This window comes from Castor canadensis, chromosome 14, assembly GCF_047511655.1.
Source record: "Castor canadensis chromosome 14, mCasCan1.hap1v2, whole genome shotgun sequence".
Classification (NCBI taxonomy): domain Eukaryota; kingdom Metazoa; phylum Chordata; class Mammalia; order Rodentia; family Castoridae; genus Castor; species Castor canadensis.
This window is the reverse complement of record NC_133399.1, coordinates 2,055,435-2,199,613: the sequence shown is the minus strand read 5'-3', so window position 1 is coordinate 2,199,613 and position 144,179 is coordinate 2,055,435. Positions and strand designations below refer to the sequence as shown.

General features: G+C 40.3%; 2 protein-coding genes, 1 long non-coding RNA gene and 1 other non-coding gene across 4 annotated transcripts in view; 3 read left to right on the top strand and 1 right to left on the bottom strand.

Moving 5' to 3' along the window:
• The window catches only part of LOC109697187 (uncharacterized), a 47,408-nt gene extending 15,027 nt beyond the window's left edge, over positions 1 to 32,381 (bottom strand). Inside the window, exon 1 of the mRNA XM_020180635.2 lies at positions 26,748 to 32,381. Coding sequence (XP_020036224.2) covers positions 26,748 to 26,750 — 3 coding nt within the window. The 5' untranslated portion in view covers positions 26,751 to 32,381. The remainder of the gene's footprint in view (positions 1 to 26,747) is intronic.
• LOC141417079 (U6 spliceosomal RNA) lies at positions 21,094 to 21,197 on the top strand. The gene has a single exon (XR_012441704.1). It is a non-coding gene; the product is annotated as a U6 spliceosomal RNA (small nuclear RNA).
• Positions 32,382 to 45,951: 13,570 nt separating the features above from the next.
• LOC141416611 (uncharacterized) lies at positions 45,952 to 49,037 on the top strand. The gene is made up of 3 exons (XR_012441244.1): positions 45,952 to 46,240; positions 47,325 to 47,408; positions 48,384 to 49,037. It is a non-coding gene; the product is annotated as an uncharacterized lncRNA (long non-coding RNA).
• Positions 49,038 to 65,242: 16,205 nt separating this feature from the next.
• On the top strand, positions 65,243 to 139,766 carry LOC109697189 (uncharacterized). The gene is made up of 5 exons (XM_074053667.1): positions 65,243 to 65,377; positions 112,068 to 112,117; positions 128,871 to 128,997; positions 129,163 to 129,214; positions 129,866 to 139,766. Exons 2-5 carry the CDS (start codon positions 112,115 to 112,117, stop codon positions 131,067 to 131,069), a joined length of 1,386 nt encoding a protein of 461 aa, XP_073909768.1. The 5' UTR covers positions 65,243 to 65,377; positions 112,068 to 112,114; the 3' UTR covers positions 131,070 to 139,766.
• The last annotated feature ends 4,413 nt before the right edge of the window (positions 139,767 to 144,179 follow it).

The following is a 144,179-nucleotide window of genomic DNA, read 5'->3' as shown; positions in this document are numbered from 1 at the left end:
TAAAAATGGCTATACTACCCAAAGCAATCTACATGTTTAATGCAATTCCCATTAAAAATCCCAATGACATTCATCACAGACACTGAAATACCTACCCTAAAGTTCATTTGGAAACAGAAGAGACAGAAAATAGCTTAGGCTATACTCACACAAAAAGAAATGCTGGAGATAAAACAAAACCCAACATCAAACAACATTAGAAAGCAATAGCAATAAAAGCAGCATGGTACTGGCACCAAAGCAGACACGAAGAGCAGTGGAACAGAATACAGGACCCGGATATGAATCCACACAACTATGCCCAACTTATTATTGACAGAGGTGCTAAAAATATATGATGGAGAAAAGACAGCCTCTTCAATTAATTTTGTTGGAAAAAGTGGTGGCTATCCATCTGCAAAAAACTGAAATTAGATCCATGTTTATCACCCTGTACTAGCATCAACTCAAAATGGATCAAGGACCTTAATATCAGACAAAAAACTCTGAAGTTAGTACAAGAAAGAGCACCGAGTACTCTGAAAGTAATAGGTATAGGCAAGGACTTCCTCAATAGAACCCCAGCAGCTTAGCAAATAAGAAAAAGTATAGACAAATGGGAATACATAAAATTAAAAAGCTTCTGCACAACGAAAGAAATAGTCTCAACACTAAAGAGACCACCCACAGAATGGGATAAAATATTTGCTAGCTATACATCAGAAAAAACTGATAAGCAGAACATACAGGGAAATTAAAAAACTAAACTCTCCCAAAATCAATGAACCAATAAAGTAATGGGCAACTGAATTAAACAGAACTTTCTGAAAAGAAGAAATTTGAACGGCCAAAAAACAAATGAAAAAATGCTCACAATCTCTAGCAATAAAGAAAATGCAAATCAAAACCACACTAAGATTCCACCTCACCACTCTTAGGATAGCTAGTAGCAAAAACAACACCAAAACAGGTATTGGTGAGGATGTGGGGAAAAAGGAAACTTTATACCCTGCTTTTAGGAATGCAAGATGGTGCCACCACTCTGGAAAAAAATATGGAGACTTTTAAATAATCTAAACATCAATCTGCAAGCAATCCCACTCCTGGGGATATACCCAAAGGAATGCGACTCAGGTTATTCCAAAGGCACCTGCACACCCATGTTTATTGCAGTGCTATTCTCAATGGCCATGTTATGCATACAGCCAAGAAGCCCCACTACAGAGGAATACATTAAGAAAATTGGTACTTATACATAATGGAATTTTATTCAGCTATGAAGAAAAATGAAATCTTATCATTTGCTAGTGAATAGATGGAACTGGAGAACATCATTCTCAGCTAGGTTAGCCAGGCTCAGAAGACCAAAACTCATATGTTCTCCCTCATATGTAGATGTTAGATCTAGGGCAAATGCAGCAATGTGGTTGGACTTGGGTCACATCTTAAGGAGAGACCACATTCGGGAGGTATGGGGATAGATAGGAAACCCAAAACATGAAAGTGTTTGATGTCCCCACTGCAGAGGAGCTAATACAGAAAGCTTAAAGAGGCAGAGGGTCCATATGGGAAGGTGATCAGGAACTAATGAAAAGGCCAGGTAGAGATGAACCAATTTGGGTTGTAACACACTTGTGCATGAAAGCACTGATAGGAATCTGTCTGTATAGCTATCCTTATCTCAACTAGCAAAAATGCTTTGTCTTACTATTGCTTAGGTCTTCTCTTCAACAAAACTTGAGAAAAGGGCAGAATAGGGTCTACCTGGAAAAAAGGGGGTGGGGGGAAGAGAGGGCGCAGGAGAAAGAAATGGCCCAAACAGTGTATGCACCTATGAATAAATTAATTAATTAAATAAATAAATAAACCTGGGGCCTCAGCATGCCTATTGTTCCCTCTTCCTTGCATGGTAATAATGCCACTCCCTCAATGTTGAACATAAACAGAGGGAAAAGTCACAGGGAGATACTTTAACATTCTGATAAAGAAACTGACATGTTCATAAACTCATTCATGCACCTGCTTCTGTAAGTCTTTCTCTAAGCTTACTTTCACAGAGTTTGTGAAATGACAGTCTGACCCCACCACTTCTATGCATGCCTGGATAAAGGTCCAATCTTGGAATGAATAGATTGTCAAACACATCTGCATGTACAGAATAAGATTACTACTTATTGACAAACCACTCCCCATTCCATCCTATCTGGTGTTGTTTAAACCACTGTCATCCAAAGGCAAATGAGTGAGGGATTTTCCCTTGCTTGGAATTACTGGAAGATTTTCAAGCCTGTAAGAGTTGGAGCCAAGCCATCAAGGGAGTTCAAAGGACCCTACTCTACTTCTGCTCTTCTACTCCCTGCTGTGGTGTTTATGGTTTTGCTCCATCTCATGCTCCTCATCCTATGTGCTGCCATGCCCCATGTCCAAATCCAACAGAGCTATTTCATCATGGATGGGAACTACATAACTAGGAACCAAAAAACCACGTTAACCCTTATAGCTTCACTACCTCAAGAATTTGTTACAGGGTGAAAGCTGACTAATATACTCTTTCCTATTCTCCCAGCACCTGGAATCTGCCATTTCAAACTTGGTAAGATCAATTTAGAAGTAATTGTCAACACATTTTTTATTCTACGAGTTCTTCACCAGCCTCTAGGATATCATCTTACCTCTTCTCCCACAGATCTCAAAATTATCAGCAGTAGCAACTTCTCTCTTGGTTTTTCTAGTTTCTAAATAAAAACTTCCGGGCCCACCAGGTATAGCCACCACTTCTTCCATTTTCTGGGCTCTGGTAACACCTTCCAAAATCCATTGCTTATGTGGAGTTATCATTATCTTCCTTTCCCTGTATGTCCCTGTCTAGCCCCATCCCTAGCTATATACCCATTGCTCAGTTCCTTAGCAAGGCACTTCCTAGTAAATGTCATCCTTCAAATTCAGAAGACTGTATAACTACCAAGGCTTTTTTCTTTCTACCAAACACCCTTTTTATTAATAGGTTCTCAACAGGACTGAATATAGAACCTTCATGTGTTGGACCAATTTCTCTTCCTAATAGTAAAATACACCAGGCTGAGAAAGGTATAAAGAAAGTAGAGTACATAATTGTTTTTGGCTTGTTTTGGGTTTGGGATTGAGTTGTATTTATTGCAATGTTTATTTTCAGAAACCTTCTGATCTCTTCCACCTTTTAGGTTTGCTTAGTATATCCACATGGTTATGTCTAACTGCTGCCTATGAAATCTGTTCAATGTGTACTTTTTCCTGCATGAACCATGCTTCACTTTTACTCAACTTCAGTACCTTGGCTGAATTCATCTCACACAAGACGTACTCAGGTAATGTTACCAACATTCCTCAAAAGACCTCAAATGTTATTATTTATGCTGTATTTCATTGCCATCACTTCTGATAACAAATATGTGGTGTTACCAAAACCAACCAAATTTCAAACACCAACTAATTGTCTTTCAATTCAAATCTAACACCATCCAGACTTTGCACAGTCCCCCCACCTTCTGGGCAGTGTGAAACAGACAACAAGCCTTAAAACATGTTTGCTATGTCTTGTCACACCAGTCACCTTTCTAAATTCATAAAGAGCTACCAACCCGAGACAAGTCATTAGAATAAATGCAAATATTCCCTTAATTGGGCTTAGGAAAACAACCAAGTACAATCCTATAGTCTCAGAAATTTCAAGAATTTCAGAATCTCTTTGCTGGAAACTGACACAAGGGCTAAATTTTAACTTACACTACACACCAACATCACCTTCCAAATGCACCAACTTTGTACAAAAAAAAATACTTTTTACCCCATCAGGAAAAATATAAAGGTGCCTTCCACCAGACACATGTCAAATATGTTGATAATGTGGTAGGCAAGGCAGACCTCCTAACACTGTCTCCAAAGTAGCTAAGATTATATGTGGGAGTCTGAAGTCCCTGGCTTAAGTTCACATTTAACTGTGATTTCCTTGTATTGCTTTTGTTTTCTTTTTTTTTTACTATTAGGATATCAAATGTTTCTTTACTTTATTTCTTATGTTCTTTCACTTTGCAATGTATATTTGAAGTTTGTGTTAATTCAGTTTGTTTGTGTGTGTGCGTGTGTGTGTGTGTGTGTGTGTTACTATGGGTTTAGAACAAGACTTTGCAATTGCTAGGAAAGCTGTCCAGTAGTGAGCTATATACCAACATACTTTTACTTTGAGACAGAATTTCACTAAATAACCCTGACTGGCATGCAATTGACAATATTTGTGCAACATCTTCCCCTAGCGGTTGGGATTCAAATTGTGTAGCAAAATAACAGCCTTTTATCTACATTTTTGTGATTCCCATGTTTGAACTTTGACATAGCACTCTCTCAGCAGGCATATCAATGGCCTGCACTACACTGTCAAACAACATTACACAGGTTCAGGGTCAATGCATGTATCATGGAATTCTTCAGGGTCTTCCCTTCCATACCTATACTCAGTTGCTCTCATTCATCATTTCTACTCAACAACCATAAGCACCCAGTACTTGCATTTATGATATGATATATGATACGATATGAAACAAATGTGAATAAATGTTTTGCAGACTGGAGGCATGGCTCAAGTGTTAGATCATGTGCCTAGCAAATTTGAATCCCTAACTTTAAATCCCAGTATGCCCAAGGGAGAGAAAGGATTTACTGTGTCTGCACCTAATTATTGTTCCATGTTCTTTAATCTGGGATTGTCATTTATAACCACTCTTTCCTTCTCTCCAAAAATTCATTGCAATTTTTCAATACTAGTGCACATGTGATATATTTTGTAAATAATATTGTATTTTCAATATTTACAAAGAGTGTGCAACCATAGAGAGCTGCCAAAAGAGAAGATTGTATTCTTTTCATCATCAAGAATGATCCAATTGCATTTTGAATTTGGAAAGACAGCAAAAACAGAAAGAAAAAGAGCAGAACACAAACAAAGTATAATCAGAACATAAATCCTGTTCAATACTTGACAAAATTACATGATTTTTGTCAATCCAACATTTCAAAAACAGAAGAAATAAACATATCTAGGAAAGATCAAGTGATAAATTCATATACCATCAAATTTAACTAAATTTTATTTAATTAAGTATCCATAAAAGAAATTTTCCCAATTCTGAATAAAATTTATGAAACTTGCATACTGAGGCACCATTTCATCATTAAAATCTTACAGGCAAAAAAGCACAAAAAATTCATAAAAGCTGAAGTAATCAGCAATTTCATAGAAAAAAATATTTAAAAAAAGAAACAAAGGGGAACCTCAAGGATGCAGCCTGTTGAACCTACACTACAGGAGGAGAAGGTTGTATACATTTTTAAACTGAGAGACCACCGTCTCTGTGCAGATGCAGCCCTTGGTTGTTCACTTTGAGGAAGGGAGTGAAAGGAACCTATAAAACCAGGAAATCTTACTCAGGAACCTAAAGACACAAAATTTTCCCCACTTCCTTGATGAAATGAATCACTATTACACAGACTCCTTGGAAGACATGTCAAACTCTCATCCAGGGCCAATTCAATATTCAGAGCTGTGCTGTCTTTTCTTGGCATTGCTAAACTCAAATGAATTCCCCAATGCCAATCGGCATCCCATCTCTTTTTTTTTTTTTTTTTGTGGTACTGGGGTTTGAATCCAGGGCCTCACTCTAGCTAGATAGGTGCTTTACCATGTGAGCCACTCCAACAGCCCTTTGTTGTGTTCAGTATTTTTGAGATAGGTTCTTGCATATGGTTTGCTCAGGCTGGCTAATTTTCCCAGGGATGGCTTCAAACCAAGATCCTTCTGATCTCTACTTTCAGTAAGATAGGATTGCAGGTGTGAGTCACTGGTGCAGAGCATCATTTCCTATCTTGAAGTTATCTGGTGATGACACTGTGAATCACCTAATTAGTACCATAAAGACAGTTCCTAAAAAAGACCAAGAAAAAACAACCAAACATGCTCCTATTGCTCAGGACATTCTGAGTTTTACTTACTGCAAAGAAGAACCTGGGACCAAGAGCCACACAAATAAACTCTGAAATGAATAAGCCATTTCATCCAGCAGGGACATCCCAAAGGTTTCTTCTTTTCCACTGTCCATGACAGACATTCTCAATTGTCACAACCTACATTCTGATTAGCCCAATGACCTGAATGTAAATGCAAACAGTTGAAAATTTACCCAGGATTACCCAAGTAATCCTTGTGAACACTGGTGATTAAAGACCACCACCCACCATCCTTCCTATTCTCATTACACTGAGATGTCCTTCCCTTTAAAATCAACCACAAGGCAAGGACAAACTTTCAATTTCCACACTTTATGCCTCTAAATCAATAAGCTTAATTCATCACAAGAAACTGAACACTAATTAAGCAAATTGCCCCATATGTTCTCTGCTTCCTCCTGGTCTAGGATCTCTGACCAGGTGATATAAGAACCAGCAAATGACACATCCTTTACTGACACTCTAAGGACTGGCTGGCCTCAGGGAAAGATGTTCTGCTACAGGAGCAGATGGTGTCCTTCCATCAATCCTTCATCTCCAACTTTATTTCTCCTCCTGTTTGCTCCTCCCTGTAAAACACAGACCTGCTCTGTTTCATTCTTAAAACCCAGCAGGTGTTGCAGTTGGTGCTGTTCCAACACTGTGATCTCCCTTCTGTATGTACATATCCTACCTCAACATTTGTAAAAATACTGTCTAGACATAGGCTAAGGTCAACATCAATTATGTCAGAGAAAGTAACAATCTCAAACACTAAACATTTCCCCAAATCTATACTTCATTTTGAATACCAAATGCACACACAACCCCTTTTCAGTGAGTTGGGCAAGACAGGGATAACTGTAAATTTAGGGATTTATTATAGCCATAAAAAGTACCAGATTGGGGGACTGTCCCTGGATGTGAGACTTCAAATATTTATATCACATAAGCTTTCTAACATTTATATCACTCAGGTCAATCAAATGTGGTAGAGATTTTTAGGCATGGAACCAAGAACCATGGATCATGCTGCTCAGGAACCCATGAACTTCTGCCATCTCCACAGTCTGGAGAGGCATGAGCTCTAATGCAGAGCTCCCTGACAGTGTTCTGGGTCTGGGAAACATCAAAAGTAGGTAGCTGACAGAATGATTGGCTTAAACCCATCCTCCCAGCACCAACTCTAGAAAAGAGAAGACCAAGTGACAAGCGGCACCAGCAGTGACATGGTCTGCAAACTTCAGGGCTGTGATGGAGAGGTGCAGTTCCATCACAGCCACTGAGGCCAATGTCAAGCCCCTTATCCTGCCCAGTCTGGGGAAACAGGTCAGAAACTCACCATTTCCTGCTTCTGTAGTGCCCAATTCTGGCACATCACCAGCAGCACAAGCAATGCACAGTGAAAAATTGACTCACAGAAGTGGATCCACTTAAGTCACTCCATAAGCAATCCCAATTTTTTTGACCTCTTGTTTTCTCCTCCCTTTAATGGCAAAGCTCTTCTGTGTAACAATTATGGTGCCTGCATACCTTACTTTTGGGGAAATCATATAATGTAATTCATAAACCAAAATTATGTCCTTCATTAATCATGATGTCATTATTAAATGAGAAACAGTCTGAGGACAGTAAGAGGTATGTGAAAGGGGGGATACATAGACATTCAGTGATTAGTGGCATCACTAAGAATACTTGTCCTCAGATGACAGTTTCTGGATTTAAGTACTGTTTATTCTGAACCTGAGAGTCTCACGGGAAATGCAGAAACTTAAGTTACAGAAAGTGCAGAGAGTATACAGTGCAGTTTAAAGCTCATTCCCCACAAAAACTAAATAAACAAGCCCAAAGTGTCAAATGAAAACCCTGCCAACACCACACAGACTGGAAGCCTCATGTTTGGTGTGGAGATGTCCCACAAGGACTGTAGATTAGGACAAATCACATCACAGGGACAGTCAAGAGTTCAAGGAGTTCAGAGAGTGCAGTGCCTTGCAGCTATTAGCTGGAAAGTATTTGCATTTTCATGCATACTGCTGGTTGAACCACACTGTAAGATTTCTATGATTAAAATTTCTGAAGAACAGGCTTAAGACAAAGAGAGAGTTAGGCAGCTTAAACTGACTTGAGTGACATCTCCCTCTGGCAAATAGTTAGGTGCTGGAGGAGAGATCATTTCAGTGTTGAAGGAGGGGCACCAGGGCATGGCAACCTCCCAGGCTAAATCCTTACCTGCGCCTAAAACAACAGAGAGCCTTCTCTGTGGGAGGCATGTTATGAGTCAACTGAGGCACGACCACCCAAGAAAGGTTTTAAAGGAGAGTCTTTATTAGCCAGCTGGTGATGACTCTGACCAACAGCTTGCTGAGTCTCAGAGAGCAGCCCTGTTCCAACTTTTTAGCAGGATTTATAAGGCAAAAATCCCTAGCAATCTTTGCAAAGCAAGCAAGCCTGGATACAGTATTGAGACAATGGTTATTAGCTAAGGTACAGAAATGAGACAATGGTTATTACCTATGAGCATGAATGAACACAATCAACACAATCCACACAACCATCTGACCGTATCCTAGTTTAGTTCCTTCTGTTCTTTTAACTTTATGAGAACCAGACACCCTCCTAAACCTCCCTCAGCTAGGAAATTAAACACAGCACCTGATTAATAGCTCCCCTCCACACCTGATTAATGGCTTTCCTCTGGCTAAGTTGTTAATCATTTCATGCAAGCAAGCAATGTGCAATGCTATGGAATATGTATAATCTTAGAATGGGCATTTTCTTGTGACTTGGATAAAGCAGTCGGTTTTTCTGAGCTAGAAAAAGGTTTGGCTTTAGTCCATCTTGATTCCTATGTAGAATATTGCTGACATGTAACTCCCATTCATACATGTATGCAATAATCACATCCCCTGTGTTGGCACAGGGTAGATTATCTACAGAGGTGTCTGAAAATCTACACCAGGAAGCCAAGTTTCTCATTCCAGCTGCCAGAAGTAAGACATCTTTCATTTGCTGGTACAGGTCTCACATAAAATGATGAGTAAGATATTAGGACATCTTTCATTTGCTGGTACAGGTCTCACATAAAATGATGAAGATGCACATCACTGTGATATCAGCCTTAAATGAAATGGTAACAGTTCTTATAAGTAAACAAAGTGACCTAGAAATGGCATGAAAATGTGAGAGTATTAATCCCACTGGGAAAAGGTAAATTTAATAATATTCAGAACACTGAAAAGCTGTAAGGCAAAGTGTAAAAATTTTTTAACTTCAGTTCAGGTGGAGTGGCTTAAGTGGTAGGTCGTGTGCCTGCCTACCAAATGTGAGGCCCTGAGTTCAAACCCCAGTACTACCAATAATGTTTTAACTTCAGCAAGCAACAAGCATTACAAACATAAAAATATATTTCTAAATGGATATAAGGCACAGAGAAATGTAAAGTGTGACTTGAATATTGAATGTGCAGTGGGAAAAAAATAAATGTAAATTGTCTTTATATTCAACTAAAGGTATGTTTTTGTTAAATACTGAATAGCCATAATATATTTTATGTAATCCCTGCTGTAACTATGATGAAAAATTGCTAATAGAGACAGAATGACAAAGAAAACAAATGAAACCATATCATATCAGTAATACACAGGACAAAGATCATGTCAGTAAGATTGAATGAAGGGATCAGTATGTACACAAGTCATTAATAAATGTGAAGATGGTGGTGTGGACTAGTAGCAGCAGTGAATTATTTGTACCTCTGAGCATAGAGCCAGACAGCTGTTGAGGTGTTATCTTTCAAAGTAAGCATTGGTGAGAAGTCACTGAAGGTTCAGTTGTGGACAGCACCCTATACAAAGTACAAAATTGCAGACCAGGAGAGAGGGAGAAAAAAAATGTAAGCCTATGGAATGCACAGGGTCAGAGGGCACACCCAAGTATACAAAAGCAAGGATCTTACAAAATTTTCAGTGTGGTTTCATGGAAAGTAGAAATATATAAACATCACAGTATGTACATATTGGTCACCAGGAGAGAAAGAAAACCTAAGGGTGTAACACAGGGATGGGTTGAAATAAAAGAATCTAGAGACTCAGGAACACTAAACAATGAATACTGCTTTCACACAGAGTCAAAAGACACATACAGTCTGTATAACATGCTGGCACTAGGAAACTTCTCTATTCTTCTAGGTATTCAGTCAAGATGCAGTGGTGGCAGGCCATACTGAGAAACTCCTCAGTCTGAAACTTTAGCATTGTAAGATCTCTGTATTGTCCTACCTCTGGGAAATTCCAGAAACTGTCTGTTACTAATCCAGTGAGTTCTGGCCTTGAGTGCTGGTTTACCTATAGGGGCAGAGGTCCATGTGGTGGAAACTGGTCAGATATGAAGGGAACAGACTAAATCTCTTCCAATTTGGGCCAGTGGTAGGGGAGCATGTGAAAGACAAATACATAAGTTTATATTCGTACACAAAAGTGAACTTCTGGTCATTAAGCCAACCTATAATTAAGAGTCATTTATAGGGCTAGTGGAGTGGCTCAAGTGTTAGAGCATCTTCCTAGCAAGCATGAGGTCTTGAGTTCAAATCCCAGTATCACCAAAATGAACAAACAAACATGAGTCTTTTAAAGGTAAACACCTTACACATAGTTTGGGATTTATCTAAAGAACTGAATGGATTTATCCTACAAGGGTAGGATTCAGATTTTAAAAAATTCCAAATGGATACAAAAGCACTTGTAAGTTCACTGGGACAAATCATCTGATGACAACCATAATGAGGGTCAGAGATCCAATGACCAGTGGGGATGATAATGATTGTCACACCTAAGAATAGGTTAAGGTGAAAATAATATTGGTATGTAAGCCATACCCTGTATACCAGCTCTCAGGGCCATGGGGAAGGGAAAGAGGGTCAAGCACAGTATTACCAGGAAAACTCAGAGAAAACATAATGAGTTATGTACACAAACCACATCTTCTGATTGATAGACAAACACTACAAATAGGACAGAACCTGTAGCCAAATTACTTTCTTAAGAAAAATGCCTAAACAAAATGCTAACAGAAACTAGTAACAGGAATATGGAGGAATGTCATCAGCAAACAGCACATGTGGTCGCACTTCTACACAAAATAAAGGGCATATAAGGACAGTATTGGGGATTTTTGGTGCCACTTCTTGGTAAAAGAATTCAACAAGAAAAGAAAATAAGATAAGGAAGAGGTTTATTTGGGAAGCAGTAGGCAACTGAACACAGGGTAGTTCTGCTGCTCTGATATGACAGTTGGGCAGGTTTGTTTATGTGATGGGAAGCAAAAGAAAAATCAAAGGTGCACCCTCTAGCAGGAGGGTGGGAAGAATCAAATAAGAATATTGAACTGAGGGTCCTGAGAACTCTTTTCTTGTGGTCTGTACAGATAGGGATGATTATTCCTGGAAAATTGGTTGATGTGTCATTAACTCTCATATTGTGAGCTAGATGCTGGTGGCTCAAGCCTGTAATCCTAACTCTTAGGCTGAGTATCGGACAGCCACATGAGGACTGTAACCTTCCTTATCACAGATGGCTTACTGAAAACTCTACACAAGGCCCTAAAGAATAACAAACATTCACCTTTAGACAATTCCTAGAAATTTCCCACCCATCTTCATAGAAAGACCCCATTATCTCAGGAGTATCAGAAGGCTGCTGAAAGACACTCCTGTCCAGTGACCTTCCTGGAAGTCCTCTCTGGGCCTCCAGTCTTCCTGGGACTTCTCCCACTGACTTCCTATATCTATCCCCACTGTGCAAGCTGCTGTAGGCTCCAGCTCTTTTGCTGGGGACCTCCTCCAAAGATTTCTTCCCCCACCCAATAAAGCATGTGGTAATATATTCAGCAGAATCTGTGCTGCTTTCTAACATGTCTGTTTCCTCTTCTATCTCTGCAGACATGTCAGTCCAACATGACTTTTCTGCTTAACAGTAGGTACTCAGGAGTCAGACATCAGGATGATTGCAGATTGGAGCCAGATTGGACAGGTAATTCATGAGACTCTATCATAAAAACACCAAACACAAAAAAGGATGGGTGCATTGTCTCCACTGGTAGAGCACATGCCTAACCATGAGGCCCTGAGTTCCAATCCTCTTATACCATAAAAAAGCCTCTCAAAAATTTGTCTCATGTCATCAGCTTGTTCTAGATGCTGGGTTAGGGGCAGATTTTGGGGTTGGATGGTCAGACTGAAGCTGTTGTTTTTGGCAGGCTCCCATGATTTCAGGTCAGGAACACCCTTCTGTGTGTCACAGGCATTTGTTAGTATTAGGTGTCCAGTCTAGAATGTGATTCCTTATGAACAGACAAGCCATAGTTCTCAGCCATCAGGTTTCCTAAGCACTTCCTTAGTCCTCATCAGAGACTACCTGCTTCTTTGCCAAGACAGTCTCACGACAGCAGCCATGATTCCATCCATTTTGCTATCTAATGAGATACAAGGTGAGATTACTCTCATTTTTGGTCTGTAACTGAGTTGCTGCCTTTTTACATGAGTGGGGGATTAAAAGGTTTTTGCACATATTACTTTGGTAATGCTTTACCCATTCTCTTACACAGAGTGTGTAAAACATTTTAAAAGGCATACACAAGTCAGGGAGACTGCAGGAAATGAAGAGAAAGGCTAACTTATGCTATTACTTGAAATTGTTAACTTTTTAAAATAGTTTATAATATCATAAATGAGTTGCATATAAATTTGGTGACATGGGAATGAATCACATTTCCTTTATTCAGGAGGAAAATAAGCGATGTATTTTCAACTCAAGTTTATTTAACTCACATACTACTCCATCTCATTCCTCTGACTTGATTAACATAAGCGAGAAGTAAGTGTGCACACTGAAAAAAGACATCTAACATTGACATAGATTTCATTTGTTCTCTGAATATCATATTCTCACCTAAGGTATCCTGATACCAATAGAGCAATAAAAAATGAAAAGGACACTTAAAGGCATATTCTTTATATAAGTGAATGGGCACAGACACCATGAAGTCCACTTATGAAGTTCGCAATTATCTTAAGGCAGCAAGGGACGTAGACTACCCTGGGAGCTACACTGAGGTTAATAGGGAAGGTATGGTGAAAATTTACTCCCAACGGCAGAACTGTGGTCAGGATGACTCTCTGAGCTGCTCACAGTATTTGACAGGTTGCTCTCCAGTTTTCATAAAGAGAAGGGGCAATGAAGGTAATACAACATGATCACCATGAAAAAACTGATTCACATTCTTCTTCAGATTTCAGCATAGAAGAACATAGGAGGACACATCTGCAAACACAGACCAAAGAAATAAGAAATATAAAATCCACACTTCCAGACTGCAAGAATTAAGATGAATGGACAATGCATTGTGTCTGAACTGAAGGCAAGAGGCACTCCGGAGAAGCATTAAATTGCTTCACCAGAAATCCCAAACAACAAAGGTCAGAAAACTAAAGTGTCAATGAAGAAAGGCTGAATGCAGAGTGTAGTTAGGTTTGCAAGCCAAAATCTCTATGGGGCTGGCTTTAGCAGAATGTACAAATTTGTTAGTTTCACCTAGAAAAACCTAACAGGATGACCCAATGACATTCAGAGAAGAAACCTTCTGACTTTTGATACTAGATTTTTGGGGGAGGGGGTGGGGGGTTGTCCATTTTGAAATTTTAAATTTTGCTCAAGTTCTGTCTTTGAGAAAAATCTGCTTCCCAAAGTCATCACTGTGTACCTTTGTACAACCAAAACTTCAAGGCAAAGTGGGAACTGTACTCTAGTATCACTACCACAACTCTGGATAAAGAGAACTACATGTAGTGATATGTGTCACCTAGTGACAGAAGTCAGGCTGGGATAGACAGGGAGGGGACTGAAGCACAGGTCAAAGGCTAGCCAGAAAGGTGCATCACAACACAAACATCATTTAGAGACAGTAGAGAATTAAGAAGGGAGTCACTGTGAAACAATACCCAAGTGCAGGCATGGCAACACACAATTTAAGAAACAGATACAGAAAGGTAGAAGGGAGTTGCTGCTAAATGATGTCCTTAGTGCCAAACCTTTGTGACCAATGCACTTAAGAGATTTTTTTTTTGAAAATGTACCTGTCAAGAAGAGCCAGGCAAACATTCACCTGTCAGAAAGACTTGTCAAGTTTGAATGCCTCAAAAGGCCCAAAAAGTAGCATAAATACCTTTAACTAGCCCACCTGCTATGTCTTGGATCGCTTTATTCCAGTCCCTCCCTTGTAGAGTCTTGACCCTTTCTTCCCTTAATGAAGACCTGTGAGTTTGCATCTAGTCACTAATGAGGCACTCATTCTTTGATTTTGAACAAGAACTCAGTCCACACCTGACACCTGTATCACTAGGAATGACATGCCCATTCTCCCAAAGTGGTGATAAGAAATCACAAGAACTATGAGGAGACAGAGAAATGTGGCTCTTCAATGGAGAATATCAATTTGTGAAAAATCTCAGGCAGTGGATTCATTTTACAAAGACCTTCTGGAAAATGTCTAAAGTAGAATCAAAAGGTCATAGGGAACTATGATGTAGAAAAAGGAAAACATGAAAAAATGCATAAAGAAGATAATATCTACAAAGTTGTAGCAATCACCAAAAGGATTATATAGACATTATGAAGATGTGCCTGGCACTGGTGGTTCATACTTGTACTCCTAACTACTCAGGAGGTAGAGATTAGAAGGATCACAGATTGAGCCATCACAGGCAAACAGTTCATGAGAACCTATCTGTAAAATATGTAACTTTAAAAGGGCTGGTGGAGAGGCTCAAGGTGTAGACCCTGAGTTTAAGCCCCGGGTAGGGCCAAAAAAAAAAAAAAGGCAAAATGAAGATGTATGTGAAACATGTTCAATGAAACTTTCATTGTGTTCATTTGTGAAGTGGAGATGGAAAACCAAAAATCAGCATGAAGAGAAAACGATTAAAATTATGCATCCTGAAGAGAAAGAAACACTATAAAATTCACAGTATGTCACCAGTGTATGAATTGTGTAAATTGTTAATGACAGCTTTCTGGTGAGGGAAAAAAATAGAAGCTATGTACTTATATTACATAAAGAAAACAATGGTATAAAATTGGGAAAGGAATGTGGAAGAAATGAAAGAATTGTGAGGAAAGGATACGCAGGGACATGGCGCTAATGCCAGCACAAGTTTATTGTGGACAAAAGCCTGGAGCCTCTGGGAAACAAAGTGAGAAAGTTTTTGAAGAAGGGAAGGTCACAAAGGACATAATGGGTTCCAGCAGAGAGAGGACACATGGCATCCACTTAGCCCAGGAAGACCACTGTTCCCCGCTGCTGTCCATGTTTTGTTAGTGGAGATTGGTAGCACGTTCTGGATGTCTCTTAGTGGCATTATGAATGGTCTGGTCAAAGTAAAGCAGCATTGACATAAAAACAGTATCCTTTGTACAAGGTTTTGAGTGGCAACCTGGGTAGGTTTTGGAAGATAAAGTCAGACAAGCATGTAAATGGACATAGGCCAATGACCATCAGCCCACTCTGAAGGAGGTTCCAGAGTTGTTATCTGGAGGGTACTACACCTAAGCAATTTAAGTCTAAGTCACAAGTACTTGTTATTTAAGTCTTGAACGAGAAATGCCATTTTCAAGTAGAATACAGACTAAGTAAAGGTCAGAATACTCCCAGTTAAATAGATTGGGTAGGGGAAAATAACTCCATGAGCATGGACTACAAAAACATAATTTGTCTTTACTTAAATGGAAAGCCTCAGCAAAAATATGAGTTTACATATCTTATATCAGAGGTACCTGTAAGGGCCTGGATGTCCACTATCCCAGTGTAAAATCACATCTTTAAAACCTCTTGGCTTTAGTAACTTCTGTGAGGTCTGGCACAGGTGGCTCCATCTGGATTGTGACAACTTTCCCCTCTTGTCTCCAAACTGTCTGTGAAGAGTCTCCTCTGATGATTTCATCAATTAACCATTCTGGTTAATGAAATCCCTTCTTGGGCTTTTCTAGGATGCCCCACAATGAAGAGTAAGCATCAGAGTAGTAAGGTGTGAATCAGTGCCAATTAAGACATGCTTTGACAAATTATAAGCAAAAAGAGGTTTAGAAGAAGTGGGCTTACCTCCATCCATTTTTAGATCTGTCTGGACTACAGATGATATCCTGACAACTTAAATATGCTACAGAATGTCAACAGACAACCAGCAAAAGTTTTACAGAGTCAACTCAAGCAAATATGGAAAATCCTGACTACATTGATAAAGAGGTACTTGGTTGAATCCTTTTTAGGGTTTAATAGGAAGTGCTCCAAAGAAGGACCCACACTGTGAATGAAAAGACTAAGAAGAGCCATGGTTAAAGTTCTAAAAAGTATTTTGGGAGTTGTGAGAACAATTAGTTTATTTCCATTGTGGACTTCGTTTGTAGGAAAATAATTATGACTGACAGCATTACAACAGCCACACCAAATGTTCCTTCTTACATTAGGAACACATGGTTACAAATATAGGCCACACGTTAAAGAGCAGGATTGCCTAAATGGGAGAGTTTTTCTGAATGTCATGATTACAAACAGCACAACTGTCAAAAGTTTCATTAACCAAGTTATATGCCAAAATTTAGGTGTAACAAATTGGATAAAAGGTTCTTTTAGATAAACTGACATTTTTAACTTTGCAAATGTTTGTACTGTATTTAGATAATATCTAGACACAGAACACAGGTATAGGGTGGTCATTTAAGAGCCCTTCACCTGAGCAAATACTTAAATGAACTCTGATTTAGTAGTGTTTAAAAGCTTCACAAGATCAACAGAAAACACAAGTATGTACATTGATAACACCTATCAGTACAACCATTTTTTACAGATCTTACTCAGGGTAGAACCATATTAAGATAGCCTTGTAATTTCATGGATGCAGAGAATATGACCCTGGAAAATCTTTTAGGAAAGTCTTAGATTACAGTCAACTTGACTTTCTTTTTCCCTTAAACTTTTCTCCCAAAATACATGCTCAATACTTTCTATATCCTTTCTTCTTCATTTGTTGACTTTGTAACTTGCATTTTCAAAATGAATTTTATAAAAATTTTAAATTTAAATACAATTGTTTTCCCAATTACCCTTATATTTTTACTCTGCAGACCCATGAAGAAAGGCAATTTTAAACTGTTTATCTATAAGCAACTTAAAGACACTTTTGTTAATGATCTAACTATAAAAGAATTGAATTTAAATTACACTCATGACAAAATGAAATGGATTGATGTTACTGTCCACAAAAAAAATGCCTGTATTTTAGTTAGACCTGATTGACATAAAACTTTGAAAAACTGGTTATTCTTAAAAGTAGCAGCAGAAGAGGTGGGGGAGAAAAGAGAACAGAAGCCTTTCATGTCTTAACATTAACCTAATAATATCAATCACCCTAAAGCTGTACAAGCACATGCAGGAAAGGTTTAAATCAGGTATGTGGTAAATGCCAATTTATGCATAGAGCTGAAGAACATGTAAAAATTAACTAAGTGGCCACAAGTACTATGATCAGTTTTTTAGAAGCTAATTGAGAGGTGTCCCATGCTGTTCTTTTAGGACTCATTTTGGGCAGTTTGATAGCTAAAGCAAGAGTCAATTCTAGGAAAGTGTTTTGAGTCAATCTCAGTTACCAATAACACTGTTACCATAGCTGTCAGATTTTTGTATCTAACAGGTTACACATACAACAAACATACACGTAATTCACCCAATGGCACACAAAACAATTACACTAACTCTGAGTGCATTCAAAGATATTGAAGGCTTTACATTTACCACGTGAGAGTTAATTTTAGGTAAGGAGCCTGGTGCAAAAAAATCACAATGACTTATTGTATCCATAGCAGAAGAGTGTTTCTGATCACAGAACACCACATAGTTGTATGAAAAGGTCATACTGAACCAGGCACCAATGGCCATTGCCTGTAACCTGAGGTACCTGGGAGGCTGAAATGAGAAGGACTGGATCCAAGCCAGTTTTAGGTCAAAAAATAGAAAAACAAAAAATGGGAAACACCTGCTCCCAAAAAATAGCCAAAGAAAGAAGGGCTAGAGGTGTGCCTCAAGTAGTACAGTACCTGCCAAGCAAGTGCAAAGCTCTCAGAAACATTAATTTGCATAATTAACATATGCTAATAAAATCTCAGTGGTTTTTGTTCCTTTTCTAACAGTACATGAAGATTCAATCATTGAATAAGAAAATAAATGGAACAGGTGAATACTTCTTCTATGAGGTGGTATTGCTAGGTAATAAAAATCAACAAAAATTGTGCTTTGAGCAATTATACACAAATAGAAAGACCATGAAACTCTGACTTAGATGATGACAGCACTAAAACCCACTCATCCTTATTGAAGAATGGATTCCTCAGGCTTGTGCGATGACCCTGCATTTATCAAAGCTGATGATTTGTTTAGAATATTCTCTGCGTGTCCTCCTTAAGGATGTGGTGAGACAGCTTACTTATGACAAAAGCAAAAATTGTACAAAATGACTTTAAAATGGCATGAAAATGGTATTAATCCCACTAGATAAAAGTAAACCTTAGTCATATTTAGAATGTTCTAATGCTGTAAGGCAGCATTACATTTTTTAACTTCAAGGCTGACTGAGTGACCCAAGTGAAAGGGTGCTTGCCTAGAAAGTGTGAGGCTCTGTGTTCAAACAAGAGCACTACCCAAATTTTTTTTCTTGAACTTCAGTGAGAAACAAACATTAAAATAAATGAACATATACTATTTCTTAAGGAATATAAAGTTTAGAGAGACGTGAAGTGTAGCTATAATAATATCAAATGTGGAGTGGGAAGGAAATAAAAGTAAATTTTCTTTATATTCAACTAAACCTAAGTTTTGTTTCCTAAATTTTGAATAGCCATAATATATTTTATGTAACCCTGTGGCAACTACAAAGAAAAAAAAATTTTTTTTCTGGCAGTACTGGGGTTTGAACTCCTGGCTGCAGGCTTGCTAGCCAGGTGTGTACCACTTCAGCCATTCCTCCAGTGAAGAAATGATTTCTAACAGAGACACAGCAACAAAGAAAAACAAATGAAACCTTATCATATCAATAACACATAAAACATAGAGCATGTAAATATGATTGAAGGGAGGGATCAGTATTTGCACGTTATTAATAAATGTGAAGATGGTGGACTGGACAAGCATGTCCATGAATTATTCATACCCCTGAGGCACAGACCCAGAAAGATGGTGAAGCATTATCTTTCAAATTGGACAACGATGGGAAGGCATTGAAGATTCAGTAATAGACAGCACCCTATACAAAGTAGACAACTGAGGATGAGAAGAAAGGGACAGAAAAAAAGCATCAGCCTGTGGCATCTACAGGCTCAGGAAGCAGACTTAACAAACAGAAAGCAAGAACCTCAGAAAAAATGCATGCAAGTTCTAGGGAAAATAGACAGAAATATATGAACCTCACAATATGTACAGAGTGCACACTGGGAGAAAAAGAGAGCCTCAGTGTGTAGCAAAAAAGAAGAAGCTGAAATAAAAGAAAAAAGAGACTCAGGAACCACAATAAGCACTACTGTCAGTATAGAGTCTAAATACACATGGACTTTTCATCACATGCTGGCACTAGGAAAGTTCTCTCTTCTTGTAGCCATTCAGTCAAGGTGCAGTGGTGGCAGGCCATATTGATGAGGTCCTGAGTCTGGAACATTAACATTGAAAGGTCCCTGCATTGTCCTATCTCTGGGAACTCCCAGCAAGGGTCAATTGCTGATCCAGTGACTGCTGCATTTGAGTGCTACTCTAGCTATAGGGGAAAAGCCTCAAGTGACATCAGGCAGAGCTCCACGTGGTGGGAAACTGCTCAGATATGCAGGAGACAGAGGAAATCTCTTTCCATTTGGGTCATTGGTAAGGAAACATATTAAGGACAAATTCTCAAATGTTGCATCAAATTAAAGTCTGATGGAAAATTTTCAAAAATGTATTTGAATTCACTCATAAGTCCAATACAAATTTTAATCAAAGAAGAAACACCTTATTGAAGGTAGTGTTGTTTCTCACAAGGTTTTCTCTCTCCTTCCTGGTTATTACTAGACCTAACAGGGCTTAACTGGGGGCAACTGAAGATTTCAGAAAAGACACAGGACAGACAGACAGTGGGGTCAGGTGTGTGGAGTGCTTGGGTGGAGACACACAACCCTCATTGCTTCTTTGCTCTATCTTGATGCTTTAAGGCTTTACTCCTTGAAGTTCTTTAAAACCTTGCTTAAAACCTCTTTCCTTAGACTTGCACTGATCCATGTTTGATCTTAGTATACCTTTAGCTTAATTGATTTTGAAGTCTTTTCCCCCCATGCTTGCACTATACCTTCCCTCTTCAACTCTCTCAAAGCCTTGGTGCTCAAACTTGCAAACAGCCAGGCATACAATGTGCATATGCAAAACTTAATTCTTGGTCCTTAGACTTCCACTGTGCACCGTCCCATGTTTTCTTTGGCTTTTCTTTAGCTTAGCTTTCCTAAAGCCCATATATGAAGTTCTTTCTTATTTTTGCTTTCTAAAGCCTATGTTAAAGATCTCAGTGCAGACTTTCTATCAATCCCACTTTAGCCACTGTTTTCCCTTCAGCAATTTCCCTTGAGTAACTCTTTTCCCTTCAGTAATTTTTCCCTTCAACAATTCTTTTCCCTTTCAAAAGCTTCCCACACCAAACAGCCCAAAGTACATGATTCTTGACCAGAGGAAAACCAAAAGGCCCAGCAAAAGCCCCTCTTCCTCCTTCAGGGGTTTTTATAAACAGCAGCAAACAGGGTGGAGCAGAGGAGGGGAGTGACATTGCAACAGGACAAACTTGCCTTCTTGCTTCTCTGAATGCAACTTAGGAGACACAAGTTGTTCTTCCTTTCCCTGTTTCATGGCTGGAAGCTGTGCCTATCTTGGCCTACAGGTAAAAGCACTTAACTGCATCTCATCTTGCTTGTATCCAGTTCTCATAGGCTTTAATCTGCTCCCCACACATAATCAAATGATCTGATCTGAATAAAACAGTATCATGTTCACTTAAACAGCACATAGACTGAAAATGGAATGCAACAGACAAGATTAACTTGGCCATGCATGAGGATGATATGCAAATTTCTGAAGCATTGTATCTTTTTTTAAAAAGACAGTAGCCATGAACCTCAAGCTTATCTAACAAGAGTTATATTGATCATATCTGTGAATGAAACCAAGCCAAAGACAAGGAGCAACACATTCGCAAAAGTCATTGGCTCCTACTCCATCCCAAACCATCTGCAAGAAGAATTGTGAAAATCATGCCAGATGAGAAAGAGACTGTCTTTGCAAGAATGTCACATGATGATGGATCCATCAAATACTTCATTTCAGAGTCATCATGATCTCATTCTCCATCTACATTCACAAATCACACAGTACTTCTGACACCTCACTGGAACTATTTTTTAAATTGAGAGTAGAACATAAACACCTAGTTGGTAGTTGTTTCCAGCAATTGCATGTTGTACAGTGGGATTCTAGCACTTCCCATTGCACATTCCTACTACCTGTTCCCATAAAACTAACATCAAGTATCCTAAGACTGAATAGTGTTATTAATTCATGAGAAAAGGTCCATGTCTACTGGTATCTGGGAACCATTCTTGGCAAGAACTTGAATAATTTAACTGTAAAAGGGAGAAAGTGTTCAGAAGCAATTTATGCCAACAACAGCCTACTATAGGTAATGAATTTGCTTCCACTATAAAAATTATTATTTGCCATTTCTACAAAGTTCATGACATGAAGCCTATAGGATGGTAAACTAATATACACTCCCAGTGATAACTATGATTATTTACATTTTTCTGCTATGTTCCTTAGGGGGTTCCTACAGGAAGAGAGCCCAAAATACATGGCAACACTCACATGGTAAAAAGAGCACATAATATGCTGAAATTTTGTGCTAAGGTAAAAATATGCCATTTCTCGAGAGCTAGAATTTTTTAACATAAATAGGGCAGTCATAGGAAAAATGAGACAAGTATAATCAAATTCAAGATACAGAGCACTAAAGAGAATGGATGGACCATGCTCTGGATTACAACTCCAGAACCTCTCCCAAACCTACAACTAGACCACATCTGTGACTGGAACTATATAACTATGCACATCTTTGGTCCCCGCCCCAATTTTTTCACCTATTTAAATCTATACCTCACGTCTGTACCCTGCAGATGGTGGGAAGAGGCAGTGTTAAAGCTGCCTTATACCACAGCATAAGCCCCAGCTGTGAATTAATTCTCCTTTCCTGCCTTCACCATGCTTCTTTATTTGAAATTCAAGGTAATTACCTGTACCTAAAATGTGGACTCTGAGGAGCCTGGGCCCTGGGTCCAAAGTTCTATTTTCAGAATGAGAATATTGATTGCTGAAAAATCTCAGGCAGTGGAATTCATTTCTTTGGACTGTCTAAAGTAGAATCAAAGGATTGTAGGCAAGCATGTTGAACAAACTCCAAAGTGGTTATAGTATGTAGAAAGAAGTTAATATCAGTACAGACTTAGAAATCATCAAAGGACTGCATACAAAGTAGGAAGATGGATACACAAGAAGTTCACTGAAACCATCCATATAGGTGCTCAATAGAGGACAAGGACAAGAACAAAGAAATCACATTAAAGTGATGGAAAGTATGCAGCCAGAAGAGAAAGAAAGCCTTTTAAAATTCACAGAATGTGTCACCAGTATCTGAATTTTGTAAACTGTTGAAAGTTCTCTACAGAGAAACAAAATAATATAAGCAAACAACTTACATCACAAAAAGAAAAAGTGTTAAGAAATTAAGAAATAAAATTCTTTACTTTCTTCCGCACTATTGGTATTCAAGGAAAACCTTTGCTTGAAGACATCAAAAGTGAACTATGCACTAGGTGATACCTTGTAATAGGAAAAATTAGTAAGTACAGTTATATATGGATTGAATAACAATAGTGGGGAACATACCAATATGCCTGCCATATCCATGAAGCAGCATATCTTTAGATGAAATGCATGTAGCTTATTCAGAAAGGATTTCTCTTATTCAGAGATTACTAACAATACATTTTACACATACATGGTACTATAAAGAGGAACAGAAAATGTAATAATATAACTAATAAAGGACCACATTTGTCAGACAGGCTGAAGTGGTGTAGTGCTTGCCTTAGCAATCACAAGACCCTGAGTAAAAAAATAAGTAAATAAATAGATACATAAAGGATTACAGCAAGATTGTACTACACCACCTAAATGCACAGCACAACATATTGCTGAATTTATAATAACCATCCAAACTTCACATTAATAGAAGATCACCATTTACACAGAACAAAGGAACAGCAAAAGAAGAATAACAGGCAGAGAGGAAGGGGTGAGATGGGGGTGAGAGTAACATAAAGAAACAAGTAAGAAAAATGCTCAATACCTCAGGTCATCAGTATAGTACAAACATCAGCATATAAAAAAGCTGCTTAATGCTAAATAGGCAAGTATAATTAATTAGAACATTCGACCTATTGGCAAATCACAGAATAAGAAAACTTTCATAATACTTCAGGTAAATTCATGAACTATCAAAACTCCCTAGTAAATTTAAGTCATCCATACTCTACACAGCACCAATCAAAAACTCCCACCCTAAAGGAATATTCTGCAAATAGTGTAGAACACTAGGGCAACTTTACATAATGAAAAAGAGAAAAAGTTATTGGGGCAACCTCACCACAAGGGATATGGTTTATGGTCTTGAGTCTTTGTGAAAGATCTATTGCTGCAGAAACTGTTGTCCTACACCCATGTTAGGGTGAGGGAAATACTCAGTCATCTTCTGACATCCTATGACCTTACTGAGCTATCTTCATCTTTGTCAGCATACACTGAGTTGTATTAATTGCAATGTTTACTTTAAGAAACCTTCTGATCTCTTCCACCATTTTAGGTTTGCTTATCTACATGGTTTATGCCTAACTGCTGCCTATGAAATCTATTCACTGTGTACTTTCCTTCATGAACCATGCTTCAGTTTTGCTCAACTCCAGTGTCTTGCCTGAATTCACCTCACACAAGACATAAGTACCAAGAATGGACACTCAGGTAACATTACCAAACATTCCCCCAAAGACCTCAAATGATATTATTTGTGCTACATTTCTTTGTCATCACTTCTAATAACAAATATGTGGTGTTACCAACACCAACCAAATTACAAACACCAACTAATTGTCTTTCAATTCAAATCTGACACTGTCCAGACTTAGCACAGTCCCTCCAACTTCTGGGTAGTGTGAAACAGACACCAAGCCATAGAACATGTTTGCTATATCTGGTCACAAGTCACCTTCCTAAAGTCATGGTACCTACCACCCTGATACAAGTTACTAGAATAAATGCAAACATTGCCTCAATGGAGCTTAGGAAAACAACCAAATGCAATCCTATTGCATCAGTAATTTCAAGGATTTCAAAATCTCTTTGCTAGAAACTAACAAAAGGACTAAAATTTTTAATTTATACTACACACCCACATCACCTTCCAAATGCACCAACTTTTTGCCCTGTCAGGACAAATATAAAGGTGTTTTTCTCTATTCCTGGGCCTCCCATACTTGTCTTCATAGGCGCAAATTATACTCCGTCTAACCATGTACCTCAACACAAATAAAAGTGGTGGAATGAGAGTCTGAACTTGTAACACTCATAAGCATCAGCAATTAACTCACACTTCCAACCATTTCTGCACTACAAAAGAAGCACAGAACCAACATTGTTCCCATTACCCCCTTTGCAAACTCAGACATTCCCCTGCACTCTTCCCAAATGCCTTTTTGGCATCAAAATGATTATGAAGTAATCATTGCAAATATCTACAAAATGATTTGTTAGTAGTTGTAAGGTGAATTTGAGGAATCTGAGCCTGACTCATCAAACAAATCACACACTTGTGTCACCATAAGCTCATGAAGAACCCAGGTCCCTGTGCTTCCTTCCTATAATTCTAGCTGATCAGTGGACAGAGATCAGGAGGGTTTTTCTTCAAAGCCCATGCTAGCAAAAAGTTCTTGAACCCTATCTTTAGAAAAACCCAACAGAAAAAAAGGATAGTGGAGTCACTCAAGTGGTACCAAGCAAACATGAGGACCTGAATTCAAATTCCAGTGGAGACAAAAAAAGACTATTACATGCCAGTGTGGAAGTGCTGTGGGCCAGGGTCAAGGGTCCCTGCCTCCACAGGCCTGGGTACTGCCTCATGAGGCAGCTGATTGATAAGCCAAAGCCTGTATATAATATAGGATTTATTAGAGAAAGTAAAGGCTCCAGCTAGAGCACTACAGCAAAGCCAAAAGCCCATAGCTCACTGCACAGGTGAAGGCTGGGGCTTTTATGGACATTCTCTCTGTTAGGTTGGTTTTTCTCATTGGCCATGGATTCCTGGCCTTTCCCAAGTGAAGTGGTTTTGGCTACACCTTTATTGGGGGAGGAGAAACAATCTTTAGAGCATTTTGCTCATCAGCCCTGTGGCAGATCTATCAGACACTGTATCTTTCTTAGGATGCACAAATGCAGTTTACAGCTCCCTCTCAGGATGCAGGAATGCAGGCCTCAATCTGCTCAGGATGCAGGAATGATACTGCCTTCCATGGGGGATGGGATACTCACTCATCTGTCTTAAGTCTCCAGACCCGAAAAGACCACAAAGATCCTAGCACTGGTAGCTCCTTTCTGTAAACCTAGGTATTTGGCAGACTGATCAGGATGACAGTCAAAGTCAGCTAGGAAAACTACTTTAGGAGACCACCATCTCCAAAATATCCAGAGCAAAATAGACTCGAGATATGGTTCAAGCTCTTGAGCACTGCTCTGCAAATGCAAAAGTATGATTTTAAACGTAGGTCCCCCAAAACGAGAAATAAGGAAACAAGACCAAGATGATCACAGGAGAAAACTGTTCTTGCCAATCTCCACGTCTGCCCACTCCCAATTTATTTCTTCACCTTGTTTCTCCTCTCTGAGAGCAAATAGCCCGTTCTGTCTTAGATGCCTACATACCTTACTTTGGGGCTTTCCCCCTAGAGTAATTCTTTTAAAGTCATGGTCTAAATTAATTAGCATTTCATTATAAAACCATATTCAAAAAACAACTTGTGGACAATTAACACTTAAGTCAGGAAGGGCAAGGTGTCCCCTCCACTCAGAAGCCACGGGAACATGTGGATTCGCCGAAATTTAGGGACTAATTAGCAGCACTAGAAGCAGTGCATTGAGAGGACAGGGCATAGAGTTTAAACCAGGCTTTCCTTGAACTTGATGGGCTCAAAGGGAAGCCAGGTCCCAGTAAGGACTTATGAGGACACTGCTCTGGAGCGCCCTGTCCCGGCACAAACTCCTTAAGTATTAATGAGACGCCAAGACACCTCAGTCTGCGGGATAGGAATTTGCAGACAGTCTCCCAGCAGGGCTGTGGGCTGGCATTAAGTCACCTCGAAAGGACACAAGATGGAAACAAGGCTCCCAGTACAGCGGCGCCCTCCAGTTTCCCGCGGACCCAAAGACTCAACCACGTGACCAGGGCGCAGACACCGGAATAGACCGGGCCCAGTCAACACCACCGCTGCTTTGGATCCAACAGCCCTTCAATCCAGCACTGCAGATGCCCAGCCCCCTCTCACCATTTCCCGCTCTGACGCGTCCGCGTGACCTCACTATGGTCCTGCGGTCAGAAGATTTCACACGGCTGCTGGAGCTGCGTAGCCTGAGCAATGGCCCCCAAGCAGGCGCATGGCAAATATGGCGATGATGAGGAAGGCATCGTGAATCGCCTAACACCGTCGCTCCTCATTGGACGGGAGGTGCAGACCATTCAACACCTGCTCTGATTGGCTACTGGATGGAGGGCCCACCCCCAAACCTTTGAGTGATGGAAAGTTGGAGTGGGCGGAGGTGCTAAACTGGTGAGTTGAAAATGAAAAACTCCAGCAGCCCTTGCCAGTCAGGCTTCCTTTGTTGGAGGTATATTTTGCTTTGTCAAATAATTACATTCAGCAGAACTTGTCCTTGCCCTCTGGACCCAGCGCCTGCTTCTTGTACTCTCTGTGACCTTATTGCATACTCCTCCTGAAAATGGGACAACAGATTTACTCAGAGAATTCTAGACTCGATATGGCTTGGAGAAAATTCATTATGTCTGTTAAGGAGGGGAGACTCAGGTAGGCTAGGACACAGGTAATTGATGTTGGGCTGATGGTCAAACTCTGGAAACTGGAATGAAGCAGATGTCCAGGGATTTCTCAAACCTCATGTTTCAATCTAATCATTTGCATCCAGAATATAAAAACACATTGCCAAAAAAAGTAATTTACTTATTTCATGTATGGACCCTACCACCAAAAGAACTCTATAAAATAGACTGGAGATGTGTTTGGAGCAGTTGAGCACCTCCTCTGTGAATGCTAAGCTATGAGTTCAAACTTTCAGTCCCCAAAAATACAACAAGGAAGCAAACAAAACCAAGATGATCACAGGAGAAAACTGATTTTGCCAATCTCCATGTCTGTCTACACCCAAATCCTTTCTTCTCCTGTTTTTCCCTCTATTTGAGAGCAAATCACCTTTCTTTTGTGCCTTTCCATCTAAAGTACTACTTTTAAAATCACAGTCTAAGTTAATTACCATTTCATTACAGAAAAATATTCTAATTTCTGTGGGAAATTAACTGTTAAGTCAGGAAGGGCAAAAAGTGTCCTGGCCACTCAAAGCCAAACCAGGCACATGTAGATCTGCATTTACTAGAATCTAACAATGTGCAGAATTTGTGGAAATTCAGGTACTTATTGGCAGCACTAAGGAGTACTGGATTTACGACTGTGGAGAGCAGGCGACTGTGCACAGTTGACCTCAGGCAGGAGGTAAGTTGCTCATTCACACACTTTATTGCAGGGGGTTACAACCTGTGCCTCATACCCCCTCAGCCTTCCTCAAGCTGTGCTCACCTTGCCATGTGTATCTTACACCTCTGGCAGCTGGCTCCTAACTGGTCCTGGGTAGTTCTGTCTCAACATGACTCTAGAATGCCCAGGGAATCCAACAGGCCATTTGGGTATTTGGTCCACTTTGTCTGGGTCTGCTCTTGACCTGTGATGTGTGTTGCTGGTCAGGAGGAAGTGGCATTGGTCTCCTGGTGAATGGGGTTTAAATATTTGTAGCAGACTGGTTTATGGGCACCACTTTAAGGTTACCTGATTTGCAAATCAGCCCCAACTTAGGGTTAGATGATTTGCATATCAGCACCAGCTTAGGGTTGGCTGATTTGCTAATGGGGCACCACATGATATTTGTTTATATCCTAGGGCATACAAGTGCACATACATCATTTTCCTGTGGGTTTTACAATGTTATATATTTTTATATAATTTTTCAATGTTTAATGCACAGCAAACATAATACTCATAACAAGGACACAGAGCAGAGTTTACCCCATGCTTCCCTTTAACCTGAAGGAATCAAAGGGAATCCCGGTCACAGTAAGGAGTTAGGAGGACACTGCAAATGAGGGCCTTGGCCCAGCACAAACTGCATTAAGTACACAGTGGTATCCCCAGCCACCTGATAGCCATATAGGGATTTGCAGGCAGAAACTCCCAGCAGGTCTGTGAGCTGGGATGAAGTCACCTCACACAGACACAGGATTGGTTAAAGACCCTCAGTCCACCACCATGCTAAGTTGGCAGAGGATCTAAGGCCCCAACAGTGTGATTAGGGCACAGTTTGTGGAACCCACAAGACAGGGCCCAGTCAAAAACACTACTTCTCCTTGCTCAAACAGTCCCTCCACACAGCACAGCATATGCCAATCCATCACTCACCATTTCCCTATTCTGATGCTTCCAGATGACCTCCCTATGGTCCTGAAGTCAGAAGATTTCACACAGCACCTGAAGCTGGGTAACCTGGCAACTCTCCAGCAGACACATGGCAAATATGGTGATAATGTGCTCTGTAACATAGACCTCCTAACACTGTCTCCAAAATACTTAAGATTACAAGTGGGTGTCTCCAATCCCTGGCTTTAATTCCCATTTCATTGTGCTTATACCCTGTCTGCCATTTTGTTTTTACTATTAGAATATCAAATAAATTTATTTACATTTTTATTAGTTCTTTCACTTTGTACTGTATATTTGCACTTTATGTTAATTCAGTTTGTTTCTTCTGTGTGTGTGTTACTATGAGTTTAGACAAAGACCTTGTAATTGCTAGGAAAGCTGTCCAGTAGTGAGCTACATCCCAAACATACTTTTATTTTGAGAAAGAATCTCACTAAATAACCATGACTGGCATCCAACTGAAAATCTTTGTGCAACATCTCCCCACCCCCGCCCAGTGGCTGGTATTTTAACTGTGTACCAACACAACTGAATCTTTCATCCACATTTTTGTGATTCTGGTATTTGAACTTTGGCATAGCACTCTCTCAGCAGGCATATCAATGGCCCGCACTACACTGTCCAATAACATTACACAGGTTCAGGGTCAAGGCAGGTATCATGGAATGCTCCAGGGTCTTCCCTCCCATACCATACTTAGTGTCTCTCATTCATCATTTCTTCTCAGCAACCATAAGCACCCAGTTCTTACATTTATATATGATAACAAATGTGAATAAATGATTTTGCACTCTGGAGGCATGTCTCAAGTGTTAGATCATGTGCTTAGCAAAATTCACTCCCTAACTTTAATCCCCAGTATACCAAATGGAGAGAAAGGATTTACTGTATTAATTCTATTCAGTACTATTTCTTCTAGGATCTTTATTTCTGACCACCTTTTCCTTCTCTCCAAAAATTCATTTCAAGTTTTGCAATACTAGTGCATATGTGACATATTCTATAAATAATATTCAATTTTCATTCTCTCATTCAGAATGAATAATTTCAATTGCTTTAGGAAGAGGTGTACAACCAGAGAGCTCCCACAAGAGAAGATTCTCAAAATCCAAGTTATCTCTTAAATATGTGGAGGAGGTGTGGCTTAAGAAGTAGAGCACCTGCTTTACAAGTGCAAAGCCTTGAGTTCAAAATCCAATTCTACCCAAAAATGTGTAATACATTTTTGTGGTAGCACTAAAGAGATTCTGAAAATTGTCAATTATAATATGATTTTGTAAAGTTTTCAAAAATGAAGTGCCTGAAATCACAATTTCAGACACAACGCAAAAAAATGGAGTTTTTTTATAAACTGATAATCGTGACACTGAGAATAAAATTATAATTCAGAAATATCATAGTGTGTGCCGGTTTGTGGTGGCTCATGCCTGTCAACTCATCTACTCAGGAGACAAAGATTGGTAGGATACTGGTTTGACACCAATCTGGGCAAAAAGTTAATGTAACATCATCTCAGACAATAACTCTGTATGGTGGTATATGCAAATAATTCCACCTACATGGGAGATTATAGTATGAGGAAGCCATAGACAAAATGGGAGACCCTAATTGAAAAATAACTAAAATAGCACTAAATAACATGGGAGCCTGGCCTTTACAATTTCTGACATGCTCCCACACTTCCCCAAAGGCTCATGATTTGCCTCAACAATGATTAACAGAATTAATCAGTGCAAACAATGCAACTCTACAACAAGTGAATTTTTTTGGAGGGGGTGGTACTGGGGTTGAACTCAAGGCCTCACACCTGATAGACTGGCACTCTACCACTTAAGTCACTCCACAAGCACTCCAAATTTTTTTGAGTCTTGTTTTCTCCTTAACAGCAAAGCTCTTCTGTGTAACAATTGCGGTGCCTGCATACCTTACTTTTGGGGAAATCATGTCCTTCATTAACCATGTCATTATAAAATGAGAAACAGTCTGAGAACAGTAACAGGTATGTGAGAGGAGGGACCAAGTCCCCTCTCCCCTGCAAGAACAACCATGTATGCATGTGCTCACTCATTTCCAATCTTTCTGGTAATATGGGGGATATGTAGACAATCAGGGATTAGTGGTGTCACTAAGAATCCGGGGCCTCAGATGACAGTCTCTGGATTTAAGTACTGTTTACTCTGAACCTGGAAGCCTCATGGGAAATGCAGAAACTCACCTTAGAGAAAGAGCAGAGAGTATTCACTGCATTGCAATGCTCCTTCCCCACAAAAACTAAATAAACAAGCCCAGAGTGTCAAATGAATACCCTGAAACACCATACTGGTAGCCTCATGTTTCCTGTGGAGGTGTCCAGCAAGGACAGTAGAGTAGGATGAATCACTTCACATGGACAGTACAGAGAGTTCAGAGAGTCCAATGCCTTGCAGCTATTACCTGGACAGTATCTGCATTTCCATGCATAGTGCTGGTTGAATCACACGGCAAGATTTCTATGATTAAATTCTCTGAAGAACAGGCTTAAGACTAAAACAGAGTTAGGCAGCTTCAGGAAAAAGGTCTTATGTTTTTGGCAGTTTGTTCAGGTCATAACCTTAAACTGACTTCATGTGACATCTCCCTTCTGGCAAATAGTAAGGTGCTGAAGGAGAGATCATTTCAGTGTTGAAGGAGGGGCACAAGGCTATGGCAAACGCCCAGGCTAAATCCTTACCTGCTACTAAAACAACCAAGAGACTTCTCTATGGGGTGCTTCCAAGCAATGTGCAATGCTATGGATTATGCCTAACCTTAGAATAGGCATTTTCTTGTGGACTTGGATAAAGCAGTCACTTTTTCTGAGCTACAAAAAGAATTAGATTTAGTCCATCTTGATTCCTGTGCAGAATATTGCTGGCATCATACACCCACTGTGTTGGCACATTTAATTTTGTTGTCTGAAAATGAGAAGACTGTCTAAAGAGGTATCTGAAAATCTATGCCATGAAGCCAATTTTCTAATTGCAGCTACCAGAAGTATTACATTAGGACTTCTTTCATTTGCTGATACAGGTCTCACATAAAATGATGAAGATGCACATCACTGTGATATCAGGATTAAGTAAAATGGTAACAGTTCTTACAAGTAATCAAAGTGACCTATTAATGGCATGAAAATATGAGTACTAATCCCATTTGGTAAAGGTAAATTTCATCATATTCAGAATACTGAAATGCTGTAAGACAAAATGTAAACATTTGTTTAACTTCAGGGCTGCTGGAGTGGCTAAAGTGGTAGGGTGCCTGCCTACCAAATGTGAGGCCCTGAGTTCAAACCCCATACTACCAAATATTTTTTAAATTCAGTGAGCAACAAACAAACAAAATATAACATTTCTTAATGGATATAAAGTACAGAGAAATGTAAAGTATGACATGAATAATACTGAATGTGAAGTGGGAAGAAAAGAAATATAAATTGTCTTTATATTCACCTATAGGTAAGTTTTTGTTCATTAAATATTTAATAGCCATAATATATTTTATATGATCCTTGTTTTGACTATGAAGAAAGATTATTAGAGACAGAATGACAAAGAAAACACATGAAACCATATCGGATCAGTAATACGTAAAACACAGAGTATTTAACTAAGATTGAATGAAGGAATCAGTATCTACACAGTCATTAATAAATGTGAAGATGGTGGTGTGGACTGGTGGCAGCAGTGAATTATTAGTACCTCTGAGGCATAAAGCCAGACAGCTGTTGAGGTGTTATCTTTCAAGATGGGCATTGGAGGGAAATCACTGAAGGTTCAGCTGTTGACAGCACGCTATACAAACTACAAAATTGCACATCAGGAGAGAGGGAGAAAAACAAGTGTAAGCCTACAGAATGCATAGGGTCAGAGGGCACACTTTAGTATACAAAACTAACGATCTTACAAAATATGCAGTGTGGTTTCATGAAAAATAGAAATATATTAACATCACAGTACATACATAGTACACGCTGGGAGAGAAAGAACACCTAGGCATGTAGCACAGGGATGGGTTGAAATAAAAGAAGCTAGAGACTCAGGAACCACAATAAACACTGCTCTCAGCACAGAGTCAAAGGACACATGCAGTCTGTATAACATGCTGGAACTAGGAAAGTTCTCTCTTCTTCTAGGCATTCAATCAAGGTGCAATGGTGGGAGGCCATTTTAATAAGCTCCTGAATCTGGAACTTTATCATTGTCCTATCTCTGGGAACTCCCAGAAACTGTCAGTTGCTGAACCAGAGAGTGTGGGCTTTCAGTACTGGTCTAGCTATAGGGGCAAGGCTTCAAGTGAAATCATGGCCAGAGGTTCATGTGCTGGAAACTGGTCAGATATGAAGGGAACAGAGTAAATCTCTTCCCATTTGGGCCAGTGGTAGGGAAGCATAAAAAAGAAAAATACGTATGTTTATATTGGTGGACAATAGAGAAATTCTGGTCATTAAGCCAACCTATAATTAATAGCAATTTATAGGGCTAGTGGAGTGGCTCAAGTGTTAGAGCACCTTCCTAGCAAACATGAGGTCTTGAGCTCAAACCCCAGTATCACCAAAACAAATAAAAATGAGTCTTTTAAAGGCAAACACCTTACACATCATTTGGTGTTTATCTACAGAAATGAATGGATTTATCCTACAGGGGTAGGATTGTAAATTTGCTTGGACAAATCATCTGGTGACAACCAACTTAATGAAAGTCAGGGATCCAATGAACTAGTGGGATGGGAAGTCTTAATATTTGATTGTCTCACCAAAGAACATGTTAAGGTGAAAAAAATGCTGGTATGTAAGCCATGCCCACTATGCAAGTTCTTTAGGGCTATGGGCATTGTAAAGAGGGGCAAGTACAGTGTAACCATGAAATACATTGGCTGATGCTGGCATACAACCCCTAAATGGACCAGTAGTACAAAGACACAAGCAGTTTTCCTTCAACTAGGAAATAAAACTTCTTATAGAAACCACTACTCAATTAGTCTCATGAGTTCTGCCTTTCTGAGACCCCTCCTGTGTATATAGGAGCTTTTCTCCTCTTTCCTCTCTTCTGACATAAAATCCTACTCTCTTGCTTACCCTGTTGTCTGTGACTATCATTCTTTGACTGCATGAGACAATGTTCCAGGCAACTACTCTAGCACACCTGACACCAGACCACAGCAACAATTGTGGCTTTTGTCTGTATTAAATGATCAATGTTGACCTGGCTGCTGGTGGCTCATACCAATAATTTTTGTAACGTGGGAGGCTGAGATCAGGAGGATTGCAGCCAGAGCTAAGCTAAGCAAATAAGGGATGGAGACCCCAGAGGAAAATGGACTGGGAGTGTGGCTGAATCAGTAAAGTACTTGGTTTGGATGCATGAAAACCTGAGTTCACACCCCAGTGCCACCAAAAAAAAAGTCAGCAGCATTGGTGTGATGACCATACATAAGGTGCGATAGAGAGTACAGGGCTGAGGCCAATGACTGTAAACTGAAGTCAGTCTTGGACTGTGAATAGAGGATGAGAAGTCCCCTCTGGTGGTTTCTGCTCACTTGCCCTCCTGCAGCTGCTGAGAACAGCTACAGAAGGAGTGCTGACAATGGGAAACTGTTGAGAACTGGAAAGAAGGAGACAGACACATTGACATGAAGGGGTGATCTTTTCATTTCTGAGGTTTTAACTCTCAGTACCATGGAGCTGATTTCTCAAAACTGTTCATCTTGGCATGCATAGATTCCAGGAATCAGATCATATACCTATAGGATTACAAATCTCTGAAGGACAAGCATATAGAAAGAGATTTACACATTTCATGTAAGAACTTATGAAAATGACAATTTCTTCAGTTCAGAACCTTAAGTATAACATGAATAGTATTAAATGTGCAGTGGGAAGGAAAAAAGTACAGAGACTTTATTTGCAATTATAAGTAACTTTTGTTTCCTAAAATTGTAAGAACACAACCACAATGTTTTATGAAAACTTGTTGCAAATGCAGAAAAAAAACTTTTAATACAGGCACAAATGACAAAGAAAAAAGCAATCAAAATATACCAGTAGGGAAAAAAAGGCACAAGAGCACAAGACTGAAAGGAAGGCATAACTACATAACAGGCATTAATAAATGTGAAGGTGGTAGACTAGTGGCGTCAGCTTTCCCCAGTATTCCTGAGACATAGAGGCTAAATACAGTGAGCAGCAAATTTTATGATGTGTGAGGGTGAGAAGACATTGAATATTCAGGAGTCAACAAAACCATCTACAAACTTCAAAAAATGTGGCCAGGAGAGGGAGAAAGTTTAAGCATGGGGAATGTACAGTGACAGAAGACAGACTAACATAAAAGAAAGAACCTCAGAAAACAGGCACTACAGTTTCATAGGAAATGGACAAAAATATTTTTTAAATACACAAATATGTCCTAATGCACACTGAGAGACAAAGAGAGTTTTAGTGTGTGGCATAGTGTAGGGCCTCAGAGGAAAGAAAAAGAACCTTAGATTTGAAAAAAAAAACAACTGTGTTAATTTGTGAAAAGATTTACTCTAAGGACACCTGCAGTCTGCATAACAAATTGGCTCAGAGAAATTTTGCTCTTCTTGGCATTCATTTGAAGTACAGTAGTGGGAGAACATTTTAGAAATCAATGTTCTTACCTTAAGTGACTCCAGCAATGTCAGGGGCTGGAATAGTGAGTGCTGGCCTGGAGGGTAGGTCAAGCTGTACAGTGAAGGATTTCAGTAACATTAAACATCTGTGTTCAGATGCACAAGGGATAGAGAAAATATCTTCCAACTTGGGGCATCAGAAGGGAAGTTCACTGAGATGTGGGGAGGTAGGATAAACAGTTGAAAGTGACTATGTGTGCAAGTCAAGTTGTAGAAAGTAGTAAGTCTTCAGAGTTATGGATGCCATGGCTTGCAATGTTTCTCATTGCATCTCCCCTTAGGGCTTCCTAGTGCCATGACCAAACATTTATAGGTGATTGAAGCTAGAACAAGCAGATGGAGAGCTCAGTTATGCTTTACCTGTTCTGTGAACCAGAAAAACTCAGAATAAACACAATCAGATATGCACACAAACCACACCTTCTGGCTAATAGGCAAACACTACAAATAGGACAGAAACGGTAGCCAAATTATTTTCTTAAAAAAATGCTTAAACTAAATGCAAACAGAAACTGCTAACAGGAATATAGAGGAATGTCATCAGCAAACAGCACATGTGGTCACACATGTACACAAGATAAAGGGCATATAAGGAGAGTTGGAGATTTTTGGTGCCACTCCTTGGTAAAAGAATTCACCAAGAAAAGAAATTAAGATAAGGAAGAGGTTTATTTGGGAAGCAGTGGGCAACTGAACTCAGGGTGGTCCTGCTGTATCTCTGATATGAGAGTTGGGCAGGTTTGTTTATGTGATGCAAAGAAAGAAAATCAAAGGTGCACCCTCTAGCAGGAGGGTGGGAAGAGTCAAATAGGAATATTGGACTGGGGGTGCTGAGAACTCAAGCTTTTCTTGTAGTCTGTACAGATGGGGATGATTATTCCTGGAAAAGGTTTATATGTTATTAACTCTCACAGTGAGAGCTAGATGGTGGTGGCTGAAGCATGTAATCCTAATTGTTAGGTTGAGTATGGGACACCACATGAGGACTGTAAACTTCCTCATCAGAGTTGGCTTACTGAAAACTCTACACATGGCCCTAAAGAATAACAAAAATTCACCTTTAGCCAATTTCTAGAAATTGCCCACACATCCTCATAGAAAGACACCTGGTGTAAGTTGTTAACGAGCATTCTCTAATGAGGAGAAAAAATAGAAGCTATGAACTTATATTACATAAAGACAATGGTATAAAATTGGTAAAGAGATGTGGAAGAAATGAAAGAATTGTGAGGAAAGGACATGCAGGGAGATGGCGCTAATGCCAGCACAGGTTTAATTTGGACAAAAGCCTAGAGCTTCTGGGAAACAAAGTGAGAAAGTGTTTGAAGAAGGGAAGGTCACAGTGGGCATGAACAAAGGGTCCCAGCAGAGGGAGGACACAGGGCATCCACTTAGCCCAGGAGGACCACTGTCCCCAGCTGTCCATGTTTTGTTGTGGGAGATTGGTAGCACATTCTGGAAGTCTCATGGTGGCATCATGAATGATTATGGTACGGTCGAATTAAAGCAGCATTGACATAAAAACAGCATTCTTTGTACAATGTTTCAGGTGTCAACCTGCATTAAGCAATTCAGGCCTTGGGAAATAAATCCAGACATGCAGTTAAATTCACACAGGCCAATGGCCATCAGCATGAGAAGGAAAAACAATGGAATTTGGTACAGACACTGGCTGTGGGTTTAAGTAGACAAAAGAACTGAGGGCAAGGGACAAAGGCATGCATAGCAAATGGTTCCAACCACAGGTGTGACATGGTTGGTCACCATTTATGCCCCTGTTCCGGGACAGGTTCCAGAGTGGTTATCTGGAGGGTATTCCACCTAAGTAATTTAAGCCATAAGTACTTGTTATTTAAGTCTGAAACTAGAAATGCCTTTATTAAGTAGAATACAGAGTAAGTAAAATTCAGAATACTCCCAGTTAAATAGACCCGGTAGGTTAAAATAATTCCATGAACATGGACTACAAAAACATAATTTGTCTTTACTTAAATAGAAGGCCTTAGCAAAAATACAAGTTTACCATTTATCAGAGGTGCCTGTAAGAAATTGGATGTCCACTATCCCTGTGTAAGATCACACCTTTAAAACCTCTTGGCTTTAGTAACATCTGTGAGGTCTGGCACAGGTGACTTCATCTGGATTGAGACAGCTTTCCCCTCTTTTCTCCAAACTGTGAAGAATCTCTTCTGATGATTTCATCAATTAACCATTCTGGTTAATGAAGTCCCTTGTTGAGCTTTTCTAGGATGTCCCACAATGGAGAGGAAGCATCAGGCAGGTCAGGTGGGAATCAGTGCCAATTAAGACAAGCTTGGACAAATCATAAGTGACAAAAGAGGTTTAGAAGAAGTGGCCTTACCTGGCATCCATTTTAGATCTGTCTGGACTTCAGATGATATCCTGTCAACTTAAATATGCTGCAGAATGTCAACAGACAACAGGTAAAAGTTTTACAAAGAGTCGACAAAAGCAAATATGTAAAATGCTGACTCCATTGAAAAAGAGGCATTTGGAAGAGTCCTTTTTGGGGTTTAATTGCAAGTTCTCCAAAGAAGGACCCACAATGTGAATGAAAACACGTAGAAGAGCTATCGTTAAAGTACTGAAAAGTAGTTTGGGAATTGTGAGAACAATTAGTTATTTCCATTGCAGACATCATTTTTAGCAAAATTATTGTGACTGACAGCATTAAAACAGCTGTACCAAATGTTCCTTGTTACAATTAGGAAAACATGGACACAAGCTTGCAAAAGTCTAGCATCATTAACTTTACATCTCTTCCAAGTTAGGGAGACAATGCCTATGATGTCAAATAGCCTTATTTTCTTATACATTTTATAACTAATATACAGCCAAATAAGTGTTACAAATATAGGCCAGTCTTTAAAGAGCAGGATTGCCTAAATGTGAGAGTTTTTGTGACTACAAACAGCACAACTGTCAAAAGTTTCATTAACCAATTTATATGCCAAAATTTAGTTGTCACACTTGAATAAAAGGTCCTTTTAGATGAACTGACAGTTTTAACTTTGCAAATGTTTATGTAGTATTTAGACAAAGTCTAGACACAGAACACAGGTATAGGGTGGTCATTTAAGAGACCTTCACATAAACAAGTATTTAAATGAACTCTGATTTGGTAGTGTTTAAAAGCTTCACAAGATCAACAGAAAAAACAAGGATTTACCTTGATAAAACCTTTCCCTTCAACCACATTTTACACATCTTACTTGGGGCAGAATAATATTAAAAAAGGCCTTGTCTCTATGGACATAGAGAATTAAGTTTAGTTTAACATGACCCTGTAAAATCTTTTAGGCAACTCTTAGATTACACTCAACTTTACTTTCTTTTTTCCTTTAAACTTTTCCCTCAAAATACATACTCAATACAATTTATATCCTTTTTACTTTTTGATTTGTTGACTTTGTAATCATATTTTTAAATGAATTTTATAAAAATTTTTAAATTTAAATAAAATTGTTTTTCCAATTACCCTTGTTTTTACTCTGCAGACCCATGAAGAGAGGTGACTTTAAACTGTTTATCTATAAGTAACTTAAATACTTTTGTTAATAGATCTAACTGTTACCATAGCTATCAGGTTTTTTTTTATCTAACAAGTTACTCATACAACAAACATACACATAATTCACCCAATGGCACACAAAACAATTACATTAACTCTGAGTACACTCAAAGATATTGAAGGCTTTACATTTACCACGTGAGGGTGTTTTCAATAATCTCTAATAATAGTTTACCTTGGGCTACAGTAGCTTTGTTATTAGGCAAATCTTTAAAGTAAATTTAGGGAGCCCAGTCTTGTGTGTAGGGTTGGCATCCCATATACTTGCATTAACAAAGGATTAGTGGATGCACAAATCCACCATCATATTTCATAGTAAAATTTTTTAAATTAGAATTTGTATGACAGACTGAGAAAAGGGCAGACTTGTGGTAAAATGGATTACATCTCCATTGTAACTGGTGATAGAAAGCATGGAAAAGGTAGAATGAATTAAAACCTGAAGGGTTAATTTTAGGTAAGAAGCCTGGTGCAAAAAAATTCCAATGCCTTATTGTATCCATAGCAGAACTTAAAAAGGCTGTCCTTTTGCCTTTCATAATGCCATAACATTGAAACCTGAAAATTTAAAGTTAAATACATGAGGCATTATTAGACATAGAATTAAAATTCTGCCTTTGGTCACTACAGTTTGTGTTCAAGTGAGGCTGAGGGCATGGGTCCATAATCCCTACAGTATGGTGCCTTGGTCAAGAATGAACAGGCCAGCCAAAGGTCACAACTTCCATCAACCTGGATATAGCCTGTTCCCTCTCCTGGTCTTCCCATGTCTGCAATGGGAAAACAGCCTGTCTCAAAGCAAGACTTAATGGAGAAAAATTATGTGATAATTATGATTATTTCCATGTTTCTCCTACATTCCTTAGAGGGATCCTGTAGGATGAGAGTCCAAAATACATGGCAATGCTCATGTGGTAAAAACAGCAAATAATATGCTGATTTTTTGTGATAAAGTAACAATATGCAGTTTGTGGAGAACTGGCATTTCTTTAACATAAGTTGGGCAGAGTCATGGGGAAAATGAGACAAATATACTCAAATTCAAGATACAGAGCATGAAATATTAAGATCTAGTTTTTGGTTACTGTTAATGCTTGCAAAAACATTATTTTGGAGACAGTAATACAGCCTACTGCATGCAATTTCATATTTTAGATGCTGAGACCTAATATAAATATGGAAGAAGTAAACTGGAGTAACTTCAGAATACAGGACACTATGAATCATGAGCATTCATCCTTTTTCCTGAATGAGGTCTTGTGGGCACCACATAAAGTCTATAGCTGTGGATATCAAATGCCTGTGTAAACACTGAAATGGGAAAGATAAAATTTGAACACTTTAGAAATCACAGAGCTGGTGGAGTGGCTTAAGTGAGAAAGGGCCTTGAGTTCAAACCATAGGACCACTATAAACAATAAACCAGAAATCATGAAATACCTGTTCAATATGATAGTGCAAATTTTCCTCATGAGAGAGAGAAAGATGGTGAAGGAACAGGAAAATGGAAAAACTGTTGCATGAAGATCATATCATGTCCTCTCTTCACACACAAGGAAAAAATAACAACAAATATGAAGAGAGAGAAATGTGGATCGTCAGTCAAAAAGCATTGCAGTTCCTCAGACTGCTTTTGCTAAAAAGCATGGACTCCATACTCGCCCCATGAATTAACCAAAAGCAGGAAAAAACATGGCACCTCTCCATTTTCAATCAGTCTTTTCTCTGAGCCATTCTCTGCAGTCACCTTGCAACCCCCTTGGAATCTAGGAAGGAGAAGATAGATGTTTTCTTCATGACCTGAAAACAAATCTTCCCCCAACAATAGACCCTTCTTGGATGGACCATGCTCCAAATAACAACTCCAGAACCTCTCCCAAACCTACAACTGAATTATAACTAGACCACACCTGTGACTGTAACTGTTAAACTATGCAGATGTTTGGTCTCTGCTCCCAATTCTTTGCCTATTTAAATCTATATCTCATGTCTGTACCCTGCAGATGGTGAACATGAGCTCAGTGCTTATGCTGACTCATCCCACAGCACATCTCCTAGCTGTGTAGTAATTCTCCTTTCCATGCCTTCACCATGCTCCTTTATTTGAAACTGAAGGGTAATTAGCTGGACCAAGAATGTGGACTCTGAGGAGCCTGGGCCCTGGATCCAAAGTTCTATTTTCAGAAAGAGAATACTGACTGCTGAAAAATCTCAGGCAGTGGACTCATTTCACAAAGCCTTTCTTGGGACTGTCTACAATCAAAGGATTGTAGGCAAGCATGTTGAATAAACACCAAAGTGGAAAAACTATGTACAAAGAAGTTAATATCAACACACTTAGAAATCATCAAAGGATTGCATAGAAAGTATGAAGACGGATACACAAGAAATTCAAGGAAACCATTACTACAGGTGCTGAACAGAGGACAAGAACAAAGAATTAAGGTTAATGTGATTGAAAGTATGCAGTCAGAAGAGAAAGAAAACCCTTTAAAATTCACAGAATGTGTCACCAGTATCTGAATTTTGTAAATTGTTGAAAGATCTCCAGAGAGAAACAAAAACATGTAAACTAAGAATTTAGATCACATAGAGACAAACAGGGTTGGGAAATTAAGAAATGAATGAAAATTCTTTACTTTCTTCTGCACTACTGGAATTTAAGGAAAACATTTGGGTAAAGTAATTGAAATTGAATTAGGAAAAATTCCCCAAAACAGCTATGTATGGGTTATATGAGGGAGCAGTTTTATATGGGAAGAACATAGTAGGGAACACACCAATATGCCTGCCCTGTCCATGAGGCAGCATATCTTTAGTTGAAATGCATTCATCTTATTCAGAAAGAATTTTTCTTATTCAGAAATTACTAACAATACATTCTACACATACTTGGTATCATAAAGGGGAACAGAAAATGTGGTAATATAATTAATAAAGGACCACACCTGTCAGACAGGCTGAAGTGGTGTAGTGCTTGCCTTAGCATTCACAAGAGCCTGAGTAAAAAATGAGTAAATAGTTATATAAAGGATTACAGCAAGATTGTACTACACCAGCTAAATGCACAGCACATCATTTTGCAGAATTTAAAATAACCATCCAATCTGCACATTAATAGAAGAATACCATTACACAGAACAAAAAAACAGCAAAAGAAAAGTGATAGGCAGAGAGGAAGGGGTAAGATGGTGGTGAGAGTAACATGAAGGAACAAGTAGGAAAATGTTCAACACCACAGGTCATCAGTATGGTACAAGCATCACCATATAAAGAAGCTGTTCAATGCCAAATGGACACATGTAATAAATTAGAACATTCGACCTACTGGCAAATCACAAAATAAGAAAACATCCATAAAAGTTCAGGTAAATTCATACATTATCAAAATTCCCTAGAAAATTTAAATTATCCATACTCTACAGAGCACCAATCCTAAAATCTCCACCCTAAAGGAATATTCTGCTAACAGTGTAGAACACTAGGGCAACTTTACATAATGAAAATGAGCAAAAGCTTATGGGTCAACCTCACCACAATGGATATGATTTGTGAGCTTGAGTCTCTGTCAAAGATCTATTACTCCAGAAACTGTTGTCATGCACCCACTTTAAGGTGAGGGAAATACTCAGTCATCTTCTAACATCCTGTGACCTTACTGAGCTATCTTAATCTTTGTCAATGTACACTGAGATGTATTAATTGCAATGTTTATTTTCAGAAACCTTTTGATCACTTCCACCATTTTAGGTTTGCTTAGTGTATCCACATGGTTTATGCCTAACTGCTGCCTATGAAGTCTATTCAATGTGTACTTTCCTTCATGAACCATGCTTCACTTTTGCTCAACTCCACTGCCTTACCTGAATTCATCTCACACAAGACATTAAGTACCAAGAATGGACACTATGGCAATGTTACCAACATTCTCCCACTGACCTCAAATATTACTATTTGTGCTGTATTTCTTTGTCATCACTTATAATAACAAATATGTGGTGTTACTAAAACCAACCAAATTTCAAACACTGACTAATTTTCCTTCCATTCAAATCTGACAATGTCCAGTTGTTGCACAGTCCTTCCAACTTCTGGGCAGTGTCAACAGACAACAAGCCTTAGAACATGTTTGCTATGTCTGGTCACACTAGTCACCTTTCTTAAGTCATAGAGATCTACTACCCTGAGACAAGTTACTAGAATAAATGCAAACATTCCCTCAATGGGGCTTAGGAAAACAACCAAATACAATCCTATTGCCTCAGAAATTTCAAGGATTTCAGAATCTCTTTGCTAGAAACTGACACAAGGACTAAAATTTTTAATTTATACTACACACTCACATTGCCTTCCAAATGCACCAACTTTTTGTCCCATCAGAAAAAATATAAAGGTGTCATTCTCTAAGCCTGGGCCTCCCAGTCTTCTCTTTATTGGTACAAATTACACTCTGTCTAACCATGTACCTCAACACAAAGGAAAGTGGTGAAATGATATATTGTAAAGTTATAACACTCATAAATATCTGCAATTAACTCACACTTCCAATCATTTCTGCACTACAAAAGAAGCACAGAACCAACATTCTTCCCATTACTTCCTTTGCAAACTCAGACATTCCCCCACACACTTCCCAAATGCCCATTTTTTAGCATCAAAAAAGATTATGAAGTAATCATTGCAAATATCTTCAAAAGGATTTGTAAATACTTGTAAGGTGAATTTGAGGAAACTTAGCCTGACTCATCTAACAAATCACACATTCATGTTACCATAAGTTCATGAAGAACCCAGGTCCTGTGGTTCCTGCCTGTAATCCTAGCTTCTTAGGGGACAAAGCCAGTACAAGCAAAAAGTTCTTGAGACTGTATCTTGAGGAAAACACATTACAAAAAAAGGACAGTGTTGTCACTCAAGTGGTAAAAGCACTTGCTTACCAAGTGTGAGTACCTGAGTTCAAATTCCAGTGCAGTCAAAAAAAAAGACTGCTATATGCCATTGTGGATGTGCTGTGGGCCAGTGTTGAGGGTCCTTGCCTTCACAGGCCAGGAAGTGCCTCATGAGGACACTGACTGGTAAGCCAGAGCTGATATATAAAGTAGGATTTATTAGAGAGAAAGGAAAGGCTTCAGCTACACACTGCAGGGAAGCCAAAAGCCCTTAGCTCACTGCTCAGGTGAAGGCTGGGGTTTTTATGGACGTTCCAACTCTGGATTAGGTGGGTTTTTCTCATTGGCCATGGATTCCCGGCCTTTCTCAGGTGAACTGGTTTGGTTTGCACCTTTATCGGGGTTGGGGAAACAATCTTGAGAGCATTTTGCTCATCAGCCCTATGGCAGATCTATCAGACCCTGTATCTTTCTTTAGGATGCAGAAATGCAGTTTACAGCTCCCTCTCAGGATGCAGGAATGCAGGCCTCTATCTGTTCAGGATGCAGGAATAATATTGCCTACATGGGGGATGGGATACTCACTCATCTGTCTTAGGTCTCCAAACCCAACAAGACCACAAAGAGCCTAGCACTGCTAGCTCCTTTCTGTAAATCTCGGTATTTGGGAGACTGATCAGGATGACAGTCAAGGTCAGCTAGGAAAAATACATTAGGAGACAGCATCTCCAAAATATACAGAGCAAAATAGAGTAGAGATATGTTTAAGGGATTGAACGCTGCTCTGTAAATGCAAAACTATGATTTTAAATTAGGTCCCCCAAAATAAAACAAGTAACAAGGAAACAAGACCAAGATGATCACAGGAGAAAACTGTTCTTGCCAATCTCCATGTCTGTCCACTCCCTATTTATTTCTTCTCCTCTCTTTGAGAGCAAATTGCCTTACTTGAGATGCCTACATACCTTCCTTTGGGGCTTTCCACCTACAGAAATCTCTTAAAGTCATGGTCTAAGTTAATCAGTATTTCATTATAAAACCGTGTTCTATAAACAATCTGTGGAAAATTAACAGTTAAGTCAGGAAGGGCAAAGTCTCCCCTTCACTCAGAAGCCAACCACGTGCACATGTGGATCTGCATTTCCAAAGAATCTGGCAATATGCAGGATTCGTGGAAATTTAGGGACTAATTAGCAGCACTAAGAAGCACTACACTGAGGGAACAGGGCATAGAGTTTATCCCAGGATTCCCTTGAACCTGAGGGACTAAAAAGGAAGCCAGGTCCCAGTAAGGATTTATAGGGACACTGCACAGGAGCGCTCTGTCCCGGTACAAATTCCATATTCACTCAGGAGACTCCAAGCCACCTCAGTCTGCGGGACAGGAATTTGCATATAGAGACTCCCAGCAGGGCTGTGGGCTGGCATTAAGTCACCTCGCAAAGACACAGGTTGGGGCTCAAGGCTACCGGTTCAGGGCCACCCTCCAGTTTCCTGCAGACCTAAGGCCCCAACCACACGATCACGGCTGCTGCCCTGATCCAGAACACACCCAGCCCACCGCTCCTTCTGGATCCAACCGTCCCTCCACCCAGCACTGCAGATGCCCAGCCCCCTCTCACCATTTCCCGCTCTGACGCGTCCAGGTGACCTCACTATGGTCCTGCGGTCAGAAGATTTCACACTGCTGCTGGAGCTGTGTAGCCTGAGCAATGTCCCACCAGCAGTCTCGTGGCAAATATGGAGATGATGAGGAAGGCAACGTGAATCGCCTAACACCGTCGCTCCTCATTGGACGAGAGGTGCAGGCGATTGAACAGCCGCTCTGATTGGCTACTGCACACAGGGCCCACCCCCAAGCCCTTGAGTGATGGGAAGTGGAGTGGGGAAAAGGTGCTAAACTGGTGAGTTGAAAATGAAAGAATCCAGCAGCCCTTGCCAATCAGACTTGATTGATTATCGTTTGTCAGATAATTACTTCAGCAGAACTTGTATCCAGTACCTCTGTACCCAGTACCTGCCTCTCATCATACTCACTGCGACCTTCTTGCATACTCCTCCTGAAAATGGGACAACAGATTTACTCAGAGAATTGGAGAAAATTCATCATGGAGGAGAAGACTCAGGTAGGCTAGGACACAGGAGTCCATATAGGGCTGATGGTCAAACTCTGGAAACTGGAATGAAGCACATGGCCAGGGATTTCTCATACCTCATGTTTCAATCTAATCATTTGCATCCAGAATATAAAAACACATTGCCAAAAAAAGTAATTTACTTATTTCATGTATGGACCCTACCACCAAAAGAACTCTATAAAATAGACTGGAGATGTGTTTGGAGCAGTTGAGCACCTCCTCTGTAAATGCTAAGCTATGAGCTCAAACTTTCAGTCCCCAAAAATACAACAAGGAAGCAAACAAAACCAAGATGATCACAGGAGAAAACTGACTTTGCCAATCTCCATGTCTGTCTATACCCAATCTCTTTCTTCTTCTGTTTTTTCCTCTATTTGAGAGCAAATCACCTTTCTTTTGTGCCTTTCCATCTAAAGTACTACTTCTAAAATGACAGTATAAGTTAATCACCACATCATTATAGAAAAATATTCTAGAAACTACCTGTGGGAAATTACCTGTTAAGTCAGGAAGGGCAAAAAGTGTCCTGGCCACTCAGAAGCCAACCACATGTGGATCTGCATTTCCAAAGAATCTGACAATGTGCAGAATTTGTGGAAATTTAGGGTCATATTGGTGCACTAAGAAGTACTGACTTTAGGACACAAAGCATTGAGTTTAGCCCATGCTTCCCTTTAACCTGAAGGACTAAAAGGGAAGCCAGGTCACAGTAAAGAGTTACAGGGACACTGCAAATGAGGGCCTTGGCCCAGCACAAACTGCATAAGTACCCGGCGGTATCCCCAGCCACCTCAGTTAGCCAGATAGGGATTTGCAGGCAGAAACTCCCAGCAGGTCTGTGAGCTGGGATGAAGTCACCTCACAAAGACACAGGACTTGTTAAAGACTCTCAATCTACCACCACCCTGAGGTGCCAGAAGACCTCAGGCCCCAACAGTGTGATCAGGGTGCAGTTTGTGGAACCCACAAGACAGGGCCCAGTCAAAAACACTTCTGGTTCCAACAGTCCCTTCACCCAGCACAGCATATGCCAAGACACTCTCTCAGCATTTCCCTCTTCTGATGCTTCCAGGTGACCTCCCAATGGTCCTGCAATCAGAAGATTTCACACAGCTCCTGGAGCTGGGAAACCTGAGAACTCTCCAGCAGACACATGGTAAATATGGTGATAATGTACTATGTAACTTAGACATCCTACCACTGTCTCCAAAATAGCTAAGATTACAAATGGAAGCCTCTACTCCCTGGCTTAAATTCCCATTTCATTGTGCTTACCCTGTATTCCATTTTGTTTTCACTATTAGGATATCAAATATATTTTTTTCTTTTTTTTATTTGTTATCTTCTTTCACTTTGCAAAGTATATTTGCAGTTTATGTTAATTCAGTTTGTTTCTTTTCTGTGTGTGTGTGTGTGTGTGTGTGTGTGTGTGTGTGTGTGTTTTACTATGGGCTTAGACCAAGACCTTATAATTGCTAGTAAAGCTGTGCAGTTGTGAGCTACATCCCAACATACTTTTGAGACAGAATCTCACTAAATAACGCTGACTGGCATCCAACTGAAAATCTTTGTGCAACATCCCCCCTCCAGTGGCTGAGATTTTAGTTGTGTAGCAACACAACTGAGTCTTTCATGCACATTTTTGTGATTCTGATATTTGAACTTTGGCATAGCACTCCCTCAGCAGGCACATCAATGGCCTGCACTACACTGTCAAATAACATTACACAGGTTCAGGGTCAATGCAGGTATCATGGGATGCTCCAGGGTCTTCCCTACCATACCATATTCAGTTGCTCTCCATCATTTCTTCTCAGCAACTGTAAGCACCCAGTACTTACATTTATATATAATAACAAATGTGAATAATGATTTTGCAGACTGGAGGCATGGCTCAAGTGTTAGATCATGTACTTAGCAAATTTCAGTCCCTAACTTTAAACCGCAGTGTGCCCAAGGAAAAGAAAGGATTTGGTGTATCTTCACTTAATTCTTTTCAGTTCTCTTTCTTCTGGGACCTTTATTTCTAAACACCTTTTCCTTCTATCCAAAAATTCATTGCAATTTTTCAATACTAGTGCACATGTGATATATTCTGTAAATAATATTCAATTTTCATTCTCTCATTCAGAATGAATCATTTCAATTGCTTTAAGAAGAGGTGTGCAACCACACAGAGCTGCCAAAAGAGAAGATTCACAAAATCCAAGTCATCTCTTAAATGTGAGGAGGAGGTTGGCTTCAGAAGTACAGCACCTGCTTTACAAGTGCAAATCCCTGAGTGGAAAATCCAATTCTACCCAAAAATGTGTAATATATTTTTGTGGTAGCATTAAACAGATTCTGAAAATTGTCAATTATAATATGATTTTGTAAACTTTTCCAAAATGAAGTGCCTGAAATCACAATTTCAGACAAAATGCATTAGTCCTCAGACACAAGGAATTTTGCAACATCCTCTTGAAATTAAAACTGTGGGCACTATGACAAAAGAGGTTAAGATGAGCTCATCCAGCCCTTCCTCACCCAAACCATTTTTCCATTAAGTCAGTGAAGGGATCATTTGTACCTGAAATTTCAGCTAGTTCCTTGAGTAGGGTAGTTAATCCCTGTAGGGCCTTAGTAATAGTTCCATTGGGGGCTGTATTATTTGGTATATATATGCAACACAAAACTCCAATTGTTATGCAAACTCCTCCCTTTTGCACCAACATCATGTCTAATGCTAGCCTGTTCTCCCAAGCCATGTGACCAGTTGGCCCAACAGTTCTGCTACTCTTTTGATAGTGTCCCTGGTATAGTTAACAAACCTTTGTTGGTTATAATAAATGTAATTAATCCAATTGACATTTTTATTTATGATGAGCACCAGAAGTGTACTGATTCAAATCCTGCAGCAATTTGATTTCTGGCTTTTAATTAATTTTGCAACCCCCTTGGAACTCCAATGGCATCAATGTAAATATGGGGATCAAAGGAGCCTCTGATGCTGGCTGCAGCATCTATGTCTATGTCTGTCTTTTTCCTAGGCATTGTGGCATGAACTGCCTATCTGAATGCTAGGGTGAAAGGGTTTTCCAATTGCACCAAAGCACAGGTGCCTGCCCAGTTACTTGGATAGTCTCAAGTAAATGTCCTCTATAGTACCATCAGACAACAGCTCTGTCCACCTACAGTGTGGACTTGTTTGTGAGACTATTGAAGGACCTGCTTTCACTGCATACCATCAGGTTTTCCACATTTGTCAATCATCCTCCCTGCCTGGGAAGACATGAGGTATAATTGATGTCTGCATCAGGTAGTTCAACAGTCCTTGGGGGCTCACCTACAGGACCTCTGACCTCTGAGAATAGTAGTAGTAGCATCCAGCAGTATTTGTTACCCCAAGCCATGGTATCCTGAAATAGCACCAACATGCCATACATTCCATCTGGATCTGAGGATCATCCTAACAGAAAAAGGACCACCTGAGAATCTGGCCTTCCAGTAACACTAATGTAACAATCATTTTTAAGTAATGTGCAGTCAGACTATTTAATAAATCCCATTCAAGCATTTGTATCCCTGTACTCGATTTCAATAGCCACAGTTAGTCTTAGGTCCTTGACTTCTACTATGGTTACCTGAATTCAATTGTTGTATAACTGTGGAGGCAATGTTGAAGCAGAGATAGAACTGGGTGTCCCCTGGGAGGGTTTGGAAGCTAGACAAATCTCAAAGACACCTAAAGGATCTATTCCCAAAACATCTGCCCCAACCCATATTTACAAAATATGGATGGTTCTCTTGTCATACTCCAAGAGCTTTCTACGACGAATCTAAATGGGTTGAACTGTTTATCTTTGCAAGAAGGAGAGGGGTGTGTCCAAAACAGCTGTAATTTTGACTGTAGTCTGATAAATGACTGTCGATTGTTCTGGATGGTGGAAATTATATTCTGACCAGTGACCTGGAGCCAGTTCAACCCTTAGGATTGTTATACAAAGGGGAAGGATATCCTTTATACCCACTGTTCCAGCCCACATCTGTCCACTGTGGACAGATAGCAGGCTTTTCTGTGGGTCCTGGGATGGGCCACATAAAAAGGATTATCCTTGGATCTGGAGTTGGAATGGAAGGTCTCCACAATGAAAGATCTTGCATACATTGAATTCAACAGTAACAGGAAAAGTACTCTGAGTTAAACTGATGATAAACATAACATTTCCCAAATGAGAGAGAAAGAATATGTTCACTTTAATCTTTTTAAGTTCATTCTGGTGCAGCCTGTATGTGAGTTCATGGTCCATTTTTCCTTTTGATTAGGTGGGGGTGCCTTCTTTACCCTTGTGTGGTAAGCCCACCACTTCTTTGTGGTCCAGACAGCTGTGTCCATGGCCAGCAGGACCAGTAAGGGTCCTACTCAAGCTGGCTCAAGCTTATTTTCTCTCCAGGTCTTGATCAGCACATAAAACCAGGCTGGTGCAGGTGAACAGGAAAGTCAAGTGGAGGACCCTGTGCTAATAACCCCTTTTTTCTAAGAGAAAGCAAGACAGGAGACAACCCAAGTATATAATTGTTGAGGAAATAGTCTTTAGTTTCAAAGGTAGGCACATCAGTAATAGAGCTAAGGTAAGGAAGCCCATAATGCATTTCATAAGGGGAGAGGCCAATGTCCTTCTGAGGGGCAGTCCTAATCCTGAGTAGTGCTATGGGAAGGCATTTTATCCAAAGTACTCTGGTCTCTAAGACAAATTTAGTGAACTTATTTTTTTTTTTTTGGTCTTTATTATCAAAGTTTATTGTTGTGGTCAGTTCCCATCATTTAGAGAGTTTAACTATGTCTCAATGTGCTATAGAAGATCTAAGGTAATAGACATTCTGCACAAACAGTTGTACTAAGGCTCTGTTAGGCACAGGCCATATTACATCAGTGGAAGAATGAGCCTGAAGACCCTGACAGCAGAGCCATCACTCTAGGAAATTTCCAGCGCTATGCAACGTATAAGGCATCTTGCTGACAATGAGATTTGAGGTTGTGGAATGAAACAGGAGTTGATCCTATTTTCTACTCTTCTTGGCAGGATAACTGACTCCTGTGTAGGAACCCCAAGTTAGGTCTTGTGGCATCTTTTAAGCTCCCAAAGCAAAATAGGTAAGACATGGAAAAGAAAGTACCAGAAAGTAGGAACAGTCAAAATAAACTAAGTAGAACTGAAGGGAATGGAAACATAAGGACTGGAAAATAACAGGGTTCAGATGCCATTTTTGGATGATCAAGAAAATAGTACAGGTAAAAAGCAAATAGGGAAACAACTCAACAAAAGTTATTCAGATACTAGAAGTGAAACTTCCCCCCTTGTGTGTGTGGAACTGGTTTAGAAAGGTAAGAAAGATGAATCACAAGAAAATGAGTATCTGAGTAGAAATAAGTATTTCAGGATGCCAGCAACAGCTTGTAAATATTCATGTGAGCTGAGTGTACAGGAAAGGAAAGTGGTTATGGTAGCTAGCCTGTTATCCAGACTTGACACTGGAATGAAAATTCTACCAATGGCTTTGTCTTTGAGGTTCTGGCATATTTTTTGTGGCACAGAGAGCCTTGTTTTCCTAACATTCGATTAACATTGGAAGGCAAATTAATACCATGTAAGAATCGATGGCCTCCCCCCTTTGCTGGCAGGGTAGATTGGTCTTGAAACAGCTGTGGCTAAAAGGCCCAACCACTTCAATTGCCCTGTGACAAAAATAGTAAAGAATACAAGTATAAGATGAGTCAGTGGGCCTCATACCATGTAGACAGCAGACTTAGTGTCTTCTTCTGCAAGCATCTTGAGAAAAAGAAGAGCTCCTGTACTGAGTGCTGTCTTATCATTAAATATGACAAAAAATAGGGCCATTAAACAAGACTCTTCAAAAAATTTAGCTGCCACCCAGACTGGGAAAAGAAGTAAAACAGCATCATTTATTTTCACCTATATCTTCCATGCTTAGCTAGGTCATCTATAGAAAAGCCATCTATTGGCACTAGGCTGGTATGTCTTAATTTTGCTGTTTTCACTAGCATCTGATTTTCCCAAAAGAGGAAATATTTAAGTAGCAGGTGTGTGTAAGTGACACATTCTACAAAACCTTTTCCATAGGCTTGACCTGTATGGGGACAGGTTCTACTTCTGGAAGCATTTTCCAAGGCGGAATAAAACATCTGCTTGAGATTCTCTCTACAGAAAGGACACCGCTAGAGTTGTGCCCACGTGACAAGACTCTTGTCAGTGCTAAACAAATGGTCTCTTCTCCAGGAAATACCTTTTGTTTGTTCATATTTACAGGTTTCTTGATGGACAGATGGAGTCATCTCCAAAACAAGAAATGAAGGAGAAAGAAAAGAAACTTTCTGCTGAACTTAAGGGTCCTAGACTTCACTGACACCTCATAGGTTGGGGCTGTGTCCTGGGATGGATGTGCTGCCATCCAGACCTGGGCTGTTCTGAGAACCAGTGTTGATCCTGGTGCTCCCTATGCATCCAGGCTTCTCAAGAATCATCTTCTTTAGGATTTTCCCCAGCTGTTTTAATCACAGTTCCATTTGCTGAACTCTTCCTTCAGTTGCCCTCAGACATGCTTTCGGTATCACATTCTTTTGCTGGCTCTCCTCCTCCAGGCAACTTGCTATCAATTTCCCACAGGACATCCTCCTCCTCCAAGTTGTTGGAGATGTGATTCTTCTTGAATTCTTGGACAATAGATTCACTTGAGATGCTGTTCCATGTAACCATGACCCACTCCAGGAAAAGGCCCAGGGGTGGTTTCTGGCATTCTCAGTGGGGCTCAGTGCCAGGTTCCCAGCCAGAAGCCAGTTGGAGTACTGGGCTCACACACTGTCATTCGCTGGCTTGTAGACCACTAAGTCCAGCACCTGCAGCTGCGAGGCCAGGTCCCCTGGGATGATCACCATGTCAGTGTTCATGCATTCCATGGAGCTCTTCACAGAATCAGTGGCATGGCCCCGGAAGCCATTCAGGATAGCATCCCCCACTGCTTGGGCACTGCTCCCATCCTCTGTTTCCAAACCACTTCCAACCAGTCCTGCATTAGGTCCTCAGTCATCCACCCATAGCGGTGGCAGCGGATTTCCATTGCACTGGGGACCTTCCCTGGGGGGATGTACGTTCCCCTCAAAATGATGTATGGAGGTAACTTCTTCCTGTCAGCCAAGACACCAAGCATCGCCGTGATTTTCGCTTTCTCTCTGCCTGGCGTCTTGACCAAGATGGGCTTTTCACCCTGGTTGTCAACAGTCACTCTGGATGGCACCTCTAAGTGTTGGAGCCAATGTGGCTATTTTTCTGGGATTTACTGTGTTTCTAGCATTTACCTTGATTTCCTACTCTGGGGCCACAAGCAGCTTTCTGCAAGCTCAAAAGTGTCACAGACCTCCAGCTAGGCTCTGCAAGGTTTCCTGTAACTGTGACCAGAGTCTGCTGGGGGTTGGGGGCAACTCTGTACCAGCTTGTTTCTCTGTAACTGGCTTGTCTTTCTGACCACCTATGAACCATCTACTGCAAAAACCCCCTGGTTACATAAACCACCTGGGGGATGGGGGGGAGTATATAACTCATCTCCTGACTCTGATCGGGGTTCAGGGCTTTGACAAATTATCTGCCCTGAGTCCACTAGCATAATAAAATTCCTGCGTCCTGCAAAGTGGTCTCAGTGACTTTGTTTCCGTCGCCATTTCCCGCAACATAAGCAGATTGGCGTCTTGTCTGCATTCCCCCTGATAATCATGTGCCCTGCGCAGAGCCAGCACACTCTGCTGGTAAGTGACAGGCTTTGCAGTCAGGTCCTCCGGCAGGTGTGGGAGCACGGGCACTTCATCCCTCAGAGACAGGTCATACCTTCTCATTCTTCAACAGCAACCCAGGCTTGCCGTGAACCCTTTTTCTGCAATGTTCATTTCCTGGGCAATTTCAAGGGCTTTCAGCTGCATTGTCTCCCTGGTGACAGGGTCCCCTTTGGCCTGCATGTATCTGACATACCCCGCAACACGTTGGTCCACCAGAGCAAACCTTCTGTTCTTGGGGCCTCAGATGCCCACCCCATGGCTTGGGCATTTTGGAGCTGCAGCTTTACGTTGTGCCAGTCTCGAACATTTTTTTCCAACTCTCCAAAGTGCTTGGCTGCCTGGCAATTGTTGGTGCTCTCGGCATACTCCACCACCATCAACTTGAGCCCTGCATCATAACTAGGACACACGCCTCGGCTGGACTGAAACTTCCCAGCTATGTCATCAGCTGAGAGGTCATCCTCTGGGAAGCCCATGGCCATGGAGGAGGGGTACCCCTCACTCCACTCAGGCAGCAATGCGATGCCCCGAGGCAGACGCAGGCCAAAGTTGTCCAGCTGCTGAGGCTGCGGGATCTGGGAGGAGGCAATCATCGGAGATGACCAATCTGGAGACTTTATGTCAGAGTCTTCATTTTCTGTAACTCTTCCTCAGAGCTGCCACTCATCAGAATTATGAGACTCCTCCTCCCCTTCCAATCGAGTGGTCGTGCCTGGTTTAGGGACTGGGAATTCCAGCGACAGGACAGTTTCATTATTCATCCTCATGACTTCCCGGTAGAGGGCCTTTTGTGGCTCTGTCAAAACTTCCCACTCCTCATCGGAAAAATATATGGCCACCTCATCAGATAGGGCTGGGACCCACGTGCCCTGTGAGCAGTCCTCCAATTCTCGGCTCTAAATCTGTTCTTCTTGTTCTTCTTTCAGGGTCAAGTTGAGAGGGCAGGCTGCAGACTCCATCTCTGCTAGCCTCCCCTGCCTCCCACTGGCCGGCTGCAACAAAGGCGGGGCTGCAGCTGCAGTCTGGGTGTCCCCTTCCCTGCCACGGCCCAGCCGCCCACGTGCACTCACAGAGTGGCAGAGACAGGATGCCAGAGTACTGCCCATCCACCCTGCTCCACACACACACAGAGAAGACCAAGTGCCACCCGTGCGGAAATTAAGGCTCAGGCTCCACAGCCGGTGTGGAGAGGCAATGGTTCAGGACAGCTTCCTCAGGGTGGCTCCAATCACTTCATGTCCCAGGGAGTGTGGACGCAGGCCATGATGCTACCATTTCGCCTTCTGCCATGACTGCGGTTCTGCCCTCACCCTAGTTATCACATAGACCACGAGGGAGGAGCCTGGTGTCCACAGAGTTGATTTCAGAGAAATCTGTTTGATCCTGAATATGGCTGGTGTCAGCAAGGCATTTGTAGGGAAATGGTTCTTCCTCCTGCTGAATTTGAGTGGTAAGTTTATACACTTCCTTCCCTCCAGAACTTCTCATTGCCTAATGAACCAGGATCCTGTCCCTTAAGAACTAAGTGACAGAAAAAATGATGTTTTACTTGGTAAAGTGCCAGGACCAGATAAGTGATTTCAGCCACAGACCTTAGGAGACCTGGCCTTCTCCCTGGACACTACTGAGCCCAGCCTGAGGAGTCATTGTATTTAAGTAGATCCTGCTCCTGAATTTTCCAAATGAACACTGTTAATTCGACCTCGAAATGGAGTCAGGGGTCTGCTGAGAGAATTCCCCACTCAGTGTCCGAGGAGATGACCCATGTTCTCACAGAAGAAGCAGTGTTTAGGGTAGGCCAGTTGAGGCCTCAATGGAACAGGTAAAAAGGCCTGGCCTTGTCACACTTCAGTGAGTTGGTATAAGTCACTTCATTTCATGATTCTTTAAACTTTTTTCTCCTTCCTAGAAAGCACAGCCCTGTCATGCCTCACCCTTGAGGCACGTACAGATCTTGCAGTTAGTGACAAACTGCCAACGTAACACCTCTTCCATAAGGTTAGATCTTGTCTACATCTACAATGAATTTTTTAACATATGGTCTAGACCAAGGTCAAGACACCAAAACTTATGTCAGAGCAAAAACATGAAACCCTCCACTTCTTCCCAATATCTCACCTTCTGCATAAATTCAAATACACATGCATTGCCTTTCCCATTAGTTGGGTAATGTGATGATAGCTATAAATTTAGGGATTTATAATAGCCCTAGACTTAAGAGCCTATTTTCAAACTTTTAGCAGATTCAGGTAATCAGCTTTGTCCTGAGGACAGTAAAGTAGCAGGGACCCCAAAGGACGACAGCTCCTCCCATGCAGGAACCCACAATCTCTGCCTACTTCCTGTTGGGAAGTTGTGGTGCTTATGTGCAGAGTGCCCTGAGACAGCTCTGGGCCTTGGGAAAGCCACCTGCACATAGAGGACAGGTTGCCAGAATTTGCCCATCTGCCATCCCTCCTTCCTGGTAGATAAGGAGTGCAAAGCTGCACCAATGGTCATGGACTCCAGAGGTGCAGAGGGGAGTCCTGGGTTCTTTAGTAGCCATTTCTTGATGGTTGTAGCCTTCTCATCCTCCCAGGGCTGGGGACACCAGTCATCAACTCACCATTTCAGGCATCTGTGTTGATTTGAGTTCTGCCCATTTTCCTGGTGCCACCTACAGGACCCTGCTTCTTCCACTGGGAAATGAGGCCAGGAATATTGCTGAGATAATTCCATGCTCATTTTCCCAATAGGACAGATCTCCTCAGAGAAGGACATGCTAGGTGAGGACTCACTGGACCAGCAGGAAAGGCCTGGTTTTGCAATCTTGCATGTTCCCTGGTCAAAAGACAACCAGATTCCTCATGTCAGATGTGACAGATTCTGGGCAGAACACATGGATGTACTGAAGAACTTTATCATAAGTGAGGGTGGGAATCCCATTGGGCCCTGTGATCTCTGACACAAGCGTGAGAGTAGTAGTAAGCAGAGGACAAATAAGGTGGCCTTTGTGTTTGAAGACTTTTGGGGCTAGGGGGACAGTACTAGGGTTTGAATTCAGGACCTGATGCATGGAAGGCAGATGCTCTAAACTGAAGTCATTCCATCAGTCCTTTCCTGTGTTAGTTATATTTGGATATTGTCCCATGAACTAACCACAATCCTCCTGGTCTCTGCATCCTCAGTAGCAAGGACACAGGTGTGAGTCACTGGCATGAGGCAAAGAATTTTAAGCACATGATAACCTGTGGGACGGGAGAGACATTGCCAGTTTGTAATGGCCAATGGTAGTGAGGAGGGATTAGTGTGGTCTCCATGCTAGGGTGGAAACCGGGATCAGGCACTTGGCTTGATGAATGAGGATTTATCACACCTGCTGTCTCAATCAACAATTAATTACCCAAGAAAGTAAGACCATACCAACAAAAGAACACAATCATTAATTGCAAGGAAAAACTGTAATTTTCTCTTGTAATTCAAGAGTGAAGAATAAACAAACACTCATAAATGAACAAAAAAATGCTTTGAAACAGTTCAGAAAGCACACTATTAGACACAAAGTTAAAATGACAACCAACCTCCAGAGGGTACCAAATATACCCAAGCTTGAGAGCCAGACTGAACACTGAAATGGTGCCCCACAGAGCAACAGTGTCTGAAACTGAGGAAGGGACACTTAAGGATTTAACTCTGGGGCCTCAACATGCCTGCTGTCCCCTCTTCCTTGTTGGTACTAATGCTCTCTGCTTCAACACCTTAATAGTTAATAGAGGGACTCTCACATGGAGTCACTTTGAAGTTCCAAAGCAAAGAAAGCATCATATTCATAAACTCATTTGATCATGAGCCTGATTCCATGAGTCTTTCTCTAAACCTGACTTCCACAGACTTTATTCACATAGAGAAATTACAATTTGATCCTACCAAATTCTGAACTTGAGAAGATGAGTGTACAGATCATTTTCAACACAGCTTTTCTTTCTGTGGTCTTCTTTTCCAGTCTTTCATCCATCACATTCCATTTTCTCCTGAACATCTCAACATTGTCAGCAGTAGGATCATCTTCTCTCATGGGCTTTTCAGCTTCCTAGCTAAGCAGAGTCCCCAACCCCATCATGTGTAGCCAAAACTTCTTCCATTTATGGCTCCTTGTGTAACCTTCCTCTAATTTACTCATGAGAATATTCATGATCTTCCTTTCCTATATATCCTTCCTACAACTTACCCTACTTTTATACACATTTCTCTCATTTCAGAAAGTGGTCTTTTCCTAGGATATATCATCTTTAAAGACAGAATTTATGAATAGCAAAGCATTTTTTTTTTGCAGGCACAAGTAATTTTCTTTGTAGTTTCTGGATGACACTGATATAATACCATGTTTGTGTTGCACCATTTTTTCTTGCTAGTATCAGAATGTAACTGATTGGGAAAATTTTAAAGAAACATATTTTTCCTCATACTTTTCAAAGTCCACAGTGGAAGAGATGCATCAAGTGAAGGAATTATCTGGACAGCTTCTTCTACATATGACTGTACACATAAATTTCTTTTCTATGATATTCTGAAAGTGTATTAATTTGCTTTATATATTTACATGTATACTCTGTGATTATACAAGTATTTTTATATTTTTATATATTCACAGGTATTACTTTCCTTTTATGTGTATCTACACTACATAAATTTAAACTAGTATCTTTGAATGTAAATTATCAGAATACTTTTACTTCCTTGTATCTGTACATAATGTGTATATAAGTCTATATAGGATGAGTTTTTGTCTATTCTTTGATGGCTGTATTTTAAAAAGACATGAAAGTGGTGTGAACTATTTATGAAAAGAAAGGAAAAAGCAGGAAGAGAGTGTAGTAACAGAGTGCATATGACTACATTACATTATACACATGTAGGAAAATGTTATACTGAAACGAATCAATTTCAGCAACTAGTACATGCTAATCAAATCTCACTGGTTTACTTACCTCTTTAGATTTGCTTTGTATATGCACATGGTCACTGCCTAACTGCTACCTATGAAGTCTATTTCAAAGTATACTCTTTCCTTAATGAATCCTGCTTCACTGTGACTCTACTTTTGTGTTATGCCTGACTTCATCTCACATAAGACATCAGTACCAAAAATCCTGAAAGACTTCAGTACCAAGAATGGATATTCTGGAAACATTACCAAACATCCGTCTCAGAGTCTCTGAATGTTATCTGTGCTGTATTTCTTTGCCAGAACTCTGACAACAAATATGTGTTGTCATTAATATCAACAAATTTTCAAACTGTGACTGCATCTCATGGAATTCAACTTTGCCAGCACCCACACTTAGTGATCTCACTACAATTTTTGCACATCATTTCAAAGCAGACAGCAAGTTATAGAATATATTTACTCTCTCTGGTCACCAGTCACTTCCCTGAATATTTAGAGAGGTAGCACCCTGACACAAACCGTTAGAATAATGTCAAACATTGCCTGAATGGGTCTTATGAAGTACAAACATATACACTCTTAAAGTCTCAGAAATTCAATTGATTTCAGAATGTCTGTGCTAGAAACTGTCTCAAATAATGAAAACTTTAAGCTGAACTACACCACTACATCATATCTCAAATACAGAAACACTTTGCCCCATGAGAAAGAATATGAAAGTGTCTTTCTTAAAACCACAAGTAATAAATACATGTTTTGCAGATATCATTTCTTTTTAAATGTTTAAAATTTTTTTATGTTTTATTTTTATTTATTTTTTATTCATTTATTCACATGTGTGTGCATTGTTTGGGTCATTTCTCCCCCCTGCCCCCTGTCCCCACCCTCTCCCTTCCAACCCCCCTCACTTCCAGGCCAAACCTGATCTGCCCTTTGCTCTAATTTTGTTGAAGAGAAGACATAAGCACAATAAGAAAGTCAAAGCATTTTTGCTAGTTGAATTAAGGATACCTATACAGAGAGATTCCTAGCATTGCTTCCATGTACAAATGTGTTACAACCCAAATTGATTCATCTCTAATGTACATATCATTTTGTTAAAATTCATAATATTGTACCTTGGAAATAGAATAATGAAACAACTTTTTGGAGCAAAACACATTATATTTGTGCTGGCTGGGAGAAGGAGGGAGAAAAAGTACAAAAGGATTTATACCAATTTGTGTTTCATGAAGCAAGATTGATTATCCCTTCCATCTATGCATTTTGTTTTATTTTTCTATTTATATAGAGTAAATACAGGACAGGTGGGTCTCAATATACAACATCTACTCTGATTTCTAGATGTTAAAGAGGTTGTCAGTGATGACAAAAGTAGAATTAGTACACTTTGTATTAAGGATCATAAGAAAAACATTCTTAAAACCACTTAGGAAGTGAAATTATTAAATCCCTTGGAACATTACAGATACCTAAAGCTGATCACTGTGTTGACAGAGATGGGAAGGTTCTAAGCTAGATTTTTCCTTTCAAATTACATGCTACTGTGTGTATAGTGGGAAGCATGAGTCCTTTTGAGGAACATCCAGCTTTTCTAGATGTGTAAAAGTACATAATGTAAAAACACAGGGCTAGCTCAATGCCCATTAAGTATTTCATACTTAATCCTTCCTTCATAGGAATGGGTGCATTTGGGAATGAAATTGTTAAACTTGATGTCTTGGCGTGTATGCTGATGGCTTACTGTGTGGCAGCAGGTTGGGGTGGGGGAAAAGAAGTATGTGTAGAATATGCTCTGCTCCTGTTAGGTTGGTTCAGGTTGTCCAGGCATTATTTCTTATGCATTTCAGTTCATATTGCTGGTTATTAATGGATAATTGTAATGTCCAAATATATTAAAAGTAGGGAATAATTACTACATAAATGTCCCTTTGTTAGGTTTTAGGAGTGGTACCATTTATGAATACATCCAATGGAGCCAGTGTCTTTCTTAAGTTAGTCACTGGATGGGTGAGGGAGGGCCCTTTCCTAGTGTCTTCAAATCTAGATGAATCTCATTATACCCAAATTCATATGTGCATTTTTATTAAATACTTGGGTTTATTGTGCACAAAGCTCATTTTTACAACAACATGTAAGCTTTGCACATGTCCTGAGGTGACAGAGTATGATAAGAAGTAGAGTTAATAAATTAGCCAACTGGTAAATACAGAAAAGATGCATCTTGAACATGGAATTGTCATTACCTACAGCAGTGTGAGTAGTTCTTGTTCATTACAGTGGCAGCAGTGGGGCAGAAAGAAGTCTCCGGGAGAGTTATGTGCAGTTGTGCTCAGATTTACAGTTTGATGAGAGCCATTGATTAAATTCTGGCTGTACTACAGAGATGCAGTAAGTCACAGGAACATGCTTTCTTGCTCATATTTGCATAGTATAGGTGTGATAATGAGCTGTGTTAGAAACTATGCTTAGTGTAATCTGTTCCTTTATGTCTCACAGTAAATGGAGCATTATGGGAATGCAATATTATAGCTTCTGCCAATACTTCTGTCGAGACAGAGGCCCGTTTCTATTTATGTCTTCAGTGAAATTTTTGCCCAAGGAAGGAAGGATTATAATTTGTTTCAAATAGATTGCATTGGTGTTGTATATACTTGGTTATTAAAATATTCATGTAGCTTTGGAATTTTGAGTTGGTGAGCATTCAGAATGTATGGATAAGCATGTCAGACTATATGATCTCAGTTACATAAAATGGATCATGTGGGAACTTGTAGGATTTAGGACATTCCACCTGTACTGCTTGTGGCTATGGGTGATAATGTTCTCTTCATGTGTTTGTTTCCTGTAGTTCACATGTCAACTAAAAAATAAACATTATTTTAAAACCTGAAAAATATAAATATATGAGTGCTTTTCTCTCAGCTTGAGTTTCTCAGGCTTGTCTTCATTGGCACAAATTATACTGTCTACTCAACTACCTGATTTCAAAGGGAAACTGGTGAAATAATTTATCCTAAATATTGTAATGCTCATAAGTAGCTGTGATTAACCCTGACTTCCCGATCTTTTCTGTGGTGGAAAGAAGCATAGAACCAACCCTCTTTCCCTTATCCTCTTAAAAACATCAGACATTCCACATGCACATTCTAAATGTCCACTTCTTTATTCAAAACTGATTATGTGGAAAGGTCAGTGCATATATCTTTAAAATGATATGAAAACATTTTTGAAGTGACATTTGACTAACTTCAAACTGAGTCAGCAGAAAAACCCTTCTTTAGTGTCACCATATACAAAAATGATGCCGGAGACCAGTGGTACAGGCCTGTATTCCTAGTTAATCTGGAGGCAGCCAGTCTGTGCCAATAGTTCATAAGACCCTATCTAAAAAATCCAAAATGAAACCAAGATTGGCAGAATGGCTTAATTGATAGAGTACCTGCCAAAATAATGTGACCTCATGAGTTCAAACCCCAGTACTGCCAGAAATAAACAAACAAACAAAAATCCCAAAGAGACCATGATGAGTCTAGCTCCAGTGGCTTATGCCAATAACACCAGGTGCTTGGTATACTGTGTTCAGGAGGATCACTGTCAAGGTCAGTAAAGGAAAATATTTTTTGAGACCCCCCTATCTCCAAAATTACCAGAGGGAAAATGATTAGAGATGTGGTTCAAGCAGGTGAGCACATCCTTTGCAAGTGCAAAGCTCTGAGTTCAAACCCCAGTCTCCAAACCAAAACAAGCAAAGAAGGAAACAAGCAAGATCAGGATGATTACAGGAGAACACTGATTATGCTAAACTCCATGTCAGTGCTCTCCTAATTTCTTTCTACTGCTGTCTTCTCCTCTCTTTCTGCTTTAAGACACCTGCACATCTTACCTTTGGGGCTTTGACCCTAACGTAATACTCTAGAAATCATGGCCTAAGCTAATCAGCATTTCATTCTAAACAATGTCTAGAAACATCATGTACAAAATTGACCATTAAGTCAGAAGGGCAAAAAGTGTCCCCTCCACTCAGAAGCCAACAACATGGATGTGAATCCACACTTCCAGTGATCTGACAATGTGATGGGTTTGTGGAAATCCAGGGACTTATAGACAGTGCTGAGAAGCATTGCCTGAAGGGACAAGTCATAGAATTTAGCCCATGTTTCCCTTGAACCTCAAGGAACCCAAAGGAAACAAGGTCCAAATAAAGGAAAAGGAGACATGGGAAAAGCACAGCAGCACCACAACCCTCTAAAACTTCAAAAACACTCAGTAGTTTCCCATGACCATCCCAATCAACTAAGTGTCAACGCAGTCTGAGAGACATGGGTTTTGGGGAAGAAAACTGGACAGCTTTCCTAGCAATTACAAGGTCTTGGTCTAAACCCATAGTAATACACACACAGACACACACATACAAAAGAAACAAACTGAATTAACATAAACTTCAAATATACATTGCAAAGTGAAAGAACATAAGAAATAAAAATAAGTAAAAAAAATTGATATCCTAATATTAAAAACAAAATGGAATACAGGGAAAGCACAATTAAATTGGAACTTAAGCCAGGGACTGGAGGCTCCCTCCTGTAATCTTAGCTGTTTTGGAGACAGTGGTAGGAAGTCTGCCTTGCTTACTACATTTTTGCCGTATTTGCCATGTGTCTGCTCGAGAGTTGTGAGGTTACCCAGCTCCAGCAGCTGTGTGAAATCTTCTGACTGCATGACCATAGGGAGGTCACCTGGAAGCATCAGAAGAGGGAAATGATGAGAGTGTGGTGGGGCATCTACCATGCTAGGTGAAGTGACTGTTGTATCCAGAATCAGTGGTGGTTTTAGTGGGCCTTACCTTGTGGGTTCCACAAACTGCACCCTGATCACACTGTTGAGGCCTTAGGTCCTCTGCCACCATAGGGTGGTGGTGGACTGGGGGTCTTTAACCAGTCCTATCTCTCTGTGAAGTGACTTCACTCCAGCTCACAGACCTGCTGGGAATTTCTGCTTGCAACTCCCTATCTGGCTAACTGAGGTGGCTGGGGATACTACAAACTGCATACAGTGTACTTATGCAGTTTGTGCTGGGCCAAGGCCCTGCTTTGCAGTGTCCCTGTAACTCCTTATTGTGACCTGCCTTCCCTTTGATTCCTTCAGGTTCAAGGGAAGCATGGGCTAAACTGTATGCTCTGTGTCCTAAAGCCAGTGCTTCTTAGTGCTGCCAATAAGTTCATAAATTTCCAAAAATTCTGCACATTGTCAGATTCTTTGGAAATGCAGATCCACAAGTGCCCATGGTTGGCTTCTGAGTGGCTGGGACACTTTTTGCCCCTCCTCACTTAACAGTTATTTGTTCACAGGTAGTTTCTAGAATATTTTTCTGTAATGAAAAGCTGATTAACTTAGACTGATTTTAAGAATATTACTCTAGATGGAAAGGAACAAAAGAAAGGTGATTTGCTCTCAAATAGAGTAAAAAACTGGAGAAGGAAAAATTTGGGTGTAGACAGACATGGAGATTGACAAAATCAGTTTTCTCCTATGATCATCTTGGTCTTGTTTGTTTCCTTGTTTTATTTTTGGTGACTGAAGTTTGAACTCACAGTTTGGCATTTACAGAGCAGGTGCTCAACTGCTGGAACCACATCTCCAGTCTATTTTATCGGGTACTTTTGGAGATGGGGTCCATACATGAAATAACTAAGTTACTTTTTTTGGCAATGTATTTTTATTTTCTTAGATGCAAATGATTAGGTTGAAACATGAAGTTTGAGAAATCCCTGGACATCTGCTTCATTCCAGTTTCCAGTGTTTGACCATCAGCCCAACATCAATTACCTGTGTCCTAGCCTACCTGAGTCTCCCCTCCTTAACAGACATGATGAATTTTCTCCAAGCCATATTGAGTCTAGAATTCTCTGAGTAAATCTGTTGTCCCATTTTCAGGAGGAGTATATAAGAAGGTCACAGTGATAAGAGGCAGGCGCTGGGTACAGAGGGCAAGGACAAGTTCTGCTGAATGTAATTGTCTGACAAAGCAAAATATACCTCCAACAAAGGAAGTCTGATTGGCAAGGGCTGCTGGATTCTTTCATTTTCAACTCACCAGTTTAGCACATCCTAACCACTCCATCACTCAGGGGCTTAGGGGTTGGGCCTTGCACCCATTGGCCAATCAGAGCGGCTGTTCAATCGTCTGCACCTCCCGTCCAATGAGGAGCGACGGTGTTAGGCGATTCACGTTGCCTTCCTCATTATCGCCATATTTGCCACGAGACTGCTGGTGGGACATTGCTCAGGCTACACAGCTCCAGCAGCTGTGTGAAATCTTCTGACTGCAGGACCATAGTGAGGTCACCTGGTCGCGTCAGAGCGGGAAATGGTGAGAGGGGGCTGGGCATCTGCAGTGCTGGGTGGAGGGACAGTTGGATCCAGAAGCAGCGGAGGTTTTGACTGGGCCCCATCTGTTCTGGAGTCTGCGACCTGATCACATAGTTGGGTCCATAGGTCCGGGGGCAACTGGACGGTGGCGATGAACTGGGAGCCTTGAGCCCCATCCTGTGGCCTTGTGACGTGGCTTCATCTCAGCCCACAGCCCTGCTGGGAGTCTCTATCTGAAAATTCCTTTCCCACAGACTGAGGTGGCTTGGAATCTCTGGGTACTTAAGGAGTTTGTGCCGGGACAGAGCGCTCCTGTGCAGTGGCCTCATAAATCCTTACTGGTGTTACATGCTATGTCGACAGTCCTTGCCTTCACAAGCCAGAGAACTGACTGTGAGGCAGCTGCATGAAGAGCCAAAGCCGTTATATAAAGTAGGATTTATTAGAGAGAAAGGAAAGGCTACAGCTAGGGAACTGCAGCGGAGCCCGGAAACGGGTGGCTCCCTGCACAGGTGAAGGCTGGGGTTTTTGTGGACGTTGTAACTAGGTTAGGTGGGTTTTTCTCATGGGCCATGGATTAATGGGCTTTCTCAGGTGTACTGGTTTGGTTAGCACCTTTATTGGGGGAAGGGAACAATCTTGAAAGCATTTTGCAAATAAGCCCTGTGGCAGATCTGTATCTCCTTTAGGATGCAGGAATGCAGGCCTCCATCTCCTCAGGATGTAGAAATGATACCGCCCTCCGTGGTGCATGGGATACTCACTCATGTGCCTTAGGTCTCTAGACACAACACTGGGACCTGGCTTCCTTTTGAGTCCATCAGGATCAAGGGAAGCCTGGGCTAAACTCCACGACCTGTCCCCTCAATGTAGTGCTTCTTAGTGCTGCTAATCAGTCCCTAAATTTCCACGAATCCTGCACGTTGCCAGATTCATTGAAAATGCAAATCCACATGTGCACGTGGTTGGCTTCTGAGTGGAGGGGCACTTTTTGCCCTTCCTGACTTCATTGTTAATTTTCCACAGGTTGTTTTTTGAATATGGTCTTATAGTGAAATCCTAATTAACTTAGATCATGACTTTAAGAGAATTACTTTAGGGGGAAAGCCCCAAAAGTAAGGTATGTAGGCATCTCAAATCAGAAGGGAAATTTGCCATCAAAGAGAGGACAAAACAGAAGAAACATTGGGAGGGGACAGATAAGGAGATTGGCAAGAACAGTTTTCTCCTGTTTTGTTTTGAGGGACTTAGTTAAGCAGCGCTTAACTGTTTGAACCATATCTCTAGCCTATTTTGCTCTGGATATTTTGGAGATGGGGTCTCCTAAAGTAGTTTTTCTAGCTGACCTTGACTGTCATCCTGATCAGTCTGCCAAATACCTAGGTTTACACAAAGGAGCTACCATTGTTAGGATCTTTGTGGTCTTTGTAAGGTACTGCCAAATTAAGAGCATGCCATGTGTGGAAAGGAAAGATTTATTAGAAATCCAGACCACAGGGCTGCACACCCCCCCCACCCCAACCCCCGAGATCAGGGAGCAGCTGCTTGGGTGAATTGGGTAGTGGCCTTTATAGGAAGGGCCAAGCCATGGGAGAGGGAGAGAGTCTCTGGTCTCCCATTATCTGCAATCACCAGATGGAACAGGTCAACATGCCTGGCTAGTTGAGTAACTGGAAGTTCCTGAGTTGTTTTGCAAGCCAAGAAACAATAAGGCAGGGAGAAACTAGCAGTCATAAATCAGGGGGTCTGGTTTTAAGGTGTAGCCTCGGGTCCTCCCGCCTGCCCCAAGAATGCCAGGGACCTAACAGTCTTGTTGGGTCTGGAGACCCTAACACAGATGAGTGAGTATCCCATTCCCCATGGAGGGCAATATCATTCCTGCATCCTGAGGAAATAGAGGCCTGCATTCCTGCATCCTGAGAGGGAGCTGTAAACTGCATTTCTGCATCCTAAAGAAAGATACAGGGTCTGATAGATCTGCCACAGGGCTGATGAGCAAAATGCTCTCAAGATTGTTTCCCCTCCCCCAATAAAGGTGCAAACCAAACCAGTTCACATGAGGAAGCCAGTGAATCTATGGCCAATGAGAAAACCCACCTAATCCAGAGTTAGAATGTCCATAAAAACCCCAGCCTTCACCTGAGCAGTGAGCTAAGGGCTTACAGATTTTCTGCAATGTCTAGCTGAAGCCTTTCCTTTCTCTGTAATAAATCCTACTTTATATACTGGCTTTAGCTTATCAGTCAGCTGCCTCATGAGGCAGTTCCCTGGCCTGTGAAGGCAAGGACCCTTGACTCTGGCCCACAACACTTCCACACTGGCATGTAGCAGTCTTTTTTTTTTTTTTTTTTTTTTAACTGCAGTGGAATTTGAACTCAGGTCCTCATGCTTGATGGTAAGTGCTCTTACCACTTGTGTGACTCCACTATCCTGTTTTTGTTGTGGGTTTTCCTCAAGATAGGGTCTCAAGAACTTTTTGCTAGCATGGGATTTGAACAAAGTCCATCCTGATCTCTGTCCCCTGAGCAGCTAAGATTACAAGCAGGAACTACAGGGACCTGGGTGACAGGAATGTATGAATTGTTTGATGAGTCAGGCTCAGATTCCTCAAATTCACCTTTCAAGTGCTTACAAATCATTTTGAAGATATTTGCAATGATTATTTCATAATTATTTGTGATGCTATAAAAAGGGCATTTGGGAAGTTGCAGGGGAATGTCTGAGTTTGCAGAGGGGGTAATGGGAACAATGTTGGTTCTCTGCTTCTTTTGTAGTGCAGAAATAAATGGAAGTGTGAGTTAATTGCAGATATTTATGAGTGTTACAACTTCAGAATCTATCATTCCACCACTTTTCTTTGGGTTGAGGTACATGGTTAGACAGTGTAATTTGTGTCAATGAAGACAAGTATGGGAGGTCCAGGAATAGAGAAAAACACCTTTGTGTTTTTCCTGATGGGGCAAAAAGTTGGTGCATTTGGGAGGTGATGTGAGTGTGTAGTATAAATTAAAAATTTAAGTCCTTTTGTCAGTTTCTAGCAAAGAGATTCTGAAATCCTTGAAATCTCTGAGGCAGTAGAATTGTATTTGGTTGTTTTCCTAAGCTCCATTGAGGCAATGTTTCATTTATTTTAGTAACTTGTGTCAGGGTGGTAGCTCTCTAAACTTTAGAAAGGTGACTGGTGTGACCAGCATAGCAAACATGTTCTATGGCTTGTTGTCTGTTGACACTGCCCAGAAGATGGAGGGACTGTGAGACAACTGGACATTGTCAGATTTGAATTGAAAGACAGTTAGTTTTTGAAATTTGTTTGGTTTTAGTAACACCACATATTTGTTATTAGAGGTAATGACAAAGAAATATAGCATAAATAATAACACTTGAGTTCTTTGGGGGAACATTTGGTAATGTTACCCAAGTGTCCATTCTTGGTACTTATGTCTTGTGTGAGATGAATTCAGGCAAGACACTGGAGTTGAGCAAAAGTGAAGCATGGTTCATGCAGGAAAGAGTGCACATTGAACAGATTTCATAGGTAGCAGTTAGGCATAAACCATGTGAATACACTAAGCAAACCTAAAATGGTGGAAGTGATCAAAAGGTTTCTGAAAATAAACATTGCAATTAATACATCTCAGTGTACATTGACAAAGATTAAGATAGCTCAGTAAGGTCACAGGATGTTAGAAGATGACTGAGTATTTCCCTCACCTTAAAGTGGGCACATGACAACAGTTTGTGGAGCAATAGATCTTTCACAAAGACTCAAGCCCATAGCTATATCCCTTGTGCTGAGATTGACCCAAAAGATTTTGCTCATTTTCATTATGTAAAGTTGCTCTAGTGTTCTACACTGTAAGCAGAATATTCTTTTAGGGCGAGGGTTTTGCGATTGGTGCTCTCTAGAGTATGGATAATTTAAATTCACTTGGGAGATTTGATAGTGTATGAATTTACCTGAACTTTTATGGATGTTTCCTAATTCTGTGATTTACCCACAGATGGAATGTTCTAATTTATTACACCTGTCCATTTAGCATTGAACAGCTTCTTTATATGGTGATGCTTGTACTATACTGATGACCTGTTACTTCATGTTACTCTCACCCCCATCTTACCCATTCCTGTCTGTCATTTTTCTTTTGTTGTTTCTTTGTTCTGTGTAAATGGTATTCTTCAATTAATGTGAAGTTTGGATAGTTATTATAAATTCTGCAAAATGATGTGTTGTGCATTTAGCTTATGTAGTACAATCTTGCTGAAATCCTTTATGTACCTATTTATTTACTTATTTTTTACTCAGGGCCCTGTGATTGCTAAGGCAAACACTACACCACTTCAGCCTGTCTTACAGGGCTGGTCCTTTATTAATTATATTATCCCATTTTCTGTTCCCCTTTATGACACCAAGTATGTGTAAAATGTATTGTTAGTAATTTCCTGAACATGTAAAATCCTTTTCTAAGAAAGCTACATGCATTTCACCTAAAGATGTGCTGCTTCATGGACAGGGCAGTCATATTGGTGTGTTCCCCACTATTGTTCTTCCCATATATTACTGTTTTCACAAATTTTTATTATTACAAGGTATCACATAATCCATAATTCATTTTCAATGATTTTAAGCAAAGGTTTTCCTTGAAATACAGTAGTGTGGAAGAAAGTATTTTCATTCATTTCTTAATTTCCTAACCCTGTTTTTCTCTATGTGATCTAAGTTCTTAGTTTACATGTTTTTGTTTCTCTCTGGAGATCTTTCAACAATTTACAAAATTCAGATACTGGTGACACATTCTGTGAATTTTAATGGGTTTTCTTTCTCTTCTGACTGCATACTTTCAATCACATTAACCTTAATTCTTTGTTCTTGTTCTTGTCCTCCATTGAGCACTTATAGTGATGGTTTCCTTGAACTTCTTGTGTATCCATCTTCGTACTTTCTGTGCAATCCTTTCATGATTTCTAAGTGTATTGATATTAACTTCTTTGTACATAGTATTTCCACTTTGGTGTTTGTTCAGCATGCTTGCCTACAATTCTTTGATCTACTTTAGACAGTCCCAAGAAAGGCTTTGTGAAATGATTCCACTGCCTAAGATTTTTCAGCAATCAATATTCTCATTCTGAAAATACAACTTTGGACCCAGGGCCCAAGCTCCTGAAAGTCCACATTCTTGTTCCAGCTAATTACCCTTCAATTTCAAATAAAGGAGCATGGGAGGCAGGGAAAGGAGAACTATTACACAGCTAGGAATATACTGTGGGATGAGGCAGCTTAAGCCCTGAGCTCATATTCACCATCTGCAAGGTACAGACATGAGATATAGATTTAAATAGGCAAAGAACTGGGGACAGAGACCAAAACTATCCATAGTTAAACTTTTCCAGTCACAGGTGTGGTCTAGTTGTAGGTTTGGGAGAGGTTCTGAAGTTGTTATTTGGAGCATGATCCATCCAAGAAGGGTCTACTGTTGGGGGTAGATTTGGTTTCAGGTCATGAAGAAAATATCTATCTTATCCTTCCTAGATTCCAAGGGGGTTACAAGGTGACTGCAGAGAATGGCTCAGAGAAAAGACTGATTGAAAATGGAGAGGTACCATGTTTCTTCCTGCTTTTGGTTAATTCATGAGCCAAAAATGGACTTCATGCTTTTTAGCAAAAGCATTCTGAGGAACTGCAATGCTTTTTGACTGATGATCCACATTTCTCTCTCTTCATATTTGTTGTTGTTTGCTCCTTGTGTGTGAAGAGTGGATGTTATATTATCTTCATGCACAGTTTCACAGGGAGTGTATTTTAGTTTACCATCCTATAGGCTCCCTGTTCCTTCACCATGCTTCCCTTTTTCTCATGAGGAAAATTTGCACTATCATATCCAACAGGTATTTCATGATGATTTCTGGTTTATTGTTTTCAGTGGTCCTATGGTTTGAACTCAAGGCCCCATACTTGAGAAGCAGGCACTTTCTCAATTGAGCCACTCCACCAGCTCTGTGATTTCTAAAATGTTCAAGTTTTATATTTCCCAGATCACTGTATACACAGGCATTTGAAATCCATAGCTATAGATTTTATGTTGTGCCCACAAGACCTCATTCAGGAAAAAGAATGAATGCTCAGGATTCATAGTGTTCTGTGTTCTAAAGTTACTCCAGTTTACTTCTTCCATATGTACATTAGGCCTCTGCATCCAGAACATAAAATCACATGTTCTTATAAACATTAACAGTAATCAAAAGCTAGATCTTAATATTTTGTGCTCTGTATTGAGTATACTTGTCTCATTTTTCCCCTGACTCTGCCCTACTTGTGTTAAAGAAATGCTAGCTCTCGAGAAATTGCATATTTTTACTTTAACACAATAATCCAGCATATTATGTGCTGTTTTTACCATGTGAGCCTTGCCATGTATTTTGTGCTCATCCTATAACATCCTTCTAAGGAACATAGCAGAAACATGGAAATAATCATAGTTATCACAGGGAGTGTATTTTAGTTTACCATCCTATAGGTTCCCTGTGATTAACATTGCAGAAATGTGCAAATAATAATTTTTGTAGTGGAAGCAAATTCATTACCTATAGTAGGATTTTCTTGGTGTAAATTGCTTCAGAATGCTCTGTCACTTTTACAGTTAAATTGTTCAAGTTCATCCAAGACTGGTTCCCAGATACCAGTAGACATGGACCTTTTCTCATGAATTATAACATTATTCAGTCTCAGGACACTTGGTGTTAGTTTTATGGGAACAGGTAATAGGAATGTGCAATGGGAAGCGCTAGAATGCCACTGTACAACATGCAATTGTTGGAACCAGTTACCAAACAGGTGTTTATGTTATACTCTCAAATTAAAAAATAGTTCCAGTGAGGTGTCAGAAATACTATGTGATTTGCGAATGTAGATGGAGAATGAGATCGTGATGACTCTGAACTGAAGTATTTGATGGATGTCATCATCTTGTGATTTTCTTGCATGGAAATTGTCTCAATTTGGATCCTTGGACCCACTGGAACTGTGTTGATTGCCAGTCCTCTATTTCCAATCCACAAAATGGTTCAAAATCATCCAAGGCCCTGTGGGGCAGTCCATTGGCATGTCTCCTCAAAACCTTAAGATTCTGGAGTTCACAAAGACCATTAAACCCTAATGGCTAATTTATATTATAAAAGGATTTGGCCCCAATATAAATTAGGCAATAATAACCATGGGCCCAAACAGGCCACTTTCTATTTTCACATTCTTCATAATCTCAAAAACTTCCAGTGCTGTGGGGCATGGGCAGAAGTTTTGCTATGGCCTGGCCTGTGTTTATCAATGCTCCAGTGTCTCTCTCTCTGTCTTCCTCCTAAGCAAATGCACTCTGCCCTCCCCAGGTTTTTCTGTCTTTCATGGAAGACCACCTTCTCTGACTTCAACTCATTTTTACCTCATCCTTTCCACTTTCCTCATCTCACAAGAAATAAATAATGTTTAACTTTGAAACTCTCCTGTCTCAATCTGTCTCAGCCATGATGGAGGTTACTTTTACCTTCCTACTCTATAGCCTTCTCCTATTTCCTCTCCCAGACTGGCCATCTGAGTGAGGACAACAGAGAGAGAAATGGCCAAGGAGAAATGGAAAGAAAAGTCCTGCTCAAGTCACACTGTCAGTTCTCTCACCCTCCTCAGTAACTGACATGTTCCCAGGACATGGTCCCAGGACTGCAAACATGAAATCAATTGCAATTCTAAATAACATGTGGCTGATGATTGGAGCTTCTTTTCTGTCCTGATCTCTTGTTCTTCTACCTAAAAATAAACCTCTAAATGTGCCTAAACACTTTAACAGTTTTTCTCCTTTAAGTCTTGCTTTGAGAAGGGCTGTTTTCCCATTGCAGACATGGGAAGACCAGGAGAGGGATTATTCTATATCCAGGTTGATGGAAGTTGTGACCTTCAGCTGGCCTGATCATTCTCTTGGCCAAGGCACCATACTTTAGGGATTATGGACCCAAGCCCTCAGCCTCACTTGCACACAGCATGGAGTGACCAAAGGCAGAATTTTAATTCTATGTCTAATGATGCTTCATGTATTTAAATTTGAAATTTCAGGTTTCAATGTTATGGCATTAGCTGAAAGGCAAAAGGACAGCCTTCTGAAGTTCTGCTATGGATGCAATAAGGCATGGGGATTTTTTCCTATCCCTAAAATTAACTCTTCAGGAGTTACCTTTTCCATGATTTCTAGCCCCAGTTTCAATGGAGATGCAATCCTTTTTACCACAAGTCTGCCATTTTCTCAGCCTGTCATACAAATTCTAATTTAAAAAATTTTATTATGAAATAAGATGGCGGATTTGTGCATCCTCTATCCTTTGTTAATGCAAGTATATGGGATGCCAACTCTACACACAAGACTGGGCTCCCTAAGTTTACTTTAAAGGTTTGCCTAATAACAAAGCTACTGTAGCCCAAGGTAAACTACTATTAGAGATTATTAAAAACACCCTCAACTGGTAAATGTAAAGCCTTCAATATCTTTGAATGCACTCAGAGTTAATGTAATTGTTTTGTGTGTCATTGGGTGAATTATGTATATGTTTGTTGCATGTGTAACCTATTAGATACAAAAATCTGATAGCTATGGTAACAGTCTTACTGGTGACTGAGATTGTCTCAAAACACTTTCCTACAATTGACTTGCTTTAGCTATCAAACTGCCCAAAATGAGTCCTAAAAGAACAGCATGGAACACCTCTCAATTTGCTCCTAAAAATTTAGAAATAACTGATCATAGTACTTGTGACCACTTAGTTAATTTTTACATGTTATTCAGCTCTATGCATAAATTGACATTCATGACATGCCTGGTTTAAACCTTTCCTGCATGTGTTTGTACAACTTTAGGGTGATTCTTACTATTGAGTTAATGACAAGAATCGAAAGGCTTCTCTTCTCCTCTCTCCCCCACATCTTCTCCTGCTACTTTTAAGAAAAACCAGTTTTATGTCAATCAGGTCTAACTAAAATACAGGCATTTTTTTGTGGACAGTAACCTCAATCAATTTCATTTCATCATAAGTGTAATTTTAATTCAATTCTTTTATAGTTAGATCTATTAATTTAAGTGTTTAAAATTACCTTTCTTCATGGGTCTGTGGAGTAAAAATATAAGGGTAATAGGAAAAACAATTTTATTTAAATTTAAAATTTTTATAAAAGTCATTTTGAAAATACAAGTTACAAAGTCAACAAATGAAGAACAAGAAAGGATATAGAAAGGTATTGAGTGTGTACTTTGGGAGAAAGTTAAAGGGAAAAAGAAAGTAAAGTTGACTGTAATCTAAGACTTTCCTAAAAGATTTTCCAGGGTCATGTTAAAATACACTTGATTTTCTGTGTCCATAAAATAACAAGGCTATCTTAATGTTGTTCTACCCTGAGGAAGATCTGTAAAAGACAGTTTTATGGAAAGGTATTATCCATCTAAATACTTGTGTTTTCTGTTGATCTTGTAAAACTTTTAAACAGTTGTAAATCAGAGTTCATTTAAGTAATTGCTCACGTGAAGTGCTTTTAAATGACCACCCTATACATGTGTTCTGTGTCTAGACTTTATCCAAATACAGTACAAACAGTTGGAATGTTAAAAATGTCAGTTTATCTAAAAAGAACCTTTTATCAAAATGTGTTACACCTAAATTTTGGCATACAAATTACAGAAACTTTTGACAGTTGTGCTGTTTGTAATCATAACATTCAGAAAAATAATCCCATTTAGGCAATCCTGCTCTTTAAAGACTGGCCTATATTTGTAACACTTATTTGCCTGTATATTAGTTATAAAATGTATTAGAAATAAGGCTATCTGGCATCATAGGTATTATCTCCTTAACTTGTAAGAGAACTAAAGTTAATGATGCTACACTTTTGCAAGCTTGTGTCCATGTGTTCCTAATTGTAACAAGGAACATTTGGTGCAGGTGTTTTAATTCTGTCCATCACAATGATTTTGTAAAAATGATACCACAATGAAAATAACAGTTAGTTCTCACAACTCCCAAAATACATTTCAGCACTTTAACCATGACTCTTCTAAGTCATGTCATTCACATCGTAGGTCCTTCTTTGGAGAACTTGAAATTAAATCCTAAAAAGGACTCTATGACTTACCTCTTTTTGAATGGAGACAGCATTTTTCATATTTGCTTTTGTTGACTGTTTGTGAAACTATTACCTGTTGTCTGTTGACATTCTGGAACATATTTAAGTTGTCAGAATATTATCTGTAGTTCAGACTGATCTAAAAATGGATGCCAGGTAAGCCCACTTCTTCTAAACCACTTTTGTTGCTTATAGTTTGCCCAAGCATGTCTTAATTGGTGCTATTCCCACCTGACCTGCCTGATGCTTCCTCTCCATTGTGGAATATCCTAGAAAAGCTCAAAAAGGGACTTCATTAACCAGAATGGTTAATTGATGAAATCATCAAAGGAGATTCTTCACAGACAGTTTGGAGACAAGAGAGGAAAGCTGTCACAATCCTCATGGAGTCATCTGTGACAGACCTGACAGAAGTTACTAAAGCCAAGAGGTTTTAAAGATGTGATCTTACACAGGGATAATGGAAATCCAAGCCCTTACAGTCACCTCTGATTTGTGATAAATTCATATTTTTGCTAAGGCCTTCTATTTAAATAAAGACAAAAATTTTTTTGTACTCCATGTATATGGAGTTATTTTCCACACCCAATCTATTTAACTGGGAGTATTCTGACTTTTACTTACTCTGTATTCTACTTAATATAGGCATTTCTAGTTTTAGACTTAAATAACAAGTACTTATAACTCAGACTTAAATTCCTTAGGTGGAACACCCTCCAGATAACAACTCTGAAACTTCTCCCAGAACAGGGGCAAAATGGAGACCAACCATGTCACACAGGTCTTTCTAACCATTTGGTATGCATGCCTTTGTCCTCTGCCTCAATTCTTTTGTCTACTTAAACCTATAGCTAGTGTCTGTACCAAATTTCCATTATTTTTCCTTCTCATGCTGATGGTCTTTGGCCCGTGTGCATTTAACTGCATGTCTGAATTTATCTCACAAAGCCTACATTCCTTCACACAGGTTGACACCCAAACCCTTGTACAAAGAACGCTGTTTTTATGTCAATGCTGCTTTACTTTGGCCAAACCATGATTGTTCATGGTACCACTAAGAGACTTCCAGAATGAGCTACCAATCTCCTACAACAAAACATCAACAGCTGTGAACAGGTGTCTTCCTGGGCTAAGTGGATGCCCTGTGTCCTCCCTCTGCTGGGACCCTTTGTTCATGCCCATTGTGACCTTCCCTTTTTCAAACACTTTCTCACTTTGTTTCCCAGAGGCTCCAGGCTTTTGTCCCCAATAAACCTGTGCTGGCATTAGCGCCATCTCTCCACCTATCCATTCCTCACAATTCTTTCATTTCTTCCACATCTGTTTCCCAATTTTATAGCATTGTTTCCTTTATGTAATATAAGTTCATAGCTTCTATTTTTTTCTCCTGAGTAGAGAATTCTCATTAACAATTTACATATGGGCTCTTTCTATGAGGATGGGTGGGAAATTTCTAGGAATTGGCTAAAGGTGAATATTTGTTATTCTTTAGGGCCATGTGTAGAGTTTTCAGTAAGCCAAATGTGATGAGGAAGGTTCCAGTCCTCATGTGGCTGTCCCATACTCAACCTAACAATTAGTATTACAAGTTGACCCCCCAGCATCTAGCTCACACTATGAGAGTTAATAACACATAAACCCATTTTCCAGGAATAATTATCCCCATCTGTACAGACCACAAGAAAAGCTTGAGTTCTCAGGACCCCCAGTCCCATATTCCTATTTGACTCTTCCCACTCTCCTGCTAGAGGGTGCACCTTTGATTTTCTTTTGCTTTGCATCACATAAACAAACCTGCTCAACTCTCATCAGAGCAGCAGCAGGACCACCCTGTGTTCAGTTGCCCACTGCTTCCCAAATAAACCTCTTCCTTATCTTATTTTCTTTTCTTGGTGAATTCTTTTACCAAGGAGTCACACCAAAAATTCCTAGAACTCTACATATATGCCCTTTATCTTGCATAGAAGTGTGACCACATGTGCTGTTTGCTGATAACATTCCTCCATATTCCTGTGAGCAGTTTCTGTTAGCATTTTGTTTAAGCATTTTTTTAACATAATAATTTGGCTACCGTTTCTGTCCTATTTGTAGTGTTTGCCTATTAACCAGAAGGTGTGGTTTGTGTGCATAACTGATTGTGTTTTCTCTGAGTTGTCCTGGTTCTCAGAACAGGTAAGGCATAACCAAGCTCTCCATCTGCTTGTTCTAGCTTCAATCACCCATAAATGTTTGCTCGTGGAACCAGGAAGCACTATGGGGAGATGCAATGAGAAACATTTCAAGGCATGGTATCCTTAACTCTGAAGACTTACGACTTTCTACAACTTCACTTCCACACATAATCATTTTCAACTGTTCATTCCACCTCCCCGTATCTCAGTGAACTTCACATTTGATGGCCCAAGTGGGGAGAGATTTTCTCTGTCCCCTGTGCATCTGACCACTTTCCCACCACATGGAGCTCTCTGTTTAATGTTACTGAAATCCTTCACCCTATAGCTAGACCAGCCCTCCAGGCCAGCACTCTCTAATCCAGCCCCTAACATTGCTGGAGTTACTTAAGGTAGGACAGTGACTTTTCACTTCTAAAATGTTCTCCCACTATTTTACTTCAAATGAATGCCAAGAAGAGCAAAATTTCTGTGAGCCAATTTGCTATGCAGACTGCAGGTGTCCTTATACTAAATTTTTTGCAAATTAACACAAGTGTTTGTTGTCATTCCTGATGTTCTTTTTTCTTTCCCTTCAGGCCCTACCCTATGCCACACACTAAAGCTCTCTTTGTCTCTCATTGTGTATTAGGACATATTTTTGTGTTTAAAAAATAATTTTTGTCTGTTTTCTATGAAATTGCAGTGCCTGTTTTTGGATTTCTTTCTTTCATCTTAGTCTCTCTTCTGTCAGTGTAAGTTCCCCATGCTTAAACTTTCTTTCTCCCTCTCTCCTGATCACATTTTTTAAAATTTGTAGATGATTTTGTTGATGACTGAATCTTCAGTGCCTTCCCATCTTCACACATCATAAAAGTTTGCTGCTCACTACATTTAGTCTCTATGTCTAAGATATACTATGGAAAGGCTGATGCCACTAATCTACCATCTTCAAATTTATTAATGTGATGTTATGCCTTCCGTTCAATCTTGTCCTCTTGTTCCTTTTTTTCCCTACTGGTATATTGTGATTGCTTTTTTCTTTGTCATTTGTGCCTATTTAAAAGGTTATTTTTTGCATTTACAACAAGTTTTTGTAAAATATTATGGTTATCTTCTTATAATTTTACCAAACAAAACTTAGTTATAATTGCAAATAAAGTCTCTGTAATTTTTTCCTTTACACTCCACATTTAATACTATTCATATTATACTTAAGGATCTGAACTGAAGAAACTGTCAGATTCATAATTTCTTCTTACATGAAACTATCTAAATCTCTTTCTGTATGCCTGACCTTCAGAGATTTGTAATCCTATAGATATATGGTCTGATTCCTGGAATCTATGCATGCCAGGATGAACAGTTTTGAGAAATCAGCCCCATGGTACTGAGAGTTCAAACATCAGAATGACAGGAATGCCCCTTTGTGTCAATGTGTGTGTCTCCTTCTTTCCCATTGTCAATAGTTTCCCATGTCAGCACTTCTGTAGCTGTTCTCAGTAGCTGCAGGAGGGCAAGGGAGCAGAAACTGCCATAGGGGACTTCTTGTCCTCTATTCACAGGTCCAATACCAACTTCAGTTTAATTCATTGCCCTCAGCCCTGTACTCTCTATTGTACCTTATGCATGGTAATCATACCAATGGTGATGACTTTTTGTTTTTGGTGGCTCTGGGGTATGAACTCAGGTGTTGATGCATCCAAAGCAAGTGCTTTACTGATTCATCCACACTCCCAGTCCATTTTCCTCTGGGGGTCTCCATCACTTACTTGCTAAGCTTGGCTTCTGGCCAAAATCCTGATCTCAGCCTCCCAAGTTATAGAAATTATTGGTATTAGCCACCAGCAACCAGCTTAACATCGATCATTTAATACAGACAAAAGTCACAATTGTTGCTGTGGTCTGGTCTCAGGTGTGCTAGAGTAGTTGCCTGGAACACTGTTTCATGCAGTCAAAGAATGATAGTCACAGACAACAGGGTAAGCAAAAGAGTAGGGTTTTATGTAAGAACAGAGGAAAAGAGAAGAAAAGCTTCTATGTACATGGGAGGGGTCTCAGGCAGAGCTCATGAGACTCATTGAATAGTGGTTTCTATAAGAAGTTTTATTTCCTAGTTGAAGGAAAACTGCTTGTGTCTTTGTACTACTGGTCCATTTAGGGGATGTATGCCAGCATCAGCTGATGTTTTTCATGATGACACTGTGCTTGCCTCTCTTTCCCTTCCTCATAGCACTGAGAACTAGCACAGAGGGCATGGCTTACATATCAGCATTTTTTTTTTTTCACTTTATCCTATTCTTGGGTGAGACAATCAAATGTTAAGTCTTCTCATCCCACTGGTTCATTGGATCCCTGACCTTCATTATGATTGGTTGTCACTAGATGATTTGTCCCAGCAAACTTACAAGTGCTTTTGTATCCATTTTAAATTGTTTTTTTTTAATCCCAATGCTACCCTTGTAGGATAAATCCATAAATTTCTGTAGATATTCCCCAAACTGCATGTAAGGTCTTTGCTTTTCAAAGACTCATGTTTATTTGTTTTGGTGATATTGGTGTTTGAACTCAGGACCTCATGCTTGCTTGGAAGGTGCTTTAACACTTGAGCTACTCCACTAGCCCTATAATTGACTCTTAATTACAGGTTGTCTTAATGACCAAAGGTTCTCTTTTGTCCACCAATATAAACTTACATATTTGTCTTTCATGTTTACCTACCACTGGCCCAAATGGGAAGAGATTTTTTCTGTCCACTTCATATCTGACCAGTTTCCCACCACACAGAGCTCTGCCCTTGATCTCATTTGAGGCCTTTCCCCTATAGGTAGACCAGCACTCAAGGCCAGCACTTCCTGGATCAGCAACTGACACTTTCTGGGTGTTCCCTGAGATAGGACAATGCAGGGACCTTTCAATGCTAAGGTTCCAGACTCAGGAGTTTATCAAAATGGCCTCTGACCACTGCATCTTGACTGAATGCCTAGAAGAATAGAGAAGTTTCCTAGTGCCAGTATGTTATGCAGACTTCATGTGTCTAAATTTAGACTCTGTGCTGAGAGCAGTGTTCATTGTGGTTGCTGAGTCTCTAGCTTCTTTTATTTCCACCCATCCCTGTGCTACACCCTTAGGCTTCCTTTCTCTCAACAAGCACTATGTACATACTGTGATGTTTAAATATTTCTATTATCCATGAAACCACTCTGCATATTTTGTAATATCCTTAGTTTTGTATAATAAAGTGTGCCCTTTGATATTATGCATTCTTTAGGCTTACACTTTTTTTCTCCCTCTCTCCTGATCTGCAATTTTCTACTTTGTATAAGGTGTTGTCCACAGCTGAACCTTCAGTGCCTTCCCACCAATGCCCACCTTGAAAGATAACACCTGAACAGCTGTCTGTCTCTACGCCTCAGAGGCACTAATCCACTGCTGCCATTAGTCTACATCTCCATCTTCACATTTATTAAAGGCTGTGTAGATACTCATCCCTTCCTTCAATCTTACTGAAATACTCTGTTTTATGTATTACTGATATGATATGGTTTCATGTGTTTTCTTTGTCATTCTGTCCCTACTAGTAATTTTTCTTCATAGTTAAAAAAAGGATTATATAAAATATATTATGGCTATTCAATATTTAATGAACAAAAACTTACCTATAGTTGAATATAAAGACAATTTACTTTTATTTTCTTCCCACTCCACATTCAATATTATTCATATCACACTTTACATTTCTCTGTACTTTATATACATTAAGAAAATTATATGTGGTTTGTTTGTATTGCTTGTTGCTCACTGAAGTTGAAAAATGTTTGGTAGTACTGTGGTTTGAACTCAGTGCCTCACATTTGGTAGGCAGGCACACTACCTACCATTTAAGCCACTCCCCATGCCCAGAAGTTAAAAATATTTTTACACTTTGTCTTACAGCATTTCACTATTCTGAATATGATTAAATTTACCTTTACCCAGTGGTAAATACTAGGTTAATACTCTCACATTTTCATGCCATTTCAAGGTTGATTTGTTTACTTGTAAGAACTGTTACCATTTTATTTAAGGCTGACATCACAGTGATGTGCATCTTCATCATTTTATGTGAGACCTGTACTAGCAAATGAAAGAGGTCCTAATGTCATACTTCTGATAGGTGCATACTTCGTGGCGTAGATTTTCAGACACCACTTTAAACAATCTACTCATTTTCAGCCAACCAAATTAAAATGTGCCAACACAGAGGATGCAATTATAACATACATGTATGAATGGGAGTTATATGCCAGCAATATTCTACTCAGGAATCAAGATGGACTAAATATAAACTTTTTTCTAGCTCAGAAAAACTGACTATTTTATCCAAGTCCATAAGAAAATGCCCATTCTAAGATTATACATATTCCATGGCATTGCACATTGCTTGGATGCACCCCACAGAGAAGTCTCTCTGTTGTTTTAGGAGTAAGTAAGGATATAGCCTGGGAGTTTGCCATGCCCTGGTGCCCCTCCTTCAACACTGAAATGATCTCTCCTTCAGCACCTTACTCGTTGCCAGCAGGGAGATGTCACATCAAGTCAGTTTAAGGTTATGATCTGAACAAACTGCCAAAATCATAAGACCTTATTCCTGACACTGCCTAACTCTGTTTTTGTCTTAAGCCTGTTCTTCAGAGAATTTAATCATAGAAATCTTGCCGTGTGATTCAACCAGCACTATGCATGGAAATGCAAATACTGTCCAGGTAATAGCATTCTCTGAACTTTCTAAACTCTCTACTGTCCATGTGAAGTGATTCATCCTACCCTACTGTCCTTGCTGGACACCTCCAGAGGAAACATGAGGCTACCAGTCTGGTGTTGGCAGGGTATTCATTTGATACCCTGGCTTGTTTATTTAATTTGTGTGGGGAAGGGGCATTGCAATGCAGTGAATACTCTCTGCTCTTTCTCTAAGGTAAGTTTCTGCATTTCCCATGAGACTCCCAGGTTCAGAATAAAGAGTACTTAAATACAGAGACTGTCATCTGAGGCCCAGGATTCTGAGGGACACCACTAATCCCTGATTGTCTATGTATCCCCCACATTGCCAGAAAGATTGGAAATGAGTGAGCACATGCATACATGGTTGTTCTTGCAGGGGAGAGGGGACTTGGTCCCTCCTCTCACATACCTGTTACTGTTCTCGGACTTTTTCTCATTTTATAATGACATGGTTAATGAAGGACACGATTTTGTTTATGTATTATACTACATGATTTCCCCAAAAGTAAGGTATGCAGGCACCACAATTGTTACACAGAAGAGCTTTGCTGTTAAGGAGAAAACAAGAGCTCAAAAAAATTTGGAGTGCTTGTGGAGTGACTTAAGTGGTAGAGTGCCAGTCTAGCAGGAGTGAGGTCTTGAGTTCAACCCCAGTACCACCCTCTCCAAAGATTTTCACTTGTTGTAGAGTTGCTTTGTTTGCACTGATTAATACTGGTAACCATGGTTGAGAAAAAATCCTGAGCCTATGGAAAGATGGGGGAGCATGTCAGAAATTATAAAGTTTGGGTAGATCATGTAAGTGTAATAGGAAGAGGTTTTGCTCTGTTGTACCTAGTGCTCTTTCTGAGAGGTGGTGTGTCCTTGGACACTGATTGTGGAATTCTGTCCCAAGACTCCTAGCTGAATTTCTAAGTGGAAAAATCAGTTTCCACTCTGAAAATTGAGGATTAAATTCTGCTTAACTACAATGAATCCCCAGGCTTGGCTGGGTAGGCACTAGAAAGGAGGCCTACTGTGCTTAAATGCTATAGCTGGAAATGGGTATCTGGAAGCTCTGCCAGGAAAAGGATCCCTTCACCCCTTAGTGGTCCAGGATCAGAAACCAAGGAGAAGTGCCACAAGGAGCAAACTGTAGGGAAAGATCAATCAGAGGCCATCAGAAAGAGGCCCCACTGCTTAACACAGAAAATGCATTTCTTGGTGACACATTTTCTGGATCACTCTGTGCTTCTGAGATGCATTCTGTGACTCAATTTCTCACTGAACATTTTTTGTGCTGCTGGTGATGTGTAAGAACTGGACACCACAGAGGAAGGAAATGGTGAGTTTCTGACCTGGTTCCTCAGACTGGGCAGGATAAGGGGTTTGACATTGGCCTCAGTGGCTGTGATGGAACTGCACCTCTCCATCACAGCCCTGAAGCCTGCAGACCATGTCACTACTGGTGTCTCTTGTCACTTGGTCTTCTCTTTTCTAGGGTTCAGGCTGGGAGGATGGGTTTAAGCCAATCATTCTGTTAGCTACCTACTTTTGATGTTTCCTGGAACACTCTCAGGGAGCTCTGCATTAGAACCATGCCTCTCCAGACTGTGGAGATGGCAGAAGTTCATGGGTTCCTGTGCAGCATGATCTGTGGTCCTTGGTTCCCTGCTCCTAACAATCTCTAGGTTTATTTGATTGACCTGAGTGGTATAAATGTTTGAAAACTTGAGCAATATAAATATTTGAAGACTCATGTCCAGGGTCAGTACCCCAACTAAGTACTTTTCATGGCTCTAATAAATCCCTAAATTTACAGTTATCCCCGTCTTCCCTACTCACTGAAAAGTGATTGCGGGAACCTTTGGTATTCAATGTGATGTATAGATTTGGGGAGGTGTTTAGGGTTTGAGATTGTTACTCTCTCTGATATAATTGATGTTGACCTCAGCCTATGTCTAGACAGTGTTTTCACAAATGAAATGCAGATTGAGGTAGGATGTGAACTTAGTGAAAGATGTCACAGTGTTGGAACAGCACCACTGGAAGACCTGCAGCGACTTCAGAATGAAACAGAGCATTTCTGTGTTTTAATGGGAAGAGCAAATAGGAGGAGAAAGAAGCCTCAGCAAACCATTTGCAAGAACCTATCTCAAAGATACTGAACACAGCAAAGTGTTGTTGGAGTGGATCACATGGTAGAGCACCTACCTATCAAGTATGAGGCCCTGGATTCAAACCCCAGTACCACACACAAAAAAAGTGATGGGAAATGGTGACAATACAGAGCAGACATAAATGGGACTGGAACCGACAGTGGTGCCAGTGTCTGGGGCAAAGTGGTAAACTTAGTGAATGTCTATAGCTCTGCATTGCAGGCTCTCCTCACAATTAAAATATGGGATACCCATTGGTGTTGGGGAATTCATTTGAGTTTAGCAATGCCAGGAAGAGAAAGCACAGCTGTGAATATTGAATTGGCTTTGGATGAGAGTTGGACATCTCTTCCAATGAGCCTGTGTCATAGTGAGCCATTTCGTCAAGGAAGTGGAGAAAATTGTGTGTGGAGGTTCCCGAGTGAAATTTCCTGGTTTTGTAGGTTCCTTTCACTCCCTTCCTCAAAGTGAGGAACTATGGGCTGCATCTGCACAGAGACGGTGGTCTCTTAAGTTTTAAAATGGGTGCAATCTTCTCCTCATGTGCAGTAGGTTCAATAGGCTGCATCCTTGAGCTTCCCTATTCTTTCATTTTTTGAATCTTTATTCCTACAAAATTACTGTTTATTTCAGCATTTATGAATTTTTTGTGCTTTTTGCCTATAAGATTTTAATGATGAAATGATGCCTTAGCATGCAAGTGTCATAAATTTTAGTCAGAATTGGGAAAATTTCTTTTATGGATACTTGATTAAATAAAATTTAGTTAAATTTGATGGTATATGAACTTATCACTTGATCTTTCCTGGAAATGTGTTTATTTATTCTGTTTCTGAAATGTTGGATTAACAAAAATCATATAATTTTCTCTAGTATTAAACAGGATTTATGTTCTGATTATATTTTGTTTGTGTTCTGGTCTTTTTATTTCTGCTTTTGCTGTCTTTCCAAATTCAAAATGCAATTTGATCATTGTCAATGATGTAGAGAATAGAATCCATGTTCCCCCCCCCCCTTTGGACAAGGAGGGCGCTTTACTATTAGACTGCTCAGAAACATAGCTGATTGCACCCCTTGCTCACTGACTAACCTGGAGCACTGCATCAAGCAGGGAAAACCCTGAGGCTCTTCCAGGCAAACCTCTACTCCTCCCAACATATCCACTCCACTGCATCCACCCAACTGCCCACCAGAAGCTGAAGTCTGTGATACTGTCCCAAGCACTGGGACATTGAGCTCTGTCCTGACAGGCTCTGTCACATATATTTGACCATGGACATGGCCTTTGGAGCTGAAGCCAGGCTCCCAAGTTATTTAGTGCTATTTTAGTTATTTTTCATGTACGGTCTCCAATTTTGATTATGGCTGCCTCACACTTTAATCCTTCCACAGAAACTCCCATGTAGGGGAATTATGTGCAAATACCACCATACAAAGTTATTATCTGAGGTGACGTTACCTTAACTTTTTGCCCAGGTTGGTCTCAAACCATGATCCTACCAATCTTTGTCTCCTGAGTAGATGAGTTGACAGGCGTCAGCCACCACAAATCAGCACACACTATGATAGTTCTGAATTACAATTTTATCATTGGTGTCATGATAATCAGTTTACAAAACTGAGCTCCCTTTTTTAGCATTGTGTCTGAAAGTGATTTCAGGCACTTCATTTTTGAAAACTTTACAAAATCATATTATAATCAACAATTTCAGAATATCTTTAATGCTTCCACAAAGATGTATTACGTAGTTTTTGGTGGAATTTGGTTTTGTACTCAGGGGTTTGCACTTGTAAAGCAGGTGCTCTACTTCAGCCACACCTCCTCCTCACATTTAGGAAAGGAGTTGGATTTTGGAGAATCTTCTCTTTTGGCAGCTCTCTAAGGTTGCACACCTCTTCATAAAGCATTGAAATTATTCATTATGAACAAGAGAATGAAAATTCAGCATTATTTACAGAGTATATCATGTGCACTGGTATCCATAATTAAGTGCAGACAGAGTAAATCCTTTCTCTCCCTTGGGCATACTGGGATTTAAAGTTAGGGATTCAAATTTGCTAGGCACATGATCTAACACTTGAGCCATGCCTCCAGTCTGCAAAATCATTTATTCACATTTGTTTCATATCTTATCATATATCATAAATGCAAGTACTGGGTGCTTATGGTTGTTGAGTAGAAATGATGAAAGAGCAAGTGAATATGGTATGGAAGGGAAGACCCTGAAGCATTCCATGATACCTTCATTGACCCTGAACCTGTGTAATGTTGCTGGACAGTGTACTGCAGGCCATTGCTGTGCCTGCTGAGGGAGTGCTATGCCAAAGTTCAAACATGGGAATCACAAAAATGTAGATAAAAGGCTGTTATTTTGCTACACAATTTAAATCCCAACCACCAGGGGGAGGTGTTGCACAAATATTGTCAATTGCATGCCAGTCGGGGTTATTTAGTGAAATTCTGTCTCAAAGTAAAAGTATGTTGGTATATAGCTCACTACTGGACAGCTTTCCTTGCAATTGCAAAGTCTTGTTCTAAACCCATAGTAATACACACACACGCACACACACAAACAAACTGAATTAACACAAACTTCAAATATACATTGCAAAGTGAAAGAACATAAGAAATAAAAAAAAGTAAAGAAACATTTGATATCCTAATAGTAAAAAAAAGAAAACAAAAGCAATACAAGGAAATCACAGTTAAATGTGAACTTAAGCCAGGGACTTCAGACTCCCACATATAATCTTAGCTACTTTGGAGACAGTGTTAGGAGGTCTGCCTTGCCTACCACATTATCAACATATTTGACATGTGTCTGGTGGAAGGCACCTTTATATTTTTCCTGATGGGGTAAAAAGTATTTTTTTTTGTACAAAGTTGGTGCATTTGGAAGGTGATGTTGGTGTGTAGTATAAGTTAAAATTTAGCCCTTGTGTCAGTTTCCAGCAAAGAGATTCTGAAATTCTTGAAATTTCTGAGACTATAGGATTGTACTTGGTTGTTTTCCTAAGCCCAATTAAGGGTATATTTGCATTTATTCTAATGACTTGTCTCAGGGTGGTAGCTCTCTATGAATTTAGAAAGGTGACTGGTGTGACAAGACATAGCAAACATGTTCTATGGCTGTTGGATGTTTCACACTGCCCAGAAGTTGGAGGGACTGTGCTAAGTTTGGACGGTGTTAGATTTGAATTGAAAGACAATTAGTTGGTGTTTGAAATTTGGTTGGTCTTGGTAACACCACATATTTGTTATTAGAAGTGATAAAAGCCAAATACAGCATAAATAATAACATTTGAGGTCTTTTGGGGAATGTTGGTAACATTACCTGAGTCCATTCTTGGTACTTACATCTTGTGTGAGATGAATTCAGCCAAGGCACTGGAGTTGAGTAAAAGTGAAGCATGGTTCATGCAGGAAAGAGTACACATTGAACAGACTTCATAGGTAGCAGTTAGGCATAAACCATGTGGATATACTAAGCAAACCTAAAAGGTGGAAGAGTTCAGAAGGTTTCTGAAAATAAACATTGCAATAAATACAACTCAATCCCAAACCCAAAACAAGCCAAAAACAATTATGTACTCTACTTTCTTTATACCTTTCTCAGCCTCATGTATTTTACTAGTAGCAAGAGAAATTGGTCCAACACATGAAGGTTCTATATTCAGTCCTGTTGAGAACCTATTAATAAAAAGGGTTTTTGGTAGAAAAAAAAGAAAAAGCCTTGATACTTATACAGTCTTCTTGGATTTGAAGGATGACATTTACTAGGAAGTACCTTGCTAAGGAACTGAGCAATTGGTATATAGCTAGGGATGGGGCTAGACAGGGACATATAGGAAAAGGAAGATAATGACAATTCACATAAGCAATGGATTTTTCAAGGTATTACCAGGGCCCAGAAAATGGAAGGAGTGGTAGCTATACCTGATGGGCCTGGAAGTTTTTATTCAGAAACTAGAAAAACCAAGAGAGAAGTTGCTACTTCTTTGGGAGAAGAGGTAAGATGATGTCCTAGAGGCTGGTGAAGAACTCGTGGAATAAAAAATGTGTTGACAATTACTTCTAAATTGATCTTACCAAGTTTGAAATGTCAGATTCCAGGTGCTGGGAGAATAGGAAACAGTATATTAGTCAGCTTTCACCCTGTATCAAATCTTAAGGTAGTGAAGCTATAAGGGTTAATGTGGTTTTTTGGTTCCTAGTTATGGAAGTCCCATCCATGATGAAATAGCTCTGTTGGATTTGGACATGGGGCGTGGCAGCACATAGGATGAGGAGCATGAGATGGAGCAAAACCATAAACACCACAGCAGGGAGTAGAAGAGCAGAAGTAGAGTAGGGTCCTTTGAACTCCCTTGATGGCTTGGCTCCAACTCTTACAGGCTTGAAAATCTTCCAGTAATTCCAAGCAAGGGAAAATCCCTCACTCATTTGCCTTTGGATGACAGTGGTTTAAACAACACCAGGTAGGATGGAATGGGGAGTGGTTTGTCAGTAAGTAGTAATCTTATTCTGTACATGCAGATGTGTTTGATAATCTATTCATTCCAAGATTGGACCTTTATCCAGGCATGCATAGAAGTGGTGGGGTCAGACTATCATTTCACAGAGTCTGTCAAAGTAAGCATAGAGAAAGATGTACAGAAGCAGGTGCATGAATGAGTTTATGAATAAGTCAGTTTCTTTTTATCAGAATGTTAAAGTATATGCGTGTGACTTTTCCCTCTCTTTATGTTCAACATTGAAGGAGGGGCATTAGTACCATGCAAGGAAGAGGGGACAGTAGGCATGCTGAGGCCCCAGGTTTATTTATTTATTTATTTATTTATTTATTTATTTATTTATTTATTTATTTCACTTATTCATAGGTGCATACTCTGTTTGAGTCATGTCTTCCCCCTGGCCCCTCTCTCTTCCTCCCACCCCCTTGTTTCCAGGTAGACTTTATTCTGCCCTTTTCTCAAGTTTTGTTGAAGAGAAGACCTAAGCAATAGTAAGACAGAGCATTTTTGCTAGTTGAGATAAGGATAGCTATACAGACAGATTCCTATCAGTGCTTTCATGCACAAGTGTGTTACAACCCAAATTGGTTCATCTCTACCTGGCCTTTTCATTAGTTCCTGATCACCTTCCCATATGGACCTCTGTCCCTTTAAGTTTTCTGTATTAGCTCCTCTGCAGTGGGGACATCAAACACTTTCATGATTTGGGTTTCCTAACTATCCCCATACCTCCCGAATGTGGTCTCTCCTTAAGATGTGACCAAGTCCAACCACATTGCTGCATTTGCCCTAGATCTAAAGTCTGCATAGGAGGGAGAACATATGAGTTTTGGTCTTCTGAGCCTGGCTAACCTAGCTGAGAATGATGTTCTCCAGTTCCATCTATTCACTAGCAAATGATAAGATTTCATTTTTCTTCATAGCTGAATAAAACTCCATTATGTATAAGTACCAATTTTCTTAATGTATTCCTCTGTAGTGGGGCTTCTTGGCTGTATGCATAACATGGCCATTGAGAATAGCACTGCAATAAACATGGGTGTGCAGGTGCCTTTGGAATAACCTGAGTCACATTCCTTTGGGTATATCCCCAGGAGTGGGATTGCTGGATGACATGGCAGATCGATGTTTAGATTATTTAAAAGTCTCCATATTTTTTTTTCCAGAGTGGTTGCACCATCTTGCATTCCTAAAAGCAGGGTATGACGTTTCCTTTTTCCCCACATCCTCACCAACACCTGTTGTTGGTATTGTTTTTGCTAAGAGTTTTTGGGTCGAGTTTTTTGGGTCTTTAAGATATAGGATCATATCAACTACAAATAGGGATATTTTGAGAGTTTCTTTGCCTATTTGTATTCCTTTTATTTCTCTTTCTTGCCTAATTGCTCTGGCTAGGAATTCCAGGAACCTGTTGAATAGGAGTGGGGATAGTGGAGGTCACAGATTCTAATCCTTCAGTTGACCTAAGCACCTGGGACTGCTGCACTGTGAGGCACCAATTAAGTGTTCAGGGTGGTATTGAAGGTTGGGAATATGGCTGTACCTTCTGAATGTGGGACTTCATTGTAATTTGGGGCCAAACAGACAGCTTGTCTGACCTACTCCAAAGGGTTTTTTATTCTTTTTAATCATTTTTCTTTAAATCTTCACTCTAACATTTCTTTGTACAGTTCTGGTAAGAAAGCTACACTTTTTCCTAGTACTTATTAACTGTGGTTCCTTGTTCATGTGTTCCTACTTTGTTTTCGTTAGTACCATTTGTGTTCAGATTTCAGGTGTAAGAAATGCTTGTCCATGAAGAGAAGTGCATGATCCCAATTCCTGAAATGTAACAAAGTCAGGCCTTTCCTCCTGATCAAGTAGGTCCTTACCTAGCCTGGCCTACAAGCACAACTTTTCTGAGATCACAGGGTGTCCCCATGGGATAATGAGCATGAAATTTTCACAGCATATTCCTGACTCCATTTCCCAGTGGAAGAAGACGGGTCTATTCTCAAAAAGCAGGTTCCATTTAAATACAATGAGTCACCAGGCTGGACTGGGTAGGCACTAGGGAGGGGGCCTGAACTCCTGAGTATGTTCCTGGATTCAATTTGGTTTTTGCACTCTCCCTGGTAGGGGATGTGTTCTGGATCCCAAGCCAGTAAGAAGTACTTGAGAACTGGTGAGTCACAGGCTGGTCTAAGGAGGACCCTCTGCTTAATAGAGGAAATGCCTTCCAGTCTCTGCTTTTCTCTGGATTACATTGTGCTGCTAAGAGCAATTCTACATAATTCAGTCTCTCTTGTACTGTGACCTGTGCATAGTGCCAGGGTAGTGAGCAGAACTTAACTCACCAATAAAGCGTGAAATGGTTTTTGTAAATGCCATCCTGTACCCCAGGAGGAAGAGGATGTTAGAAAGGGCCTGAACAGGTTAGTACTGACCTGGGCCTCCCAAGTACAGCACCTCCATTTGTGGGCTGAGTCTCTGCTTGTGCAGCTCGGCACCTTTCCTTCGTGAACAGGTGGGACTGTTCAAATGGGTAAACTCTGGCATCCCAGCCTTTATGTGCAGTGGCATAGCCCAGGTGCACAGCCCTGTTAGGATTCCTCAGCCCTGAGCTCTAGGTCTCCCCAGACTTCTGTTGGTGGGAGTTTGTTTGGTGATAGCCCTGAAGTCAGTAAGTGTTTAGAAGCCAGTGTCAGACGAGGGCCAGGTCCGCAGCTCAGGTCTTCATAGGGCTGTCATAAATTCCTAAACTGAAGCTTTCTTCACATTGCCCAGCTCACTGCATAGGCTGTGCATGTGCACATGATGTTCATAGTGAAAGGGGAGATGTTGGAAAGGTGTTGAAGGTTTGAGGTTTTTGCAATCTCTTACCTAATTGGAGTTGTCTAGATAGTATGTTGAAAATTTAATTTCAGATGGAGGCAGGACCTGACCTTCTTGAAGTCACAGTTATCAGGACAGCACCAACTATGAGGTCTGCAAGGTCTCAAGGGTGGACACTTGTAACTTTTCATTGTTTTTTTCACTGGCAGTACTGTGGATTCAACTCAAGGCCACATGCTTGTTAGGTAGACTTTCTACTACTTGAGTCACTCCAACAGCTCTCTTGGTTTTTTTTTTTTATGGTGGGGGTGTTAGGAGTGAGGTTTTAACTCTATTTCCTTCTCACAAAACAGATCCGCTACTGCTAGAGTCAATCTTTTGATTCTCCTGAATCTTTTCTGGAACATAATTGCATATAAATATACTTATCCCTACAAGGCAGAACTCTTATGTTTTCAGTATTATATTTTTATTTCCTTAATTTAAAATAGTTAGATTGAAACTTGAGCTGTGAGAAATACCTGACCATCAGCCTCATTTCAAAATCTAGTGTATGAACATTGACCCTACATTGATTTTCTCTGTCTTAGCCTTTCTGAGTTTCACTTCCTTAACTGACATGAGTAATTTCCTCCATTGGACATTGTGTCTAGGATTCTTTGAGTATACCTGTTGTACCATTTTCAGGAGGAATATGCAGGAAGATCTCAGGAGTATGACTAGATGCAGGTGCTGGGTCTGGAGGGCCAGGAGAAGCTTAGCTGGATGCAGTTATCCTACAAGGATAACTTCCTTCATCCAGGAAAGGAAGTCTCATCTGGCAAGGGCCGCTCCTGGATTCTGTCATTTTGAATTCACTTAGTCAAATAGAGGAACCTGTTCCTGTCACTCAGGTCTTGGGGATCCAGCCCCATATCCATTAGCCATTCCAAGTGGCTGTTGTTTATCTGCAGCAACCCTCCAGTGAGGGTGTAGTGTTAGAGCATTGGAGTTCAGCTGATCTGTCCTCATGTCTCCTTTCTCTTTACTTGGACTTTGTTTCCGTTGGGATCCTTGAGGTTCAAAGAAACCATGGGCTATAGTCTATGACCTGTCCCCTCAGGCAGTGCTTCTCTGCACTGTTTATAAATCCTTGAATTTCCATGAATCCAGCACATTGTCAGATCCATTTTGAGTTGATTAGTATAGGGTGATAAACATGGATCTAGTTTCATGGTTTTGCAGATGGATAACCACTTTTCCAAAAAAAATTAGTTGAAGAGGCTGTCTTTTTTCTATCATATGTTTTTGGGACCTTTGTCAAAAATAAGGTGGGCTCTCCTGTTGCCTCCCAGATGGGACTGGACCATTAGGTAAGAACCCTGTTAGGGCCTTCTCCTGTAAGGTGGCTTCATTCATCCCAGCATCCCTTTCTGGGAGGTTCTTCCCCAAAACACATGTCCACCAGCCTGAGTTGACAGTGGGGTGGCCATGGGAAACTCCTGGGGTGCTGCTGATATGTCCTCATGTCTCCTTTCTCTTTACTTAGACCTTGTTTCCCTTGGATTCTTGAGGTTCAAGGGAAGCATGAGCTATAGTCTATGACCAGTCCCCTCAGGCAGTGCCTCTTTGCACTGTCTATAAATCCTTGAATCCCCATGAATCCAGCACATTGTCAGGACATTGGAAGTGGGGATTCACATCTGCATGTGGTTGGTTTCTGAGTGAAGGGGACACTTTTTGCCCTTCCTGACTTAACAATCAATTTTCCACAGGTTGTTTGTAGGCAGTGTTTAGAATGAAATGCTGATTAATTTAGGCCATGAGTTCAAAAGCATTACCCTCTGTTGAAAGCCCCAAAGGTAAGATAGGCTCCTGTCTTCAGACAGAAAGGGGATTTGCTTTCAATGAGAGGAGAAAATAGGAATAGAAAGGAATGAGGAAAGGACAGACATGCAGTTTGGCACAATCAGTGTTCTCCTGCAATCACCTTGATCTTGCTTGGTTTCCTTTGTTTAATTTTGGAGAAAGGGTTTAAACTCAGAGATTTGCACTTGTAAAGCAGGTGCTCAACAATGTAAACCACATCTCCAGTCCATGCTCCTGTGGTAATTTTGGAGGTGGGGTCTCAAAAACTATTTTCCTGTGCTGCCCTTGACTGCCATCCTTCTGACCTCAGTCTATCAAGTACCTGGTGTTACAGGCATGAGCCACTAGAGCTAGGCTCATTATGGTCTCTTTGGGATTTTTTTTGTTCATCTGTTTGTTTGTTTGTTTGCTTCTGGCAGTATTGGGGCTTGAACTCAGGACATCACACTAGCTTGCCTGGTGCTCTATCCATGGAGCCACTCTTCCAGTGTTGTTTTTGTTTTGGGTTTTTTTAGATGGAGTCTCATGAACTATATCCTCCTGAGTAGGTATGTGTACAGGTGTCTGCGCCACTGGCCCTCGTCTTCATCACTGAATATGGTGACACTAAAGAGGGCTTTTCTACTTCTCAGTTTGAGATTAGCAAAACAGCACTTCAAAGCTATCTTCATGTCATTTAAAAGATATATGCACTTACTATTCCACATAATTTGTTTTGAAAGAATGGCACATTTGAATGTGTGTATGGAATGTCTGATGTTTTTAAGGGGATAATGGGTAGAGTGTTGGTTCTATGATCCTTTTCTAACTGAGAAAAAATTTTGAAGCCTGGGTTAATCACACCTGTTTATGAGGGTTACAATATTCAGGCTAAATCATTCCACCAGTTTCCTTTTGCTTTCAGGTAGTTGGGTAGGCAGTATGATTTCTGGCATTGAAGACAAATCTGAGGGTCCCAGGTTGAGAGAAAGACACTGTTTCATTTATTTTTTTTTCACATTTAAAAATAATGTTTATTTGTTTTTTAGTTAACATGTGCATTAAAGGAAACAAACACATGAAATCACTCATAGCCACAAGTCATACAGGTGCAATGTCCTACATCCTACATATACACACAGTGATCCATTTTAGGTATTTAAAAGTTCCCAACTAACATTGAACAAAGATTGAAATACCCTAACAAGGTCCCAAAATGTCACCAGGTGATTCTGAATATCCCCCTCACCTTAAGGTGTGTGTATGACACAGTTCCTAGATCAACAGATTATTTACTTTAAAAATACTCAAGAGCCAGGCACCAGTGACTCATGGCTGTAATCCTTGCATTTCAAGACATTTAGGTCAGGAGGATCATGCTTTGAAGCCAGCCCAGGCAAATAGTTCAGCAGACCCTTTCTCCAAAAATACTGAACAAAAATAGGGCTGATGGAGTGGCTCAAGCTGATGGCCCTGAGTTCAAGCCCCAGTCCATAAACCATATCCCTAAAGATGGGGAGGACAGGAAATCTTTTGTATATTTTAATTCTATAAAGTTACATTATTTTTGTTACACTCTCAGCAGAATTTTCTTCTAAGGGGGTAATGGAGGATTGCTGCTCTGTAAATTATGGGTAGTTTAAATTTAGTAGGAAGTTTTAATGGTGTATGGATTTGTCACCTGAACTTTTATAGGTTTTTGCTTATTATGTTCTTTTCCCAATACTTGAAATGTTCTAATTTATTACACATGTCTTTTTAGCATTAAACAGCTTCTTTGTATGCTGTCACATGCCCTGTACTGATGACATCTGGTGGTGTTTTTCCTACTTGTTTCTTCATGTTATTTTAAATTGGACCTCTGTCTTTTTCTCACACCCTAACTCACCCCTCCTGCCCTGCCTGTCTTCCTTCTTTGGCTCCATTGTTCTGTATAACTGGTGTTCTACTTTTCATTTCAAGATCATTTGCTCATAATAAATTTAGCAAATGAAGTATTGTGTATTAAGCTGTGTTTCTCCAGTCATACTCAAATCCTTTATTTACTTATTATTCATTTATTTTTGTTGGTACAGTGGGGTGAACACAAAGCCTTGTTTTTTTGTTGTTGTGAAAATTTTGGATTTTTTAAAATTAATTAATTAATTATTATTCGTATGTACATACAAGGCTTGGGTCATTTCTCCCCTCTGCCCCCACCCGCTCCCTTACCACCCTCTCCCCGCCCCCCTTCTCCCCCCAACCCCCTCGATACCCAGCAGAAACTATTTTGCCCTTATTTCTAATTTTGTTGTAGAGAGAGTATAAGCAATAATAGGAAGGAACAAGGGCTTTTGCTGGTTGAGATAAGGATAGCTATACAGGGAGTTGACTCACATTGATTTCCTGTGCGTGGGTGTTACCTTCTAGGTTAATTCTTCTTGATCTACCCTTTTCTCTAGTTCCTGGTCCCCTTCTCCTATTGGCCTCAGTTGCTTTAAGGTATCTGCTTCAGTTTGAACACAGAGCCTTGTGATTAGTGGGGAAGCAGTATATCATTTGGAACACTGTGCCACCTGCAGTCCTTTATTACAGTAATTAATTATATGATCACGTTTTCTTTCTACACAGGATAGCAAGTGTTTTTGAAATGTGTGGTTATTTTGTGAAAATATCAAAATCCTTTTAAAAGTAAGCTAAATGCATTTCCAATAACAGTGTGCTGCCTCGTGGCAGTGCAGGTACATTATTATAGTCCCCTCTCTTTATCCACACCCCATATGTAAGTCTTTAAAATTTTTCATATCATGAGCTATGATCATGTGGTCTATAGCTGACATTGCAATGACTTTGCCTCAATGTTTTCTGTGGATGACAATAGGGAAGAAGAAAGTAAAGATTTTCTGTACATCCTGTTAGGATGAACAAAGGAAGTCAGGTTGTAACTGGACCCATTCTTTCTTGCAGTTGACTTATGCAAAATTCTCTAACCAGCCCTAAAGAAAAACAGACATCCACCGTAGGCCATGACCCACCCATAAGCCATTATGTCAGGAGGGTCAGAGGGTCATTGAGGATTATCCCATCTAGTGACCTTCTTGGGTCTTCTTTCCCCACCTCCTTTATCTACCCCCAGTCTGTAAGCTGCAGTGGGCTTCAGCTCTCTTGCTGGGGTCCCCCTCTGCAGAGCCTCTTCTCCACAATAAACCCTGTGCTGGCATATGAGGCATCTCCCACCTATCCATTCCAGTCAGGGTTATTTAGTGAAATTCTGTCTCAAAGTAAAAGTATGTTGGTATATAGCTCACTACTGGACAGCTTTCCTAGCAATTACAAGGTTTTGTTCTAAACCCATAGTAATACACACACACACAAGAAACAAACTGAATTAACACAAACTTCAAATATATATTGCAAAGTGAAAGAACATAAGAATTTTTTAAAAGTTAAAAAAGCACTTGATATCCTAATAGTAAAACAGAAAAACAAAGAAAAAAGCAATACAGGGAAATCACAGTTAAATGTGAACTTAAGCCAGGGACTTCAGACTCCCACATATAATCTTAGCTACTTTGGAGACAGCGTTAGGAGGTCTGCTTTGCCTACCACATTATCACCATATTTGATATGTGTCTGCTGGACGACACCTTTATATTTTTCCTGATGGGGTAAAAAGTATTTTTTTTTGTACAAAGTTGGTGCATTTGGAAGGTGGTGTCAGTGCGTAGTATGAGTTAAAATTTAGTCCTTGTGGAAGTTTCTAACAAAGCGATTCTGAAATTTGATGGTATATAAATTCACCACTTGATCTTTCCTGGATATGTTCTTATTTATTGTGTTGTTGTTGAAATGTTGGAATGACAAAAATCATTTAGTTTTGTTTAGTATTAAACAGGATTTATGTTTTTTGGTTTTTTTCAGTATATAAAGTAGGATTTATTAGAGAGAAATGAAAGGAAACAGCTAGGGAACTGCAGTGGAACCTGGAAGCTGATGCCTCCAGGGTTTATGTTTTGATTATATTTTTTTGTGTTCAGGTCTTTTTGTTTCTGTTTTTGTTGTCTTTCCAAATTCAAAATCCAATTTGATCATTGTCAATGATGTAGAGAATAGAATCCATGTTTCTTTGTTTTTCTTTATTTTTTTTTCCTTGAACACGGAGGGCACTTTTTTATCAGACTGCTCAGAAACATAGCTGATTGCACCCCTTGCTCACTGACTAACTTGGAGCACTGCATCAAGCAGGGAAAATTCTGAGCCTCTTCCAGGCAAACCTCTACTCCTCCTTACCTGTCCACTGCACTGCACCCACCCAACTGCCCACCAGAAGCTGAAGTCTGTGACAAGGTCCCAAGGACAGCATCCTTCCCTGTTTTGCTCTGTCATGACAGGCTCTGTCACACAGATTTGACCATGGACATGGGCCTTTGGAGCTGAAGCCAGGCTCCCAAGTTATTTAGTGCTAGTTTAGTTATTTTTCATGTAGGGTCTCCCATTTTAACTATGGCTGCCTCACACCATAATCCTTCCACAGAAAACTCACTGAAGTTTAAAAAAAAGTTTTGTTACTTCTCTGGTTTGAACACAGGGCCTCACATTTGCTAGGCAGGCAACCTACCACTTGAGCCACTCTGCCAGCCCTGAAGTTAAAAAGTGTAATGCTGCCTTACAGCATTAGAGTATTCCAAATATGACTAAGATTCTAAATGTGACATTTATCCAGTGGGATTAATACCATTTTCATGCCAGTTAAAGGTCACTTTGTATAATTTTTGCTTTTGTCATATGTAAGTTGTCTCACCACCTCCTTAAGGAGGACACACAGAATGTTCTAAACTGATCATCAGATTTGATAAAAACAGGGGCTACTGCACAAGCCTGAGGTATCCATGCTTCAATAAGAATGAGTGGGTTTTAGTACTGTCCTCACCTAAAGTCAGAGTTTCATGGTCTTTCTGTTTGTGCATAATTGCTCAAAGCACAGTTTTGGTTGATTTTATTACCTAGTAATAGCACCTCATAAAAGAAGTATTTACCTGTTTGATTTATTTTCTTATTCATTGATTGAACTCTTCATGTACTGGGACAAAAGGAACAAAAACCAGTGAGATTTTATTAACATAAGTTAATTATGCAAATTAATGTATCTCAGGGCTTTGTATTTGCTTGGCAGGTACTGTACTACTTGAGTCACACCTCTAGCCCTTCTTTCTTTGGCTATTTTTTGAGAGCAAGTGTTTCCTATTTTGTGTTTTTGTATTTTTTGACCTAAACTGGCCTGGATCCAATCCTCATCTCAGCCTCCCAAGTACCTCAGATTACAGGCAATGGCCATTGGTGCCTGGTTCAGTATGACCTTTTCATACATCTGTGTGGTGTACTTGGATCAGAAACACTCTTCTATACACCTCCTGCTTATCCTCTTCCTTTCTTCATACAGTCTCTCCTCCTTTCATGTCTTAAAATAGTCATCATATGTCACATAAAAACTCTTCCTACTTGACTTATTTGCACATATCTTTATAAATAGGTACTTGAAATATAAAACTATTCTGATAATATATACATTGAAATATATTAATGTAAACTTTATAGAAATGTGTAAAAAACTTTTGAAAGATACATAAAATTGTAGATTTTTTTTATATAAACACAAATACCTCATGTAAATATAAAAGATAAATAAGTGTTCTTATTTGAAATATTCACAGAGTAAATATCTTTGTACCATAATGCATAAGAAAAAATGGTGAGCAGAAAACCCTTCACCTAGTACATCTCACTGGCCCTTGATCTTGGTACTTACAAAAATACTAATTTTGCTTGTCACCTGTGGATCATACCTAAAGGCTAATTACTAGGAAAGCTGAGAGTGGGACGATTGTGTTGAAAGGTCACCTCAGCGAAACTAAAGTAAAATATGTACTCTACTTTATACCTTTCTCAGACTGGTGTTTTTTACTTTTAGCAAGATAAATTGATCTAACACAGGCAGGTTCTATATTCAGTCCTGTCCAGAACCTATTAATAAAAAGGGTTTGTGGTAGCATAAAAAGAAAAAACATTGGCATTTATACAATCTTCTTGGGTTTGAAGGATGACATTTAGTAGGAAATGCCTTGCTAATGAACTGAGCAATGGATATCTAGGTAGGGATATGGCTAGACAGGGACGTATAGTAAAAGGAAGACGATAACTCCACATGAACAATGAATTTTGGAAGGTACGACCAGTACCCAAAAAATGGAAGAACTGGGCTGGGATGTAGCTCAGTGGTACAGCGCTTGCCTAGCATGCGTGAGGCCCTGGGTTCGATCCCAGCACCAAAAAAGAAAAGACAAAAAAAAAAAAAAAAAAAAATGGAAGAACTGGTGGCTACACCTGATGGGCCTGGAGGTTTTTATTCAGGAAATAGAAAAGCCAAGGGAGAAGGTACTATTGCTGATAATTTTGAAATCTTCAGGAAAAGATGGAAGATGATGTCCCTGAGGCTGGTGAAGAACACGTGGAATGAAAAAGGTGTTGACATTTACTTTTAAATTGATCTTATCAAGTTTGAAATGGCAGATTCCAGGTTCTGGGAGAGTATATTAGTCAGCTGTCACCATGTAACAAATTCTTGAGGTAGTGAAGCAATAAGGGTCAATGTTTTTTTGGTTCCTAGTTATGGAGTTCCCATCCATGATGAACTGTTTCTGTTGGATTTGGACATGGGGCCTGGCAGTACCTAGGATGAGGAGTTTGTGGTGGAGCAAAATCATAAACACCATGGAAGTGATCAGAAGAGCAGAAGTAGAGTAGGGTCAACTGAATTCCCTTGATAGCTTGTCTCCAAAGATCTGAAGACCTATACTTGGCCCCAACTCTTATATGCTTGAAAATCTTCCAATAATTTCAAGCAAGGGACAAATCCCTCACTCATTTGCCTTGATGACATTGGTTCAAACACCAGGTAGGAGGGAATGGGGCATGGTTTGTCAATAAGCAGTAAGTTACAGCAACAATAAGGAGGCATACTTTGTGTACATGCAGATGTGTTTGACAATATTTTCATTCCAAGATTGGACCTTTATCTGGGCATGCATAGAAGTGGCGATGTCAAACTGTCGTTTCACAAAGTCTGTGAAAGTAAGCTTAGAGAAAGACTTATGGAAGCAGATGCGTGAATGAGTTTATGAATGTGTCAGTTTCTTTTTATCAGAATGTTAAAGTATCTCCCTGTGACTTTTCCCTCTGTTTAAGGTCAACATTGAAGGAGGGGGCATCAGTACCATGCAAGGAGGAGGGAACAGCAAGCATGCTGAAGCCCCAGATTTTTTAATTTATTTTACTCTTTTATTCATATGTGCATACATTGTTTAGGCCATTTCTCCCTCCTACCCCCCACCCCCCTCACTTCTAGGCAGAATCTGTTCTGCCTTTTTCTGCAATTTTGTTAGAAAGAAGACATCAGCAGTAATAAGAAAGAAAAAGAGTTTTTCCTAGTTGAAATAAGGATAGCTCTACAAAGAGATTCCTGGTATTCCTTCCATGCACAAGTGTGTTACAGACCAAATTGATTCATCTCTACTTGACCTTTTCCCTAGCTCTTGATCACCTTCCCATATTGACCTGTGTGCCTTGAAGGTTTCTGTATTAGTTCCTCTGCAGTGGGGACATCAAATACTTTCATGTTTTGGGTTTCCTACCTATCCCCATACCTCCCATATGTGCTCTTCCCTTAATGTGTGACCCAAGTCCACCCACATTGCTGCATTTGACCTAGATGTAAAGTCTGCATATGAGCGAGAACATATGATTTTTGGTCTTCTGGGGCTGGCTAACCTCACTCAGAATGATGTTCTCCTGTTCCATCCATTTACTTGCGAATGATAAGATTTGATTTTTCTTCATAGCTGACTAAAATTCCACTATGTGTAAGTACCACATTTTCTTAATCAATTCCTCTGTAGTGGGGCTTCTTGGCTGTATCCTTAAGTTGGCCATTGAGAATAGCACTGCAATAAACAGAAATGTGCAGGTTCCTTTGGAATAACCTGAGTCGCATTCCTTTAGGTATATGTCTAGGAGTGGGATTGCTGGATGATATGGCAGATCTATGTTTAGATATTTAACAAGTGCCCATATTTTTTTTTCCAGAGTGGTTACACCAGCTTGCATTCCTAAAAGCAGGGTATGAAGTTTCCTTTTTCCCCACATCCTCACCAACATCTGTTGTTGGGTTGTTTTGGATGTTAGCTATCCTAACAGGGGTGAGGTGGAATCTTAGTGTGGTTTTGATTTGCCTTTCCTTTACGTGTAGAGATAGCACTTTTTCATGTGTTTTTTGCCATTTGAATGTCTTTTGAGAAAGTTCTGTTTAGTTCAGTTGCCCACTACTTTATTGGTTCATTGATTTTGGGAGAGTGTAGATTTTTAAGTTCCCTGTATATTCTGGTTATCAGACTTTTGTCTGATGTATAGCCTCAAATATTTTATCTGTGAGTGGTCTCTTCCATGTTGAGACCATTTCTTTTGTTGTGCAGAAGCTTTTTAGTTATATGTATTCCCATTTGTCTATACTTTCTCTTACTTGCTGAGATGCTGGGGTTCTATTGAGGAAGTCTGTGCCTATACCTATTACTTCCAGAGTACTCCCTGCTCTTTCCTGTACTAACTTCAGAATTTTGGGACTAATATTAAGGTCCTTGATCCATTTTGAGATGATGCTAGTACAGGGTGATAAACAAGGACCTAGTTTCAGTTTTTTGTAGGCAGAAGTATTGGCAGAGTTACAATATTTCGTTTCCATAATACTCCATTTGCTGTGAGACATAATGCCACAGAGTACACTAAGGAGTTCCTAAGATCATCCATTGTCACATCCATGGTATGAAAATATTAGCAAGAAGGCATGTTCCAATGAATTAGTGTTTCTCTGTCATACAGCCAGAAGCTACATGCATGTCAATGGCTGTCATTGAGCTGTAAATCTGAGCACATTGGCACATTACTCTCTCTGTAGACTTCCTTCTGCTCCACTGCTGCCAACCTAATGAACAGATACTGCTCACATTGCCCGGAGGCAGTGACCATTCCATGTCCAAGTTGCATCTCTTCCATTGATTGTAATCAATTAAAAGTTGGCTAATTCAGTCGCTCTACTTTTCATTATACTCTGTCACCTCAGTATAATCTTAGATATTGTAACAATGAACTTTGTGCACAATAAACATGATTACCTTAATCAAATACACATATGGACTTTGGGTATAATTAAGATTCATCTAGATCTGGAGATAATAGCAAAGAGCCCTCCCTCACCCCTACATAACATGTTATTTACTACCGCTAATTTTCAGAAAGACAGTTTCATACTTTTTCCCATGGTGCAAAGCATTTGCATATTTGGAATATGATTTGAGTATGTAGTTCAATTTAAGGATTTCACTCTTTGTGTAAGTTTCTAGCACAGACATTCTAAAATCTCTGGAATTTATGAGGCTTTAGGATTGTATGTGGTTGTACATCATGAGCCCCATTCAGACAATGTTTGAATAACTCTGATGATTTGTGTCAGGGTGTCACCTCTCTAAATATTCAGTTGAATGACTGGTGACCAGACAGAGCAAACACATGCTATCCCCTGGTGTCTTTTTCAAACTGATGCACAGAAATTGTAGTGAGAGTGCTCAGTGAGGTGCAGTAGAAATGTTTATTGTTATTGACAACCACATATTTGTTTTCAGAATTATGGCAAAGAAATACAGCACAGATCATAACCTTCAGGGTCTTTGGGAGGAAGGTATTGTAGTGTTACCAGAGTACCTATTCTTGGCACGAATGTCTTTTTTGTTGTTGTTGTTGTTGTTACTTATGTCTTGTGTGAGATGAATGCAAGCAAGACACAGAATTACAGTGGCAGTGAAGCAAGGTTCAGTGAGGAAGGAGTGCATTTTGAAATAGACTGCATAGGTAACTGTTAGGCAGTGACCAGGTGGATATACAAAGGAACCCTAAAAAACTGTCCAGGTAATCCTTTCACCTGATGCATCTCATTTTCCTTTGACCTTGAAAATTATGAGGAAAGAAAACTTTCTTTAAAATGTTCGCAATCAGGTACATTCTGATATTAGCAAGAAAAAATGGCCTGACACAAACAGGGTATTATATCGGGGTCATCTAGAAACTACAAAGAAAAATACTTGTGCCAACATAAAATGCTTTGGTATTCATAAATTCTGCCTTTAAAGGATGATATGTCATAGGAAAAGATGTTTCTGAAATGAGAGAAATGTTTATAAATGTAGGGCAAGCTGTAGAAAAGATATGTAAGAAAGGAAGCTCATGAATATTCCCATGAGTAAATTGTAGGAAGGTTACACAAGGAGCCAAAAGTGGAAGAATTGGTAGCTACACATGAAGGGTCTGGGGCCTCTGCTTAGTCAGAATTTGAAAACTCTGTGAGAGAAGATGACCTTACTGCTGATCATGTTGAGATATTCTGGAGAAGAGGGAAAATGATAGATGAAAGACTGGAGGAGAAGTCCACAGAATGAAAATGGTGTTGAAAATGACTTGTACATTGATCTCCTCACAGTCAGAAATATGTTACCCGACACTGGGGGACTTGAAAGGAATATATTAACAACTATCCACACTATGACCAACTCATGAGATGGTGAAGCTACAAGATTAAAGTTTTTGGGTTTTTTTTAGCAGTTATGCAGTCAGTCCCATATCTGATCAAATGGCTGTGTTACTTTAGATATGGGACCAGGCAGCACACAGTATGGGAAGCATGCCATGGAGCAAAACAATTCACATCTTGTCTAGGAGCAAAAGAGCAGAAGCAGAGAAACCTAGGATCCAGTGAGCTCCCTTGACAGCCTATCTCCAAAGATCTTCAGACTCATACTGATTCCTACCTCTTACATGAGCCAACACCTTCCAATAGTCCCAAGCAAGAGATAAAATCCCTCACATTTTGTGAATACTGGTCCCAACCATACTAGGTAGGAAGGTTGTCAATAGGTAGTAAATTACAGTGACAATTAGGAGTAGTAAGTTCTGTACATGCAGATGTGATTGCTTTTTTATCTACTCACAGATTGTAAAACTGGACCTTTTTCTAGGCAGTATTTGTTTGGCGTGCATAGAGTTCCTAGGGTCAAACTGTAATTTCTATATGACCAAATTCTGTGAAAGTCAGGTTTAGAAAGTTTCATAGAAACAGGCTGATGAACAAATTAGTTCATGAATGTAAGAGTTTCTTTGTTTTGGAAGTTTAAAGTGACACCGTGTGAAAGTCCCTCTAATAACTATTAATGTATTACAGGAGGGAGCATTGCTACCAAACTAGGAAGTGGGAACAGCAGGCCTATTGAGGCCCCAGAGTTAAATCCTTCCTCATCATCAGACACCATTGCTCAGTTGGGCAAAATTTCAGTGTTCAGTCTGGCTCTCAAGCTTGAGAATATTCAGTACCTTTTGAATGTGTGTCATCATTGTAACCTGGTAAACTTGTGTCAAAGAGTGTAGTTCTCTGAACTGTTTCAAAGTATTTTTTATGTTTGTGTGTGTTTATTCTTCACTCTTGAATAAGTATTGGTTTGAAGGTTAGTTTCTCCTTGTGTTTCCTTGTTGGTATGTTCTTATGTACTTAGTAATGAACTGTAGATTGAGAGATGCCTCAGTCCAGCTGCAGCAAGGGCTCCAGCTCTCGCCTTGGTGCTCGGGCAGCAAATAATGACATGAACTTGGTGCCGTGCCTTTATCATCAAGTGAAAAATATTTAATGTTAATAGGATGTAATTGGGTATGTGGAGACTTGGGGGTGAACTCCCCCTTTTTTATTTTAAAAAGTTGGTTTTTGATCCTTTGATGTTGTCATTCTACAATGGCTTCCCCTTGAGGATTGTAAGGAATCTCAGTATTGTGAGTGATGTCTCATAATATACAGAATTCTTGAAATGTTTTACTTGTATGGGAGGGACCGTTGTCCATCTTTATGGACTTTGGAATTCTGAAGGTTACAAAAGCACGAAGCAGGTGACCAAGGGCATGTTTGGTAGTTTCTCCTGTGTGGGCTGAGGCAAAGAGGACACCAGAGTATGTGTCCACTGTCACATGAACATATTTTAAGGTGCCAAACTGGAGACTATGAGTGACCTCAGTTTGCCAGATATGGTTTGCTTTTATACCATGAGGGTTGATTCCAGTATTAGGGCCCAAACGTAGAAGAGCACTGCAGGTGGGGCAGGCCCTAATAGTATGTTTGCATTGGTCTCGAGTTAAGGTTGGGAATTGTTTGTGTAATATGTTAGCATTCTGGTGTAGTAAAGAGTGGCTTTGTAAGGTCTGTTGGAAAATGGAAGAAGGATTTTGAGAGTTCTCAACAGCAGTGAAGGAGATGAGCTGGTCTACTGCTTGATTTCCCTTGGCCTGTATGTGAACAGATATGTGTAATAAAGAATGGAGAAGTACAAGCCTGAATGACCAATTGAGTCTGTGTGAGTAACTGAAAAATGGTAGAATTGGGATCTCCTATTAGTCTAGTTGTTTCAGTGGAGTTAGTGGCTTTAATTACATAGTGGGAGTCTGAAACTATATTGACTGGACCAGGGAGAGCTCGCAGAGCTGCAAGAACTAAGATTTCAGCATGTTGTGCAGTTGCCCCTGGAGTTGCAATATTTATTTGTTCTCACAATGACCACAAAGGGGAGTAAATGATATATCTGGCTCTCCCTTTACTGGTACCATTAGTACACACTGTGATTGTATTGGCTAGGGGTTTGGTGGCTATAATGCAAAGTAGAATCCAGGCCTGAGAAGTTAAAAATTTTATGGTAGGGTGTTTGGGATAGTGCTTGTCAAATTGTCCTGAGTAATTACTATTTGCAATTTGCCATAAATAGTTTTGTTGATATAGCATATCTGAATATTGGTGAAGGGAGTAACTATGAGTGAGGGATCATTGCCAAACAATTGTTTGTATTTTTGTCTTCCCTTCATAATTAGATATATTACCTCTTGTAAATAGGGAGTAATAATTCTATGGGTTGTGTTATGGGTAGAGAGCATCTCTATCATTTTATTTGGCTATTGTATAATAGTCCCTGTTGGAGTAGTTGGAGTACCAAATATGACTAGCTGGAGGGGTTGACTGTAGTTTATCCTGTTGTTGAAGTTATGTTGAAGAATCATTTCAACAAGTTGTATAGCCTGTTGTGCTTCTGGAGTTAATTTTCTTAATGAGGTTAATTGTGAGTCACTTTTTAATAGCTCAAATACAGGTTTTAAAGAGTCCGAGGGAATCTTAAGAAAAGGCCGAATCCAATTAGCATTTCCTAATAGTGTCTGTAGTTCATTTAATGTCTTAACTTCTTTTATGTCTAATTTTGGTTTCAGAGGTTTAACTATATTATCAACTATGTCCCAAATATTTGAATGGTGGACAGAGCTGTGGTTTGTCAGGAGCTATACTTAACCCTTCCTTGGCTAGGCATCTTTCTAAGTCTCTGAGGGCCTACTGTAATAGTGCAAATGAGGGATGAGCAATTAAAAGATCATCCATATAATGAAAACATTTCATTTGTGGCCATTTTTATAGAAGAGTGTAAGAGCTGCATGGACATAGGCCTGACATATGGTGGGACTGTTTTTCATACCTTGAGGTAATGCTTTCCACTGATATTGTTGAGCTGGTTTTTCATTATTAATGGATGCAAAGTAAAGGCAAATTTTTCCTTATCATTGTTATGTAATGGGATAGTGAAAAAGCAATCTTTTAAATCTATAATTATAATTGCAAATCCTGCAGGAATCATGGCAGGAGAAGGGAATGGCTGGTTATAAAGCTCCCATGGCTTGCATGGCTTTATTAATACCTCAAAGGTCATGTATTAATGTATACTTTCCTTTGGCCTGATTTTCTATTACAAAATTAGGACTATTCCATGGACTATTAGAAGGCTCCACATGTCCAGCTTGTTCTTGTTGTTGTACCAAAATATGAGCCTGTTGGAATTTTTTCCCCAAAAGTGGCCACTGATCAACCCATACAGGCTCACTCATCAACCATTTAAGTGGTATAGCTGTGGGCCGGGACATCATCTCAGTGGCCCCTAGGAGGGGGGGTGGTTACAGTAACCAAGGCCTCATGACTATCCTATCTTGTTGAACCTGGAAAAGAGCCTCCTCCCAAGGTTGAGCTTTGTGCTTGGTGAGAGTCTTGTGCAATTGTTGCATTATGTCTCTCCCCCATAAGCTCATTTATAGTCCTGTAATTTTATGAAAGGTTGAAAAGTCCCTGAATTGCCTTCTTCATCCTCCCATTGGAGTACCTCTGCACTAACTTTGGCTAATTGTGGTCCCCCTACTCCTGGTACTATGGTTCCTCTTTTTGTTTCCCAATATTTAGGCCATAATGATTGAGGGATAACACTCTGAACTGCTCCTGTGTCTAGAAGACCTCGAAAAACTATTCAGGTTGAGTCCAATATATTTGAGGAGAGGTCTCAGATGGTAAAGGCAAAAATATTGCAATCTTGGCATCCTTCTCTAATCCCAACCATTGCCTAGAGCTAGAAACATAGACTATTGTTGGAGACTTGGATTGCAACATAGTAGAATAAGGATGCATAGTTAGTCCTTGAAGAAATTTTTCAGTCCCCATGACTATTCCTGTTAATTCTTTTACAGAGTTATAGAAATGACATGTTACCGGGACTGGTATATTACCTGAGAGATGGTTAATGCCTCTAAGACCAGGAGATTAAATCCTGAACTCGGGAAATTTTCCCACTGGATACAGGAAGTTGTTCCTCCTTTGTTGGGGGCTGAAGGTTGCCCACAGTTCTGTTTCACCCATCAGAATGATATTTGGATTTACAATCTTTAGTCCAATGAGAGCCTTTATTGCATCGTGGGCACATTTTAGAAGGTTTTCCTCCTGGTGGGACATGCATGGGGCCCTGGTAACCTTTGCCCTCAAGTCAGTCCCTTTCCAGTGGCCTTTTTGTCCACATCCAAAGCATGTAATGTGGGAAACAGTAGGGCTCCCATTTGTTAGGGCAACCACAAGACTGGTGGCCATATATGTTTGGGTGACAATATCCTGGGTAGGAGAAACCCAAGTGGAAAGATCTCCATTCTTTACTGGTCTGATAGCTTGTTTACATTCTTTGGTTGCCCCCCTCATATGCAATTTGGCAAACCAAGAACCTTTGTGCATCTGCATGTTGAATTTTGTGGCTGATAGCACATTTTACATGGGCCAAGAATTCAGCCCACGGCTCATTGGCCTTTTGTTTTAGTTGCAAGAAACTTTCAGTTGATTCTCTGCCAGAGTCAGGGAGGCTACTCCAAGCTCTCTTGGCACAAATTCTTACCTGATCAAAATATTGGGATGTGCCTTGCATCTGTTGAAGGGCACCAGCAAATGGACCAACCCCCTGCAGTTGGTCCTAGTTAAAGGAACCCCTGTATTCCTATATTTTTGTGCCTGTTCATCACATCCATCATGATATTTTTCTTTCCATATGAGGAAATCACCAGGGCTAATGCAAGCTTGGGCTCAATGCTTGGAGTCCCATGGTGTACAAATTTCTCGACTCAGATTTTCCAATAGAGTAAGAGTGTAGGGACCATTAGTCCCATTCTCCCTGACTGAATCTCTAAATCTTCTAACTATCTCAAGAGAAATGGGCTCATGCTGTCATTGTCCCTGAGGCCCCAGGATGACTGGAAGGGCCAGAGGGTTCTCTGAAGATGAAAGAGGAAAGGTGGAGGAGAAGGGTCATTATTCCCATCCTCCAATAAGAATTGCCTGAAAGTTGTTTCTAGGGAAACTTCTTCATTTTCCTCTCTCCTTTTTGTCCTTGCCTTACGTATGACACCGGTCTAAGGATCAACCTGAAATGGGGCCGGTGATGGGTAAAGGTCAGCATAAGGTGGTGCACAATCTTCCATATTGGAAAACTGAAATTTTACAAGTTTTTGTGGGGGAGGCTTTTCCTCCTCTTTATTGTCCTTCTTATTATCTTTCCTATCGTCTTCCTTATTGTGCTCTGAAAGACTTTATTCATGAGCCTCTTTAGAATGATCTGCTAGAGGTCCCAAGCAATAATGAATAGAGGACCACATGCCAAAAAAATGAATAGCAGTATTTTTCCTTCTTTGGTGAGCTCTTTTTACATTTTCTCATCTGCTTCCAGCTATCAGGATCCAAAGTTACATGCTCAGGAAACCAAGGATTAAATAGGATATCTGTCTCTATAAAATCTCAATTTGTCCCTGGGTGTAAGACACACCCTTACTTTTTAGCAAACAGTGCAGTAGGTGTAAGAAATGCCCATGTTCTGAACTCAGTGAGTTCCCCATTCCATCCCCCAACTTATGATTCATGATACCTTTTGTTGGGGCTCCACAGCGAACCTGTCCCTCCTTGAATTATACTGCCAAGATGTTCAGAGCTGATCTGAGTCATGACTCCACTTGCCACAGTCCAGCTGCTGTGGGGGCTCCAGCTCTGGCCTTAGGTGCTTGAGTGGTGAATAACGACACGAACTCAGGTTGTGCTGGGCAGCAGTGGTGTAGTTTATTTTCTGAAGAGTGTATTTAAGCAGTGCAGCAAAACAGGAAGGAGTACGTGGGAGTCGCCAGGTTTCCTTTGATTTCTGTACTGGGATTGGCTGTCACATTGCTATGGCTACGAGCCCAAGTATGGAACATCATGTTCTTGGGACTGGGTCTTCCTGGTCCCATGCAGAGAGGGAACAGGGGAGTTCAGCAACTGTCCTCTTGGGTGGTTGCAATCTCTGTTAGGGCTGTTGCACAAAAGCTACATTGACTCCACTCCTTTCCAAGAGGCTTTGGGGGTCCAGAGGGTTTTCCACAGAGAGATCTGGTGTGTGAAATTCTCATCCATCAAGCCAAGTACCTGATCCCAATTTCCTGAAGTGGGCTATTAAGGCAGGCTAAGATAGGAAGAGACTGAGACTTTGATAATATAACATTAAATTTCACAGTAAACATTTTTTTCTCTCTCCATGAAACTCTCAATTGCAAGAAAAAAAATTAGTGGCACTGGAGTTTGAACTCAGGGCTTTATGTTTGCTAGGCCAATGCTCTTACCACGTGAACCACCCCACCATTCCTTTTATACAGTGGTTTTTTCAAGATAGGGTCCCCAGAACTATTTGTCCAGAACTTTCTTTGAAGCCAGATCCTCTGGATCTCTGCCTCCTGGGTAGTCAGAATTACAGGTATGAGTCATCAGCACCCCTGCCTACAAAATAATTTTTAATAGGTATCAAGGCTCCCTTTGATTACAAATATGCACAGATTGTTCATGCCTGAGCCTGAGCCACCACCCCAGACCTGGAGACCATGCTAATCCCTCCTCATGTATCATTGGCCATCAGAAACTGGCCAAGTCTTTCCCCTCCCACAGGTTACCAAGTGCTTCAAAGTCTTTGCCACATGCCAGTGACTCACACCTGTTATCCTTGCTGCTCAGGAGGAAGAGATCAGGAGGATATGGTTAGTTCATGGGAGCAAATCTCTGAAATATCCAACAGAGGAAAGGGCTGATGGAATGACTCCAGTGGTTAGGTCATCTGCCCTGCAAGCATGAGGTTTTGAGTTCAAACTTTATTACTGCCCCCCCAGCTCCAAAAGTCTGGAAACACAAAGCCCACCCTAATTGTCCCCTGCTCACTACTATTCATCTGCCTTTGGCAGAGATCACAGCACACACTGGGGTTCCCTCCCTCACATATGATAAAATTCTTTAATACATCCATGTGTTCTCCCTGGAATCTTTCACAACTATGGTTATCTTATGACCAGGGAACATGCAATATTGCAAAACCAGGACTCTCCTCCTAGTCCAGTGAGTTCTCCCCTAACCTGGCCTAGGAACCACTCCTTCTCTGAGATCATAGTCTTTCCCATTGGGAAAATGAGCATGCAAGTGTCTCAGGATATTCCTGGTCCCAGCTCCCAGTGGAAGAAGCAGTGTCCATTCTGAAGAGGAGGATCTACTTAAGTACAGTGAATATCAACACTAGGCTGGGTCAGGACCAAGGAGGAAGCCTGGACTACTGAGGACTGTGGATGGAATCTGGTATTTGGTCCTGCTATTATGCCAAGTAGGGAAGCACTTATCCTGTAACTCATATCTCAGGGTATGGGGCCCAGATCTTTAACCAATTAAAAGGACTGATGAGAAGAAACTGTAAGAACTGATGAATCAGGGACTTTACAAGTTAGTTAACACAGGAAATGCCTTCCTGGCTCTGCTATTTTCTGAATCATGCTGTGTTGGCCGAGAGCAATTCTGCATGACTCAGTCTCTCCTATTTTGACCTGTAGGTGGCACCAGGAGAGTGGGAAGAACTCTAAACACCACAGAAGCTGAAATGGTGAGTTTGTGACTGGTGTCCTCAGCCCTGGGAAGATCAGAAGATTACAACTATCCAGAAATGATTGCTTTAGATCACAGGCCTCCCCTCTTCACCTCTGGAGACTGTGAGCATTGCTGCAGTTTTGGTCTACAGTGAACTCTACAGTGAATTCTAGCAACTTGCCCTCTATGTGCAGGCAACTTGCCCCAGGCCCAGAGCCCTCTCAGGGCACTCTACACCTGACCCCACTACTTCTCAACAGACAGTAGGCAAAGGTTGTGGGTTACTGCATGGGAGGAGCTGTGGTCTTTAAAGTTCTCACTTTCTCTAATATCCACAGGGGAGAGCTGATTGCCCTGAATTGCCTAAATATTTGAAAATGGGCTCTCAAATTGAGGGCCCCTATACCTTAACTTTTAGGGATATTATAAATCCCTAAATTTACATCTATCTTTGCATTGCCCAACTCATGGGAAAGGCATTGCAAATGCATTTGAAGTTCATGAAGAACGTGAACTATTTCAAACTACTAAGGGTTTGAAATTTTTGTCCTCTCTGACATAAATTTTGTTCTCGTGTGTGTCTATACCATATGTTCAAAAACTAATTACAGATGTAGGCAGTACCTGACCTTATGGAAAGAGGATTTGCTGTAGCAGTTTTCATATACTTTGAAATACTTAAATGTCTGTTGAGATGCATCTGTTACTTAAAAATGTATATTTTAATCTCTATTGGAGATTTAACCTCTCCTGGAGGTTTTCCAACTACGCCTTTGCTGTTGATTTCCTGTTGTATTGCAACATGGTCTGCAATCCTACTTTGGTCCTCTGCCTCCTACCAAATTGCTAATTTTGAATATCAATCCACTTCAGTATATTTGCCACTCTTTTTCACTTCTTTTCTGTCAAGAGTTCTCAATGGGACACCATGTAGGGAATTCTGGGTATATGTAGTTGTGTTTGATAAACCCCATTCAGGCTCTGTTTACTTTAGTCTAACGAGTGTGCTACCTCTCTAGGTCTTTAGGAAGGTGACTGGTTACCAGAGAGCAAACATAAAGTATGGCCTATTATCTTTTGAACCAATGCCCAGAAGTTGTAGGGAGTGTACTAAGAATGAGTGGTGTCCGAACTGAATTGTATCAAACCCAGTTGGTTTTTGAAAATTGGTTGTTATTAACAATACTGTGTATTTGTTGTCAGAAGTGATAGCAAAGAAATACAACACTGGTTACAACATTGAGGTTCTTTGTTGAATGTTTGGCAATGTTACCAGAGTGTCCATTCTTGGTCCCTAGTTCTTGTGTGAGATGAACTCACTGAAAATATACAAGTAGAGTGAGAGTGAGGCAAAGTTCGTCAAGGAAATAATATATTTTGGATAGATTTACTAGGTACAAGTTAGGCAGTAACCATGTGGATATACAAAGAAAACCTAACATGGAGGAAGAGATCATAAGGATTCTGAGAACACACTTTGTAATTAAAACTTTCCAACTCACATTGAAGATTGACATACCCTAACAAGGTCCCAAAATGTCACCAGATGATTCTGATTATCCCACTTAATGTTAAGGTGGGTGCATGACAACAGTTCCTGGATCAACAGATATTTTCTTAAAAAATACTCGAGACAGGAACCAGTGGCTCATGCCTGTAATCCTTGCTATTCAAGAGGCAGAGGTCAGGAGGATTGTGCTATCAGCCCAGGCAAATAGTTCATGAGACCCTCTCTCCAAAAATCCTTCACAAAAATAGGGTTGATTGAGTGGCTCAAGTAGATGGCCCTGAGTTCAAGCCCCAGTACTGCCTAAAGAAAGAAAGAAAGAGATACAGAGAGAGAGAGAGAGAGAGAGAGAGAGAGAGAAAGGGAAAGGAAAGGAAAGGAAAGGAGGGAGGGAGGGAGGAAGGAAGGAAGGAAGGAAGGAAGGAAGGAAGGAAGAATGGAAGGAAGAATGCTCAAGCCCATAAACCTTATCCCTAATGATGGGAGGACAGAAAATCTTTTGTACATTTTAATTACATAAATTAGTTACACTATCTTTTTCTACTCTCAGCAGAGTTTTTCTTTTAAGAGGGTAATGGAGGATTGCTGCTCTGTAAATTAGCAATAGTTTAAATTTAGTAGGAAGTTTTGATGGTATATGGATTTGTCACCTGAAATTCTATACATGTTTGCTAATTGTGTTTTTTGCCAATACTTGGAATGTTCTAATTTATTACACTTGTCCTTTTAGCATTAAACAGCTTCTTTGTATGCTGTCACATGCCCTGTACTGATGACTTCTGGTGTTGTTTTTCCTACTTGTTTCTTCATGTTATTTAAAACTAGACCTCCCTCTTTCTCTCATGCCCCAACAAACCCCTCCTGCCCATCCTGTTAGGATGAACAAAGGAAGTCAGGTTGTAACTGGACCCATTCCACTTTGCAGATGACTTATGAAAACTCTCCACCCAGCCCTAAAGAAAAAGAGACATCCACCTTAAGCCATGACCCACCCATAAGCCATTATGTCAGGAGGGTCAGGGGTCATTGAGGATTTTCTCATCCAGTGACCTTCTTTGGTCTTCTCCACCCACCTCCTTTATCTACCCTCAGTCTGTAAGCTGCAGTGGGCTTCAGCTTTCTTGCTGGGGTCCCCCTCTGCAGAGCCTCTTCTCCACAATAAACCCTGTGTTGGCATGTGAGTCATCTCCTGCCTAACCATTCCACACTATTCTTTCATTTCTAACATATGGTGTTGAAACCTGGGTCAGTTTTGTAGGTTCAACTCCCAGCTGTCCACTCTCACAACTTGGAAAGCAGTGGAGAGCAGCTTTTTCCAGGTTCACTCTTGGATCCTCAGTAGAGGCTCAAGTCTTCCTCATCCTGGCTGTCTCTCCACCTTTTTTTTCACTGCTCTCCCACCCTTTCTTTCTTTCATGGCTCCTCCAAAGGCCATCTCCCCAATTGCTGAACTTCCACCCAACACCCATCTTCAATTTTGGTGAGTTGGTCACCCCATTCAGGTGTCTCTGCAGTCCTAACCTGGACATCCTGCTGTGGACCACGATAAAGATCTATCGGGGGAGAGACTCCCTCCATCCACCAACTGGATGGATTCACCTGCTGTTTTCTGGGGACACCTAGAAAAGATCTATGTGCATGCCCAGATAGGTTAGCTGTTGGCAGTGGGGATGCTCCTGGTCTCTGATACGTCTATCCTACCAAGTAGGGCCACTGCAGGGATTACCCACCACCCCTGGATCTCAGTCTATGTCCCACAGGAACTGTCCCAGTATTGGACCTTAAGTCCCATGGAAATTGTCTCAGTTTGGATCCTTGGAACTCTCTCAATTTCCAACACTCTATTTCCAATGCATAAAATGGTTCAAAATCATCCAAGGTCCTTAGGGGCCATCCATTGGCATGTCTCCTCAAAACCTTCAGACTCTGGAGTTCACAAAGACCAGTAACTGAGAATTCCATTTCAAAGTTGAAGATCTGGGAACAATTTTTTTTTAAGTTACTGTAATGAGAAGATAAAGTGCATGCTATATGTGAAAAATAGTTTTTAGACTATGAAGAAAAAATAACAAGTGCATTTTTCTGACAAGGAAAAAAAAAGGCTAATTTTATATTTTAAGATGATTTGGCCTCTATATAAGTTAGACAGTTGTAACCATTGAACCAAACAGGCCAGTTTGTATTTCCAAATTCATCACAATCTCACCAACTGCAAATGCTATGGGACATGTCTGAGGTTTCCCTATATCCTATGTCCTCAGCCCCACTTGTATACAGACTGGAGGGAACAAAGACAGAATTTCAATTCTAGGTCTAAAAATGCCCCATGTATTTCAACTTAAAATCTCAGTTTCCTAGGTTATGGCATTCGCTAACAGGCAAAAGGACAGCCTCCCTGAGTTCTGCTATGGATTCAATAAGGCACTGGGAATTTCTTCACCAGGGCCCTTGCCTAAGATTAACTCTTCAGGAGTTAATTTTTCTACCCTTTCTATGCTTTCTAGCACCAGTTTCAATGGGGATGCAATCCTTTGAACCACAACATTCTGCCATTTTTTTCAGCCTGGCATACAAATTATAATTTAAAAATTTTTACTATGAAAGAGGATCGTGGATTTGTGCATCCAAATCCTTTGCCCTTGCAAGTATATGGGATGCCAACCCTAGACAAAAGGCTAGGATCCCTAAATTTACTTTAACATTTTGCTTAATAACAAAGCTACTGTAGCCCAATGAAAATTACTACTTGAGATTCTTTTAAAAAACAACCTCAAGTTTAAATGTAAAGCCTTCAATATCTTTGAGAGCACTCAGAATTAATGTAATTGTTTTGTATGTCACTGGGTGAATTTTGTGTATGTCTGTTGTATGATTAAACTATTAGATACAAAAATCTGATAGCTATGGCAACAGTCTTATTGGAGACTGAGACTGACTCAAAATGCTTTCCTAGAATTGTCTCTTGTTTTAGCTATCAAGCTGCCTAAAATGAGCACATCCCATATTGGGAGAAGAATTCTTTGGGTGCAGTCCGCAGCATGAGAGCTGGTGCCCACAGCTGCTTGCTGACTAGGGATAGATATAGGAAATTAGTGGTAGAAGTCCAAGGAACAAGGGAGTCCCAGAGAGAACTCCCTGGAAGGTCACTGTACAGTAATATCCTCCATCCGCCCTCTTCCACTCCTGAGATAATGGGGTCTTTCTTTGAGTTTGGGTGGGAGATTTCTAGTAAATGGCTAAAGGTGAATGTTATTCTTTAGGGCTGTTTGTAGAGTTTCCAGTTAGCCACCTGTGATAAGGAAGGGTCCAGTCCTCATGTGCTGCCCTGTACTCACCCCAACAATTAGGATTACAGGCTTGAGCCCCCAGCATCTAACTCACACTATGAGAGTTAATGACCCATCGACCAATTTTCCAGGAATGACCATCTCCCTCTGTATTGACCACAACAAAAGCTTGAGTTCTCAGGACCCCAAGTGCAATATACCTAATTGAGTCTTCCCTCCCTCCTGCTAGAGGGTGCACCTTTGATTTTCTTTTTCTTTGCATTACATAAGCAAACTGCCCAACTCTCATATTAGATCAGTAGGACTACCCTGTGCTCGGTTGCCCACTGCTTCCCAAATAAACCTGTGGCTTATCCTATTTTCTTCTCTTTGTGAATTCTTTTACCAAGATGTGGCACCAGAAATCCCCATCACCCTCCTTATATGCCCTTTACCTTGCAGTATCCTTGCCTGACATTCTTACCTCTCCTCTGATGTAATGATATTTGTGGGACTCTGTACATGCAATTTCCTTCATACACTTGTCTCATTTTCAGGAGAAATAAGCATGAAGAGCAAAGATGTATAATACAAAGAAGGTCCCTATTGGGGGGGTTGTCATGACAACTTTTTAGAAATGACAAAGCCTGAGCATTGGCTGTTGGAGGTTACTATCCTATAGATCAATACAGCCAGGAATAGCACACTGATCCTGTCTCTAGTGCCCTGAGGTTCTTGTCCTAAATCATTAGCTAATCAGAGAGGCAGACAGGCTGTCTCTACCCTGTGTCTAGCAATAGTGAGGTCCAGTGTAAATGTTCCATGATGCACAGTGGGGCATCAAGATATGTGCCACATTTCCCAGTTGTCTCAGAACCATCAGTTTGGCAGCTGTGTGATTTACACTGAGTGCAAAACCTTAGGGGACACCTGACTACAACAGCAGCTGCAAATGGTGACAGCTTGTCCAGTCCCAGCATTTGGGCATAGAGGGCCACAGTCATGTTCTTAATGTATGGATTGATCCCACTTTTGATGTCACTCACTCTTTGACACCGGAAGCCTGTAGGGTGGGGCCAGGCAGGGAGTCATGAAATCTCTGGACTGTCCCTGTGAGCTGATTCTTCCTAGCTCACAGTCCTCACTGGACCCCTCCACACCATGCATGAGGCTCCCAGTCTGTGTGGTGTTGGCAGGGTATTCATTGGGCACTCTGGGCTTGTTTAGTTTGTATGGGGGAGGAGCATTGCAATGCAGTGTATACTCTGCTCTTTCTCTAAGTTGAGTTTCTGAGTTTCTTATGAGACTTCCAGGTTCAGGGTAAACAGGACTTAAGTCCAGAAACTGTCCTCTGAGGCCCAGTATTCTTAGTGTTGCCACTAATCCCTGAATGTCTGTGTATCCCCCACATTGCCAGACCCATTGGAAATGGGTGACCACATGCATACATGGTTGCTCTTGCAGTAGAGGGGACTTGATCACCTTTCTCATTTACCTGTTACTGTCCTCAGACTGTTTCTCATTTTATAATAACATCATGATTAATGCAGGACATGATTTTCGTTTATGTATTATACTAGAGGTTTTCCCCAAAAGTAAGGTATGCAGGCACCGCAATTGTTACACAGAAGAGTTTTGCTTTTAAAGGAAGGAGAAAATAGTCCAAAGAAATTGGGAGGTCTTACAGAGTGGCTTAAGCTGTAGAGTAGCAGCTTAGAAAGTGTGAGGCCTTGAGTTCAAGTCCCACAATCACCCCCTCCAAAAATATGTGCTTGCTTTAGAGATGCTTCGTTTGCACTGATTAACTGAGGTAACCATTATTGAAGCAAAATCATGAACATTTGGGAAGATTTGTGAGCATGTCAGAAAGTTTAAAGAGTGGATGGATCATACGATTCTAATAGGATGAATGTTGATGCTGGTATGCCCAGTGCTCTTTTTGTGAGACCAGGTGGTATATCCATGGATACTCATTGTGGAATTCCCTCTACAGACTGCTGGCCCACTTTCAAAGTGGAAGAAGCAGTTTCCACCCTGAAAATTCAGGAGAAAGTTCTGCTTTTGTACAATGAATCCCAAGCTGGGCTGTATAGGGACCAGAAAGGAGTCCTAGCCTGCTGACAGGTATAGCTGGAAACAGGTGTTTAGTACTGGCACACTGCCAAGAAAAGATCCCTTCTCCCCTAACTGTTGTGGATTAGAAGCCAAGGAGAAGTGCTACAAGGAGCAAACTGTAGGGAAAGACCAATCAGAGTCCATCAGGAGGAGGCCTGACTGCTTAACATGAAATGAATTTACTGATGCCCCATTTTCTGGAGCACTCTGTGCTCCTGAGATCCATCTCTGTGATTCAGTTTCTCAATGTGCATTGCTTTTGCCCCAGTGATAAGCAAGAACCAGTCACCACAGAAGCAGTTAATCGTGAGTTTCTGACCTGCATTGCAGATGGGGCAGGATCAAGGGATTGACACTGGCCTTAGTGGCTGGGATGGAAGTGGGACTCTCCATCACAGCCCTGAAGCCTATAGATCAAGGAACTGTTGGTACTGCTGTCCCTTGGTTTTTTCTTTTCTAGGGCTGTGGCTGGCTGGATGGGTTTAAGCCAATCATTCTGTCAGCTACCTACTTTTGACATGTCCCTGACCTAGAACACTGTCAGGGAGCTCTGCGTTAGATCTCATGCCTCTCCAGACTGTGGAGATGGCAGAAGGTCATGGGTTCCCGTGCATCATGATCTGTGGTCATTGGGTTCCCTGCTTCTGCCAATTTCTAGGTACATATTATTGACCTGACTAATATAAATATTTAAAATTTGAATAATACAAATGTATGAAGTCTCGCATCCAGGGTCAGTCCCTCAAGCAAGTACTTGTTATGGCTACAATAAATCCCTAAATTTACACTTATCCCTGTCATGCCCAACTCACTGAAAAGGGATTGCATATGCATTTGGTGTTCAAGGTGAAGTGTAGATTTGGGGAGGTGTTTAGGGTTTGAGACTGTTGCTCTCTCTGACATAATTGCTGTTGACCTTGCCCTATGTCTAGACAGTATTTTCACAAATGAAATGCAGATTGAGGTAGGACATGAACATAGTGAAAGGAGGTCACAGTGTTGGGACAGCAGCAACTGCAAGGCCTGCAGGATCTTAAGGATGAAACAGAGCAGGTCTGTGTTTTATAGGGAGGAGCAAACAGGAGGAGAAATAAAGTTGGAGATGAAGGATGATGGAAGGACAACACCTGATCCAATGGCAGGACATCTTTCCCTGAGGCCAGCCCATCCTTAGAGTGTCAGTAAAGGAGGTGTCATTTGCTGGTTCTTATTGCACATGGTCAGAGATCACAGATGTGGAGGAAGCAGAGAACATGCAGGGCGGTTTGCTTAATGAGTGTTCAGTTCCTTGTGATCAATTAAGTTAGTGATTTTGAGGCATAAAGTGTGAAAATTGAAAGTTTGTCCTTGCCTTGTGGTCAATTTAAAAGAGAAGGACATCTAAGTGTAATGAGAATAGGAAGGATGGTGGGGTTCAATCACGTGTTCACAAGGATTACTTGGGCAATCCTGGGTAAATTTTCAAGTGTTTGCATTATATTCAGGTCATTGGTCTAGTCACAAGGTAGTTTGTGAAAATTGACAAAGCCTGTTTTGTACAGTGGAAAAAAAGATACCTTTGGGATGTGCCTACTGGGTAAAATGGCTTATTCATTTCAGAGTATACTTGTGTGGCTCTTGGTCCCAGGTTCTTCTTTGCAGTAAGTAAAACTGAGAATGTCCTGAGCAATAGCAGCATGTTTGGTTGTTTGCTCTTGGTCTTTTTTAGGTAGTGTCTTTATGGCACTAGTTAGATGGTATACAGTGCCATCAGCAGATAACTTCAAGATAGGAAATGGTGCCCTGCACCGGTGACTCACACCTGCAATCCTATCTCCTAGAAAGTAGAGATCAGGAGGATCATGATTTGAAGCCAGCCCTGGGAAAATAAGCCAGCCCTGAGCAAATAGTTTGCAAGAACCCATCTCAAAAATACCGAACGCAAGGAAGGGCTGTTGGAGTGGATCACATGGTAAAGCACTCACCTAGGTAGTATGAGGCCCTGGATTCAAACCCCAGTACCACAAAAAAATAAAAAAAAAAAAAGATGGGGAATGGTGACCAAACAGAGCACACACATATGGAACTGGAACATACAGTGCTGCCAGTGCCTTGGTCTCAGTGCTAAACTTGCTGAATGCCTACAGCTCTGCATTGCAGACTGTCCTCAGAATTAAAACATGGGAAGCCCATTGGTGTTGGGGAATTCATTTGAGTTTAGCAATGCCAGGAAGAAACAGCACAGCTCTGAATATTGAATTGGCTCTGGATATTGAATATTTCCCAAGGAGCCTGTGTCATAGTAAGCCATTTCATTGTTGAAGCGGGGAAAATTGTGTGTGTGGAGGTTACTGACTGAATTTTCCTAGTTTTGTAGGTTCCTTTCACACCCTTCCTCAAAGTAAGCAACCATGGGCTGCATCTGCACAGAGACAGTGGTCTCTAACTTTAAAAATGTGTACAACCTTCTCATGTAGCGTAGGATCAACAGGCTGCATTGTTGACCAGCTTCCCTTTTGTTTCTTTTTTTGAATCTTCTTTCTGTGAAATTGCTGTTTACTTCAGCAGCTAGGAATTTTTCATGCTTCTTGCCTATTTTAATGGTAAATGATGACTTAGCATGCAAATTTCATAAATTTGATTCAGAATTGGGAAAAATTCTTTTATGGATAATTGGATGAAATTAAATTCAGTTCAGGAAATTTGATCTACATGAATTTATCACTTGATCTTTCCTGTATATGTGCTTATTTATTGTGTTATTTATGAAATATTGGAATGACAAAAGTCATTTAATTTTGTCTAGTATTAAACTGGATTTATGTTTTGATAAAATTTTGTGTTCTATAGCCCTGATGTTGAACATTTTAAGATGTGGTCTTTTTGTTGTTCTTGTTCTTGTTGTCTTTCTAATTTCAAAATGTAATTTGATCTTCATCAATGATATAGAGAATAGAATCCATATTTCTTTGTTTTTCTTTATTTTGTTCCTTGGATAAGGAGGGGACATTATTAACAGACTGTTCAGACTGCTCACTGACTAACCTGGAGTACTGTATCAAGCAGGGAAAATTCTGAGACTCTTCTAGGCAAACCTCTATTCCTCTCCACATTTTCACTCCACTGCACTCACCCAGCTGCCCACCAATAGGTGACATCTGTGATGAGGTCCCAAGCACAACAACCTCTCCTGTTTTGCTCTGTCCTGACAGGCTCTGTCACACATTTTTGACCATGGATATGGGCATTTGGAATTCAAGCCTGGCTCCCAAGTTATTTCGTGTTATTTTAGTTACTTTTCATTTAGGGTCTCCCATTTTGATTATGACTTCCTCACACTACAATCCTTCCACAGAAACTCCCATGTAGGTGGAGTTATTTGCAAATACCACCATACAGAGTTACTGTCTGAGATGATGTTGCATTAACTTTTTGCACAGGTTGGTCTCAAACAATGACCCTACCAATCTTTGTCTCCTGAGTAGATGAGTTGACAGGCATCAGCCACCACAAACCGGCACACACTAGGATATTTCTGAATTACAATTTTATCCTTGGTGTCATGATCATGAAAATTTACAAAAACAAACTCCCTTTTTTTTTCATTGCATCTGTCACTTTGATTTCAGGAACTTAGTTTTTGCCAACCTTTACAAAGGCATCTTATAATTAATAATTTTCAGCATCTCTTTAATGCTACCAAAAAAGATATATTACACATTTTTGGGTGGAATTGGGTTTCAAACTCAGGGCTTTGCACTTGTAAAGCAGGTGCTGTATTTCTTAAGCCCACACCTACTCCTCACATTTAAGAGATAACTTGGATTTTGAGAATCTTCTCTTTTGACAGCTCTCTAAGGTTGCATACCTCTTCCTAAAGTTATTGATGTTTTTTGTTCTGAACAAGAGAATAAAAATTGAATGTTATTTACAGAATATATCACATGTACACTAGTATTGCAAAACTTGCAGTGAATTTTTGGAGAGAAGGAAAGGGTGTTTATAAATAAAGATCAGAGAAGAAAGTGTACTGAAAATAATTAAGTAAAGATACACTAAATCCTTTCTCTCCCTGGGCATACTGGGATTTAAAGTTAGGGATTCACATTTGCTAGGCACATGATCTACAATTGAGCCATGCCTCCAGTCTGCAAAATCAGTTATTCACATTTGTTATCATATATATATATATATGTAAGTACTGGGTGCTTGAGAAGAAATGGTAAATGAGACCTACTGAGTATGTGTATGGAAGGGAAGACTCTGGAGCTGGCTGCAGTAAGTAGAACCCTCTAATTAATACAGGAAATACCTTCTGGTCTTTTGTCATTTTCTTCCTCTCATTGTGCTGCTGAGAGCAATTCCATGTAATTTAGTCTCTCTCCTACTGTGACCAGCATATGGTCCCAGGTGAGTGAGCAGAAGTTAACTCACCCTAGAAGCCTGAAATGCTGTTTGTAGCTGGCATCTCAGACCATAGGAGGATGAAAACATAAGAAATGGCCTGAAAAGGTTGGTACAGACCTGGTCCTCCCAAGTACATCACTACATTTTGTGGTCTGAGTTGCAGCTTGTGCAGTTTTGCAGTTGTTCTTTGTCCTGGGGTGGGACTGTTCTGATGGGCACACTCTGGCATCCTGTCCTCTATGTGCAGTGACATAGCCCTGGCCCAGGCCCCTGTTAGGACTCCTCAGCACCTGAGCCCCTGGTCTCCCCAGCCTTCAGTGGTGGGAGGTTTGGGCTTCCTCCATTATCCTTGGGTCTTTGGTGATTGCCCAGAATTAGCTAAGTGTTTAGAAGCTGATCTCAGACTAGAGCCAGGTCCGCAGCCCAGTTCTTCTTAGGGCCATCATAAATTCCTAAACTGAAGCTGTCTTTGCATTGCCCAGCTCACAACAATGGCTCTGCATGTGTATGTGGGGTTCATGACAAAGGGGACATGTTGGGAAGGTGTTGAAGGTTTGAGGTTTTTGCAATCTCTGACATAATTGGAGTTGTCTAGATAGTATGTTCAAACTTTAATTTCAGATGGAGAATGGACTGACCATATTGAAGTCACAGTAGCAGGGCAGTGCCAACTTGGAAGTCTGCAGCATCTCAAGGGTGAGGTACAGCAGGGCTGTGTTTTCTAGGGAGGAGCATACTATAGTGGATGACTATGGGAGAGGAAGGACACCAAAGGGGGAACCATCAGCTCCTGAACCAGGTACCCTTACCCCTGAGCTGAGATTGTCTTCAGGTGACCATAAAAAGGGGTTGTGTTGCCTCAGGTTGAGGATGCATCATAGAATTCAGGAGTGTAAAAATGAGACAATGTTTAGGAGTTTGCTTATTAGCTGTTCTGTTTCTTCTGAACAATTAAGGTAAAGTTTTTGCCTGGTCTGGCTTCAAACCACAATCCTTCTGATCTCTGCATCCTGAGTAGTTAGGATTACAGGTGTGAGCCCCGCACCCAGCTTGTTCTTACTTTTTTGGGTGATAATGGGTAGATTAAAGGACCAGGTGTGAGAATTCCTTGTCCATAAAGACAAGTGACTGATATCAACATAGTGTGACAACACCAGGCCTTTTGTCCTATTCTATTGAAGTCTCATTTGCCCTGTCCTGCAAATTGATCCTTATGTGAAATCAGAAGCTATATCCTTAGATGCTGAGTGTGGAATATTCATAGCAGACTCCTGGCTCCATTTCTATGAGAAAGAAAAAAATAGAGTTCTTTTGGAAAAGCCAGGTGCAGGTTCTGCTTAAATACAATGCATTCCTCCCCCACTGTGGAACATAAGGTCCAGGGAAGAGGCCTGGTCTTCTAAGGGCTGTGCCTAGAATCACTTATCGGTCCTGACACTTTACCACATAGGGTATCAGTTCTCCTGTCTCACAGATCTAATGGGACAGGGCCTTGTTTCAATAGCCAATGAAAAATGCTGGAGGGAAAGAACTGTCCAGATTGTCCAACCAGAATCCGGTGGGAGGAGGCACCACCGTCTGATCTTTCAAAAATGACTTTCTGGTTCCCATCACTTTCTGAATCACTGAGATTTCTTCTGATATGGACTCTGTGGAACTCAATCTCACTCCCCTGTTATGTGTGTGCTCAGTTAGGGTGGTGTGCAGAACCCCAGTCACCATAGCAGGCCGATGTAGTGCTTGTTACCATTCTTAGTAGGACAAGGACATTGGAACTGCTTGAAGCAGTGGTGAGGGACCTTGGCCTCCCCAGCACAGCCCTGGAGTCTGGGGCCTTTGTTATCTAAAGTGCCTTGTGGCCCTCCATCCTCTCCATTGCATGTGGATCTGCAAAGATGGCACAGGACCCTGTCATGCTGGTCTCTACCTGTGAGTAACCTGACCCATCCTGGAGCCCTTGATTCTCTCCCCAGATGAGGTGATGGTGGGAGGGAGTAGTTTCCCAGCAGCAGAAGCTGTGATTCTTGGTGTCCCCGCTTCTTCCAATCTGCTCAGGGTAAAATTGATGGTCCTGAATTATGTAAAAATGTGGAAGTAGGGTCGAGAATGCACAACCAGATCCCAGACATGTGCTACTTAGGGTTTTAGTAAATCCCTAAATTTACAGAGAGCTCACACTGCACAACTCACTGCAGTGGTGGTGCACTTGCTGTTGGGTTTCAAATGGGAGGATTGAGACTGGAAACTTATCAAAGATTTATGAACATAATTGATGTCCTCTGTGGCCTGTTTCTAGACAGCATTTTCCAAAAATGAAATGAAGATTGAGGCAAACCATGAACTTAGGATTTCAGTGCTGGATAACCCCAACAACAGAGTCTGCACATGCCTCAAGGCAAGGCAAAGAAGGGTTGTTATTTCAAGAGTAGTAAAGAGAAGAAAAAAGTAGTAAAAAGACCCTGAGAGGTTATATGTAAACGAGGGACCCCAATTAGCTCCTTGACCATTGATCCTTAGCCTTGAGACTGTGTTTCATGTGACAGTGAAGGACAGGTTGATATAGTGGCTCAGGCTGAGGGTGAGGCAGAGACTGGCTGGAAAGGGCAGGGAGTTTCATTAGGATACTTTGTATAGTTAGGGTTCTTTTTCAGCTGATCAAGTAAGATGATGAATATGAGGTGGAACATGGAAGAATCAAAAGTGTGTCCTTCCCTTGTTGGGCATCTAAGTATAATGGGAACCTGGAGGATGGTGGGTGGCGGTCTTAACCGCTAGTGTTACCAAGATTAATTTGCTTGGGTAAGTTTTCAGTTGTTTGCATTTTCATTCATAGAATTTGTCTAGTCACAATGTAATTTGTGACAATTGTTGAAGCTGTGGTGGACCTTGGGAAAGTTAGAGACCATAAGTTTAGCAGCCTAGAGTTTTCTCACTAGGAGATGGGAGTAAAAGGACATAATTTTCTCCCAGAGTTATATTCTCAGGTTTCTGTGATGAGTAATAGAAACTTATGCCTTACAAGGCTCCTTTTCATACTGAGTGTGTTCTTCACCCATGAAGGTTTTATGGAATTATTGCAGTATGTGGGTAGTTCCAAAATTAAGGTATGCTTATGTCCCAATTGCTAGGCAGAAAAAATACTTGGTTTCCAAGAAAGGGGAAGAACTTGGTAGGTTACAGATGACAACAGGTTGCTAAATCAACTTGCAGTACCAGGAAATTATTCCTGGTGATAATTCTGTTCTGAGGGTGACAATAAGGAGGGCTTTTCTGCTGATTCAGGGTGGATAACAGTGAGCATGACTGCAGGAAGAACAGAAAACTTTAAATAGTTTGCTTCATAAGTATTTTCTTTGCACTATTTTGTACAAGCTGAGAAAATCTGAGAGGCAGAATCTAACAGAATGACAAGTTTGGGTTCTTTATGTGACTGGAATGCTTTTGTGCATTTGAGAGATGTGGGTATTTAGTAAAATTTCTACAATTTAGTTATGTGGGTTTCTGGCATACAGCTGAGCACAATTTTTCAGACCTTTGGAACTGGATTAAATGACCAAATGCATAAATTTTTGACATTAAAGTGATGTAAAACAGAGAAAAGACATAGGAAATTATGCAGTGAAATTATCTCAAGGTAATTCTGAAATACATGCAAAGATCTACACATGCATTCACAGTAGGTATCTAGTGCCCTGGTAGATGTGAATAAAAAGGGTCTGCACACCTTACTACAGTAGATGGCTACCACCTTAATCCTTGCCCTTCTTTTTTCATCTAATCCCTTAAACTGTGTGCTTCTATTTTTGACCCTTTGGAATCAGAAAAACTATTAGACCTATTCCATATAGAAGTGGTCTTCGTGCTGTCTTTGAGTTTATTTCACAAACTCAATTATGTGTGATATTGAACTACACTATTTTCACTTTTGTTACAGTGGTCGTGGTTTTTGGGGCTTTTGTGGAAGTCTGCAGAAAGTGCAATTTCAGGACTCTATTTCATTATTAGAATTAAAGAAATGTTAGTGGAGATTGCATCAATTGCACTCCATTCAATCATTACACTGTTCTTATGTACTTGGATTTTGAACACTTATTTTATTCAGCTACTTCATAAATAGGTCTTGATTCATACATGGTGTCTTATGTTGACAAGACATGTGCATTTCTCAATCACACTCTCATTCATTAGTGTATGCAGTATACTAATACTTTTGCTTGCTTTGCCAATATTTATCCTCATTATTTGTCTTTTGCCACTCTAATATATTAACACTCCACATTCATTGTGTATGTTCCTTGAGTAGTGAGCTTGCAAGTGCTCTTCTTTTTGTGTTACTTTCACACCGAGTCTTCATACATAGCTCTTGAACTGGAGATGCATGCCAGGATCACACCGAACATATGTTAGTCCTACCTTAGTTTTGCAAATGCTGGGATGCCAGGCATGTGACACCATGACTACAAAAGTGTTCAGATTTTATCTTCTGTATTTCCCAATATCTCCAATGTTGTGGTCCTTCTGTTGGAATTAGGCCTCCACAAGTGGATCAAGGGATCACCTTCTTATTCCATTTATTTTTAATTACTGTTTGCAATTTATGACACTGATTACACTTTGAAAAGTAGTTTTGTTCATGAGTTTTAAGGTATATTTTAGAAATTGCAAAATTGTATACAGGTAGTTGAAATCCATCAATTTCTAGGGACACATGCCAAATTTCACCTTTCTACATTATGTTTTTGCTTGCTAAGCACAAACTGTAACTTTACATGAATGATCCTTCATGAGTCTTATTTACCTTTAAATTTTGGTTGGTCTGTTCTGAACTAGGTAGAAGCTTCCAAATGTTCTCTTGATATGCTCACAAAGGAGGTGATCAGTTAAAAAAATTGTTTTGGAAAGTGATATTGAATACTATTTGTCGTACCCACTTTCTATTCATGACCATGAGTGCATTGCGGTTTGTCTTACAGCAGACTACCTCTAGTCAGCCTTGCAGAAATGTGAAAATAATCATAAATTGTATATATACAATAGGGTATTATTGGAGTAAATTGCTTCAGGACACTCTCCCCTCTTTACACTATATATTTGGTTTGGTGAAGTTCATCCCATTAGCAGTTCTGCAATGCCAGTAGACATGAAACATTTACTCATGTAGTAAAAACATTATTGCTGTAGTCTATTTGCACCTGATATTACTCAAATGGGAACTAAGAAGAAGGAATTTGTTAGTAGATTGCTAAAAACCTAGTGTATAACATGTAATTTTTGTGAACATATTCTGCTTTGAATTTAACAAATAGGTCTAGTGATATGTCAGAATTACTATGAAGTGCTTTTGAGCATACATGTAGAATGAGAGTGTGATAAAAATAAAATACATTGGATATGTGGAGACCACATCAGCATGTGAATTTATAAGACAGAGATTGTCTGTTTCCACTGCTGTAACACTCACAATTCTTCTCACAAATGTGTGTCGGGCATATTAGGAGCCCCTGACCTTTGAGGATGTTGCTGTGAGCTTCACACTGGAAGAATGGGGCTGTTTGGATCCTTCCCAAAAGAAGCTCTACATGGAAGTGATGCTGGAAACCTACAGCAACCTGTCCTACATAGGTAAATATGGTGTTGTTGCCTTATGGGCTGTTTTAAAAAGGACAATAATGGTTCATGTACATGTACGATCATATTATATCATGAAAATAGCTCAGGTCTCAGATTGTTCCTTCATATCGATTAAATACTGATGTTTTCTCTGTGTCTATGTCTTACAAACAAAAGAAGACAATGAAAACATTGAAGAGGACTTCAGGAATCCCAGAAGAAATATGAGGTAATTCATACTCATAACCAAAACAGTGAGTATTAGATTTGCCATTGAGAAGAAGTTTGAAAACCAAGAAAATGAGACCAAAACTTTTACTTATAAATTGCTGAAGTCAGTGAAAAGTTTATCTAGGATTGGAAAAATAAATTAAGTATCCACAATGAGAAAATTCAAAGTTTGATATGTGCCCTTTTTCCATAATGTTTTGTCCTAAGAAGTCACAAAAGACATTTTCCTATTGATCAATATACAAAAATAATCCCACTCTGTGCACAAACTAATTTAACTATATTATATCAAATTCCATCACAATGGGATTATTATGTGTACTGGAATAGACTGGCACATTTTTGAACCTTTGTCCTCGTGTTCATTCTTTTATTTTGCAATCCAACATGCTGTTGATCCAAGGCATCTCAAAAAGCACTTTAAGTGTATTTCAACGTAGTAAAATTCATTCAGTGTTGTCAAACACCTAACATGGAAATAGTGTGATGGGAACACATAATGAACACCACTGTTTAGGTAATAGCTGTCCTCAGGCCTGCTGCAGATCATGTACTACATTTGTGTTCATAAATGTTTATAGTGACAAACACCATAGCTTCTAATAAATAATTACTTAATAAGATAGCAATGGTAATCTTTGTTTTCCAGAACTGAAATGTTAGAGAGACTGCAGGAACATAATCTACCTATTCAATGTGGAGAATCCTCTCAACAGACTGCAGAGAACATTGTAAGCAAGGAAACTCTTCTTAGAACAGCTCCCTGTAAAAGCAATATATGTGATGCTTATGAGAAAACCTTCACTGGTGACAAGGCTCTTCTAATCCATGAAAGGGTACACAATGTGCTGAAATGTCATGGATGGAAACAAGGTGGAAAAGTCTTCACTCCATCTGGCACCTTTCACATTCATGAAACATCTCACATTAGTGATAAACCCTATGGATGTAAACAATGTGGAAAAGCCTACCGTGATCCAAGTACACTTCGTGCTCATAAAAGGACTCACAGTGGAGAGAAACCCTATGGATGTAAGCAGTGTGGGAAAGCCTACAATTCATCCTGGACCCTTCGTGCTCATGAAAGAACTCACACTGGAGAGAAACCCTATAGATGCAAGAAATGTGGGAAAGCTTTTAATCGAGCCAATCACCTTCAAAGACACGAAAGAATTCACACTGGAGAAAAACCCTATGGATGTAAGCAATGTGGGAAAGCCTATAGTGATTCAACTACCCTTCGTAATCATGAAAGAACTCATACTGGAGAGAAACCCTATGGATGTAAGCAGTGTGGGAAAGCCTTCACTTTTTCTAGTACCCTTCGCTATCATGAAACAACTCACACTGTAAAGAAACCTTTTGGTTGTAACAAATGTGGGAAATTCTTCAATCGTGTGTGTAACCTTCGTGTTCATGAAAGAACTCACAGTGGAGAAAAACCATATGGATGTAAGTATTGTGGGAAAGCCTTTACTCAAGCCAGTTATCTTCAAAGGCATGAAAGAATTCACACTGGAGAGAAACTCTATGGATGTAAGCAATGTGGGAAATCCTTTATTCTTGTCAGTCACCTTCAGAGACATAGAACCACTCACACTGGAGAAAAACCCAATGTGTGTAAGCAGTGTGGCAAAGCCTACACTGCAGCCAGTTACCTTCGAATTCATGAAAGAACTCACACTGGACAGAAACCCTATGGATGTAAGCAATGTGGGAAAGCCTACACTACAGCCAGTTACCTTCGAATTCATGAAAGAGCTCACACTAGAGAGAAACCCTATGGACGTAAGAAATGTGGGAAAGCCCTCAATCAATGCCTTTACTCATTCCAGTCACCGTCAGAGACATAGAAGAACTCACACTGGAGAGAAACCCTATTGGTGTAAGCACTGTGGGAAAGGCTACACAGAATGAAGCACCCCTTGTATTACTGAAAGAACTCACTGCAGAGAAACCCTATGAAAATGAGCAATTTTAATGCCTTCACTCAATGCCCTTACCTGTTCTTTTATATCAATTTAATATTAATGTTTTCTCTGTGTCTGTATCTTACAAACAGAAGAAGAAAATGAAAACATTGAAGAGGACTTCAGGAATCCCAGAAGAAATATGAGGTAATTTGTGACTTTGGGTAACACAGGATCCTTGTCTGAGGTTGTACACAGGTTACTTTTAATTCATCTTTTTCTTTCTATCTTATTTTTTGGTAGAAAAATGGTTGAATTCTGTACTTCATGCTTGCAAAGAAGGCACCCTATTGCTTCAGTCATACCTCCTTTTAATTCCTCTTAAATCTTTTATGAAATATAATTACCATAAAGATCCATTTTTGCATGTTTTAATTCCTTGGCTGAAACTTGGTAGATTGAAACATGAGCTGTGAGATTATCCTGGCAATCTGCTTCATTCCAATATTGAGAGCTTGAGCATAAACCCTACATTGATGCCCTGTGATCTAACTGACATGACTTTTCAACATGGTACATTGACTGTGAAATTCTCTGAGCACACCATTGTCTCAATTTCAGCAGAAATATGCAAGAAGATTCCAATGAGTAAGTTTAAAAGCAAGTGCCTGGTATGGAGGACAAGAACAAGTTCTGCTGAATTCAATTCCACCCCACTCCCACACTGAGACAGTTCTCCAGATCAGAGGTATCTGGTGAGGGTTTCTGAAGGATTCTGTCATTTGAAATCACTCAGTCATATATGGGATCCCTTTCCTGTCCCTCAGGGCTAGGGGTTTGTGCCCTGTACGCATTATTCAAGCAAAGGAGGTGTTTAGTCACCTGTACCAACTGTCCATTGAGGAGCACGACATTGCCTACCACATAAATGCCATATTTTGTATATTTTTTGTATCTGTCTGCTGCTGAGAGAGTTCTCAGGCTACTCAGCTATGGCACAAGTGTGATTTCTATTTGTAAGAAAAAATGATCTTTTCTATCAAAGTATTTGTTACCCTCTTAGATTACTTAAAAATTCCTCAGTTCACCATCTTAGGTGACTTTTATGTTTAAAGGGTCCTTGCTTCTTCTTCTGGATTCCTGTACAACTCCATTGGTCACAAAACTGCACGCCCTAACCTATCCCCCATGCCTTTTGCCCAATCAGGAAAGACTGTGAACCTTTGACCTGGACAAATCCTAGGTGAGGGGCAGGTACAACTGCATCAGATATATAAGGAGGAGCCACTGTCAGCCACTTTGTGCTTGCGTGTTGCGTAACAGGAATGAGCACATGCTTGCACCTCTTGATCAAGAAAATTGCCTTGTGAAGATTTTCTGTCTCTTGTGTGTCTGTTTTCGGCACTGGAGGGTTATCAATTGGGATCATCTGGGATTTTACATTCCATCTGGGAAGGGAGTCCCAGCCCTTTCCAGGGGAGACAGGTCCTGTTGCCTGATTGCCACAGCCTGAGGTTGAGCTGAGGATGACAGTTTTCCAGATTTGCAAATGAACTTGGACTACAGAATTTCTTTACAACACAGGTAAAAGAGCTCTGAAGACAGGGACTGCAGTGACCATGTAAGTTTTCTACACAAATCAACACAAGAAGCATCACGGGGGTGACCAAGTAATGTCTTGGTGATCAGGATCCTGGAGGCTCTGTGATGTGTGAATGAGATGACTTGGGTGACACACAGGAGACATGCACACAGAAGACGTGTTGGGTGACATGCAGGAGAAATGCACGCAGGAGAGATGTGTTGGGTTGACACCCAGGGAAAGTGAAGCATACTGTTAAAGAAGAATTAGATTCTTGAATCTAATCCAGGTCAGCACTTTATACAGACCCACAGACTACCAAGAGGTGCCTCAAGCTCCCATGAAGATCATGGGCAGAAATGGACAAAGTAAAAAATGATCAGAGCGCAAGAAACCTCCAAGGCAAAAGGGGTGTTGAGCTCCTGATAGACAGAGCATAGTCAACCAGAAGGGAGAAATGGGAATTAAAGGCAGCAGGAAGCATATTCCCTCTGAATTAACGTATCTCTATAGTACAGACAGATACACATCAATGGCTCAAATCAAATTAAACCTGAGCACACCAGCACATAACTCTCCCTGTAGGCTGCCTTCTGCCCCTCAGCTTCCATCCTCACGAACAGGTACTACACACATTGCCCAAAGTTGGTAACAATTCCATATCCAACGTGCATGTTTTCTGTTGATTATGATCTTTTTACAAGTTGGGTAATTCACTAGCTCTACTTTTGACCATGCATGGTCACCTCAGGACATCTGTAATGCTTAGATGTTGTTGTAACAATGAACTTTGTCACAATAAATACAACTACTTTACCAGGATTGTCTGTGGGCGTACTGCATGCCACTTAGCTTTCCTTGTGGTCTGCATCTTCCCAAGCCATCTGGGCGCTGCAGTGTGGTGGCCCAGGAGCCCTCCTGGTTTCTCCGTTTAACGTGAAGTGGAGATGCTTGCTCTGCACAGGCTGGAGGTGTGGAGGAGTCAACATTTTGCCTCTTCTTGGTGGTTTTTCCTGTAAGGTGTCTCTCCAGCATCTCTCCAAGATTTTACTTTAGAAGGCACGCTTTCTGCTTCCTCCCTCTAGCTGCCATCTTGGAATTCTCCTAACAAAAATTTTAAAGTAACCAACTACTTTGCTGTTAGTCACACATTTTACAGATAAAATAAAATAAACCTGGTTTTTGGTGGCACTTGGATCTTCCAGAATACTTTGAATTGTCTTTATTTCCCTAAATCATGTCCATTCTGAAGATGGATTTCTTGAAACTTTCATTTTCTACAATAAATATAAAACCATATTGTTCATGTACCAAGATTAATAAACTCAAACCCACTTTCTTCTGGCCCCCTGATGCTGACATTCATTCCATTCTGATCTACTAGGTATATTGTGTTCAGGTGACGTTGCATAGTTTTCTAATGAATGTTCTATACACTGTGCAGTATCATGAGTGTCAGAATGAAGCTCTTTCATGTAAAAAAGAAGTGGGATGAGTGAATATTTTCCCTCACTGCTTTCAAACATAGATTTTCTGCCCATTCCCAATATGGAATTTCATTTATTTATTTATTTATTTATTTATTTTTGGGAGTAACGTGGTTGAACACAGAGACTTGTACTTCCCCAACCAGGCCTCTAACATTTGAGTCAGGCTCCATGATCTTCAGTGCTATTTTAGTTATTTTTCAGGTAGGGTCTCCCATTTTGCCCATGGCTGCCTCAGACAATAATCCTTCTGCTGATGCCTCCCATGTTGCTGGAATTATAAGCAGATACCACCATACAGAGTTAGTGACTGACATGAGGTGTCATTAACTTTTTGCCCAGGTTGGTCTCAAACCGTGATTATTCCAAACTTTGTCTCCTGAGTAGATGAGATGACAGGCAGGAGCCACCAATATCCAGCACACAATATTATATTTCTAAATGACAATCTTATCCTTGGTGCCCTATAGTCAAAGTTTACACAAATAAACACCCTTTTCTTCACATTGCATAAAGGATTATGATTTCAGGCATTTCATTTTTTGCCATCCTTCAGAAAATCATCATATAATCAATGCTCTTCAGTATTTCTTTAATGGTACCAACAAGACCTATTTCACAGTTTTTGGTGGGATTCAGGTTTGAATTCAGGGATTTGTATTTGCAAACCTGATGCTCTACTACTTGAACCATACCTCCAGTACACACCTCCTCCTCACATTTAAGACATGACTTGGACTTTGAGAATCTTCTCTTTAGGCAGCTCTCTGTGGCTTCACACATATTCCCAAAGCAATTGAAATTATTCATTCTGAACAAGAGAATGAAAATTGAATAATATTTACAGACTATATCACATGTACACCAGCATTGCAAAAATTGCAATGAGTGTTTGGAGAGAAGGAAAAAGTGGTTAGAAATAAACACCACACAAAGAAAGAGTACTAAAAAGAATAAAATGAAGAGACATGAAATCCTTTCTCTCCCTTGGTCATACTGGTGTTTGGAGTTAGGGATTCACATTTGCTAGTCACATGATCTAGCAGTTAAGCCATGCTTCCTGACTCCAAAATCAATTACTGACATTTGTTATCACATATAAATGCCTGAAGTAAAAGATTTCAACATTATACTGGGTCCTTACAGTTGCTGAAAAGGAAATGATGAATGAGAGCAGCTAAACACAGGATTGGAGGGAGAACTCAAGCATTCCAAGATACCTGCATTGACCTAGAACCTGTGTAATGATATTTCAAAGTGGCTATCAGGACTTTGATGTACCTGCCTATGAAGTGTTAGGCCTATGTTCAATAGTCAGAATCACCAAAAAGTAGATGAAAGACTCAGTAGTGGTGATCAGCTATAGGGGAGGATGTTGTACAGAGATTATCAATCGGATGACAGCCAGGGCCATTTAGAGAGATTGTGTTTCAAAATAAAAAGTTGTATGGATGTAGCTCACCACTAGGAAGCTTGACTAGTAATTACAAGGCCTTGGGCTAAATCCATAGTAACACACACACGCGCACACACACACACACACAGAGGAGACAAGTGACAGAAAGTGCATCAACATAAACTTCAAATATACATTACAAAGTGAAGGAAAAAATATTCAAGATGAATAAAAAGGAGGCTAAGCTCAAGTGGTACAGTGCCTGCTTTGCAAGTGTGAAGCCCTGAGTTGAAACTCCAGTTCCACAAATATTTGAACATCTCAACACACCAGTTACTGACAGATTAAGAAGGCAGAAATCAGTAATGAAAAGACAAACTCACAAACCTTATCAACCAACCAGATTCAATTATTTTCACAGGATTTATCAGCCCAAAGGTGATAACAGAGAAACAGTCTCTTCCTGATCCAATGGAATATTCAAAAAGATATGCCATGTTGTGACCTGTAGCTGAAAACTTCTTTAATGTAAATCTATAGAAATCAACATTTGGTATTCGCAGAGGAGTGTTGACAGTATGAACCTGCTGAAAATGAAAACAGATGAACCACATGTGCATGAGGTTAAGAGTTCTATCCTTCCTGAGGTTAGAAGTCTGGTTGTCCAGGGACTGTTTTCTCCATGGTGTTTGGCTTGAAATGGATCAATGTCCTTCAAAAAGACCAGGCAATTTACATATGGATAAAATCAGTGAATGTCAGGCTTTTTCAAAAGCAACATTTATACTGCATTATGCATTTACAGTTTCTTTATAGTTAGCACCTTCAAGAGTCTGAAGTGAGGTTTTTTTTTTCTCATCAATATTTAACTGTAGAAGGGAGATATTTTTCCATAGGAAGAGGGTAGAAAAGCTTGATAGACTACAACAGTTAAATCCTGAGGTTTCTCTGATCACCACTAGGGAATGATCCAATTTAGGGCTCCCTTTCAGGAATCACGGAAGTCCTCATGCCGGGAAATGTTTAAACTCATGAAAGTGGGTTTTACTTGTGATCTTGGGCAACACAGCATCCTTGTCAGAGGTTGTACACGATATATGCTTTCCATTCTTTCCTGCTTCCCAATCAAGCACTCTACTTCTTGAGCCTAGCCTCCTTTTTATTCATCTTGAATCTTTAGTGGAACATAATTGCCATATAACTCCTTTTTCTCCATCCATGAAATATAACATTTTGATAATGTGGTTTTATTTTCTTGTGTGAAAATGGTAAGATTATAACATGAGGTGTGAGAAAGCCCTGGCCATCTGCTTCATTCCAGTTTGCAGAGCTTGAACATTTTCCCTGCATTGACTTCTTGTGTCCTAGCCTTCCTGAGTCTCCCCTCCTTAACTGACATGATGAGTTTTTTCCATGGGATACTGAGTCTGGGATTTTTGAGAGTAAGTTGTCCCATTTTCAGGAAGACTATGCAAGAAGGCTTCAGTGAGTATAAGCGGCAGGTGCCACATTCAGAGGGCCAGGACAAGTTCTGCCGAGTGTAATCATCCCACAAACTAAAACAGATCTCCAACAAAGGAAGCCTGATTTGGCCAGGGCTGGTTAATTGTGTCATTTTGAACTCACTCATTCCACACACCACAACCTCCCAAAGCCCCTGTCATTCAAAGGCTTGGGGGTTGGGCCCTGTACCCCTTAGTCAATCAGAGCGGCTGTTCAACCGTCTGCACCTCCTGTCCAGTGAGGAGTGCAGTGGCAGAAGGTCTACTGTTGCCTCCAACTTTATCCCATATTTGTCTTGGGTCTGCTGCTGGGAGAGTTGTCAGGCTACACAGCTCCAGCAGCTGTGTGAACTCTTCGGACTGCAGAAGCAGGAAATGGTGAGAGCGCAGGTGGGCAGCAGGCAGCGGTGGTTTTGACTGCGCCCTGTCTCTTTTCAGTGTGCATCCTGACCATCCTGTCAGGACCTTACGTCCACTGCCACCTTATGGTGGTGGTGAAGCGGGAGCCTCAAACTCCGTCCTGTGTCCCTGTGAGGTGACATCATCCCAGCACACAGCCCTGCTGTGAGACTCTGCCTGCGAATCCCTGTCCCGCAGACTGGAGTGGCTGGGGAGACTCCCGAGTATTTACGGAATTTGTGCCGGGGACAGGGCGCTCCTGGGCAGTGTCTCCATAAGTCCTTCCTGGGAACTGGCTTCTCTTTGAGTCCTTCAGGTTCATTGGAACTATGGGCTATGCCCCGTGCCCTCAATGCAGTGCTTCTCGGCGCTGCCCAAAAGTCCCTAAATTTCCATGGATCCCGCACGTTGCCAGGCCACAGCAAATGCGGATCCCCATGTGCACGTGGTTGGCTTCTGAGTGGAGGGGCCACTTTGTGCCCTTCCTGATGTTTATTGTCCACAGGCTGTTTCTAGAACAAGGTTGTTTTATGATGAAATGGGATTAATTTAGAGCATGATTTTAAGGTTATTAATCTAGGGGGAACGCCCCTTTCAATCTCAGGCAGAAAGGCGTTTCACTCTCAAAGAGAGGAGAAAACAGAAGAAGGAATTTGGAGAGACAGGGAGATTGGTAAAATCAGTTTTGTCCTGTGATCATCTTGGTCTTGTTTATTTCTTTGTTTGTTGGTTTTATTTTGAGGGCCTGAGGTTTGAATCAGAGCTTTACATTTGCAGAGAAGACACTCAACCCCTTTAACCATAGCGCCAGTCTATTTTGCTCGAATTATTTTGGAGATCAGGCATTGTAAACTATTTTTCTGAGCTAATGTTGACTGTTACTTTTCTCATCTCATTCTTCCCATTACCTAGTTTTACTGGGAGGAGTTACCAGTGCTAGATACTTTGTGGTCTTTTTTTGTTTTGTGGCTGTATTGGGATTTGAACTCAGGGTCTCACACTTGCTAGGCATGTGCTCTTACCACTTCAGTAACTCCACTAGCCTTTTTTAAGATAGAGTCTCAAGAACTATTTGCTACACCTGGCTTTGAACCTCCATCCTCCTGATCTCTGCCTCCTGAGTAGCTAGGATTACAGGTGTGAACCACAGGGAGCCCCGGTGTTACAGGAGTTTGCTACCTGAGATACTGGACTCTTGAGGCAATTAGCAGGAAGCATCATTTTATTGTGTCAGCACAGACTCAGCAGACTCATGTCAATAAGGCTGAGCCCCAAGAAAAAACCAGTCTCACCTAATATACCCTTGCAAGCAGGTTACAGAAGCAAAAAGCAAGGTCTAATCCATATATAGTTATATTTAATTTTATTGGCTACTTTAGCTTAGTGCTATGTGACTTTCCCCTCTCTGGTGCTATGTGACCTTCCAACCCTTACTTTCTGAGTACTCTCTGTGCACAGCTGTCACTTGTTTCTCTGTGTTTTAAGGAACTCTTGTTGTCTTGCCAAATTTGTGGATTAATCTGTAGCACAAAAAATTTTAGACAGTTATCTTAACAAAACAAAAACCAATTTTAAGACAATTTTAAGTTAATGTTATCAAGAACAATACAATATTTTAAAGATAGCCTTGTTGTTATGAGCTTAGAGAACTAAGTTCTAGTTTAACATCAGCACATTAAATTTTGACCTTACAAAATCTTTAATATAACTCTTAGATTTTAATTAACTTAATCACTTACATAAGCATCTATATCTTTGTGACAACATAATATGTACCCTCTGGGGGAGATTCTCATTATCCTTTCTTTATCCAAAAGTATTTTTTTACCTTTTATTTTTTAAAAAACCATACGCTTAATACCTTTTATATATTTTTGTTACTTGTTGAAAATAACTCCTAAAATCTTTTGACTTAGAGTTTTACATTTGCATGAAATAACAAGGAAGAAAGTAACCTTGAGATTATTTTTGTATAAAGGCAATTTATAGAATGCCCATTTGTTAGTAGACCCATGTATTATGAGAGCATTAAATTCCAGATTGTAGTTAGGTGAAGGTCATTTCTTTACTCAAATTCCAAGATTCCTGTTGCAGGCTGTGGCTTTCCTTTTCTTCTTTGTTTTTCTCCTCTGGCCTAAGCCAGAGTGTTAACCCCTGAATGCCTGCATCTTAGTGAGACCTGATTGAAATAAGCTCAATAGCCTGTTTTCTTAAAAGTAGCTATAGAACAGAGTAATAATTTGTACATTGACTCTATAATAAGAACCGTTCTCAAGATGTTTGCATATTTATGTGTAAATAAAATATATTACACATTAAAATATATTACAAAAGCGGTTTGTAATAGAGATCTTTAAAACAAACACCCTGGTTTATTTGTTACCTCCAGTATCATATTAACCTAATAGCAGCAGTTTAAGAACCATTTTGAAGAGGCTTACACCTACACACACACGGAGAGCACACCATCAGATGGATGCATAATCTGACCAGCCATTAGGCAGGGATACCTAACCATCTCATGACTGTCTCAATATCACACCAAGCCAACTGTACCAACTTTTTGGAACAGTTTTTTTTTTTTTTTTACTGGCAACAGCTAAAGTTTTTTTTTTTTTTTTTAACCAGCAACAGTCAAAGTTGCTTCTTTTTTTCTCACCCTTTTAGGTAGGTTCTCCCTGTTAATAATTCCTAGAAGTAAAGGTGCCAGCAAGTTTAGTATTTCTGGCATATTTTAATAATCCTAAATTGGTTTTTATTTACTTTTTATTTTCAAGACATAAAAACACAACTGAAGGAGTATATTAAACCTTTCATCCTTTTCTGTCTCCAAACATTTTATGACATTTCACTTCTTTCTCTCTTCACTCTCTCGCTCTTCCCTCTTTTTCTTTCTTTCTTTCTTTACTTCATCCATGGAGAACTCATCCCAATTTTGTGTTCATTCCTGCACTTCCCCCTCTCTACATTCATAGCCCTTCTGCAACATTCCTTTTCTTGCAAGTCCATCTTTGATGTGTTAAGTTTTGTGAGAGCTCAGTTAGTACTGAGCCTCAGTCCTCCTTCAGGATGCACATTTTGGGTGAAGATGTGCAAATTGGGGCACCAAAGCTACCCATCAAGACTGGAAGACTGATTTCTCCTCAGTCCACCCAATAAATTGGTACCTGAATTTAAATAAACAACAAAGTCTGGTTTTTGAAAACCAGTTTCAGCTTCTTGGCTTTTCCCATTCTCCTGGGTGTTAGGGGATTTTTCAATCACTTTGTAAACTTCATTAATCAATATTTTATCTAGTGACTTTTCTGGGGGCCCTCCTACACCAAAAGCAGGCCAATCTACTTCACAAAGGACCTTAAGCTTGTTAGGAGTTAGTTTAACTCCATAGTCTCCATGAAATCCCTTTTTAAAGTTATTAGTCATACACTCCAAGGGAGTGTCCTTACTCTGATTTCCACCCACCACCTCCCATTACCGGATTATCAAACACTCACAGAGTGGGACTCTGAGGCAATTAGCAGGAAGTGTTTTATTGTGCCAGCACAGCCCCAGTGAACTCATATCCAAGGGCTGAGCCCCAAGAACAAAGGGGGTCTCACCTTATATATACCCTTGCAAATAGATTACAGAAGCAAGAAGCAAGGTCTAATCCATATATAGTTATGTTTAATTTTACTGGCTACTTTATCTTAGTGCTACGTGACTTTCCCCTCCCTGGTGCTACATGACATTCCTCATATTCCGATTTCTCAGGTTTTATCTCCCTGCTCTGCCATCCCTACCTCCCTGCTACTTTCTCACTACTCAGGCCTCATCTGTTTTCTTCTGATCCATCTCCCTGCTACAATGGAAACTTCCTGTCCTGAGGAAACTGCACTTGTTTTATCCAGCATTGAATTCTGACATGCAAACAAGGGAACACATATAAAGTGAATGCAGCCCTTTGATTGCACTGGCCCTCAACCTACATAGAACACCAATAAGTAGGCTGACAACAGAGTGAAACTACAAGAGACCCCCCCCCCAGTAATGATGCACTATGTCCTCAAATGTGGCTCCATTCAATTGCAAATCATTTCAATTTGTTCCCCCTTAGGATGAGTCACCACCCTAGTGGAAACAACTAAAAATCTCTCATTATTTTTCATTGGCCATCAGAACTGCCCAAATCTTTACCCTCCCACAGGGTACCAAGATTTTAAAAATCTTTCCCAGGCACAGTGTCTTACACATGTAATCATGGCTACTCTGGAGGCAGAGATAAGGAGGATTGCATTCAAAGAGTATGTAAACCCTATCTCCAAAATACCCAACAGAAATAGGGCTGGTGAGAAGGCTAAAATGGTAGAGCATCTGCCTAGGAAGCAGAAGACTCTGAGTCTTGAAACAGAATACCCAACCCTTTCTCTCCTGCTGGCTGCTCCTCAGAGCACAGGACCTATTGTGTGTCCTATAGTGAAAAAATGGAGAGATGCTGGAGACATACCTTGCAGGCAAAACCACTGAGAAGAAGCACCTTCAGCCAGCGCAGAGAAGAGGCACCTTCAGCCAGCGCAGACCATCTCCACTTCATGTTAAACGGAGAAACTGGGAGGGCCCCCGGACCACCGGTCTCTCACGCCCAGGCGGCTTGGGAAGGCGTGGACAAGGTGAGCTTAGCAGTACATGGTACTCCCACAGACAACCCTGGGCCAGAACAGCATATCCCCCTGGACAGACTGACCTCCACCCGGGGAAAAAAGCGAAACTGAATAATAAGCAGTAAGAACAATAAAGACATGTGGCAAAGAGGATGGGGGAAGGGAATCCTTCCCGGAACTGTAAATAAGACGGGCGGGACAGAGAGGCTCTGGTGGGAGTGAGGGTGTGTGCCCAGCAACCAGGAGGGGGAAAGCTTGTGAGAGTGGCGGAGGGAGGAAAACCCCACAGGAGAGGGGGAAAGACCCACTTCCCTCGTGAGCTGTAGACAAACACGCAGGCCTGAGGAACCAGGAGCAGTGTCACCTCCCACAGTGTGATTGGAAAGGGGAAAGCTTGTAGCAGAGGCTCGTGCACAGAATTCTGAGTAAACAAAGCCTGCAGGGCCAGGTGAGTGATAAGCTCACCCCAGAGATCTGCATAAATAACACCTCCAGCAACAGCAGGCTGACAGCAGCAGGCAGGCAAGCCACACCTGCAGATAGCCATCCACAGAACTGTCTCCAGACTTTTTTTTCTCTCTCCCTACCTTTGATGAGAAAACAACTGAACTACACCCGCATGCTGAAAAACTTACTGAAACAGTATTGCATTTGAACTTGGGACACTTTGTGTGTTTTGTTTTGTTATGTTGTGTTTGTGCAGTTTTGTTCTACTTTATGTGTCCCCTTTGATGAGACAACTACAGAACAACATCTGAGGCACCATCTCCAGGATTGGAGACTGAGATGGACACCAAAATTATTAAGACTGAAACTTCACTGCATTTGAACTTGGAGGTTTTTTTTTTTAATCTATTTTTCATTTTGTTTTATTTTATTTATATATATATATATTTCTTTCATTTACTTATTTTTTATTTTAATTCTTCTCTCTATTCTTTTTATTTTTTATTTTCAATCCTCTCTCTGTCTCTCTAATGCCTGTTCAGCTTACTGTCGATTAGTACACTAACGCTCCCTGTTTATACCATTGAAACTTTCTTGTTGATTCCTTGTTTTGTTTTCTCCTACTTGTCTATTTGCTTTCCCCTTTTCTTTAACTTCTTGCTTTCCATCTCCTCTCACCCTTCCAGTCTAAATATTACCATTGTTATTATTACAAGCTAGAAAATACTTAATTGCACACAGTACAGGGACAGTAACAACACCAAGGACAATGACGGGAAGACAGAAAAAATAGGGAAACCAGTTTCCCCACAGCAAAAAATTAGTACAGGAACTAGAGGGGAATGAAGAAACAGATACTCAGATCCAGACTCCAACAAAATGAAGATAAACTAGGCCAAAGAACCCAATGAAGCCCACAAGAATAATTTAAAAGAAGACATACTACAGGTACTCAATGAGAATTTTATAGGGATGATACTGGATATGGTCAACAAAAATGTACAGGAGACACTCAAGAAATTCCAAGACAACAAAAATAGAGAATTTGAAAAAGCAAAAGAAGAAATGAAGGAAACCACAGAATCACTGTATAAACACCAAATCTAGAGAAAGATAATCCCATACAGATGCAAGAGGCCTCCAGGACACCAAACAGACGAGATCAAAATAGAACTACCCCACGACATATCATCATTAAAACAACAAGTTCATAAACTAGGGAAAGAATATTGAAGGCTGTAAGAGAGAAAAAACAAGTAACATACAAAGGGAAACCCATCAAAATCACAGCAGACTTCTCAACAGAAACATTAAAAGCAAGAAGAGCATGCGGTGAGATCTTCCGGGCACTGAATGAAAATAACTTCAACCCCAGGATACTCTACCCAGCAAAAGTATCATTCAAAATAGATGGAGCAATAAAAGTCTTCCATGATAAGCAGAAACTAAAACAATATGTGACCACAAAGCCACCACTACAAAAGATTCTGCAAGGGATTCTGCACGCAGAAAGTGAAACCCAACTTAACCATGAAAAGACAGGCAGCACACCAAACCACAGGAAAAGAAAAAGTAAGAAAGTAGAGAGTAACCTCAACTT

Coding starts and splice junctions, on each gene's coding strand:
- LOC109697189 (XM_074053667.1), top strand. Junction 128,998..129,162: donor CAGCAACCTGTCCTACATAG/GTAAATATGGTG, acceptor TACAAACAAAAG/AAGACAATGAAAACATTGAA. Junction 129,215..129,865: donor AATCCCAGAAGAAATATGAG/GTAATTCATACT, acceptor TTTGTTTTCCAG/AACTGAAATGTTAGAGAGAC.